Source organism: Rhinolophus hipposideros (genome assembly GCF_964194185.1).
Source record: "Rhinolophus hipposideros genome assembly, chromosome: 4".
NCBI lineage: Eukaryota > Metazoa > Chordata > Mammalia > Chiroptera > Rhinolophidae > Rhinolophus > Rhinolophus hipposideros.
Window position 1 is genome coordinate 61455341 of NC_138050.1, and position 121896 is coordinate 61577236.

The following is a 121896-nucleotide window of genomic DNA, read 5'->3' on the forward strand; positions in this document are numbered from 1 at the left end:
TTGTTCACTCTACAAATGTAGATAAGATATATTGAAAAGATAAAATGTTGAAAAGATAATCTGAAACAAAGAGCATCATTGACTGGGCTCGCAAAGAGAGAAACACGAGACTCATAGAGAATTATCTCCCAACACTATGCTGACTTAGAAATGTGATTTATAAGGTAGAAATATCTATCCTGTGCTCTTTAATATAGTGGTTTCTAGCTAATTAACTGTATATTCATTAAAGCCAAATAAAATTTAAAATTCAGTTTGTCAATTGCACTAGCCATATTTCAAGTGCTCGGTAGACTCATGTGGTTATTGCTAGACAAGACAGATACAGATCACTTCCACCATCAGAGAAAGTTCTTCCAGACAGCCCTGACTGCAATTCAGTCAGTCATTTGACCACAAAAGTAGAAAAAAACATATACAATTCAGTTAGTCAACCATATTTATTTAACAGCTCCAAGTATTAAAAAAAATGTCAATTTTGTCCCCTATAGTCTTAAAGTCTGTAATGAAGCAAGGAAGATAAACATTATTAAATAAGTAAATTTAAATAGTTAAACAGATGATTGTGATTGAAGAGGTACAATGTGGTGTGGGAACATATAATAGAAAACCTGATTTCATTGGGAGGGTCTGCCAAAGCTCCTGGAATAAGAGATGTTTAAGTTGAGACTAATTAGGTAAAGAGAAGGAAATACTGTTCTAGGCAGCCAAAACATTTGTAGACCTCATGGTGGCAGAAACAATGGTACATTTCAGAAATTAAGAAAAGTAGTTTAGCTGGAGAGATGGGGGGGGGGGAATGGGAGGCAATTTGGAAATAGCATTAGATGAAGTAAGGGAAGGCCATGATCATTTGGGCTTTTGTAGCTGTCACACAGAGCAACAGGCGGGGTCTCTGCTCCCACTCCCCACATAAGAATGCAGGATATGGCTAGGCCAAAAAGGAACACCCACGGAGCCATAGGTAGGGAAGTCACACCACTATGATCTCACTGGAGGCTGTGTTTACACGACGTGCGACCGACCTCCTGTCCACTTAGCTGCCAACCGACCGACTCTCCTCGACTCTTTTTCACTCTCCTCGGCTTCCCTCCATAGCTGCGGCAGTTATATCAGTGGCCAATGGCTCAACGGTTATAGCTGATGGCCAACTAGCCACAGCTGATGGCCAGCCAATCACAGTTGGTGGCCATTTACTACCTGAGCCAGCACTTTTCTGTGTGAGGCCGAGAGCCTGGAAACTGCTCTCTGGGGCTCTGTCCCCACAGTAGCCCATGCTGAGAATTTTGGACTTAGTTCTCAGGCACCAGAAAAATTTCGAAATGCTTTAAGGAGAGTATAATCAACTTAACGTTCTATGAAAATCACTTGAGGATGATGAATGGATTAGGCAGAAGGGGACAGGAGTGGATTCTTGAAGACTACTTCAGAGGATTAAATCAAGGAAGGTGAAAAAATACAAAAGAAGGATGTTTGAGCACCTACTATAAAAAGAAATTTTAAAATAAATTCCCAAAAGACGAAATGTAAATAGGATAAATTTTACAGGGAAAATGAGAGCCCAGAAGACAGCAAGAGAAACTTTAAGCTCTGAGCCAAGGATCAGAAAAGTGGGAAGAGCCCTGAGCGACTTTCAGGGTAATTGTTACAGAACTGCAGCTACTCCTGCCCCTTCCAAACCTGGGCAGCTACAGAAACTGTTTGTTTTGTTCACTTGCTGGATCTCTCAAATCTAAGAATATCTGGCAAATAGTTGTTGCCCATTGAGTATTTATGAATTCATGAGCATGAGCAAGAGACTGGAAAGGCTAGCTACCAACTCCAGGGGGACAGGAATCCCCCCCAAAAGAAATGACAAATTATCCAAATAATACCCGCCACCTCTATTACAATCACCTAAGACAAGCTAAGCTAAACAGAGCAGGCAGCAGGACAGTCTCCAAAAGATTAACAGACACAGGAGGAAAACCAAGCCAGTGAGAAAGAGGGCCCTTGCTCATTAAAGGGAAAACATATTCTAGAGTCAGAGTTAATAGATCAAACGAAAGCCTTTAAAATAAGTATGATTGATAACCTCAAAGATTTTTGAGACGACATTAAGACCATTATCCAAAACAAGATGATAGAGGCCTGGTCTAACATGATAGCATTAGGGATAGAGGGAGAAGTTGGAAGGTATTTAACTATCTCAGAGGCGGAATTGATAGAACTTGGTGATTAATTAAAGTAGAAAGTGACAAAAAGGGAGGTCTTTACTAACTACGATAGGTTTCTACTGGAGAAATTTGGTAGAATGTGGTATGTTTATTAAAACTAGAGGCACCAGTGCTATAAACTGAATGTTTGTGTCCCCCCTCAAATTCATATGTTGAATCCTAACTCCCAATGTGTTGGTATTAGGAGGTGGGGCCTATCGGAGGTGATTAGGTCATGAAGTTAGAGCCCTCATAAACAAGATCAACGTTCTTATAAAAGAGATCTTAGATAGCTCCTTTGCCCCTTCCAACATGTGAGGACACATTGAAAAGATTGCCATCTATGAACGAGGAAGCAGGCTCTCACCAGACTGCTGGTGACTTGATCTTGGATTTCCAGCCTCCAGAAACGTGAGAAACAAATTTCTATTGTTTATAAACCACCTTTTCTATGGTATTTGTTATAGAAGCCCAAACAAACTAAAACAACTAGAATAACAGACTCTGGAGACAATCTCAGAAATTCAGTTTGGAGAATGTTCAGTTGGTTTTGGCAGTGCCCATTAGGCATCAAATGGAAAAGCTAATGAGCTGTTGGCTGTGTGAGTTTGGCACTCAGAAGAGAAGGATCAGCTAGCTATAAATTTGGGAATATAAATCTACCTAGAACACAATTATATCCATGAGCATGAATGAGGTTGTTTGGGGAGGGAACAAGAGTGAGAATGGCAAAGGTTGTAGAACAAAAATCCTGTTTCCAAGGAAACCATGATGAGGGAAAGTTGTACACAGGGGAAACAGAGGCTCCATGAAAAACCCACATTGCCTGTAAAACTTTCAGTTCTCCATTTTTCTTTTTTCTTTGGTGGAGGCCATTGGTTCACATAAAAGAAACTGTTAAGTGGGATCAGATAGTATCAGTCCCAAAGGGTTTGCTATGAAGATTAAGAGAGATGATGCACAATGACACTTAGCTCAGCAGCTGAGACATAGTAACTGTTCAGTTAATGAGACGTAATATAATCAAACACAACTGACATAGACAGCAATAATTTCTTTCCTCAGGTTCTCCCAGGCTGCATAATATGACTGAAAACTGCTTGTCTCAACACTAGGTTCATTATACTAGGTTCATTAATATTAGGTTCATTAGGTTTTAAAAAATAAAAATAAAACAATGCAGAGTTTTTTGTGTATTTGTTTATGTAACGAAAATCTTGTACACGTATTATGTATTGTATAGCTTTTGCTTTAAGAACAAAAAAAACTTTAAATTAGTCTTGTATTAAATATGATAAACAGAATGTCTGTTACAGTGAACATTCAATTGCTCGTCACAACAATAATTGGTACAAACTGTGTTTCACATTACATCTCTTTCACGCCGCTGTGAGTGTCGATTTTATTCTAGATGCACTCAACAAATGCTTCTCTCACTAACTCGGTTACAAAGCCTATGTCACAAAATCAAAAGCAACTTAGGATTTTTTTTGTTTTCCTGAGAACTGTTGAGCAGAATCATCTGATATATGCAGATTATATGTTTTTATTTGCCATCAAGATAAACAGAAAACTGAATCTGGAATCAGGCTCTGAGAGCAAAACAGGAAGATGTCTGCACTGCTGTGAACAATTGCATGAGCAGCATGATGAAGCCATTTTTTTCCATGCCATTTCCATACCACAAATCCAACAGAAAACATTCAAAGGAAAATCAAGAATTCGTTTTCAAAGAATGCACAAACTTACACTATTTTGTCTACCAAGCCCTCATTCTCCCAAAGTTTGTGTCAGAATGAAAGTGAAGAGGAAAAAGGAAATGCCAAAGGGAACTGAAACATTTTTCTGTGTCAGGGGTCATCTTAGCTGAACTCAGAAGGACACAGAAAGAAAGAGCCAAAAGCAAATAGGTTTTTGTTGCGGACACGAGCACGCTGTGGTGCGTCCCGGAGCATCCATGCCTTCTGGTTTCTTCTCCTTTATTCAGTTTGGGAACAGAACCACATTGCTCAAACACTGCTATCTTTCTCATAGACTAGAAGACTTCCCATTTGCCTTTTTAATCTAATTGAAATGTAAATCAAGTCAAACTTCCCATTAATACATATTATCGTCTTAATGAAAGTAAAGCCTAGCTGTCCAGGTCTCCAGTGATTGCGCCTTCCTTCCAGCTCTGGCAAAACAAGCTCCCAGCCTATCAACAGGACCTCTTCCCTTCTCTTCCTTTGCTCTACATCCATTTGTTCATCTACCTTTCAAATGACTCATGTCGTCTCCATAGGACTTCAAAATACTACTTTTGTTTAGTGAATAGCAAGTTGCAGAACATTATGTGTGTTATGATCCCATTTTCATAAAAAAAAATTTGTTTGCAATAATATAGAATCAGATACGTATTAAAAACTTTTAGGACTCTGCTCAATACTATTGTATGAGGTGGTAATATGGAGGACTTTCACTTTTATCTATAATATTTAAACATCATATTGATTTATACACCTTGAAAATAATGACCAATTATTCTAAAACTGTGAAATTTAATCAGATTACTTCTTTTTAACTCCGCTCACTCTCATCACTTCTGTAATGTTTTTGACAGCTGGATATTTTGTCCACTATTTATATGTATATATTTATACTTTTAAATATATGTTCCTCCTTTCCTATTTTGTTTCTATTTGTTATTGCCCTCTCTTCCCCCTTGTATGAAAATCTCTTGAAGAGTAAGGTAACTTTTATATCAGATAATAGACAAGACTGTCTACAATCAAAAGACACAGATGTCTAGTTTAATATTCCCTAGAACCCAGCCCGTGGTAGACACTCTTGAATAAATAAGCAATGGCCATGGTAATGAATGAATCACATTAGCCCTTGGACCTACACTTTAATATTCATTTGTACTTCAGCAGTTGTATGTTTTCTCTGAAACATATAAAAATAAATTATACTGGCCCCAGTCATTCCTGGAAAGCCTCATTTTCTTTGTTTACAGCTGCCAGCAAAGTTACCAAAGCCAGATTTTCTTACCAACAATTTCAGTCATTCCTGATAACTAGTTGAAAACCCAGGAACCTTTTCAAAAGATCAAAGATGCAGTCTAAGAATTGCCATGCTAATGGAAGCTCTGTAGTATAACATATCCTGTTTAGCTTTCTCAGACTGGATAAAATAAGATTTTATATAGATTTTTATTAATGTCTGCTTTTAGAGCCTTGTAATTGTCTGTCAACATATAATTGCACTTCCAACGATTAGAAACCAACTATCTTTCTTCTTTCCAAATGAGAATTTGTAGGGGTTTTCTGGTCTCATTTACCACCAAGAGCACTTCAGAAGATGAATACCCTCGCGGGAGGTCAATGATAGCTAAGAAAGAGAGAGCCCTGCTACCTTCTGCTGGGCCCAGAGATGGAGCCAGCAGAAGGGCCTTACCCAACTCCAGTTGCCATGGCAAATCGTCTTATGAAAAACGCTTCCATCTGAATTTCATCACTAGAGGGTGATTAGAATGTAAATAATGGTGAGTTATGTAGATGATAACATTTTTCTGTTCAAAGAAATGCGGTGAAAAGCTCATCCCAGTTGGCCAGTCACTTGTGATAGGTGTGGTTACTGTTTATCACACACCAAAGCCCTGAAGCCTTTTACAAAACCCACTGTTTTCCATTGGATATTTCTGTAAAGTTCAATTATACTGCATAAAAAATATGCAACAATTAAGGCAATTTAAATTTTAAATGGATTTTGGGCAAGTCGAGCGAAGTCTGTCATTTTTCTCACTGTAGGGTATATGTAATGTACGGGTTAGCATCTGTTCTCAGAAATTCCTCCAATTCAATTACAGCGCATTTGGAAACTGCAGAGATGTGCACGGCATTATTTGAACCACAATTTATTTTTATTTTATTTAATGCATTTGTTTGTTTGTTTTAGCTAAAATCCAGGATATAAACGCCTAACTAAAAGTGGGAATTTTATATTTTCCACTCCCATCTATAAAATGCCCCCAGCATTGAAAACCATGTGGCTTATTGCTGTAGCATAGCCCTCTTGTTAAAGCTTTTGCCTTCGGAACTATTCAAACGCCTACCACAGGCACCTCTCTCACACATTGAAAAATGTGATACTATAATTTTACGTTGGCACTGAAAGCAGGTGAGCAGAGTGGACAGAGGCGTCAGCACACTTAATATTCCAAAGAGAAAGAGTTCAGGGATTTTTCAACACTCATTTCTGTTTCGGTGCATGTATTCATTCGGTAAGTATTAAATGAGCACTTACTATTCTTGTGATCTCTACATGACTAGAACTGGGTGTGTCAATGAAGCTCTATGTGCATGGCACAAACTTCAAGGTTACTTTCTTAAAGTCTGTCACCCTTCTCTTTGTCCAAGACCACGTAACATGTAATAAATCTCCTTACATAACTACCTACGTACTGCATTTGATGCAACAAAAGAACTTTCAGTGCTATGATTTAATTCTATCCAAGATTCCAGCAGTCATCATTAGCATTCTGTCACACTTGTGAGAATTAAGAAATGGTACCCTTTGAGTGAATAAATTACAGAACAACCCCCTTCTCAGAATTTTAGTGCCCACCTGCCCCCTCTACCAGCCTCCTTTTGAGCATGTGTCGTCTGTACACCACAGAGGGATGATGGCTCCCTCTCAATGTCACCCAGTAGTCCAGACCTGGTCCCAGCTCACCCAGCAGGAGCCATTTCCTGCATATCCTGTATCTCTGGGGACTGATGCTACTTTGACCATTCTACCCCAACTGCCTTGGTTCAAAAATGTCCCTGGCTTCCTCGGTGTTTTACGAAAGGGATCTTGGTTGATTCTTTTAACTATTCTCAGTGAACTACTCCTTGTTCAGAAATACTCTGTACCTAAAAATGCCTTAAGGTTTAATAATGCAAGTGAACTGAATTTTTCGCACAGCTTTCAGGACGTCTGCCTCACCCCAATCCTGTACTCGTATTTCTCCTAACTCTATTGATAGAGCGTAGAGCATGCCATCGCCACACCTGACAGAAGTGTGATGCAAAACATACTAACACAGAAATGAACCTATAACAACAGAATACTCATTATGCTACGAGCATGGGCTTGAGAAAGTGGTAGCTTGAGTGCATGTTGCAGATTCCCTCTCTACCTTAATATCCTGGAGCAAAAGACACCAGTCAAACTGGAAGAGTCTAGAGGCTGCTTTGAGGCCATGGCCTTTCCCAGCATCTCTGAAAGGAAGAATACTATGGGACTCTTCTCCTCAGTGTCCAGGGAGACCTAAGAAGCCCACGGCTGAACAGAGAGGTGTGCAGCAACTTGAGGTGGGGGCAGTCCCTCAGCTGTCAGAGCCTGGGATTGTTTTCAGGAAAGTTCTTTATCTGCCCACTTAGAGCAGAAATTCTGGAGGATCTGCTCATTCTTCTTGACCCCAGGAAAGCTGAGTTAAATTGTATTATGTTCTCGACTGAAATATCCCTGGTATCACTGTCAAAGAGGCTTAGTTTGTTCACTGTGGGTTCACCAGCTTGATGCTGCTCAGGAGGCCTCAACATCCTGACCATTGCAGGTATTAAAGAAAAAACCCAAGTGAGCAGGTAAAAACTATATAAACTCGTAACTATTTAAGGAGACTCAGTAACCTGGGAAAGGGAGAGAGAGAAGCAGGGAGGAAGACCAGGGGTGGGACATCTGGCTATCAGGCCTCCCATTGAAGAAGCACTAGTAGAAGACCCAAAAGATAACTTTTAACAGATGGCTAATATAAACACCTAAGAATCTGTATGTAGAATACTGAAAACACATTCTGGAAGTTTAAAAGAGAAAAAACAAAAAATCCTTAATGATATCTACTGAGTTGTGTCTCCTGCAAAACTCATGTGTTGAAGCCTTACCATGAATAGAGAAGGCAGCCAACTACAAGCCAGGAGAAAAGCTCTCACCAGAAACAGTCACGCTAGCACTTTGCTCCTAGACTTCTGGCCTCCAGTACTGTGAGAAAATAAGTTCCTGTTGTTTAAACTACCTAGTCTATGGTATTTAGTTGTGGCAGCCCAAGCTGATTAAGACACTTGACATCTTTATTTAAAAATTCATTACATATATTGAAAGAAGTTGATTATGGCTGAGAACCAATTTAATGGTTCAAAAGATCAAGACCTTGTAAGATGGCGGAGTAGGTAAATGCTGTACTCGCCTCCTCCCATGACAACATCAAAATTACAGCTAAACTACAGAACAACCATAATTGAGAATTGCCTGAAGTCTAGGTGAACAGAAGTCCTATAACTAAGGACATACAGAAGAGGCCACATGGAGACTGGTAAGGGGTGGAGATGAGGAACAGGCTGTTCATTGTGGGTGATGCATTTTAGTCACTTCCAGGCATAGTGAGTAAAGATACAAATGTCCGTTCTCCTGTGTGTAGGGAATTTCCCACTCTTCCATGAATTCTCACAACTAGTGGCTTTGACAATAAAACCCACCAATTTCTTTAGATGAATTCTTCCATTCTTGGAAGAAGAGACCCCTTGATCATGTCTGTCCAAGGTGCTATAAGTTATAACATGTATAATGACAGGTTAGGAAAGCACTTGGAAAACACACTGTGCAACTTAAGTGTCCATGGTATGTGTTTGTGTTCAATGCAATCCAACACATTTACTGACTTTACAGTGTTTTTGGCATATTACCACAGAGAAAACGGTCCTTCTGCCATAGCATTTCCAGAACTGCTTAATTCAAGCTAGCAAGAAAAACATATTTCTGGTTCTAACAGTGAATATGAAATTATGAAATACATGTTCAAAAAAAGGCAGGCGTGTTGAGGATCTGTGGGGTGGTATCAGAACCACCATCTAGCCTTCAGAGCTGCAGAAGGGAAAAGAAAGAAAATCTGCGATTGTGGCTTCTTCCATTCCCAGGGAAGGGGGAGGATGGGGACTCTGAGTCTCTCTCTCACTCTTATATGTGACTGCAGATTTGAAGCAGCTGTTTCCAACCAAATAACAGGATCATAAGCTCTATTTACATATAATTCCTCACCTGCAGTGGACTGAATTTTATGTCTCCCCCAAATTCATGTGCTGAAATTCTAATTGTCAAGGTGATAGTATTCTAATGGTATTCTAATTTTTAGAGGCTGGGGCCCTTGGAAAGTGACGAGGTCATAAGGGTGGAGCCCCCATGATGGAATTAGTGCTCTTATAATAGAGACTCCAGATAGCATTCTTGTCCCTTCCACTATCTGAACACAGCAAGAAGATGGTCGTCTAGGAAGTAGGCTTTCTCACCAGACACCAAATATGCCATAGCCCTGATGTTGGACCTCTCAGCCTCCAGAACTGTGTGATATAAACAGTTTTGTTGTTGTTGTAGTTGTTTATAAGCCAGCAGTCTATGGGATTCTGTTATACAAGCCCAGATGGATTCAGATACTACTACTAAAGACAGTGCTCACATTGCCAGCCAGTCAAATGCCAAAGGCCAGCAGCAAGGCTTTACAAAGCACTCATTCCCAACTCTCACGGAGAAAAATCAAATATGAAGTGCAATTTAATTTTTGATAGAACACATACGCATGCATCCATATTTCTAGCATACAATGTATTGGAGCCTAGACGTGTAGAAGAATTGGAGAGAGTAGTGGACAAGCTAAACCCATATCTCTTAGGGGAAATGCCCCTGGAAACAGATTTGTTCTGGAAATATGGGCCGTATCTCCAAATGCCAAATAAACTGAGAACATGAGGCATATAATTGGGAACCATAAAATGCTCCCAATTACTTTCACTAGAAAGAAATATCCTGCTGATTGGGCAAAATTGTTTTCTGTGAATTGAATAATGTGGATAATTTCCTCATTTCTCTCTTGGATTTTGACTATATCAGTGCCATCCAGTCAGCAATGTGTGAACTAACTAAAGCTTTAAATATTGAGACAATGTAAAGGTTGTCTTCTTTCCATACCAATCAACTCTGAATTTTTCATGAATATCTCATCCGCTGCTGCAGGGAACCCTGCATTATTGGAAAACAGCCAGCAGCTGTCATAGATGCTCCACTAGCTCGTGGTTCTCTCTGCAATGTGTGTCCTACAGGCTCCTAACCTTGGGGACGTGCCATTCACCTCAGCACTGGCTGGCACATGACAGTTCTGTCTGGAGGGGTCCTTGCTAGCGCTGTCCTCTTTGGCAGGGTTTTAAATGATGTGATTCTTTGGGTACTCATCGTTCACTTCAGGGCACGTCATTCTGCTAAGTGAAGAAGCCAGACAGCCTTTGGGGTTCCCTAAGTCTCCATTGCGGAGGGACACATGCACTCTCACCTTACACGACTTTGCTGGCTGTCTGAACAGCTGCTGTCCGGCAGCAGGAACAGCCTGAATGCCTGGCAAGCCCCAGTGGCAGGGGTCGCAGATCTTGTTGCCCCCATGCACCCACTGAAAGGTTTTATGACCTCTGCAGCTTGAGCCCACCAGCAGTGGCAGCAAATATGAGCACCCAACGAGGAGGCAAAGGGCAGAGCGCTGACTTTGAACAGCGCAGAGGAAAATGAAAAACGATGTTTCCCTGACCTTAGTCCCTCCCTCTGTCCATTGTCTTGGATAAGGTCCAAGCTTCCAGTGAAGCTCTGGCAGAACCCAAGTGTGCTCCGTGTGCTCAGAAGTTCATCAAAGTCTCTCTCTCTTTGCAGCCCCAGGACTCGTGGAGGAGGGATGGGGCTGCAGGAAGGCTTAAGGGTGATGGATGGCATGCCAGGGAGAGAGTGAGAGGAAAGAATGGAAAATGGAGTAACAGGCTGAGCCAAAGGAGCGTTGCACCATTCTACACCTTCAGCCAGCTAAAGGAAAATAAGAAAATATGATTTGTGTCATTTATTTTTACCAAAGTTCCAGTTGGGTAGCAGCCAAGAAGCTCGTGGAAGGCTGCAGACATACATCAGAACCCAGTAGGAGAGTTGGATTTACAATTAAAAAGATAGCAAAAGAAAGGGTTTGTTTTTTTTAAAAAAAAAAAAAGGTTTTCTAAATCTCTGTTCAAAGCAAAGAACCTGAGGCAGGAAATGAGGGATACATTGATCTGAAATCACGCCACCACGATTGCCATCTTTGTGGCAGGTGTGTGTGTGTGTGTGTGTGTGTGTGTGTGTGTGTGTGTGTGTGGCAGAAGACTGCAGGTAAGTGGGGCAGGGTGTTATTTGTGTTAAGTAAGGTAATTTTCAATATACTTTCCAGAGGTAGGAGGGAACTTTCATTTCATATTTGGGTGACTTTCTTGCTTTCATAATTGTGAAATGCCAGCAGCTTGCTACCCAAGTCCCATAAATTTGACCATGCCTCATTGACACAGCCCATGAGGACAGCTGCTCCCCTCAGCTCCCACCCCAACCTACCCAAGTCCTGACAATACTGTGTTCAAAGGAACAAGCATTAGGAAAAAAACATAAAAAGAAACACAGGTCAATATCCATAACACTGTGAAAGGTGGGGGTGATTAGCCCAAAGTCCTGGTCCTTACATAGGTATATTCACTAAAGTTTAGAAGTGGGTCTAAAAATTGTACTCTGCACCTTTCAGTAAAAATAATAATGGAGTAGTCTGTCAGGCATTGTGCTGGATTCAAGACCTATAAGAGTAAACAAAAGTGACCAGTTGCCTCCCCTACTATAGTCTGCGGTCTCTTTGAGGAGAAAGACTTTGTACAAATGTTTTATCATTTAAAACGTGGAGAAATGCTATGAAGGAGAAGTACAAAACACTTTGAAAAAAAGCCCTATGATGACCTAGATTAGGATGTGGGGCCCAGAAAGCCTATGGCCTAAATGACGAGAAGGAGCCAACCAGGCAAAGGGGGTGGGAAGGGAGATTCCGGAAGAGGGCTCAACATGACCCAAGGCCATGAGGTGGGAAAGAAGTTGGTGCATCTGAGTACCTGAAAGAAAGAGTGACAGTAGATAGAGATGTAGACAGGCCAGATTATATTGGGTCTTTTGATCATGGTACCAGTTTTGTATTTTGAAAAAAATAGTTTTACAATAAAAAGAAAGAAAGAAAGAAACCTAGCAGACACCAGGTTAACTAATCAAAGTTAACACAAACATATAATGACGTATACATAGTCCTTCTCTGCCTCCTGATAGGGAGGGAGCACTGAGAGAGACACAGTACCATTTCCCTAGTATCGTGGCCAAAAAATGTTTAATCTGAATTAATCATTAAAAAGCATCAGGCAAATGCAAAATGAGGGGCGTTCTACAAAACAAGTGGCTTATAATTTTCAAACATGTCAAGATCTTGAGAAACAGAAAGATTGAGGAACTCTTCCAGATGGAAGGAGGCTAAAGAGACAAGACAACTAAACATGTGATCTTAGATCCAAAAAACGTTAGCGGGACAACTGGTGACATTTGACGACAGTCTGCATATTTGAGAATACTATTGCACTGATGTTAATTTTCTGATTTTGATAGTTGGACTGCAGTTTTGTAAGATGTTAACATTTGGGGAAGCTAGGTGAAGAGCACATAAGAATTATTTGTACTATCTTTACAACTATTTTTAAAGTCCAAAATTATTTCAAAATGAGAAGTTAAAATAAATTTTTAATTAAAATTTTTTTTGAAGTTTTAGATTTTATCCTACATACAATGGCAAGCCCTTGATGGGTTTTAAACAAGGGAATGTTGTGATCTATTTTATGGTTTTAAACATCTCTCTGACCACTGTGTGTGAAATGGATTGGAGTAGCACCATGGGGAGGTGGCCAGGGTGACAGAAGATTTGAGCAAATGACATCAGCTCTCTGGTCCTAGTTCCATGGCTGTCCAATGAGAGTGTTGAACTGTCTGTATTTACCAAGACAGGTTCATAATTTCCCTGCTTGGAGTCACCACGGGAACTTCAAACATTCAAATCCCTGAGCCCCACCCCCTCATGCCAATCTGCAAAGACAGTAAATGGTGATGCCTCAGTCAGCTCCAGCTGCCATAACAAACACCACAGACTGGGAGGTTTAAATAACAGTCGTTTATGTATTTCTCACAACTCTGAGGCTGGGAATTAACAGCCTGCATGCTTAGGTGTCCCTTCCTCTTCTTATAAGGGCACCAGTCCTATCAGATGAGGGTCCCACCCTACGTCCTCATTTAATCTTAATTACCTCCTTAAAGGCCTTATCTCCAAATATAGTCACACTGAGAGTGAGGATTTTGACATATAAATTGAGGTGAGGGGTCACAATTCAGTTGATAATACGTGGAGTCCAGAAACCTATTATTTCACACCTCGTAACCCATCTTTCTCACTAGCCCACAGTGTGACTCCAGGCTCTCACTGACCTACTTCTTACCAGCACATGAACCTAAGCAGGTCACTTCCCTTCTCTTGTCCTCAGCTTCCTCATGTGAATAGTGAAGGGATTGCACAGAGGTTCTCTGAAAGATCCCTAAGCTCTATAAAACGGATTCTTGTCAGTCTAGGGGCTTCAGTTGTACTTAAAATAGATTCTTGTCAGTCTAGGGGCTTCAGTCTAGGGGATTCTTGTCAGTCTAGGGGCTTCAGTTCAGAGACTCAGTTCAGTCCAATTCAAGTTCTATTTAAAATAGAATTTTAAAAACACTCAGAATCCCTTAGCCCATGCCAACCAAGCATGGTCTATCTGCCATGCAAAATTCCCAACAAAAAATGCATCTGGCATATTACCATCTTGTGAAATCTAGGTACTAAGGAAACCGCAAAACAGAAGTTTCCTCTTGCTTTGAAGTTCTACATGTCAGCTGTCCTTACCATGAGTCAAAGATCCCTCTCTGTATTCAGTGCACGCCCCACGTTTTTCTCTGGCTTCCTAGGGTCACGAATTTGCTGCCCTGAGCAACAAATGGTGCCTCTCCACAACTAGCCATAGCCTACTGTGATGGAGATGAAATGTTGGGAAGGATATTTAACCATTTTAACAGAGGGAATAAGTGATACCTAAGACATACAGCACCCATGTCAGAATGCCAAGAGAAGTTGTGGAGGGAGAGGTTCATCTCTGCTTTGGCCACTCTAGTTAGCTTTGTCCAGCTCAAGCATTACCTCTTCCAAGAAAGTCTTCTCTGAACTACTCCAGTCTGCATGCTGTTCCCCTTCTGTAAATTATTATAGCATTCATGATCACTGACCATTGTCCATCCCCTGTTCTAAGCCCAGAGAGGCAAAGATCATATGGCTTTTGCACCATACTGAATCTTTAGTGTCTTAAAGATTGCCTGGCTCAGGGGCAGCTCAGTTGTTTAGAATGCAGTGCTCTTAACAACAAGATTGCCGGTTCGATCCCCACATGGGCCACTGTGAGCTGCACCTGCCACAACTAGAATGTAATAACTACTTGACTTGGGGCTAGTAGGTTCTGGAAAAACATGCTTAAAATAAATAAAAGTTAAAAAAATAAAAAGATTGTCTGGCTCAGAGGGAGTGCTCAGTAAATATTTGTGAGATAAGTGAGTGAGCCATTTTTATCTAATGCACCCTGCCTCCCATTGTGTTCTGTTTCAGGGACATGTCTTTATGTCTTGATTCTAAGAAAGACATAGTCCTTTTTCTTTTTATTCCTAGCACCAGTAAAGAGCCTGGTCTGTTGTAAGCACTTAACGAATGAATGAATGAGTGAACTGGCATTTAGCATTGAATGAGAAAACTTCAGGGGGAGGTTTAAGGTGACACTGAGAAGAGGTGACAGGATGAGGAGAGTGGGCACAAATCTATATGTAGCCACCCAGGTGTCCTGGGATGGTGAGGGCTTGGTGCAATGGCTGAGATGGAGCTTCTTCTCTTTTATTGGAAGATAGAGGTAGCAGTGGGCCTCTTGTGCCCTCCTCAGCTCAGATTTCTGCTGCAGCTGTGGACAGCAGTTCCAAGTTACTTTCACTCAACTTACTCTCTGCCCAGAGTCTTTACCTTCACCCACCTCTCTGAGCCTGGGAAGGAGCCCACTCCGCCCACCTCTGTGCATAGCTTGGGAGTGGTGGGAGAAGTTCCTACCCCCTGAGGCAACCCAGGATGGGAGCCACAGGATAGCTGCTTCTGCGAGACCATCCTTATATGGACAGCTCTGCTGCCGCTCCTCAGAAGGGCCAGTGGGACTGAGTCCAGCTTCCCAGAGCAGTGACCAGCCCAGCAACCCTCCTTCTACTGGCTTTTCCTCCCTTCCTTCTTTCACTCTCCTCGGTCCCTCATTTCCGCTCTTTGACTTTGAAAAAGGAGTACATTTCAGCAGACAGAGAGAAGAGAGTGCATTCTAAGCTGAAAGAAAAGTAGAGTGGAGGCAAGAAGGAAGGGAGACGCAGAAAGACAAAAGGAAGAAGGAGATCATTGTTCGCTGCAGTTACACGCGCAATTCACAGTGGAGCTTGTAACCCAAATGGGTCAACAGACCGTGGAACAAGTGAACACAGGTACCAAACCCACATTGGTTATCAAATGGTGTAAATATAGCAGGAAGGAAAAGGGAGATCACAAAATAGCCTGGGCACATGTGTGTATGCAGCAGCAACCCTGGCAGAGAAAGTCATCTATGTGGGTTATGTCCTGCTTACTAACGTGGAGTTGCATGGCCAAAGCAATCCACAGCAAAGTCATAACTCGTAGCTTCCCAGTCAGTTCTAAATTGGCTTGATCCGTCCTAAATAAGAGGGCCATTGCGCCACCTTCATGATGCACTTCCTGAGACATAAATATGTAAGCAGTTTTATATTCCCATTAATTAGCAGCAGTGGCCTGGAAATGCTTAGCATAATGCTGGGAAGCTCTAATGGAACTGTGTATCTTTTTCCTCCAGTAGGAGCAGTGGAGAATCATGCATAATGTAAAAGCGTAGAGTGCAGCTGGTAGCAGCAGCCTGGATTACAGGACATGATTTCAACTGCTTTTTATGATCATGAAGGACTGCCTTTCAATCAGGCCCCCAAAGTAAATACTATCCTACAACCCTGGTGCGGACGGGGGGTAGGGGGATACAGAGTCACAATACATAAGAGTAAATAATGATCCCACTTAGGGGCCCCCAAACTGGGCTGTTTATTGATGTGAAATCCAAATTTATAGAGTCTAAAGGAGTGCATGTGGCAGTGACATAAAGCAGGTGCCACCTGTTCATATGTGAGGCTGACTCAAACACGTGAGATGAGCCTAAGCCGTGAACAGGAAGTTGTGCTCCAGCTGGAGCAGCCCAGGAAAGCCATCACTAGACAGGCCACTTCTAATCTCAAAATTGTTCAGGCTCAGGAAAGACAGGCCGCAACAGAAAGAAATGTGTAATGGTCTCAGCTCATCTCCTGGTCATAGAGTTTCATCAGTGGATTAGAGCAAGTCAGAGAAAAGATAAGGAAAGTCCCAGTGGGCTCCTCAATTTAGCCTGCCGTTCTCTGCTGCCTTCCATTTCTCAACCACTACAGGTTTGGAAGGTTTTTTACCAACAGTTTTATTGAGATATAATTCACATACCACAAAATTCACCCATATAAAGTATATAATGGGTTTTGGTATATTACATTAATTTTTAATTGTGTGTGTGTATATATATATATATATGTATATATACCATAAAATCTGCCATTTTAGCCATTTTGGGTAGAATATTTTTACACAACAAAATTTACTATTTTAGCTATATTTTATTGTATACTTCTATGCCATTAAGTACATTCAAATTGTGCGACCATTGCCACTATCCATCTCCAGAAATTTTTGTCACCCCAAACATAAACTCTCTATTCATTAAGCAATAACTCTCCATTCTCTCCTCTCATCCCCAGCTCCTGGTAACCTCTCATCTGTTTTCTGTCTCTATGAATTTGCTTATTCTAGGTATTTTGTGTAAGTGGAATCATACAATATTTGTCTTTTAGTGTGTGATGTATTTGACTTAGCATAATATCTTCAAGGTTCATCTATGTAGTAGCATGTGTTAAAATTCTATTCTTTTTTGTGGCTGAATAATATTCCATAGTATGTATATACCATATTTTGTTTATCCATTCATCTGTTAATGAATACTTTAGTGGTTCCCACCTTTCAGCTATTGTGACTAATGCTGCTATGAACACTGCGTCCCTTTTCAGTTCTTTTGGGTATATATCTAAAAGTACAATTGCTGGAACATACGTTAATTTAGCTTTTTGAGGAAATGCCAAACTCTTTTCCATAGGAGTTGCACCATTTTATATTCCTATCAGCAATGTATGAGGGTTCCAATACACTCCATCTTTTCCTTTTTTTAATTTTAGCTATCCTACTAAGTGTGAAGGGGTATGTCATTACGGTTCTCACTTGCATTTCCCTGACAACTAGTGATGTTGAGCATCTTTTCATGCACATATTGGCCATTTGTATATCTTCTTTAGAGAAATGTTGTTTTAGTTTGCTAGCATTTCCATAACAAGATAACACAGACTGGGTGTCTTCAGCAGAGATTTATTTACTCATAGTTCTGGAGGCTAGAAGTCTGAGTTCAAGGTGTCAGCAGAGGGGTGGCCAGTTAGCTCAGTTGGTTAGAGCGTGGTGCTAACTATACCAAGGTTGCTGGTTCGATCCCCTCATGGGTCACTGTGAGCTGTGCCCTCCTTAAAAAATAAATTAATTAATTAAAAGTGTCAGCAGATTTGGTTTCCTCTGAGGCCTCTCTCCTTGGCTTGTAATGGCAATCTTATCCCTGTGTCTTCACCTGGTGTTTCTTCTGTGCCTGTCCATGTCCTAATCTCTTCTTACAAGGACACCAGTTCTATTGCATTAGGACCCACACCCACTGACCTCATTTAACATTAATAACCTTCTTAAAGACCTTATCTCCAAGTAGTGCCACATTCTGAGGTACTGGAGGTTAGCATGTCAACATATTAATTTTGGGAGAACACAACTCAGTCCATTAACAAATGTCTTTAAATCCTTTGCCCATTTTTTCAAATTGGGTTGTAACTACTATGATTTTTAATGTTGAGCATTTTGTTTTTTCTTTGAGGAGTGAAGGTAGGAGCAGAATAAGAGAGAGGAAGGTTATTACTAGGTTTTTAATCTCAAAATGTTTCGTTTGATCAGGTCTAAGTGCACACGCACCTCGTCCCAAAGGACATACGAGTATGTCTCCATTCTTCTCCCCGTAGAGCTCCAACTATACTATCTCTCACTAAAATAATCCAATAATATCCATTAGAGGTAAACAAGACATCATATGTTACGACTAAATCATAGTAAATCTGTTCTCAAATGCCTGCTAGATTGTAAATTAGTTGAAGGCAAGGGTCACTTCTTACTCAACTTTGAGTCTGGCTTAATGTTTGTTGCGTAAGTCATAGTCCCAAGCCATAAAAATATTTTCTCATGTAATAAATACAATAGCTCACATGGTAGGTATTATTTTCTCCATTCCACAGATGAGGAAATAGGAGCTCAGAGAGACAAAAGTGTCTTGCCCAAGTTTACACAGTAAGTGGCAGAAGGAAAATGTACACCGGGATCTAGCCAACTTTTTTTTCTACTTTACTACATATGTATGATTCCTTTCTCCATAATGGTGGAAATGAAAGGTAAGTGCTCTGTAAGTGAGCAGCATTAGTCCAGTGAGACTTCTGAGTGAGCCTGGTTCATCTCCAACAGGTAAATATTTATTATTTACAGGTCTTCATTGTCTGTCTCCATAAAAGTTATGTTCTCCCTTTCTCTACGCCATTTTATCTACGATCAAGGGAGATTGGATCTCTGGGTTAGACTCTGCCCAGCGAAAGCTTAACAAAGTAATGTGTTCTGAACGAAGTTGTGCGGTTTATTAGAAAACAATCTTCTATCTTCAGTGGTAGGGAAAACAATGATGTAATGAGGGCAGATTTCTCCATATTGCTTCAATTTTACACATTCACTAATGGGAATGCTCTTAGTAGTGATAGTATAAGCTAAAATTTATTGTCTGAATGAAGGTTTTTCTAATATCAATCAGCAAGGAGTAAAGAGTTTTGATTTATTAAGTACATATGCCTTAAATAGATATTACATTAATATATAAGAATGCAAATCATTACACTCCATTCATGGTAATTGTAATAAAAACATGGGATTTTTGTTTTTAATGGGATGAGGGTAAAAGGTTATGAATTGAAAGTTTCAATAGACCAAGAAATTGAAAACAGTTAACAATTCTTTTATTTTTTTCCTTAACCTTAGACAGTGATAACAACATTCACAAATTATCCACACTGGATAAAGCTCTTTGTTGGTGAGATGAATTTCTTCTTTTGCTATCATTCAAGTAGGCTTGGGCTCTTCTTGGTAATAGATAAAGAAGTTTATGCGGCCAAGTGACAGCCCAGTTCCATGGGCACTGTTAGACAGCTGCTTCACAAACAGAAGGTGTCTGACCCCTTTATTCTCCTGTGGTGGTATGTGGGCTATGGTGAATCCAATCATCTCTCTCTTACCTCATTTAATGAGGCTTAATGGGCAGTCTTTCTTCAATGGCTCCATTAAACATCAGTCACCGAATTTGTTAGACAAAGAAGAGATTTATCTAAGGAATTTTGCAAATATTAGATGTTCTTCTCTTTCTGAGACATTTCTCTTTTGAAGAAGGGTATATAGAACCCTGTGGTAACTTATTTAATAGAGTTTGTTCAGTCCATCTTTACTTCCCCAAAAGGAAAAAAATATTCACATGTAGCGAAGGTGTCAGTGAAGTCTTTGGCTCATAAAAGATAATCTGACGAGGGAAGTTTCAGAACACCTTTTTATGTCTGTGTTTTTATTTTGTGCTTTACGTTCTCAACATGTTTGTTGCTCTGTAGGGTACAGCCCACTACACCACATGTGGGGTATGTTAGAAAGACACATTACACCCTGAGCACCAGAATGACTTCATGTTCCCAACTCTGAAAGATTGGGGTCATATACTCTGAACAGTTTTATAGTCCAAATCACATATGATATATCAAAATCTGGTTCATAATTTCTATAGTTCTGGTAGGGGACTATTTAGATGGGTTCAGTAACTGATGGGGTGAGATTAATTTCTCCGTTCAGGTTGAACAATTGCTCACACTGCTAGTTTCAAATTCTGGTTTCATGTGTGGGCTTCTAAGAACAGGGATTCTAGAGCAATATTTCAGAATGGTTTGGGCTGCTCAGTCAGGCAATCCCCCTTGTTACTCATTTTCTTACTTTACTTCCCCTTTGTCCCACCCAACTGGTATTCTAGTAAATGTTTAAGAGCTGGTTCTCCAAAAAAATATTACAAATACATATGTACATATGATGTCTGACAATTAAGTTCATGAACTTGTTGCAACGATGTTGTTGAACTTTTTTGGATATCAGAGGGATTATTCATCAGGAATTTTTACCAACTGGACAAACAGTTAACCAAGTTTACTATTTGGAAGTGCTGAAAAGGCTGTGTGAAAAAGTTAGACAAAAACGACCTGAACTTTTTGCCAACAATTCATGGCTCTTGCATCACGACAATACACCAGCTCACACAGCACTGTCTGTGAGGGAGTTTTTAGCCAGTAAACAAATCACTGTATTGGAACATCCTCCCTATTCACCTGATCTGGTCCCCAATCACTTCTTTCTTTACCCAAAGATAAAGGAAATATTGAAAGGAAGACATTCTGATGACATTCAGGACATAAAGGGTAATACGATGACAGCTCTGACGGCCATTCCAGAAAAAGAGTTCCAAAATTGCTTTGAAGGGTGGACTAGGTCCTGGCATCGGTGCATAGCTTCTTAAGGGGAGTACTTTGAAGGTGACCGTAGTGATATTCAGCAATGAGATATGTAGCACTTTTTCTAGGATGTGTTCGTGAACTTAATTGTCAGACATTCGTATCTCAAGGTTTCACTTGAGGTGACGTTACAGGAATGGTGGCAGTGAGGTGGTCTTCTTGAGTTCTCCTCCAAAAGAAGTCTGAAGAAAAATGTACAGAAATGCCATAATTTCTGATAAACACAATGTGTCCATAAAGCAGCAGGGTTACAATTGGTGCCTATACTCTAGTCTCATAGTATTTGCAGATGTGTCGACTATATCGCAGATGATTGTAATAAAACGTACCCAGGATATTAGAGTTTCAACAAGCACACAGAAAAGGCATTTTGTGAATGAACAAGAATCCATGTATACTAGGCTGGTTTAGAAGTTGCAACCATTTAGAAGTTTAGAAGTTGCAACCATTTACCACAAATTGAACATCTATAACCCATCAAAGGATCTTCTGCTCATTACACAGAACAGCTAAGAGACTCGTACCAGGATTACTTGAAGGACCCAGCCCAAAAGGCACAAGATTCAACACACCCAGAGGCCAACTCCAGACCAAGCCAGAGTATTACCAGGTTTGACCTACAAGCGACACACCCAGAGGGAATTCTCTACAGGCACAAGAGCCCATAGGAGCCAAGCCTCGTCTGAGCAGTCAACCCTCACGCAGCAGCTCATCCACTGTGGGCAAAGCCAGTTCTCACAACTAGTCAGCCTAGGAGTCAATCCCATCTACTGACAAGCCAAAAGCAATTAAAGCTCAGCTTTAACAGGAGAATACACACACCACCAGCGTCACATTTGGAGCACACACACAGAATAGGGAAGTAGTGCAAGTCAAGTTTCCACTTGATCATCGGTGACATGATCAACTCCTTGGCTGAGTCAGATAATACTTTTCTAATGCTGGAAGAATATTTCCTCAAATTTTTGTGCTAGTCACACATGTATTGGCTACATATCTGACAATCTTAAAGTTTAATCTGCTTTATTAATATTTTCTCCATCTCTGAAGCCTAGACTGTCACTAAACCAATAAATCAAGCCCTAATTTGTAGCAATTGTCAACTTCTATGGCACAAATTCTTCCATCATGGCAGATTTCAAGCTCCCAAAGTGACATTGAATGTGGACTTGTGAAGAGATGCATAAGAGCTCAATGTGGAAGGAAGGAAGAAGCAGAAACCAGGCTATGAGAAATGTCTCCTCAAGTATTTTCCTGTTTTCTCAAGTACGTAGAACATGATCAGCTGCAAGGAGACTGGGAAAGCCAGTGACCCTCTTTTTTAGACTCTGTAACAGGAGATGCATAAAGAAAAAAGAAGATGTCATTATGAAAGCCAAATGATTTCCTGGTTGCTTACCAGGACAATTCAATGCTAGGAATCAAGTAGTACAAATATGTATTTTGATTCAAGTGTGTTCTTCTAAAATAATTGCTCTGGAATTTTGTTCCTATTGAGCTCCTTGAAGTAGTTTTAAAATAAAATCTATTACGATTTTTCCTAATTACCAAATAATTACCTTTAGAAGGAAATCTAGAAAGACTAAGTATTTATGTACAATTTGACTGAACTATATCAATTTATAACAAATCAGCTACCTAGTGTACTAAACAGAACTACAAAGAAAAACAAAAATTCCTTGTTAAAATACCCCAGTCTATAAAACACTAAAATAAAATACAATAAAATTCCACAGGGAATGTGAATGGTTCTTAGGAGTATATTTTTGTGGGTTTTGATCTGCATTAATATTAACAAGGAAAATAATTGAAAACCATTCACACACAAAATGTACTCAAGCAAAGCTCAATTATTTTGAGGAGCCTTCTTCCACCCGATACTCAGAGAGCCCAAGGAAATAAACACAGCTTCCTTTGGGCTCCCATGGCTGTCAGCACAGATTCTGGTCACTGAAGATTCTTTCCAATCTGTCACTGTCCAGACACATCTATGGCAAAGAAAATCCCAGAGTGCATAAAAAGGCAGCAAATAAGAGTCAGGAACAATAATGTCAGGGGTTGACTCTTTTCAGACTGAGAAAAGAATCATAGGATTTAAAACCACAATGAACCCTAGAGATTACCTTCTTCACTTACGTCCAAAACTACGTTCTCCATGGTCAGTTTATTCTAGGAAATGGTGTCATACAGAGTAAATTCAGGTTTTTTCAATGCGAGACTTCTCAAGGACCTTGTGTATTGTGAAATCGCAAAACAAAAACAGCGCAACTATAATACCTAGCTTTTCTTAACACGATGTAACCAAGGAATTCCCTGCCCCTTTTGTTTTTGAAATGGCACACATATTTCTCAAATTTTTTATTTTCAATTATGGTTAGATATGTGTAATATACAATTTATCATTTTAACCATTTTTCAGTGTAAAGTTTAGTAGTGTTAAGTATATTCACATTGTTAGGTAACCAATCTCCAGAACTTTTTTATCTTGCAAAACGGAAACCCTATGGCCGTTAAACAACAACTTTCTATTTCTGCCTCCCTTCAGTCCCTGATAACCTCCATTCTACTTTATTTCTATGATTTGACTATTCTAGGTACCTCATGTAAGTGGAATCACACAGTCTTTGTTTTTCTGTGACTGGCTTATTTCATTTAGCATATTCTCAAGATTCACCCATGTTGTAGCATGTGTCAGAACTTCCTTCCTTAACAAGGCCTAATAATATTATATGTACATGCCACATTTTGTTTATCTAGTCATCTGTTAATGAACATTTGGTCAGCTTCCACCTCTTGGGCATTATGAATAATGCTATTATGAACATGAGTGTGCAAATATCTGAGACCCTGCTTTCAATTCTTTTGGACATATACCTAGAAATAGAAATTCTGAATCATATGGTAACTCTATTTTTAATTTTGGGGGAGTTATTTATCATAGTCTTTTCCATAGCAGCTGCACCATTTTCCATTCCCATTTTACATTCTTATCAGCAGTACATAAAGATGGAACCTCTTTTTTTAAAGAACACTTAACATGGAACCAAATTTGAGAAACACAGTCTAGTCCAAATCCATCATTTTGCAAATGAAGCAATGGAAGCCCAAAAAATAAAGGATTTGTGCAATATGACACAGCTCTTCAATGGTGAGTCAGACAGCAGCTCAGCAGGAAATGTGGACCATGCAGCTGAAATAATGGAGAGAATTTAATGTATAATAGAGATAATTATAATAATAGAGAGAATTACTTACAGAAGTATGGGCAGCATTAAGGGAAATTAGAGGGATAGGACGACACCAGGAAGAACAGTGAGAAGTAATTACCGCCCCTGGCCTGAAAAGGAGGAGAGGAAATGGTGTGATTCACCCTAGTGAAACCGAGTATCATGAGGAGCTGTACTCGTAGGGGATGCAGTCACTGTACAGACTGAACAGGGAAAAAACACTCCAACCACTCTTCGCTTTGGTCATTGATCTCCTGCCAGTTCCTCCCATTGGCCAGACCCAACCAGAAGCCCGATGGCAGGAGGACCAAGTATATAGGGGTCAGTCCCCCAAGCAAAGAGGGGAGCAGAAAAGGGAAGGAAGAAAAAGGGAAGGAAGAAAAAGGGAAAAGACGAGAAGATGAGTAGTGGGTAGAAATACAGGGGGTCTGACACAGAAGGTGTCCTAGGTGGTTTTATATATTCTTTATTGTAGAAAACTAAAAAATTTGAATGTTTAGGACATTTGAAAAAATTAATAATCTCACCACCCGCAGATATCTAAGTTAACATTTTTGTTTCTAATGAATAATGTATGGCAAGACAATTTGATATATTAAGTTTTTGTTTTCACTGCTGTGTAGCAGCAGCTCCAGAATGTCTCCCCAGGAGGAACAACTTGGCTGCACTGGCAGGCTGGGCACAGACCTTGACATCATGCTTGCATGCAAGCACACTGGTTTTAATCAGATTGTATGCTTATTTGGGGGCCTTTCTGAGGCTACTGATAGAGGCTTTATCTGTTTTCTAATGCCCTGAAGACATTTCTAGTATCTGCAGAGGTGCTCACTGTTTTTACTTATGGCATGTTTATCTTGACTGGGTTTCTGGAGGAAGATGATGATTTATGATGATTTATGTGGTAGGGAAAATCTCCCCTACTCAAGCCACACCTTAATAATGGTGTGGAGGAGCTAATATCATGGTTCCTGGGGAGGCGAAAAATATCTTACATGTGGAAGGAAGATGCATTATTGTTGCCAAAGGGTGGCCTCTGCCAGATTGTGTTTTCCACCTCAGTATGTCCCATTCCACATGCTTTTTGTTACCTAGAACACTTTTCCCTGGGTGGAAGAATCTCTATCCCCTTCCCTTGAACTTGTGTAGATCTTTGACTGCCTTCACCAATATAGTAACTGGGGATGACCCCTTGTGACTGCCAAGGCTAGATCTTAGCAATGCCACAAGCTCCTTCCTTGCTGTCTTAGGAAGCTAGTGTGTGGAACCCAGACATCATGCTGTGAGGAAGCCCAGTTGGAGAGATGTCATGAAAAGGACACATATAGGTTTTGAGATAATAACCTAGCTGAGATCCTAGCTGATGGTCAGCACCAAAACACCAAACATGTAACTGAAGATGCTTCCAGATGATTCTAGCCCCTAGACTTGGATTAGTCCCAGCCTTCCAGTATTCCCTGCTAAGGATCTGGATATCCGCAGCAAAAACAAGCCATCCCTGTTTTTTCCTTATCCAAATTCCAGATCCACAGTATCTGTGAACATGATAGAATGTTGTTGTTTTTTTCATATCACTGAGTTGTGTGGTTAATTATGGTGTGATAGTAACTGGAACAAATAAGAACGAAAGCTATGTGTTTTATTTGGTGGATTTTTTTCCTTGCCCGTTATAGGAAAGGTTCTGTGTTTCCTTTCCTTAGAAGTAGGCTTCTACCACTCTTCTGCAGATTAGATCCTGAGGATGGAAAGGAGGAAATGGGTGTCTAGGAAAGGGTGGGGGAGGATGAAGAAGAAATGGAAAGAAATACAAAAAAAAAAAAAAAACGTTGAGTATCCTAAACTAGAAAACTAGAACAGGGGCAGAGACAGGAACTCAGAAACCACCACCATGTCTGTCATAATGGCCGACAAAGGTGGCTAGCCTTTGGGGGTCTAGACCTTGCTGCTGTGCATAGAGATACTAGACTCCAGGCATAGGGCACAGAACTGGCAAAGACTTCTGAAGCCATGGTGGTGCAGCAGTAACAGACAAGCAATGGGCCTTGGCAATGGTAGACTAAAGATCAGCTCCCAGGATAACTATCTCTACATATGATGCCTCCAGGACTTTGCTATAAAATGAGGCTATCCCAAAATAGCTGAATGAATTTTTTGCCAACCAGATAAAATGGTGGCTTAGACTTTAATTTAATTTGATGTAAAGAAAATAAGTGTTCCACGACAGATTGCCAATCTCGCCTATGTGAAATGCATAGAAATTAGATAGACATAAAGTAAAGAAGTACATAATTATGGTTGAAAATAAGAAAACTCTGGATCACCCAGAAACTGTAAAGAATCTCCTAAAGTTAGAAAGTAGGCAAGAATAGATTAAAGAGGAAAAACTGCAGCCTAAGATGAGGGTGGGAGAATTCAGCTATAAGCCTCAAGGATACACCAGACCAAGAGGAAAGGGGATTCAGGAGGAGGAGACCGCTCAGAGGCACCAAGGTGAGAGCAGCAGACAGGGCAGCCCTTGGGCATCCACACCTTTTCCCTAGGCATGGCAGCAGAGAGCATCATTGCACAGCCTTCCACAAAGCAGTAGGCACGGGAAGTCTGGGAGCGAGAGAGAGGGCAGTGTCCTGGTATGCCTCGGAGACCATCTGTGAGATATCCTGACGTCACAGAAGCCTCTGCCATGCTCATTAAAGACAGTGTTCTTACACCTCCTCAACCAGCCTGCATAGACTGTTACAGCAGATCTGGTAACAGGGAATCTTAACATTAAGGTACATAACCAAGAATCAAATATTTGAGGACAGCCAACACCATAAGACAGAGGGGTAAAAATGGGTGGGGAAGAGAAAACTTAAAAAAAGCAGACTGAATGGTGCCTTCATCGAAGGGTTTTTTAAAAAAACATAGCTATATCAAAGATTTAAGGAAATAATACAGGCAGTCAAAAGAATAGAAAAAAACAATAAAAGCTATTGGGCATGAAAATTATAATTACTGAAATCAAAAACTTAATATGGTGAGTGGTAAAACAGAATGGGCATAGTTGAGGACCAAGTCAATTGGAAAATGGAGCCACGGAGTTTGCTCAAAAGACAAAATTAAGAGAATAATTTAGAGACTAAATCTAATTTCAGCATCCATGTAATAGGAATTATAAAAGAAGAACCTAGAGAAAATTAAAAGTAAATAAAAGTTAAAGAAATAGCTGATTAGAAATTTATAGAACTGAAGTAAGACATGAAATCTCTAAACTCATTAGCCAGTACAGTAAAAATTTTAAATTATTCAGACCCAAAAATAGAGAACAATTGTGGCCACCTAGCTTACATATTGGGACCAAGAGCTATGACCACTTGTTTCAACGTGACTTAATTGTTCCAGGAAATCCTTGCCCAGAAAGATAGAGCTGTAAATCAATAAATAATTGCTGTTTATCTCAGGAAATTCATGAAAACCAATTTGTCTGGGCAAATGATTTGCCCATCTAGGCAAACAATTGTCCTCTCTGGACAATTGTGTTTTCATCTGAGCAAACAGCTCATTTATCAAACAACAGTTTGATAACATATCAATATTTTCTTTGAGCTTCACTGTGTCCACCAATTCTAAACTATTACTTAGGAACTGTGCTCAATCCCAATCCCTTCCCCACCTTGAAAGACCGGCCTTAAATCCCATGAGCCCTGACTTCCAAATCCTATAAATATCCTCTTTCTGATTTTCTCCTTCTGAGACATTGCCCACACCATCTCAAGGTGATGGTCTGCCTTACTGCAGCCCACCCCCCAAAACACACACACACACACACACACACACACACACTCTTTGTAGGGTCCGTCTCTCCTTCAATATACACATGTCTGTCAAGTTATCCTGTAATAAAATAAGAATTTTAAACCCTGTTGGAATGTGCTGAATTTAGATCTAGAGTGGAGAAGCATGGTAGGAGTAAAAATTTTTTTTTATCTGTGTTGCCTCTAACATCCCAGACCATTGTCAAAGGATGTCTCAGTCCTGGAGGAGAGTTCTTAGAAGAACAAAGCAAAAAGCTTTTGTAAGAAATATTGAGTGCAACAAAATGGCTTTTTTCATATTCTTTAACTTAAGCAATGTTTTTCATTGCTGCTCTCAATACTTGTGCCTAGGATATTCTAGTAACTAGAAAGGAAAACATTCAATAGTGAAAGCTGTAAGTGATATGATTTTTTTATTGGAACTGGAATTTTCTCAAATATTACAGTTTAAGATATTTATGACAAAACCCACAGATAAAATTAACATGATTTCTTGCAGATCAAGGAAGCTACAGGATTATTTCATTACATCATATTATGAAATTTTTATTATAGTCACTCTTCATGCCAGTTTATCTTATAAAATATTTAAACTTTTCTACTTATGTTAAAAGAATTAAACATAAAATTGATGCTGCACCCAGTCTCAGTTTAGCAATAGATTATATTCAACTAGTAGCTTCCTATTGCTGCTGTAACAAATTACCACAAATTTAGTGGCTTAAGACAAATTAAATTTATCATCTTACAGTTCTGGAGGTCAGAAGTCTGAACTGCGTCTCACAGGGATAAAATCTAGGTGTCTGCAGAGCCGAGTTCCTTCTGGAGGCTCTAGGGGAACATCCAGTCCCTTGTGTTTTCCAGCTTCTAAGCGCTGTTCATATTCCAAGCACGCCCAGTTCCTTTATGTCCAAAGCCAGTGTCATCAGGTAGAAACCTTCTAGCGCTGCTATGTCTCCAGTCCTCTCTCTCTTCTGCCTCATTCTTCCAATTATAAAGACTTTGGTGATTATGTTCGGCCCACCTGGGTAATCCAGGATAATCTCCCCATCTCAAAATCAGCTGACGACAAATTTAATTCCTTCTGAAACCTTAATTCCTTTTTACCATATAACCTCATGTAATCACAGGTTCTGGAGATTAAGATGTGGCTATCTTTGGGTAGCCATTATTCCGCCTATCACAACCACGAAGAAACAGCTCCAATAAAATATAGTTTTATGTTTTCCAAAATTTGTAATATATTGTTACTTTGATCAACTATGTTCTAATTTAAATTGTAACTATAGAATAAACTTATCTCTAAGAGTCTGATAGTCACAGGAAATAAGATTTGCAATCAGTAGACATAATTTTTCTGCAAAAAAGCATAACAAGGTGAGCAATAAAGATTTTCCAGCATAAAACTGTATCACAGTAGGATAAAATTCAGTGGGAGAAGTGGAATGGAAATTCAAGTCAAGGAGAAAGTGGAAATATAAATTTTTCCAATGTTTAGGGAAGATGTGTTGTTTATTTGTAAGGTGTGTATTTGTAAAAAGGTATGTATTTGTAAAAAATGATGGTACATGTCAAATCCTTATGATACTTAAGTTCCATTGGATGAATTTAAAAGTGTGACTAACAAACAGGTTTACTTTAAAATGTTGGTACAATTGAATCTCACAAACTAATGTCAAACAAAAGAAGCCAGTCTATATGATTCCATTCATATAAAGTTCAGAAACAAGCCAGCTCGACAGTGGTGTGAGAAGTCAGGAGAGCCATTCCTGGGGCAGAGCAGGCAGTGACTGGAAGTGGGTCCTGGAAGCTCCGGAGTCTGCTGATGCTCTTTTCTTGATCTGGGTGCTGGTTACACAGGTGTGTTCACTTTGTAGAAACTCATGAATTGTACAATTATGCTTTGTTCCCTTTTCTGTGTTTCAGTTATAATTTAGTAAAATCGTTATTAGCAATATCAATACAGGTACCCCCTAGCCAAACGCACACCATCTGAGCTCAGGAACCAAAGGGATTCAGATTTTGGATAAATCCCTCATTCTCTGAATTCTCACTGCTCAGCAGCCAAAACTCAAGAATTATATAGATTTGGATAGTGAGAGGCACTTATGTTTACTTTTAGTCAGAAATTACATTCTTTGGAACTATTTAAACTTATTGTGAATATTTTTAAAGGCCATCTTTAAAATGTGCAGTAGGAGAGGCAATTTTCTGAAAGTTCTTTTACAGCAAAAAACTTTGAAGAGGTCTTAACGTACCTCTTTTGAAGTTATTCTTCAAGCAGACCACAAATTTAAAAAAGTAACCAAACAAGAATACATAGGGGTTTAATTACCCAATTAACAAGATTTTAAAAATTATTTTGTATGTACCTTCAAAGCAGAAAATGTACATTCTTTTAAACAGCCACATCAGTTTGAAAAATTAGCTCTACAACAAACCACACAATCTTCAATACGTTTCTGAACAATTGGTATCACACAGTCCCCATTCAATGCCTACCATATAATTTTTACCCCCAAATATTTTTACCTGAAAATTTAAAAACATACACCTGGTATAAAGTATATAAATCTTGAATCACTGTGTTGTAACCTGAAACTAAGATAATATTGTATGTCAACTATAATTAAAAATAAATTTTAAAAAATAAAAACAAAATGAGTAGCTCTTGAGTTAGAGGACATCAAAATAGGAAGAAAATAATGTGGCATTTCTTATACTTTCCAAGTGATTTGGGGGTTCCCTTAGGACTGCCCATGTCTATGCTAGCTGCCTTATCTACGGTGTACTCTACCCTACACTGAGACTGCCTTTCCTCTGCCAGAAAGCTCACAGTTCATTTTGTTCGTGGTTTTCATATTTTCCTCATGAAAAATTCCTCAGTGCAAATTTTCTGATAAGAAAACTCCTCCTCTTCTTCATTCCTCTGTTATAAGGCTTTTGGATTTTGGATTTTGGCTCTTGGAAGTACATAGCATATACAAACAAACAAACAAGTAAATAAATAAATGAATGAATCTTATAGAATAGAATTTTCAGGGTAGACTGAAGATCATCAGAGGTGATAGTTTTTAGGGAGATCAGATCTTGACACATGCTAGAATCTTATACTGACTTCCAATATGGTTGCACAAAATACCCACCATGATCCAGAATAATCTCATTATCTTCATGTCAGCTGATTTTCAAGCACAAATCTTAATTACTTCAAAGTCCTTTTTGCCATGCAACGTAATATACTTACAGGTTCCAGGAATGAGGATGTGGACGTCTTTGGGGGGTCCTTCCATCTACCATTACCACCCAAGAGTCCTTTGCTGCCAAGCAAATGCAGAATCTATTGTGCACAGGGCCAGCTCTCTGTACCCAAGAACTCCTTCCTCTCTGAGACCAAGCAATGGAAATCACCTCCCACACCCCCTTGATTCCTTAATCTGATCTTTGTCTTGCCAAGAGCTCAGATCTTCCACTTACGACATGAAGATCTATCTGAGAATCTGGTTCTCGGACGTAGAGTCTGTTGGCTCCCTCTCCAGGTGCTAGCCCACAGGCTGGTGTGCCATAATTATACAATGCTCCAGGAATTGACTACCTCTCCCCGACAAAAAATCCTCCATCCTAGTGAATTGGTCTCCACCATGCCCTGCCCTGCCCCCAGAATCTGGTACCAACAATTGCCAGAATCATACCTCAGCTTCCAGTCTGTCCCCTCTAGGGCCCCAAAGAGACTCTCCCTTGCTACAGCTGGCTGAAGAGCATGAACAATAACGAGCTGCAAAGTTGCGGTCACCTATGTATGGTGTAAGTCAGGACCAGTTAGTCCCGCTGTTAGAAATACAGTAAATATTTTTAATACAATCACATTTTGTAATTTGTAGATGTAGGCAAAATGTTTTCTTAAATCATGTTTGCTTTGAAACATTCCTTCTCCAAAAGAAGTATGTTCTAGCTCTCTTTTTTATAAACCCAGATAACATAAACAGCATCAACAGTTTATATAATAAAGATTTCATATTTCCCAACTAACTCACAATTTCTACTGTGCTTCCAACTCCTTCTCAACGCATGTCCTTCAAGGAGTCTAACGTTTTACCCAATTCGCTAAGAGAATCCTGACACAAAGAACAGTGGCAAAAGCAGTAATAAGGAATAGGAACAGGAAGGGCAAAGAAATCTGTGCACATGTGTAAACAAATATGCTCGTTGACACCATCTAGTGGGAGGCTAGATAACTGATCTATCCCCCTATTTGGTCTCATCCCTGCAAGTCATGAGTGTTTCCACACATACAGACACCTCGAACTTATACACACACACAGGGAACGTGAGATAATTTCTAAGTATTTATTCTATCGTCCCTTTATTTTTGTTAACTTCATATAAATATCCATGAATCACAGTACACAAACTCAGGTTCAAGAAACACCCCCTCTCTTTATAGAAATCAATCTGGCTTCTAATTCCAATGCTGGTAATGCAAGGCTGGTAGAAAAGGTAAGCTCAATCACTTTCAGAGTTTCCAGATGGTTCCCTGAAGGTTCCCAAGGTTACAGAGGTTTGTCATGATTCTCCGATCAGTCTCTGCTGTTGCCATCCACATGCAGAATCTCATCTGCTTAAGTGAACTGTGCAGCCACTACCACCGCTCCCTTGAATCCTTCAGTGTCTCCAGGTGTTTTTGAGAAGTCGGAACCAAGACCTCCTCCTCCAAGATCCCCAGACTTCTCTCTCCTCTTACCTCAGTTCTTTCTAATCTGCGGTGGAGAGTGGCTCAGATGGACAGGGAGAAACTCCATCACACCTCCCTCCTCTCTCCACTGCCTCAGCTCTTCAAGCAGAATGCTCTTTTTGGAGGTTCCCTCAGAGATCTACAGGCTTCTCTTCTCAATGACTTTAGGTTTTGGAAACAAGTCAGTCAGCCACGAGTCTCCTCTGAACAAGGAACCTCAGCGTCTATTATCTGTGTGAATAAAGGGAGAAAATCGAGCTGAAAAATCATAAATACCTTAAAATGCTATTTAGCAAATAGTAATAAAAATATAGCCCTTCTCACTCAAACATGAGTGTTTTGGTTTATGCTCATGTCCAAAAGAGAATTCCTGAAATCTAGATATGACGCTGCCAGTTTCAGTGATCCAAGTTTTATTAATACTTCCAGCCTTGAGCGAGGAGGAGGGTCTACGCAGTAGCCACCAGGACTGCTCTTCCGTTTGGGGGTCAAACAGCATCTCTCAGTTCATGGAAAGTCTACAGGTTGTTTTAACATTAGTGTACAAGAATTTAAAAGAGAAATTATTTAGGAGTGGGTGTTTTTCGGCTAGTCACTGCAAGGTTGCCTTCCCAACCGCCTCCAACAGAATGATTTACGCTTTCCTTTATTACCACACAGTGTGAAATGTGTAAGTATTTTTAGCACTTACTTTATTTGGCCTTCTCTACCTGGAAATAAACTAAGATCCGCCAAGTAAGAATAGGCAAAGGTTATTCAGAGCTTGCTGCGGCAAGGGAGGCAATCACCATCACTTGCATTTGGCAGACACTCAAAGGCAGGCAGAGGAGTGGGAGAGCTTTATAGAGGAAAAAGGGAAGTCTCCTGGTGTGTCCTGATCAGAGGCTGTTGGCTTAAGGAAGCTGGAGGTGGGTTAATACTGTAGGAGCAGGGCCTTCTGTGTGATTGCTTAGGGGAGCATATTCAGCTTTCTCTGGTTGGTGCTAAGTGGAAGCAGAGGAAAAAAAAATTAGGAAAGCTGTCAGATGTGAATCAAGTCTTGGCCATTTGAGGCCAGCCATTCTAGGGGTTATAATGACTGGTTCCTAGAGAGAGTGGGCTGACTTCCTGCAAGTCTGACTTATAGATAGTAGGCTGGCTTTCTGAGCTCGTTACTTTGGATAATGGTTTGGTTTCTTGAGCTGGTGGTCACAGATTTGGAGTCGGAATTTTATTTTTATAAATGAATGTTATCTCATAGGTCTAGCCATTGTCTATTTTATATTCACTCTCTCATCTATTATAGTTGGATATTTATGGGTATGTTTATAAATTTCTTGAGGACAGAGATCAAATCTCTGTATTTGTGCTTCCAATGCCCAAAGTCTAAGACAAACACATTTTGAAAATTAAATTGAATCACTTCACATACCTGTCTGTAGAAGTAAATTGAATATATTTCATTTTCATTCATTGGGTTTATTTTTCCTCTTTGCACAAAATTCTAAATGGACAGTATGTATACTCTTCCATTTTAAGCAAAGTTTCCCTCTACATGCTAACAACTCTCCAAACTATACTTATGATCAATTTGCTTTCAGTTATATCTCTATCCTTTCACCATCTTCTTATATCTTCTCTTGCCTGAATTCTGTCTAAATGAAGGTGGCGGGCCATGAGGTGTTGAGTATAACCAGACTGTATTCATCAATCAGCATTTATTATTGTTATAAAATGGAACTGTGTCTACCTTTCCCAAGTCGGCTTAAAAACAAGATGTATTTGTATTGAACCAACAGTTTCCTGGTATAATTTTGTTCTGTAGCATGTTTTCATTGAAATGCACATTTTTGTGGCTTGATTTTGATTGTCTATGTGGGACTACTATGCCTTCTCTAAGCAAAACAAGGTAGAATGGTTTCCAGAACAGAAGAGATGCTTCAACCTTTTAAAATTATTTTATCTTTGTTTTTCCACATAGATATCCATGTTAGAAACCTGGGTGTAAAAAAAGAAAGAAAGAAAGAAAGAAAGAAAGAAAGAAAGAAACCTGGGTGTAATTCTAGTCTCTCTCCCTTCCCCCATTGCTTGCATCCAGGCATCAAATTCTTATTTTTACCTGAATATTTCAAACAATTCCCTTCTTTTTCTTCCCACTGATACCACCTGAGCATGGCAGGCACCCCTCATCTCCATCCTGGATAGCTGTAAATGCATCCTCGTTGGTGTCCTGACTCCTACTTCCTACTTCCCACACTGGCAAAGAGGGTTTTTCTACAATGAAAATATAGGCACATCACTACTCTGCTTACTTCCTATAGTGGTTCCCCACCACCTGCCAAATAAGTCAAAATTGTGGCCATGATCTTGGTAATTGGCACCCATCTGACCACTGTTTAGTCTCTTCTCCATCCTCCCAGAAGCACCCAACTTCAGCCACATGGGACTAAGTGCCATTCTCTAAAAGGACCCAGATTTTCTTGCTTCCTGGCCCTTGCACATAACTTCTATTCTACTTCATGATTCAGATTGATGGCTAGTCTGCCTGATGCTCTTTCTCCAAAACTGACTTCTATTGTTTTTAGTCCCTACTGCTTAGCAAAGTACCTGAGGCAGAAGAGGGAATCACTACATATTTCTTCGATACCTTAGTAAATGAGTCCACAATTTGCTACCATCTTATCTCCCAAACCAGGAACTCATTAGACATCTTTTCTCTCACTACCCTTACCTCCTGCTCCCCATCCAATCACACCTTGGGAACTACACCTCCCGGTGGCTTCCCTCCAGACAGTGGTGTGTGCTGACCAGTGTTTGGCAACTGGTTCTTCTGGAGGGGAATGCCCTGATGTGTAGCATTTGCCAGTTTCTATAGTGTATACTAGCCCATCCAGGACCAGCTCCATAATTTGTATGGCCCAGTGCAAAACAAAAATGGAGGGTCAATTGTTAAAAAATGATTCAGAATTTCAAGACAGCAATAAGAAAGCACTAAACCAAAGCTGGGGCCCTGTTTAAATACAGTTTGTATACCCATGGAGCCCTCACTTTGGACAATTTTGATCTACCAATGTGACATCACTGGACTCGGAGTTGAGAGATGTGTAGAATCGGCCTGTGCACAAACAAGCCATTTCAGAGCACCATTCCTTCTAGAGTACCTTTGCATCTCACAGAAGGCCTTCCCTTTTGACTTGTACAACCCCATCTTCTGAGCTGTCTCACCTTCCCATATAGTAATAATGACCAGCTTGTAGTTCTTCCAAATATACCATGCTGTTTCATGCTACATTATTTTGTGCACACTGTTTTCTCCAACTGCAATACCTTCTACCCTTCCTCCTTCCCAAATTCTTCATCTAAGCAGCTCCAGTTCATCCTTTAATGCTCTATTCAGACAGAAACTTTCTTCTCTAGAAAGCTTCCTCTGAAATCCTACTGACTAAGAGATTCGACTAGAATTGAAGGTAAGGTAAGAAATGGAGAACAAGAGGTCACCTATTACACATTGCTCCCCGGGAGAAGGAGCAGTAAGAAACAGACTACCTTTGTTTATGTTTCAAAGAGTGAGTACATTGTGGCATAAAACTTACCACACACCAAGGTTAACTTTGAAAAGGTCTTTTCTGCCCTATTTAATGAATTTTCCCAAGTAAGAGAATTAAGAATGCTTAATTGCTATCCCTTTAGCTTTGGTCTGGACACTCAAATAAATAGGTGTCTTTCTCTTCTCTCTTCTCTCTTTTCACATACACGAAATGCACCATTATGAAGTGCACAATTTAGTGACATTTAATACATATACAATGCACCATTATGGTGTGCACAATTTAGTGACATTTAGTACATATACAATGTTGTGCACCATCACCTCTGTCTAGTACCAAGATGTTTTCTTCACCCCCAAAGGAAACTCCAGGCCCATTAAGAAGTCCCTTTTCCCCTCCCCCCAGTCCCAGGCAGCACAAATCTGTTTTTTGTCTCTATAAATTTATCTATTCTAGATACTTCATATAAATTGAACCATACAACACGTGATCTTTTGTGTCTGGCTTTTTTCACTTAACATAATATTTTCAAGATTCATCCTTGCTGTAGCATGTGTCAGTACTCCTTTTGGCTCAGTAATATTCCCTTGTGTGGATAAACCACATTTGGCTTATCCGTTCTTCAGGTGATGGACATTTGAGTTGCTTCCACCTTTTGGCTACTGTGAATAATGCTGCTACAAGTTTCTGTGTGGACGTATGTTTTCATTTCTCTTGAGTGTGTACTTAAGAATAGAATGACTCGTTCATAGAGTAATACTATCTTTAAATTTTTGAGGAATATTCTCCCATTTTAAGCTGCCAGATGTAAGGCATACTCAACCCAATTGAAACATGCAGGTTGGGAGGGAGAACTGGAATGGGTTTTCTGTAACCTCCAGCAGCATCCCCTCCTCTCTACAGCCTGATGTGGCTGGCCCCCATGTACCACACCACACTGCGCTGGAATTATCCATTTCTGATGCCTATAACCCCGACTGGCCTGAAAGTTTTTCCGCAGCAGGGAACATGCCTCATTATTCATCTGTGTATCTCCAGTGTTTAATGTGTAGCATTATGCCTAGCACATAGTAGGTACTCAAAAATGTTCGTGGGTCTAAATCAACTCACGAATGATTAAACTAATTCAGGCATCATCCTTCAGTGGTTTGGTCCTTGTTTTCTAAACACAAGGTTTTTCTTCAAGATCCCCACAGAGAGCTGCTGATATGGTGCAGCACCCTCCTCTAGCATAAAGAACATGTAAATTTGGAAAGCAATAAACCCCAGATGCGCTAACAACAATGGCCATATCTCCACTCTGAGACGGTACATTTAACTTGTGTTTAAATTAAAAGTAAGCATCTTTGATTATTTCCTAGTTCTTAGTACAAAGGGTTATTATCCTAAGCAAAATACAATCTCAGATAACACTGACAATAAAGCTAAGTAATATGTCTGTAAGAAAAATGGTTTCAGTAATACACTGGTCCTATTGTGTCTTTATTGTTCAGAGTTTCTAGGCCGGAAAGCTCACCCATTCTGCTTCTGTAGAATGATTAGTATATCATAGGATCATGAAGAAGGACATCGTTAATTTTCAAAATGTGCAGTAAACTCAGCCCTACTGTTAAATGTAGCCATTTAACAGCTCAATTCTCACAGCTCACTGCTCAGTTGGCATTAGGTGTTATCTCAATGCAATGCATGCCATCCAAGAACCTGTAAAAGAAGATGACACAGAGCTCTGTGAAAATTGCTGTCATCACCATGAAATTTTTTTCCCTGTGAACTCTCCCTTGATGTCAAAAAGCTGAGGCTAAAAATGATCAAACTCCAATTAAGCCATAATGACCTAAGAATTATCAAAGATGATGACTTGGAAACAACTATCTGCTCCTGAAAGATAAATCATGAAAGATAAATCATGCAAGGCAAAGAAATATTAATTCTGGGTTAAATATTTCAATGTGGCAGACCTTAAACAGAGACAAATTCACCGTTTCCTTCTAAACCAGCCCTTCTTTCTGTATTTCTGATTTCTGTATACAGTTCCACGTCTCCCCGCACACCAAGACTCAGGACTTGGCATCAGCCTGTAGCCTTCTCTCTCCCCCCCAGTGTTATTTCCCACATTGTTCTAATACAGCCTCCAAAATTCCTCTCACATGTGGCCCCATCCTTCACCTCCTGCTGCCACGTCCTACAAATCTATTTTAAGCCTTCAGTAACTCAAGATTATTAAAAGAGCATCCCAGCCAGCTTATTGCCTCCAGATTCCCTCCACTCTAATTCATTTATTAATCCTCTTCATACACAGGATGATTCACAGTTGAAAAACTACTAGTGACATCCTATTCCCTATAGAATAAATCACTGACGCCTTGCCTGATGTTCAAAGCCCCCTATAACTCTGCTCTGACTTACTTTTCTTCACTGCAGTTAAAGTGAGTTATTTCTGTTCCTCACACACATTCTTACTATTTTAGGTGGGGTTCCCCAGAGGCCGTGTGCAGATGACTTAATGAGGAAACTAGACAGGGAAGGGAAAAGCCAAGAAGGGGTATGATTTCCAACACAGACCCACAGAGGGGAGTCAAGGGACCATGGGCCTGATCTAGCAAGAAAGTCTTAAGTTTAAATTAAGCCTCAGAGGCAAAGTTTGTCGAACCTTCCTACTCCTACACCAGCCAGTCATTGGCTAAGGGCTGGCTGTGTGCAGGCAGAAAAGATGAGATATAAACTCCAGGCATTTCTGGATCTCTGTGAGGAGGCAAAGCTTTCTCCAGTAGTTCAAAGGCCGTCCTCCAAGAGTCAACGGTGCAGAGCTGTTGGAAGCAAAATACACCAGAGTTTGTGTAGAGGTCAGGTGGGGGGTAGAAGAAAAGAAAAGGTAAAAGAATCTAGACGATATGGAGTGGAGGAGTGACAGTGCCTGCCATACCTGCTTTCCTACCTGATGACTTACTCAGGTCAAGAGGAAAGACCTTCTCATCGTCACTTGCCCAAATCCTGACCATCATTCATAGCCCAGCTCAGAAGCTTCAACAGGCCCTCCGTACCCAACATGAGAGAGAGAGAGAGAGAGAGAGAGAGAGAGAGAGAGAGACAGAGAGACAGAGAGAGAGAGAGAGAGAAGTGGGCCCAGCCAACAGTGATACATCAGCTGAATAGATAAGGCCCCGATGCACAAGGCACAGACATCTCCAATCCCAGTCCTAGATGATGGTGAGCATCTGAGGCATAAGGGGGAGCGGGCAGCTCAGCAGGGCGGAGAGCTCAGTGACCCTGGGTTCCTGTGTGGGTGACACTTGGTAGTCCATGTGTTTAGACAATAAGACTTAGGCTTCTTCATAAGTAGCAAGATTCCACTAAGGTTAGGGCAGTCCCTACCAGTCTACCTAGAGGATAGCAAAGCTCTGGAAGGCAGCAATAAAGCTGGGAATGGAAATCAAACACAGAAGTAATATTCTATAACTGGGACCAGCAGTAGGGATAAAAAGACAAAAGAGATAAAGGTGCAACTTGGGAAGTGACCATGGCCAAACAAGGTACCACACCCCAGATCAGGCTGGCTAAGCAGGGTGCCAGATATTGACCTCCACCCATGGGCAAAAGTGCAGAAGAAGCTGCTTAAACTCAAAACCAGGCCTCTCAGGGATCAAAGAAGTTGCTTTGGAAGTTCTGGAGATGAAATGTCAAAAGAAAGGACAGTATCTGCATGCTAATTTTCAACATTAAGTCCCTCTACAGTATAAGTTGGCAAACACAATATTTACATTCCCAGTCTCCTCTGCAACTAGAGTGGTTACATGCCACAACCTGGCCACCAAAGTATAGATAAAAGTATTTGGGAAAGGCTCCTCTCTGATCTTCCCTGGTCCCCTTTTATCTGCCTGGAATGCAGATATTGGTTGCTGGTGATGTAGCAGCCATCTTATGACCATGAACATGAAAGCCACAAGCTCAAGGGTAAACAAGGAAGATAGAAAAATTCTGGTCTCTTGATATAATATTCATCAGTGAAGAACCCAATCAAGGCTCAGCATGGTGGGGATAAAGACAGGAAAAAGCAAATAAAGCCACATTAGAAGGCATAGACGTCTTCCAAAACCAACCAGTCTTGGCAAACTCAGTTTTATGGGCCGAATTGTGTCCCCTCAAAATTCATATGTTGAAGCCATAACCTCCAGCACCTCAGAATGTGACTACATAGGGCCTTTAAAGCGGTGATTAAGTTTAAATGAGGCTGTTACAGTGGGCCCTAATCTAAACATATTGGTTTCTGCATAAGAAAAGAAATTTGGACACAAAAATAGCCACCAGAGGTGTACACAGAAAAAAGACCAGGTGAGAATACTGTGAGAAAGCAGCCGTCACAAGCCAAGGAGGTCTGAGAAGAAAACAAATTAGATGACACCTTGACACCTTGATCTTGGACTTAGCCTCCAGAACTGTGAGAAAACAAATGTCTGTTGTTTAAGTCCTCACCCCTTACCCTGCCACACACCCCAGTCTGTGGTGTTTTGTTATGGCAGCCCTAGCAAACTAATAAACCAGCCCTTCTTACCTGCCTCAAAGTTGGCTCACAGCCTACAGGAGTTGGATTGAAATGTATTACCACAAGACAGCTGTCTTCATTTTCCCACCTAAGACGCTAGAAATCAGAATGGTGAAATCCACTCCTGTCCCTTTATGTGGGGAAGAGAGAGACGCTGGAGAATAGATCATCAACAATGGAGATAATACACTTGTGTCTATTAATATGTGACCATCTTTTGTGTGATTGAGGGAAGAGAGTAGACACAAGAGGCATTAACTCTTCGATATCAGAAGCTAGTTCAGCTTGATAAAGTACCGGATATTCATCAGCACTTATATGCAGCAGCTCTTACAGTTGCTCTAATTGGAATCACTCAAGGATTAGGCACCAACAGTAAACCCCAGTCATAAAGGCAGGACCCACTGGAGGAAATATAAAAAACGGGAGATGGAGTTGAAGGATTTATTAACAGTTTTATTACCAAAGTTAAGAGCTGTAATCTTTTTCCACTTACTTAGAAATATATTGCTGCACTTCATGGAAATCCAATAACATTCTGGCAGGTATTATGAAGTAGTTGAATAGTATCACTTAATTAGATTAATTGCCTGCTATAATTATGTAAAGCATTTCTTCATCTTTATCTCCCTTCTTTTTTCTCAGCTCTTTCCTTCCAGGGTGTTTACCAGTGGGTGGTATATTCAAAATGCAGGACACTGAGAGAATGGGAGAGAAAAAGCAATTGCTGAGACATTTGTCACGCTAAAGACATTGGACTAAGCTCCTCTCCCTTCTTTGTACACCTCTGAGTCCCTGTGACCCACCTCCAAGGGAGCCAGTGTCACCATGGGAAACACACTGGGTTTGCTATGTATCTGCAAACCAAAGAAAGGCTGATCTGGGTTGGAGGTGCATGAGGATGGAGGGTACAGATGTGTGGAAAAAAGGGGCAGAAGTTATGGAATGGGGAATAGAAAGAGAAGAGAAGCTTAATCAGAGTGGAAGAGCAAAAGAAAAGAGGAGTGTTGTGGGTTGAATTGTGACCTCTCCCCACAAAAAAAAACCACGTTGAAGTCCTAACCCCTGGTACCATGAATAAGACTGTTTTTAGAGATGTGATCTTTGATGATATAATCACATTAAGATGAGTTCTTACTGGAATAGGATGGGCCCTAATCCAATATGACTAGTGTCCTTATAAAAAGAGGAACATTTATGTACAGACAGACACAGAAGGAAGACAGAGGCAGAGATTGGAGTGATGCTGACCAAGTCAAGGAATGCCTGGGGCTGCCAGAAGTGGGAAGAGGCAAGGAAAGATCCTCCACTAGAGACTTTAGAAGGAAAAATGCTCTTGCCAACGCTTTGATTTCAGGTTTCTGGCTTTCATAACTTCAAGAGAATAAGTGTCTGTTGTTTTAAGACACCCAGTAGTACATTGTTCCAGCAACCCTAGGAAACTAACACAAGGAAAGAGTGTAAAGTGCAGAAGGAAGCATCCTAAAGGTGCGTAATGCTATGGTGCCAGGCACGTTGGAAGCACTCAGTAAATATGTTTGAATTAATAGACTAAAATGAGAGTTACTACAATGTACATACAGCGCTGAGAACAATGGGAAAGGAAATAAAGTGGGAACTGATGTCATATATCTTTCATTTCTTCTCCATTGGGTAGCTCAGTGCCTTGCAGAAAACAAGTGCTTAACAAATGTGTTAAGCACATTAACTAACTGATTAATTCATTTCCATCATCATCTAACGTTTATTTATCGACTCTGGGTGCACAGTTCTGCAATGAGGTAATTTGTTTTTTGGAATTAGAGTGGTGATTGGTCTGAAAGAGCAACAGGGCATCTCACCGTTGACAGTTTTATCTCCTCTTAGCACACAAAGGAATGTGGGGGAGAAAAACAAGGAAGCAGAAAAAGAGGAAGAAGAGGAACGAGAAGACAGAAAAGGAGAAGGATAAGAAGCTGTTTCAGCTGTCAATACAGGAGAAGCAATGAGTGTAGCTTATGTGTGTTTCATTGGCAGAGAACATTTCACTCACCACTATTCTTCAAGAGAGAAATGACTTTGTTTGAAAGAATGCTTTGGTAAGTTCCTGCCCACTGAGAACCTGTTTCAGCATGCATAAAGTTTTCAGGTTGGGGAAAGGTATTTTAAATGAAACCAGAGGAAGAAGTTAGCTAGTTCGCCTCTTGAAAGAAAATGAGGGTGGTGGCACAAAGGAGAGCTAGAGATGGGGAGGGGATGGCTGAGGGGCCAGCAAAAGAGAGCGCTGCTGGTATGAGATGGATAAATCCAGTGGTTGGGCAGCTGCTTCAGGTATGTATTGCTCTCTAACACTCCTCCACCCAAGTCTGGACTTGACTCACCTGGGTGTTTTTTGTGTGTTTTTTTTGCCCCACATAATGTGAGCTGAGTCTGAAGACATCTAGGAACTCATTTGAAATCTCCTTAACCAGATCCATAAGTTTATTAGATATATTTTTCATTTCCACATTATCACAGGCAGCTAGAACTGCAAACATCTGGTTACGCAAGTAGATTGGAATGTTCAAGATGGCTCATTCACATGGCTGGCAGTGGATGCTGACAGTTGGCTGGGAGTTTGGGTGGGCACATGTCGTCTGGAGCTTCTTACATCGTGGTGGCCAAGTTAAAAAGGGGATATCCCAAGGGCAAGCATTCCAAGAGAGAGGAAGCAGAACCTGTCAGTCATCAAAGAAACTGACACCGGTTAATTTCCACCAACTTCTATCGGTTAAACAGTCATCAGGCCACCCAGAGTCAAAGAGAGGGGAAATAAAGTCCATCTTCTAACAGGGCGAATGACAAAGAATTGGTTGCCCTCTTTAGTTAAACACAGGAAGCGAATGGAGATTTTGAAAATGGGAATGTCTTATGTACCCATTAATATCGTTTGCTTTGCTTCAGTACAAACTAATCTCCAATCTCTTTTGGGAATGTATGTTGTTTATAAAAGCTTTGTATGAGTGGATTATTATTACATTTTTTTTTGAAAATCCAAACAAATATTGACTTTTACCTCTAGATTCATGTGGAATAAAATAGATACAGCAGGAGTAGATGCAAAAAAGCAGAGGCAGAAAGGGCCATGAAAACACATATCCTTGATAATTCAATGGAAGTCAACATGATCTGTAACACTGATAAATAAATACATACATATAACAGTATTATCTTCAGTTACAGAAATAGTCACTATGAATAATAAAAATAGAAATATTTAAAATAGGGAATCTTAGGGAGTAGAACTGAATACTGGGGTGGTACAGAAAACATATAAATTTAAATTTTTAAATATTTCATTTGTAATATTTTTAAAACAAAATTAAACTTTTCCTGTCTATCACATTAGCAAAGATTAAATATAGTGACAAAACCTGTTTTGGCAGGTATTGAGTAATAGGCTCTTATGACTGTTCCAGGAAACATAAATGGGTATAACCTTTCTAGAAATGTTTTTGCAAAATGTTTGCCTGTTGTTACTACCAGTCCCACTTCAAAGAATTTACCTTAAGATGATAATTATCAAAATTTGAAAAAAGGAGGCACAAAGATATTCAGCATTGTTTATAACGATGAGAAATCAAAAGCAAACCTAAATGGTCCTCAATTTTTGGAACAAAGTTTAGCCAAAAAGTTTAGCCAAAAATGGTCCTCAGGGTTTTTGGAACAAAGTTTAGCCAAAAAGTTCCTGTTAAATTACCATGGAAACTTCCCCCAGAGTAATGGCTGCCCACTCATCTAACTTTTGTATCACTAAGAGAGCCCATTGAAGTGACATCTTTCTCCACCCCACCCCCAAAAGTATCTACTCTAAAGAGACTCACTAAAGAGGCTAAGTTAGATAAATGCTGGTAACTTCTCTATTATAAAATCCTAAATTCTTCCTAACTGGACATCTTATTAAAAAGCTTTCATTTAAATAAAAAAAGGAGGGCAGGAAACTGCCTGGATAACTTAAAATTCCCTTCTCTGTTCTTTATGTCAAGACCTAGTCTCCTGAATCAGGCTTTAAAATTTCATACACGTTACAAACCAAAACAGCTCATGAAAACGATTTATCCCAAAACAATACCTGAGTAACCTGAGACCTGCACTGGAAATTAAGCCTTTAGTATCATTACATTTAAGCATTCCTATGTGATCAACACCTTACTTTTTTATTAGACACATACTTGGTATCTCTCTTTGTATTATATCAATAAATACAAAGATAGCCTCAGCTAGATAACTAACACTGACATACATGCAACATCAGTGAGACTGGGAAAGTAAATGACTGTGACTGTTTAAAAAAAAAGTCTTTAAAAATTGGAAATAGGGCCGGCCCAGTGGCTCCAATGGTTGGAGCTCCATGCTCCTAACACCGAAGGCTGCCGGTCCCATTTCCACATGGGCCAGTGGGCTCTCAACCACAAGGTTGCCAGTTCGATTCCTCGACTCCCCACAAGGGATGGTGGGCTCTTCCCCCTGCAACTAAGATTGAACGTGACACCTTGAGCTGAGCTGCCACTGAGCTCCCTTATGGCTCAGTTGGTTGGAGCGCGTCCTCTCAACCACAAGGTTGCTTCTTCCACTCCCTCATGGTGGGCTGTGCCCCCTGCAACTAGCAACAGCACTGGACCTGGATCTGAGCTGTGCCCTCCGCAGCTAAGACTGAAAGGGCAAAAAATTGACCTGGAAAAAGCCCTGGAAATACACACTGTTCCCCGATAAAAGTCCTGTTGCCCTTCCTCAATAAAATCTTTTTTAAAAAATTGGAAATAAAAAAACATAAAAGTAGGTGGCATGTCCTTTTACTGTCTTACTGGTATACTAGGTTGAATAGTGTTCCTGCACAACCCCACTCCCAATTCCTGTCCTTCCCAGAATCTCAGACGTGACCTTATTTGGAAATAGGGCCTTTACAAATGTAATTAGTTAAAGAGGAGGTGGTACTGGGGTAAGGTGAGCCCTAAATCCAATATGACTGGAAACCTTATAAGAGAGGAAAAACAGGGAAATGGACAGACACACAGGGACTAAAACGCCAATAAATGTCATTACAGAGGCAGAGATTGGAGTGTGGATTTGCAGGCCAAGGAACACCAACGATTGCCAGCAACCACCAAAAGCTGGGAGAGAAGCCCAGAACAGATCCTATTTCACAGCCTCCAGAAGGAACCAACACTGGAGACACCTTGATTTCAGACTCTGGCCTCTTGAACTGTGAGAGAATTCATATCTGTTGTTTTATGCCACCCAGTTTAGGGTAATTCATTATAGCCGCTCTTGGAAGTTAATACCCTGGGTCAGTGTTTCACTGACTCATCCAAATATTATTAACTTTTTTAGAGGACTGACACCGTGTTTGCTTTATCTACTTATTATCAGGTAAGAGCTTCATCTCTACGAAGCTATGAGTTAACTTGTAGACTTTATTCAGTAGAGATACAAATAATTTATCTGGTAATGAGGATAACCCTAAAGGCTACAATTTTATTGCCCTGGAGGACATTAATATCCAACATTGTGTTGGAGAAAACACAACGAACACCCTGGACCACCAGAAACGTGAACGAGTGGGTCCAAAAGTAAATTAAGCCTGAAACATCACTGGAGGCAAAAATGACAAAACAAGCAGTTCTACTTTGGGCACATCATGAGAAGTCAGGGTTCTTTGGAAAAGACAATACTGCTGGGAAAAACAGAAGGCAGTAGGAAAAGAGGAAGACCAAATATGAGATGGATGGACACCACAGAAAAAACCACAGGCATGAGTCTGCAGGAGTTGAGCAGGGCTCGTGAGGACAGGACATTGTGGACATCACTCATTCATAGGGTCACCAGGAATAGGAGCCAATTCATGGGGCATGTAACACACACACAGGACATTAACCAGTTTTATCTCAAATTCAGCAATTATATCAGAATGTCTTTTCTAGTGGAGATAATTCCTATTCCTCTAATTCTTATTGATCTCTCTAGGTCTCTTATTAGAAAGTTGAATAAAATCTTTAACACTTCTTTATTCTATACGTGTAGGAGTCATATTTTCAATTTTTTGAAAATTATTTTTTAACAACACCAGGATTGTCAAGGTCATGGTATCCTTTTGAGGTCATCTGATTCAGTGTCCCTCTGAATGCCAAAAAGAATTGCTTCCTCGGTACACTTGTCATAGGCTTGTTCAGCCTGTATTTGAAGACTTTACTTGATGGGGAACTCAAGACGGTTTATAAAGTAACCTGTCCATTTTAGATATTTACTATTAGAAAATTATTTCTTAAACTGAGGCAAAATCTCCTTCCAACTCTTACCCATTAGTTTTCATTGTGCTTAATTGAGAGTCTGACAAGCCTTGGGATATTTAAGACCATATGCCCCTTAGTATTTTCCCCCCAGGCTAAACATACTTAGGTCCCTATGCACATGGAAGTATTCCTCATAGGTAGTACAACTGAATTTGCAAGTTGAATTCAACAAACACTTTTTTTGAGTTTCTACCGTGTTAAGCTCTGAGGACATAGAAAGTGAATCAGATACTATCCAAATCATAGAGAAAATACTATATTTATAAACAAATCTCTGCAAGAGCAATTAATAAGCCAGAGAGAGTCTTACAGCTTTGTGGCATCCACTGAGGATACAAGGAAGGGCACACTTAATTCTACCTGGAGGTTTGAGAAAGTCTGGCTTCACGAAGAAAGTGCTCCTTGAACTAGGTCCTGAAGGTAAGTGGGAAAGTCTTCAGGAGGTCAAGGTAGAAAAAAAGACGGTATGAACAAAAAAGTCAGGCAAAGGTAGAAAAAAATATGAACAAAAAGACCAAAGGAAAACTCTGCAATAATCACAAGGTACTGGAGTGCCCTTCAAATTCCGTGAGAGTTACCATATAAATGTAATTCGTAAATAATAAAGGATAATTACGGAAGTGTAGTCAGTTACTAAAAATGTAGGCAGGCGGGTGGTGGTCTGCACTAAGACCATAAAACTTGAGCTAGAGCAAAAATTTGTCAATTCAAGGAAAGGGAATATATTGGGAAGATTCTAGTATTTTGGAGAAGAAAAATAAAAATTTGAAGAAACAGTAATCAAAGGGGAGGCAATCTTGAGTAATTATTCAAAACACTGGGATCTGATGTTATACTGCGCAGTGCAAATTCCAGCTCTGTCCCCGGATTTCTGCATGACCTTGAGCAAGCTACTTAACATCTCTAAGATGTAACTTCCTCATCTGTGTGTAATAATACCACACTCCAGCGGTTAGTAGGTTCACATAAAATAATCCATGAAAGTATGTATCACGTACTTGACACATATTAAGCTATCAGTGAAGATGAACGAGTATTGTTGTTAATTACTACATTATTATAATATTTATTTTAAATAGAGACAGCTGGGATAAGGAGAAGAGAACAAGACACCGGGAGAGGGGCAATAGAAGACTTAGAAATATGAAAGGGGGACGAGATAAGGATGCAGGTTTTGAGGAGTTTCTGTAAGTCTTGATTGACACCCAGGCCATGCAGGGGCAAGAGAGTGAACTGGTTAAATCACGATCCTTTCCCAGCTAGGCTGCCTGGCCTTGAATCCCACCCAGCTCTACCACATACACTGTACTATAATCTCTTTGTGTCTCAATGTCCACATCTATAAAATGGGGGACAATAACAGTAGATCTACCTTATAAGGTGTTGTATAAACCAAATGAATTAATATGCATAATGTATGCATACTTAGGGCAGCACTGATACAGAGTAAGCTCTGTGTGTTTCTTTTTTAATTCCTCTTCTGACATCACACTGTTTTCTCCAGTTATTTCAGGACTTAAAGATTATATTCCAATATAACTACATAGGCTACACAAATTTGTTTGCTTAATTTATTTTTGCATTCCTAGTGTTGAAAATGCATATTACAATGAAAATTTATGGAAATACTACGTAAAATATGATGCTTTAAGATTAAGCAAATAAAAAACTGCTTAGCATTTTATTTCAGAGTCTTTTTTATATTTATATCAAAAAATATTTACACTTGGCAAATATTGATTGACCTACAAACATTCTCACCAACTCTTGAGAAATCTGAGAATCCTAAAAGTAGAGACGAGCATGGGTCTCTTAAAAAAAGGAAAAATTAGAAGAAATAAAAGAAAGAAGGTGACTCATTTGAGGATAGAGTAGATAGCTAACTTGTTGAACTTGAGTGAACAGATGAAAATATAAGCTGTTTCCCAAAAACTTAAACAATATGCAAATGGGAGCTTTATATTCTTTAGTACAATTCACTTTAGCTCAAGGAGGGGAAAGGGATCTATTCCAAACTGTACTCTGGAACTCTGGATTACACTTTCTTCTTAGCTCTTCATTTTCTTCTGGTTCTTACTTCTCAGCATACAAACAAACTAAAATCTTTTGTATGTTCAAAATAAATGTATCCCTTGATATTTTATCTGATTCTAAGTGCCATCGGGTAAAACACACTGGTGGCTACCTATCCAACAAACACTCCTCCCAGTAGAATTTCCACATGGCCATCCACTCAGCACCCCCCCCCCCCATGTGGTTTAGGGAAAGAAGATTGCATCACTGTTAAACCCTGATTTTCAAACTCTGCTTATGCTAAACTGACCACTTGTCCACATCTGCAGACTGCCTCCTCTTTCTGTATCTGCTGCCCTAGTGAGTGGCCCCATGAATCAGTTAGCAGTCTGTGTGGAAATCATTCTAGACTTCTCTTTCTACTTTCTTACACAGGTCAACCACTAAGCATTGTAAGTTGAAATTAGTAAACATTTCCCAAATCTCCTTCTTTCTATCTCCAAATATTTCATTTCACAAGTATCACTTCTCCCATGCACTACCACAATTATCTGCTTAGAAAGCACCCTGCCTTAATTTTACTCCATCCCAGTCCTTGTTTTACATAGCTGCCAGAGTGGTCTTTCTAAAAACATAAATAAGATCACGTCATTTCCTGTTTATTAATCTTCCCACGTGTTTAATCTCCTTTAGGGTAAATTACAAACTCCTTAAAGGCACTGAGGCTTTTCTCGTTTGACTTCTAACTACTTAGATCAGTCAGAATAAACTAGATTCTGCTGTGGTAACAAACAATCTCAAAATTTCAGTGGCTCAACAGACAAAAGTATGTGTATCTTTCTGTGCTACAAGTCCCGTAGGTTGGAAGAGAACTTTGCTCATTTTGGTTTCTCGGGGACCCAGGCTTATGGAGACTCTACATTGACATGTTTTCATGATCATCACAGCTGTCAGAATGTCATAACTCTCACTGGCCCTTTACATCCTCCATCCAGAAGTGACATATGTCTCTTCTGCCGACATTTCATTGGCCAAAGCCAGTCACATGAGCTATACCTAATTGCAGAGAGGACAGACAATACAATCCTACCATGTGTCTGAGAAGCAGAGAGCTGGAAACATTTGTCAATCAGTGCTGATGACCATTGACATTATCCATTCAGACTCACCTATCTCTAATTCCTAATATATGCCCTGTATACCAGGTCAACCAAACATCTGTAGTTGGACAAATGTATCCCACATTCTCATGTCTCTATGATTTTGTTCAGTCTAGTTCATTTGTTTAGGATGCCCTTAGAATTTCTGACTTGTTAATAACTATTAATCTTTCAAGAACCAACACAGGTATCTGCTCCTTTAGAAAACATCCCTTAACCTGGGATTTCTCAAACCATCTGTGGTAAAGGATCTAGGTTTTTATTTCCAATCCATCATGGACTAATGTTTACTTAAAATACAGTAAAAATAACTGACAATAAAAATAAAGTTTAAACAAAGACACAGAAAATACTAGCCCAAATTTGTTATTAATAAATTCCCCACGCATTATCAGGTTGCCACAAAGTTTCTAATGACACACAATGTGTGTACTTATCTCACTGCAGATTGCAGATGAGTAACAAGCATATGATGGTTTGACATGGCCCAGGAACCATACTTCTGAATAGCACTGTTCTAACACACTCTTATTATCCTCCCTTCTCCAACCCTACACACTAGGCTTTTAGTACACTCAAAAATCCCTAAAATTCCTCTATCAGACCCTTGCTAAATTTGATTCTAACTGTTGGTTTATTTATCTATTTCCACCATGCTTCTATGCCTAATAGCGTGAACCATTTAGCTCTGAAACCTCAGTATTTAGGAGACTAACTAGCAGATAACTGGTATTCAGCAAAATTTTTTTGAGTGAATAAAATGGTAAGTAAATAAATAATTAGCCTACCATTTAAGTAAATCCCATTTCATGTAGACCAGAGCGTTACTATATTCAAACCTACAAAGTAGATATTTTTATTCAAAGTTAAGATTTTAAAATAAAAGTGACTCATTAAAGAATACACTTGTTTTAAATATTGAGGAAATACAATTTGTCACAGTGGCATTGAAAGAAATTGCAGTTTATTTGTAGGAAAAGATAGATGTGTTTATTATGTTGTACTGAAGACCGTGGAAAGGTCAAGGTGAAAAAATGTGGGGTGTTTGCAAATGATGAGTTAGTAGGTAAATACATGTGAATATCTGGGACGCTCCAAGCTGTGGATATACCAGGATTAAAGTATATGATTGCCTATAACATATGGTACAATGTGGTACAAGTATTATATGAGTGCCTGCCCACAAACACTTTTTGCACCCACTTGTCAGACGGCTCCACTCTCCGACTTGCCTTAAAATTCCCCCATGGTATTCTGCTTTAGCTGTTACAATTATTGGTAAGTGCATGTATGTTACCTGGGGATGGGGAGAGACAGGTTTAGGTGGGTAAGAATAAATGCCTTTCTCCCTTCTCAACAGTAGATATCAAAAGTTGTTGGAGAAAGATGAGCCATTTGAGCCTCTGAGGGGGTTACTACTTTCATCTGGTTTGGCTGCAGATTTGAGGGATGGTTGAAATATTTTGGCTTCTGGGAAGTCCCGGGACTCTAAAATGTGTATACATGGGGTGCATTGCCATTTGTGTGAAGAGAGCCTTCTGGAGTTAGGCAGGGCACAGCCCTCAGAGGTGTCCACAGCATCCCCTCACTTGGCAGACCCTGTTGACGAGGTCCCCTTGGTCCTGGGAACAGTGCAAGTTTAAAGGGACTTTGGGGTTCCCTTCTTGCTTGCCACCCCAGTTAGAAGTCCCACCAAAGAACTGTGGGTGCACTGGATAGCAGCAACAGCCTTCATGGTATATCAATCAGAGACTAAAGAGTGGCAGCTGGGCAAAGGACCCATAGCACCTGTCCTCAAAAAAAGTTATGTGCTTGCCACCACAAAAGGTTCAAATGGCTCATCTGCCACCAACAACATTTGACACTTGCTGCTGACAGAAAGGGAGACTCTATGAGAACAGCAGCAGGGAGGTATTCTCTGCATCTTATACTTCTTATTAAACCATAAGATTGTGAAAGGCAGAATCAGCGCCAGGTTTACCTTCGTATTCTCCACAGAGCCTGCCCCTTTGCTTGTTTGGCACATGGTATTTTGATCTTGGCTGGTTATGCAGTTTACAGAGCAGAGTACCACTGTATTACATCAGGAGATTCCAATTCTAACTCCAGCATTGCCAATAACATGCAGTATGACTTTCAGAAATGTGCTCAGAGAGACACTGTTGAGTATCTGCTATGTGGTGGGCATGGCAGCTGCAGGGGATGCAGGTTTTAAGACAGACATGGTCCTTGCCTCTAATGATGGAGACAGACTTTACATAATGATCATATGGTTAGTTATTTACAATTGTGGTAAGAACTATGAGGGTAGAGTATACACAAAGGAACTTAAGGGTGTTTGGAGAGATAATTCAGGGAAGGCTTTTCTGAGAAATTGACATTTGAGCAGAGACCTGAAGGTTGAATTAGAGTTGCCAGGTATCACAGAGGAGGGCAGGAAGGAGTGCTGCAAGTGTGTGCGAACAGCCCAGGATGGAAAGGAGCACAGCACACTGTAGGAGTATAAAAGGCCAATGTGGCTGAGCTTAGGTAACAAAGGAGATGGGGCATAAGATAATTCAGGAGCAGCAGGCAAGGGACCAGATCATGTAGCAGCATTTCGGCCTTCAATCTAAGAGCAACAGGGAGCAGTGCCATGCAAGAGGGGCCACAGTGAGAGCAAACCGTCTTGGGGTAAGGAAATAAGGACTGCGTTGTCTGTATAGAACTGAAAAACAATAGTAAAATTAAACAGAACTTTTTTATTTTCACTATGCACTAGGAAATCTATGTCAATCAGTAGTGTGCTTGTAAATGTTTAAAAACTGGTTCTCTGGAGATATTTATACCAACATCTATATCTATATAGATACAAATATAATGTTACTGATATAATGGATGTGTAGCACACAGTTTACAAATAATGGTAAAATATGCAAATACTCTTTATTGCAAATTCCTATAGTTGATGGGTTCTTATGGAATATTTTTGTTGATTTTTGCCAAAGGCTTGTATCTGTATCCAACTGATGTTTGTAATTCAACCATGAGTTCACAAATGGAATTGCATCTCAATCTGCTTCTCTCAATAAATTTATTGTCATTCACTCTGATACATGATCTGTTAAACTATTTCTCACTCTTGTGCAAATTAAGCCCATTGAACTGAAATCTTTTCGTTTCAGCACTAAGCATAACACATTTTAAGTTTAATCAGCATTATTAAAATTTTCTCCATCATTTTCTTACGTCTAGAGACAACCAGCAAAACAACAAATCAAGCCCTAATTCATAATATTTGTCAATTTCCATGGTGTAAATAATCCCACAGTGGCCCTTTCAATCTACCAATGTGACATCACTGAATGTGAGTTAGGAAGACACAGTAGCACAATATTATATGTTGTAGTGATTTGATTGACACTTAGCAAGTAGAGACTTGTTAATTTGTTAGGTGCTAAGGGCAAAGGCAGAGTTTGGGAAATACTGGACCAATCACTATCACAGGGAGACCTGAGGAGTAGCAGACAGTGAAAGTGCGCATTCCTTTGGGGATGTGTTCCATTTGAGGTAGTTACATGACACAACAAAGTGGAGAAGCTGAACAGATAGACAAATGTGGTTGGAGGTCAGAAAACGATGAGTGTTGTGAATTTGAGATATATTAATGGAGATGTTGGCAGTGAATTAAATCACGCAGGGGAAAATCTTGACATGAAAGGAAAGGACTGAGACCTTAAAAATGTCATTTGGAGGTTATCAAGAAGCAGGTAAGTAAGCTAAGGAGACGGAAAGCAGGAGAGCAGAGTATGCCATCACCAAAGGTATATGTGTTGGAGAGGACGGGTGGCTCAGTTGGTTAGAGCAGGAGCTCTGGGAAACAGGGGTGCCGTTTGGATTCCCACATGGGCCAGCAAGCTGCACCCTCCGCAACTAGAATGAAGTCAATGAGCTGCCGCTGAGCTCTTGGGTGGCAGGGTGGCTCAGTTGGTTGGAGTGCAAGCTCTCAATCACAAGGTTGCGGGGTTCGACTCCCACAAGGAATGGTGGGCTGTGCCCCCTGCAACTAAGATTGAAAACAGCACCTGGACTTGGAGGGAGCTGATGAGTCCTGGGAAAAACTACTGTTCCCCAATAAAAAGTCCTGGAAATACACACTGTTCCCAATGAAGTCCTGTTCCCCTTCCCCAATTAAAAAAAAAAAAAAGTATATGTGTTGAGGAGGAATGTAATGCACATTTTGCTGAGATCAGGTAAAACGAGGGAGAGCGTCCTTTGGATTTAGTGATTGTGGGTGTTATTGGTGACGACAGCAAAGTCAGTTTCAGTGGAGTGTGGAAACCAAGAAGTGAAGGGGAGTTGAGAGACTAGAAGAGTAGGTGCATGCAGCTCTTTCAACAACTTAGCTAAGAGAGGAGAGAGGCAAGGTGGCTGCTACAAAGGCATGCGGAGTTCAGGAAGGCCTGGGACTAATTAAATGATGATATAATAGGGATCCAGACAAGAGGTAGAGGTTGATGTTCGATCAGATTCTGTGATACTGGGGAAAAAGTGTGCGTGTGAGGGGGATGGAATCAGGAGTAGGTTTGTAGGTTGTCAGTGGAAAGTGGATAAAGTTTCTCTTTTTCTTAAAGCAGGAGACAAAGTAGTCCGCAAATGAGGGTCAGAGTGGCAATTAGGTTGGGAGTGGAAGTTTAGGGCAAAGTGACTAATTAGTGAATGAAGATCCGGCCAGGAGAAGCGCCACAGCACGGTTCGTGGGTCAGCAGAATGAAGACCCTGGGCCGTGGAAGAGGAGCTGTTAAAAACAAAAGCCGGAGCAGCCGGGCCTTGGATAGAAGAATGCAGTTTCAGTTCCGTTCTGAGAGGCACAAAGTGGAGACACACATTTGAAGTAACTCCTCCTAGACAGGAAGAAGTCTAGAGTTCTGGTTGTTCCGATCCAGCTCCTGTTTCTGCAGGGCGGCTGCAGCCCTTCCGCGGAACGCCATAGACAGCGCAAGAAGCGCTAGACAGGTAGGGAAAGGCCCCGCGCCGGCGGAAACCAAGAGAAAGGAGCGGCCTGCGGCGGCCCGCAGACACCCGCGAGGTCGGGATCCTGCAGACACCCGCGAGGTCGGGATCCCGCAGCCCGCCTCACCCGGCCAGGCTGGGACCGCCCCTTCCCGCCCCGGCCCCGCCCGGACTCCGCTTTCGTGGAGTCGGTCTGTCCCTGCGGCTCCTTCGCCGCGGACTAGAACTCTCTGGCCTGACGTCACCGATGCATCCACCAATGGGTTGAAGAGGGATCGGCTGCAGCTGAAAGTGACGGAAGAAACAGCCAACGGGCGCGAGGAGGGGGCGGGCCGAGGCGGGAGTGGGAGAGTGACCGCCCGCAAGCTTGGGGAGCTGCGGGAGGTGAGGGCCGTGCGCGGCGCAGGAGGGGGCGCGGCGGGGGGCGGGGGGTGCGGCGCGGGCGGCCCCTCCCCCTGCCCAGCTCCGGGCGGGCGACCAGAGCCGCGGGAGTTTTCGCGCCCGGGAGGGAGATGCTGCTGCCGCTCGGGCTCCTTGCAGGTAACGCGCGGGGCGGCCCCTGCAGGGCCGAGCTGGGCGGAGCACGCTGCGGGGCGAGCAGAGTTGGGCGCTGAGTGGACGCTGGGTCCCCGCTGCTGCCGCACCCCCAGCTCCGCGGGCTGGCCCGGGCCCGGCGGCGGCGATGCTGGAGGAGTTGGTTCCGGGACTCGGGTTGCGGATGGGGCCGAGGTCACGGGGGACGCGGGCCCCGGGCGCCCCGGTGTAAGCAGCACGCGGGACAAAGGGCGCGTTGTGGAGGGTGCGTGCTCCCCCTGTCCGCACCCTGGCCTGTGGCTCCTGCGCTCCCTCAATCCCGGGCAGTGATCACCCTGCCAGCTCCGCACCGGGCGCCTACTACACCTGGCCTCGGGGCCCCGCGCCACCCTGCGCCTGGCCGCCAGCTGTCTGTGGCGCGGGCGATGGCTGGGCTCAGCCGGGCCGCTTGGCCGTCTGCCTTGGGTTAAAGGCGGCTCCCCTGCAGAGCAGCGAGTGACAGCTATTCCACTCTGGCTGCCGAGCTAAGCGGCAGGAGAGCCGCGTGCACCAGACGGGCCACCGGGGAGTCACCCAGCCGCCACTTCCCCTTGCGCAGGCTTGGAGTTTGGGGAAGCCGAGCAGATCGAGCAACCTCCGCTTCACCTCCTGCGAACTCCGCGGGCTTCTGGTCTTGTTGATGTTGTGACTGTGGGCTGTGTCTGTTTCTTTCTTTTCTTTTTTTTTTAACCACACACAAAAGAAGGGAGGAGTTAGAGGAAAGCTCTAGCCAGCACGTTGTGGATCATCCTACTCTGCTCTTTCCCTGGGAGAGCAGATGAGCGGGGAGAATTCCTTGAGAAACCATTGCAGTAACTACTTCCTGGGGACCCTCCTTTTCCCCTCTCCCTGCGGTCCCGACCGCGTCTGGCGTGCCCCAGGTGGAGATAGGGTAAAGTAAAGCAGACCGACTTCCACCGGAAAATGGCTACAAGCTACTGGCAAGCTGGAAACTTTCTGGGACAGTGGAACTGTGAATGTGGAACCACACGCAGTCATTCTGGCTATAGGCAGGCATGGGCCTCGTGTCACTGAATGGAAAAACAGGAAGGCGATCACTGGAGAAAGATAGCACTTTAGCATTTTGTTCAGCGCTATGTGGTGTGGGGAGGTTGAGATGACCGTCTCCCTTGCCATGAAGGTTCCAAGGGAGAAGCAGTCAGCTCAGGTCTCCAGATACTGGGTCAGAAACGATAGAGTTATTTAATCTGATATCCAGAGGCTCTGTTTCATCGCAGCCTGGCAAGAGGGCAGCTGGCATGTGGAAGGATTGTTACTGATGAGGTAGAAAGGCAAGCCCGAGGCCAGCAGGCCCTTGAGTGCACGTGGAAGCATTTTCTGTCGTAGGTGGCTGCTGCTCATTTTTCCAGGCTTGCTCATTTTTTTAGATTTGATCTGTCATTCTGTTTCCTGCAGTCCAGGCTGCTGTCTCAGCAGCCACTGGGTCCCCAGCATTCACAGCTCAGTGACATTTGTTTTTGGGAGCAGAGTGGGTGCCCTGTTTCAGGTCTTTTTGACCTTTTCATTGGTGATTGATTCATGTGTTTTAACCCCCTGAAAATAGAGGTCTGGTATGAGAAGTTGGAGAAGTTGAGAATAAAGAGACTTCTGCTTTGTTGCAAATTCAACTGCTAGTAGGGCTGCTTAATTCTGAACACAGTGTGAAATGGGCACAGGAGTCAGATAGGGATCAGAGCACCAACTTTATCCTTGGTAAAATTGGTTAGAGTACTGCTTGGACTGAACTGAGGCTGAGGCCACAGTGGGGCTTCATTCTTCTCACTCCATGTAAAAAACTTACCAGCTACATCCAGCTACATCCAAGAGCCAGGGCTCCCAGGTAGGACATCACCTGGAGACAAGGAACAGAGCAATGCAGCCAAGGGCCCATCAGAAGAAAAATGGAATGTGTCCCTTCCTATTTCATGGCCTGGGTACAAAAAAAAAAAAAAGAAAAAAAAAAGGTGGAGGGGAATGGTCCCCTTATCTGTACCACCTCATGTGGGCAGGGTTTTCTTACCTGACTGCCGAGCCTGGCTGGGATCACTGAAGAACAAAGGTCATTTACCATAGGAGGAAGCAGAATTGGGAACAGGATCAGTATATATGGCTGTGAAGTTTCCACAGGACACACAGACACTTGGCCAGGGAAGCAATGCCCTGGGTCTGCTCAAAAGAAGGGCACCTTTTTCTCACTTGCATCAGATCACCTGATGGGCTACTTCTGGCCTTGGTAAGCAATCAACAGGAATAGACAATTGATGGGCAACATCAGCGATTCCAAGACAGAAAGTCAGGGACTACTAGGCATCAGGAACTAATTTCTCCAAAAATAGCAGCAATAACTAAATGGAACTAAATTATTTCCATATATTCTCTCCTTTAATCCTTACCACAACCCCCTGAAGTAAGTAGTAGTACCCTGTTGTGCCGATGTGGAATTGATCCTTAGAAAGACTGAGTAGCTCAAGGTCATGCAAGTAGCAAATCCAAATCTGTCTGTCTCCAGAGCCCGTGCTCTTAATCACTGGTCTTTGAGAACTTTGCATGAGTTCCGAACACGCTGTAGCTTTCGTTGCACTTGCTAATCTGCAGTATTTTTCTGAACTATTCACTATACACATTAACCATAATGCGTTAAACGAAAAAGGTATCTGTGAGTATTTTCAGAGGCAGCAAAGAAGTAGGAACCTTGGATACTAAGGGTGGGAAACTGCTACGAGGAGGGGAACCAACCAGAATGGAGAAATAATGTGGAGGCCAGGAACAGGGTAAGGCTGTGTTCTCTGAAGGCCCTGCAGAAGAGGAAGAGGGGATCGTTCCGAGATTGACTCAACCTTTCTATTGACTCCACAGGCATCCAAGCCTGGCCCAGCAAGGCACCCCAGATGCTGGGGTCCACAATCTGCCTTCCATATATCTCAACTGTTTCCTGGGTACGAAAATGATTAGTCTGTATTACAGACAATCTGAAATGACAGTGAAGCCTGACAACTAATTTCAGAAGCGCAAATTATTTCCTGGTTCAATATTCTTCCTGTAAGATCACTTGAACCTCATGACAACCTTTTGTGAAATAATATTCAAATATTTGGGCCTAAAGCAGATAACATCAAGACCATGTATCACGTTCATTCTGTTGTGCATTTAAAACTGGTATACAATATTTGCTTTCCTCCACATTAACTTTTTAAACCAAAGAACACTTTTTTATTCCTTCCATGTTAAGTCATGGTGTCTTCCTAACTATTAAGTCTTCTTTATTTTAAGTAGCAGGAGTAATTTCTTTAGCTGAAATGTAGACATAGCTGTTGGGGCCTACATGGTGACCTATATTGTGTTTGCATCTGTAATTTGCATTTAACCAATGATTTATCCTTACACTGGAAAAAAAAAAAGGCAGCAGGTAGCTGGAATTCCCCTCCCCCCATTACTCGCCATCCCCGCCCCCCCAAGCACTTGCTGAGAGCATGAGTTACATCTGGTGGAGAAGCTCAAAGAACCAGCAGTGAAAGTGGCAGAGCTTTTCCTCTCTCGATTGAAAATCTGGATCTTTTTCCAGCACCTGGAAAGGGACAAAGTGACTGTTGGATCTCTCTCCGCATTCACTCAGATAGAGAAGCCTATTGAAAGGATGCCTGTGACCTCAGATGGCCTATTTGGCTGATTTATTGATTCCATAATCTGGGGTATTCCCTTAGCGGCCTAGAAGCAAATATTTGTCTAAACTGCCTTGCCAATCAAGGGGCTTGGGATCGTCCTCCATCTCAGCATGAAAGGAATGGGGGCAGGTCCCTTACTCAGGAAGACGAGCCTCAGCACCAACAAACCAAACACTAAAGGGGATTTTCAAAAGAAAATATCTCTGTGCCTGTGCTTTCACCCTCCTTGAAGAAAGTACTTGTACTAAAGCTAACGTCCCCTGGGCATTCATTAAAGCCAGGCAGTGTTTCTAACCACTTTAGTCGGATATGTTGTTTAACCCTCCCGACAACCATGTGAAGTCAGCACAGTTATCACCTCTTTAGAGGTGAGGAAACTGAAGTCCAGCAAGGTTAAGTAACTTGTCCAAAGGAACATAGGATTGGAACCTGAGGAGTTGACCCAAACATAATCCTGTAAATCCAAAGAAAGCACCTATTGAGGATGTGGTGGGAATGGGGACAGATAAAAGGTGATTTTGGGAGGTAATTTGTTATTTCTTTGGGCAAATTCCAAGCCAGGAAGCTCTTAGGCAGCTCTCACTGCTGAGAAGTTATTATGCTTTGCACAGTAGCGCAGGAAGTTGACTCTGAGAGGATAGGTGACACACAAAAGGCCACAGAACTACGTAAGACGCATGGCTGAGAGGCACAAATTTCTGGCTTTAATATTTTGCCTGTTTGAAAGAAAAGTTAAAAAAAAGTGTAAATTTTTAACTTGATTCTCTCACCAATATTGAAGGTCATAGCCTCACCTAGAATAGCCTCTATCAGATACAGCTCAGCCCTTTCTGGAATATTTTCCCAAATCAGTGAGTCTACAACGTTCTCTCCATCCTCTGTTTACCGTCTGTGTGTGAACCACTGAACAAGCATTGATCACATGCCCTGCCTCATCATCTCTATGAAACTCTCCCAGATTTTCATCTAACTGGCATGAGTGTTTTGAGTTCTCAGAATCAGATTCATGTTGCATACCCCACCCCCACATACAAGGTGCTAAGACCCCGCAATGAATATTTCTTGATTTTTCTTGATTGAATTAAGATGGCAACTTTTTTTTTAACTTTGTAAACTGGTTCCAGAACTATAAAAATTGATTTCCTTTATGGGGTTGATGAATATAGGAATTCGTTAAATCAGTATTTGTCAAGGACAGTTCAGCATCAGAAAACCAAGGGTTTCCAATGGTAGGTTGCAGTTGGGCCCAGGAGAATCTGTTTGTGTTCCAGGTCACTTTTCTGCCCACTAGAGTTGGAAAACCACAGCTTTAACTTTTTAATGAGCACATGCTCTCAGATTGCAGCAAAAGTGACTGTCTAACTCTTAGTCTCTTAAGGTAAATATGTACACTGGAGAAACATTCCTAACAATGCACTGATGAGTATTTCTATCATGTTATTTTTCTTACAGATTTCTAACCAGCATAATGCTGCAGCCAGAGGCTGGCAGCCTGCAGTTTTCAAAATGGCCGAGTTGGAGGCCAGTTTGGATGACATCATTCCATCTTCTGTTCTTCCTCCTTTCTGGGCTAAGTTAGTAGTGGGATTTGTTTCCCTTGTATGTTTCGCACGTAGCTATGATGGAGATTTTGTCTTTGATGACTCTGAAGCTATTATTAACAATAAGGTTTGTATCTTAATTCATTCCTGATAAACTTATGTTCACCACTTGCCTATGTCTCCATAATAGTCTAAGTTTGTGTTGAATCATTATTTTCTGTTAAACTTAGGTTAAGCATTTGCCTGGGCCCCAATAATGCTCTAGATTTTCCATCTCTTTTACTTTTTTTTTTCTTTTTAAAATTAAAGTTTATCTGGATGACAATGGTTAGTAAAGTTACATAGGTTTCAGGTGTACAATTCTGTGATACATCATCTATATATCACATTGTGTGTTCACCACCCAGAGTCAGTTCTCCTTCCATCACTTCCATCTCTTTTAGATAGCATCTTGAATTAGGGCTCCTTTTCTTGCTGACAGCAGGGTCTCCCAAGCCCTGCCTCGCCTCAGCTTTACCCTCCCTATGTGAGGCCCCAGTCCACACCTGTATCAGAGAAACTGTTATTCTAAGATTACATGACCAGGGTGTTGTAATCTTAGACTAAGTATTTCAGGTTTTTTGTGACAAATTTCCAGAACTGTAGGCCAGAACTATTCCACCCCCAGCTCCAAAAAAAGAAAAAAAAAATATGCATTTGCTGCAGTGATGGAAGAGTCTGATCACGCACCAAAAGTTATGTCCTCAGCAGCAGGCAGCAAGCTGGCTGCTTCTTTGTCCTTTGTTGATAGCATCCTGACAGTCTGATGACAGCTGCTAGAGGACAGGGAGCGTGCTGCCCGTGGATAATGCAGTTCCTGCTCATTTCATGTTCAGAGACGCAAATGTGCTGAATTTGCAATTTCCCGGCCAGTTTTGCCCTATCAATGGGAGCTTGCTATATTGGTGTAGGGAAAATGATACTCTCTTTCACTCACTAACTAGAGATAGAAAGAAGAAATAGGTTTGTGGAAAGGGAAGAAAAAGACTTAAGGGAGCTAAAAGAAAATCAGAACAAGATTCTTGGAGACAGGGAAGGCCCAGAGGAGAAAGAACATGGAAATAACACAGGTTAGAGCCTTGGTGACAATCTAGTTACTCAGCAGATATTTTATGTGTGTGCCTTAACCAGCAAAGAGTTTGAAGGAATATACTTTCTCTCTCTCTCTCTCTCTCTCTCTCTCTCTCTCTCTTTCTCTCTCTCTCTCCTCTTCGTTCTCCTCTCGAGAGAGGATATGTTCTCTCGAGAGAGGATATGATCTCTCTCTCTAGATCTCCTCTTCGTTCTCTCTAATAATGCAACTGTAGGAACTCTTTGTAACACTGTTGTATGCTCTTAAATTTTTGAAGTCATGGATTCTACCAAATGAAGAAAAACGTCATTTTCATATTTAAAATGTTGGAAAAATTCTGTATGTGACAAACATTTTTTCAGTATGGGGGAGGGGGATGGGGAAAATGACTTTTGCAGATATTTTATTTGTAATACATTGCAATTGATTTTCTCCATTTTGATGGCACAAACTACAGCATTATTGATGCTTGTTTTTCATTCAAGTTCTTCCCTTGTAATTCAAGTTCACCCAGCAATTGTTGCAGCTGTTTCTGTTTCAGTACTTTTTAAAACTGTGCCTAAGAGAAAAAGAAGTTTGTAGCTCAAAGCAACTATGTCACATCCGTGGCTTCATAGCTGCAGAATTGCTTTCCTAACAAGTATTGGAGGATATGACTTTATTTTTAAAAAATCATGATTTTATTGAGCGTTCTTGGCTCTTCTACTTTTATTAAGGACGGTATATAAAGTGTGAACTGAGAACCTATGTGGAAGAACTTTGGTGAGCAAGGCAGGGCAAAGCATGGGCTCCGCTGGATGTGGGGTGCGCTGGTTTGGGACTCATTCTCTTTCCTTTGGTGTGGGGTGAGGCAGATGAAGCCCTGTGGTGGCTCTGCTGTGCATTGTCTTGGCAGCATTTGGCAGCGCCTCACACTGTGCCCCTCTGTTAACTCACTCACCCTCCCTTTTTGCTTTCCTCTTTAATGAAAGGCGCTCCTTCCTTCGTTGGCACCATGCCTACAGTAATGTGAAACAGGCTGTTACTGGGTTTTATTGGTGTTCAGGACTGTTTTCCAGATGCTTCCTTGTAGTGTTGAGTTGCCTGCTTTCATTGAGATGGTGATTTTCTTTGAGACAGTAGAGTTATCAGGAATTTCAGACGTAACACGTCTTTTCCATAAATCTTTATGAGGAACGATTGACCTCTCTTCCTGTAGCATGCCTTGCTCTGTGTAGGCTACACCTAATCCAATATTTAGAACTTTGGTGTTCATTTTCTGCTCAAATGGAGGGAAAGATCGTCTACCCAACCCCTTCACAACTAAACAAGAACTCCTAGGACAGTGCAAAAGAAGATGGACTTCCAATTTTGTAACTGAGTAAATTCAGTTGGTAGATGGATTACAGAACCTTCAGGAAATATCTAACCGACTCATAGAGGGGGTCGATATGCTCAAGGCCTCTGAGGCTGACACCCACTGGAAGTGAAATTCACCCTCCAAGTGAGTATCAGGTGACCAACTTTGCATTTCTTGCCTCTTCGCAAGCCTTTCCCTTTGAGTCAGCAAGCATTTAAATAGCTAGGACTCACTGAACTCTACTGTGTGTCATGAACACTGGTTATTCTCTTGGGCCAGCCATGATTTGACACACTTTCTCTGTTTGAGGCATTCCCCACCTTCTGGTTGTTACAAGCTGCAACGACTGTCCAGTTTGGATGCAGACACAGATATAGGCTCTCCTATCAGGTGTGCCCACCTGGTGGAGTCAGGAGCTAGTCAGGCAAAGAAGAGGGGGCCTGGAGGCAGCCGGGCAGCCTCAGCAGGTTGTCCAGTAGTGTGATTTGGGGACCTGCATCTGGCTGCACAGCTCTGGACCTGGTTTTCGAGCCCACGGTCGTCAGGGAGACTTGCAATCCCCTTAAGCATTCCTTTCTTTTCCTTAAGTTAATCAGAGTTGATTTGGGTTACTGCAGTGAAGTCTTGACTGATACACGGTACTGTGTTTACTTAGTACATCATAATTTCTAGTCCCTAAAACACTCCTATCTAATTATGCTTTAAACAGAAAATTAATATTGGGTTTTGTTACTTACCCTACAGGACCATGTCTGCCTTCTTATTAGACACAATTTATACAATCGAGGTTCATACTTAAATGTAAAAAAAAGTGCATTTTTAAGCATCTGCAGTACAGTACCAAATTAAATTGCCTTAGTAGCAAGGAAGGTATTTTTTTTTTAACATTTTGTGATCTTCACCTTCAAAAAATTATGTGGAAGTTGTTTTTTCATTAATTGTACTGTTTGCTTAGTTCATGATCAAAAATTGGAAACTCGTATGTGTTTAGCCACACTTATGTTTTAACTGGGATATTTTTGGTAAATTAACTTATGTATTGGATACGAGAGAAGGTAATGGTGATCTCCTTTTGCTATATGATCTATTCATTCAGTATAGATTGAGGACCTTCTGTGTACTCCTAGCAAACACAGATGTGTCCCTGGCCTCTTGGAGCCCCAGTGCAGTGGGGCAGACAGAAAACAGTTACATGATTATAAATCAGGACAGATGCAAGATACCCCAAGAAGGGGAATTGCATCAGCTCAGGAAGGTCACAGCTAAATGGCCAAGGTATGAACTGCGGGAGGAGCTGAGTTGTGAAGAGTTGAGGGATAACCAGCTGCTTGGAGAGCTGCACGTGCAAAGCCTCTGGAATGGGGGACAGAGGAGCTGTGTAGGGACTGGACAAAGGCCATTAGCAGGATCACCAAGTCTGAGAGATGAGCCTGCAGAGTTTGGTGGGAGCCAGTGTACCCTGGACTATGGATTCCACATCAAGACATTGGCTTTGTCCTAGAAGAGGAGAGAGCTATTGCAGTGTTGTAAGCAGGGGTGGGTGGAGCGACCTGATTTGCATTTTGGAGAGATCAATGTGGAAAACATGTCAGAGGGTGTAGGAGACCCTCTAGGAGGCCTGCATGTGTCCTAGGTAAGAAATAATGGTGGCAATGTCCTCTGATTGTGTTCCTGCAGGATCTCCGAGCAGAAACGCCCCTCGGAGACCTGTGGCATCATGACTTCTGGGGCAGTAGGCTTACCAGCAACACTAGCCACAAGTCCTACCGACCTCTCACTGTCCTGACTTTCAGGTGAGGTATGACAGCGTGGGCTGTACAAGAGGGTCACCCAAGTCTTGTGCATGATAATGTACCAGGTTGTATGTGACAAGGTTTCCAGAGTCCGTGAGTCAAGTCAGTGGTTCCTAGGGAAGTATAAGCCACTCACCTCTGAGAGGCTCCAAGAAGTACATGATAGTTCCAGCTGTTAGGAGTTAGGTCACAGGACAACGAGAAAGCGTGCAAGAGGAAACTTCATTGCAGGCATCACTTTGGCTCTGCAGATGCTAACCACGGAGAAGATTGACATGGCTCCTTGTGCAAGGAGAACATGCAAACTGGTGAAGTGTTCCATTTTGTACAGTTCTTGGAGGTTGGATCCTTTGCTGATTACTGAGGAAACAATGAGTTCAGGCAAGATATGACAGCTAATGAGATTATGATTTTTTTCATTACAAAAAAGTTATAAGTCTTCCTACTGTTACCAAGTCAATAGGCAAAAACAAAGTGAAGCTAAAAACACCCTCACCACCCCCTCATTAATTAGGGAGCTGTTTGCATTAAATAGATTTAGTCACCACACAAAGTTTCCATTCATAGCTGTTTCTTGGATGCATTAAATACTTGTGTATGGATCTCAAAGAAGCATGGAAATGATGAATTGGAACCGCCGGTAATTGAAAACTAGTCAGAAATAAGAATTCATTGTGTTCATTGTTCAGAAGGCTGGTGGACAAACTATAAAGGAGTACTTTTTTTTGGGGGGAGTGGGGATAAGCAAGTTACATGACTATCTTAAATCCAGATCCCTATAGGGTAGCCATGAGCAATGTATTATGTCTTCTTGGAATGCAGTCTTGCCTTGTTTGCACTTAAAAAATTCTTTCACTTTCCCTCTCCAAGTATTTTCTGTCCCACTCCTCAGAGGTCCCCTTATCGTCCATTCTCCCCTCTGCAGTTAATTATATTCTTACCTTTCTTCAATCTTCTTAACTTGACAGGCATTATTTATCTCAGGGCCATTTTACTAAAATTACACAAAGTCTTTCTCTTCTCCTTTTGACATTTTCACTCACCAGCCTTTTCCTTCGGACGGTTTGCGTTTTATTTCACGTGCCTGTGTGCATCTGGTGTGAGCACCCTTCCTTTGCTACAGGATTAACTATTATTTGTCGGGAGGGTTCCATCCTGTGAGTTTCCACGTGGTCAACATCCTCCTGCACGGTGGCATCTCGGTGCTCATGGTGGACGTCTTCTCGGTGCTGTTCGGTGGCCTGCACTACACCAATAAAGGCCGGAGGTTAAACTTGGCCCCCAGATCGTCGCTGCTGGCGGCACTGCTGTTTGCCGTACATCCGGTGCACACCGAGTGTGTAAGTATTGTCTGCTCACAGCGTCTGCACTCATGAAAGGACGAGAAGCTGAGCATGTGTCAGTTCGTTGCTAAATCAGGATTCCTTTAAATGCTCATAGAGCTGTAGAAAGTATACGCGCCCATGCCCTGCCAGACATTTGAAATGACTGTTTGTAGACGCAGCAGGTCTCTCTCATGGAAAAATGAGGAGTCCCATATTGGGGAAGACTTTATCATGACAGTATGCTATGATCCCTGGTGACACTTTCTGTTTTGCTTATATGGCCACACTGTAAAGGTATAAATGTTGAATGTTGTCTGGCTTAGGGAGACAGAGATTACCTGGCTGAGATTACCTTTCTTCGGCAAAGGATCTGATGCAATTTTCCTATGTTAGCTGAGAGATTTATAATTTCCAAAATACTTTCTCATACTATCGTGATTGTCACAAAAACTCTGTGGGATCAGACGGGGCAGCATAACAATTTTCACTTTACGGAAGAAAAAATGGACTTAAACGACAAATAAGGACTTATCCCAAATTAGTCATGTAGCTGGTTAGATATAAGGATAGAATTTAAAATCCAGTTGTCCAAGGTTTATGCAGAGGAGATGCCGGCATACTTTGAGTTGAACTGAAAAGTGGGTCCCTACATCCTGCTGTGGATTTCTCATGAATTCTCCCCACCTTCCTTTTCCTCCTCTTCTTCACTCTTTGTATTATCCTCCTCCCCTTGATAGACTTGGCCCAGTTAGTTTGGCAGCTCTTGGCAGGGACCTAACCTGCTGTCCTGTGGGCCGTGCCTTTATTTCATTGAGCTGCTGCTTAATATATTTGGCACAAACTATATGGGGTTTTCAGGAACCACACTACCTCCCATTCCATGAGAACCCTTTGAAAATGTAAATCACCATGTTTGCTGAGGGAAAAGATTTGATTTTAGTCATTCATTCTGTGACCATGAAGTACCTAGTATAAAATGCTGCATGTACTTTATTACTTCACAATAGACCTCTGTATCTCATATGTATTTAAACACCTACATATTAACCAATTGTATTGAGTATCTTGAAATTAAGTTTTAAAATATTGAGCAAAATTCCTGCCTTTAGCGTCTGATTTTATTAAACTACCTGTTCTTTGGCATTTAGAAGATTGTGGAATTATTCTCATAATGTTCTGTGAATATCTTATTACTGTAAAGCTTTAAAAAAATTATCATAATTTTTTATTTCAGCAAATTCAGAGGACTTAAGGGATTGGCAGGCTGAGAACTGTTGTAAGCTATATATATGTATATATGTATGTGTATATATATATGATCAAATAGAATGTTTTTTTCTGTGTGAGTTCTCTTTATGGTCTAAATGTCTGTTGGGACCTAGAAATAGTATACACATTGATCAGAAGTAAGGGAATCTCTGGCAAAAATACGGATTTACTGTTTTGGTCCTTATCTAATTTTGTGTGATATTAAAAGCAAAATTAAATAGTTGAATTATTAACCAAAGAAATTTTTCTAAATTTCTGATTTTAAATATTGAGAAGTTAGTTTATAGAAAAGTTTGAAATGTGTACAAAGCCACAGATAAATGCAATCTGGGAACGTGTTAACCCCAAAAGTCTACATTTGAGATATTTCAGATTGAGCCAAAGGAAGTCGAGCTATAGGAGAAAGGGAAACATCTGAAGAAATTTCTTCATTTCTTCCACACCTCCATTCCCTGAAAGCCATACAAACTCCTATTGCAAGGAAAAATTATGGGTCATTAAAAATTAGCATTCCTACGACAGGTAATTTGTATATTCACCGTTCATTGTTTTGACAAATAGTATTCAGTTTCCTCCTATCTACACCCTCGTGTATTTCCCACTTAACCCAGCTTTAAAAATGAGCAAAAAGCAGGACCACCCAAGGAACCAAATGGAAGGAGAGTTCCCAAAGGTTTCCAGGCCAGTACCAGAGAAGCAGGCCTGTGCTCTGGCTGTGGGCGTGGCCAGGATCTGTAAGGACAGCCTTGGGTGGTGTCTCCACTGCCCACCCCAACTCAGCATTGACCTGCGACGAGGATTGGGGATTTGGGCAGTAATTGTGCTGCTTCTGTTTACATTTATGAAAGGAAAGCAGTAGCAGTGTAGGCCCTTCCAAGTTTTATTAATGTAAATTTCTTTGTATTAACATTTATGTGATTTGCGTCCTGACATTAACATTGAGAATGTTTTTGCTCATTGCCCATAAGAACCTACATTTTCCAGTCTTCTGGGTAACCAGCCATTGACTTTGCCCAAGACTGAAGGGGTTCTGGAACACAGGACTTTCTCCATTTTAAAATGGAATCAGTCCCAGGCAAACCCAGATGAGTCAGTCACACCCGATAGTTTAGTTTTCCAACCTCCCAGTCCCTAAATGGTAATTAAATAATTGTAATCAGGTTTTGTTTTTTGTTTTTGTTTTTGCTCCCCACATAGTATGAATGTCTCTCATTTTCAAATATGCTGCCCTAAATTGCTCTGGGGTATTTGCAGATGTATAAGGCCTCCAACAGACCAGTCACCAAAAGAGGGAGGTGAGCTAAGAGAAAGGGTTGCGTAGCCTCTTGTCTCTTTGGAGATCAGGATGGCAGCCCCAGGGGTTCCCTGAGGACACCAGTGCAACTGTAGGCTTTCCTTTTTCTCGCGAGCATTGTTAAAGATTTCAAATTGCCTGAATGCAGGTATCAAAGAGGGCAGCTCAAGCCTCTGTAATAATTTTACCCATCCAACAAACCCGGAGTTTAATACTGAAGGGATTAGGTGGGAAAATATGCACCCTCTCCCGTTCTTCTAATTCCTTCTTATGCCCCCTGTACACATTGTTCCTAGTGGGGAATCAACAGTGACCCCTGCTTTATGGATTTGGAGGGATTGCAGTAATTTTTCCAGAAAACTGTGGGAGAGGCAGAAATTTTTCACTACCTTTCTAGGTTCTTTAAGCTGGTCTAACAATTAAATCAATATAAGACATATTAACAAGAGAAAATAACCAAATTTAATTATGTACATATGTACAGGAACCCTACATACACGAAGAGAGTCAGAGATCCCACATACATGAGACGTTCAGAGACAGAAAGGGAACATGAGGTATATATGGCCTCCTGAGCCAAGGAATGATGTGAGATACCTAAGATGCTGTGGGGCTTCGCAGGGGAGGAGGGAAATTTGCAGGGTGATAAGAAGAGCAGATGTTCCGTAATTAGAAGTTTGCCCTGCCCTATAGAGAGATCATAAAAAGTTACTTCTGGTCATAACTCATTATGGGCACCACTTTCAATTTAGATTCTTCTAGGTAGTTAAGGGAGGAGCAGAAGTTTCTCCTGAGCCCACAGAGTCTCGATTGTCTTCAGGTCAAAATAATCCACAGTCCAAAGTGGCACATCTTGGGGAGGTTTGTTCGGAACTCCTTCAAAATCCTGACATGAGTGTTTCAGGTTATTTGTAAGGAAAAAAATAGCCTTTGTAAAAAAACTTTCCCTGAAAACATGTATTATGCAAATATCAGAGAAAAAAATAGTTGAATAATTGTAATCAGATTTTTTTCCTCCCCATGAGTCTCTTCGTACTCATGCCCATCCCCCAAGCAGGTAGACACAGAGCCTGCTGCTGGGATAGCCTTTTATCATTTTTTTCTATGGAATCACTTTAATTACTATGCCAGAAATTCATTGTAAGGATTAAATACTCTTTTTACTTTAAAACATTTGCCATACTTTTTAAGACTTGCTTTTCTTTGTGTCAGACAATATAATGTGCATTGCTTAAGACTTGGATGTATCTTCACCCGTTACGCAAATGAAGACTTTGTTTTAAAAATAAATGTCTGATGTTTAAAGTTCATTTTAGTGCAAGTCTTTAACTGTACCCAGGTAAGACGCGGTTTAGGCTGGCTCTTTTGGCCCCTATTCCTGGTATATATCCAAGCCACTTCCCTCCCCTTCACTCATTGCAAGGAGCTTTGTTCTCTGACCCCCACATTCCTCACTCTCTGTTCCTCCCGACCTCTGTGATCTAAAGGCCCCTTTGGATAAGCTTCTCTGGGTTGGCTTTGCCTACTTTGCCTTTTGGAAGGGTTTTGAATTCCAGGCCATCCTCAGGCCCTGTAGCTAGCCACAGCTGGAAAATACCCCTCCTTTCCCCCTCATTGTCCTAGCGGGAGTCCCACAGAACCAGTTGCTGTCTCACTCACCAAGCTGCTGTGGAGCCGATACCTGCCTCAGCCTGAGCTGCCGTGTCCCTTTTCCATTCCTTTCTGCTCCTCATGTTTACGGAAGTACTCTTCAGGAGTAATGAGGGGAACTAACAGTGAGCCAGCACCTACTGTGTATCAGGCTCTGTTGGGTTTCGCTGCATGGCTGATTTTACAGCATCCCTGATTGAGTGAGTTACAGGCCAAAGTATTCAAGAACTCTCATTGCATGTTCACTCCATTCGTGCAGTAATAGTACTGTTTAACCCTCTGGCATACTGGCATACTTGTTCCAGGCCTGTTGAACCTTTGTTTGTCCTTAGCATCCTTCTCAGGAGGTTTTTTCATGGGGGAGGCGTTCACAGGTTGGATTCATCAGCTTATTCAGTCTTCTCCACGTTGCATGACACCTTGAGTGGCCACATGCATGCACCAGCAATTCATGATCAGAATGGATAATCACCCTCGATGTTTCATATCTAACCAGTGTAGCAGGAAACTACTGAAAAGGCTGTCTTTTTAGTTATTACTTGTGCACACACTCGGGAATCATAGAAGTTAACTGAAGGTCTAGACCAAAAGTGATAAGAAAACCTACTGTAAGATAAGACCGCAGGGACGTTGGGTAGTTACACAGATTATATTCTAAGGAATTTTTAGTAGTTCCTGAGTTTAGGATTTGTTTAAAAATTCTTTTTTTTAATGTAAATCTTTTTTTCTTCCCTTCTTTTAAGGTTGCTGGTGTTGTCGGCCGTGCAGACCTCTTGGGGGCCCTGTTCTTTCTGTTATCTTTCCTGGGCTACTGCAAAGCATTTAGAGAAAGTAAGCATGATGTTTGCCTTCTTAATTTTGAGATGGGAAAATATTCATTTATATAAGTTTATCATTTGAGGGAATGTGGGTGAAAGGGGTAAGTTCTCTTTAGATATCTTGTTTACTCCATTGTTCTTTTAATAATATGAGGTTGGTGCAAAAGTAATTGCGGTTTTTGTAATTTTTTTAACCTCTTAAACTTCAATTACTTTTGCACCAACCTAATACAAAGTTTGTACATCAGTGTTCACATGGGAGCACCCTGTTGGGTGGTGAATCCAAGAGCTTCTGCTCTTGGTATTAAAGCAGTTGTGATTGATTTTTGTAATTTTATTTCCAGCAAAACTGGAGGAAAATAAAGAGTTTCTTGGTTCTTTTTTATTAAAACCTCGTGGAGAGAAACAGAAAAATGCTAAAATGTCTAGCTGTGAATATGCACTTGGACTATGAGATTCTTGTGCTTTCATTAGAGTGGTATTAATACTTACAAAGAAAGTCACTGTGGTTGGAGTTGAAACGACAGTTGTGTGGGAGGGCGCGTGTGTGGGGAGCGATTGCCGGATTATTAGTGGCAGTACACTCACGGAGATACAGGAGAGTCCCTTTATAACTCTAACTCTACTCATTGTGTGGATTCTGATCATGTCCAAGTCATATCATATCTTCCCCATTGTTTTATCGTAGAAATTGGGTGTGGTGCACTAGCTTCTATAGCAGTGATATATGCCCGCTCCAGCAACACTTATACATCCGTTTCTGTACCTGAAGAAGTTAGAAGTTTATGGAGTGGAGAACTCTCTCCTTACGTATCACCATCAATTATTTGTATTTTGAGGGGGGAGAAGGGAGAAGGGGAAGCGAGGGGGGTAATTTCTTGTGGAATGCTTGAAGAGAGTGTTTGGAGCACAAGCAGCTGTACTTCGGCTTCCCTGAGCCTTTTCCACAGTGTTTCCCAAAGCTTAGGTGTAGTCCAAGGCTGCCAGCGCCTTAACATTATTGCCATATACTAATGCTTGCACTTTGAAGTCTTGATGTCTGCTGTGAATTAATCTCTTGTTAATAATGAAGGACAGACCACTCCTTCAGGATTTCGTGTGTGCTGGGGCTGGCGAAATGGGAGAGCTCAGGATGGTTAAACAGGAACCCCTGGGCCGAATCCAGCTCCCTCCCTCCTCTCATGTAGTCCACAAGCTAAGAGTGATTTTTACAGTTTTAAATGGTTGGGGGTGGAGGGGGGAGGATGACATTTTGTGACATATAAAAAGTTACATTAAATTCAGATTTCAGTGTCCATATGTAAAGATTTTTTGGTACATAGGAACACCCACTTGTTTTCATTTTGTCTATGCTGCTTTTGCCCTACAACGGCAGAGTTAAAAAATTTTGACAGAAGCCTTCAAAGCCTGGCCAGCAAAGCCTAAGACATTTACTGCCTGGTCCTTCACAAGGTTTGCCGACCTTTGGGACAGATGATTTGCAGGGTAGCTGTCACCATCTGAGTGGTTCCCAACATTTTTTGTAGTAACAATAGGGGTTTCCAGCAGGAAAGGTTTTACTTGTGAACACAGATGACTGCTGTTAATAGCTGCCAGCTAGTGACCATCGGCTGACACGTGTGTAGATGTATATATATTTTTCTCATGTAATTAATGTAACAGTATTTAAGGTAAGTGGAGTTACTTGCCCATTTTTCAGATGTAGAATTCAGAGTACTTCCCCAGGGTCATTTAACTCCTTAGGGCAGAAGCACGTTCACACTTGTCTGCCTTACTAACTTCAAAGCCACCACCAACTGCATTGTGCTAGTCTGCTTCCCTGTACTCGAGACCAGTGATATCAGTCCCAAAATCGACGTTCGTAAGGCTGCTTACCTTACTGTTTGCTCTGAAGGATTCTGAAAGCGTTTCTAAACAAGTGTACCTTTGAATGCTGTCCTACAGTGAAAATGGCATATAGACAAGATTCTTCTCTTGTGATTTATTTTTTTAATGTCTTATAAATTACTGGGAGTTTCCTAACAGACACAAAACAAAGAATTTGTTATGTTATTTAAATCCCAGTAGACTTTCCCCCTTATTTTTGATGCGGTAAAATGTACATAACATAAAATTGACCATTTAAACCGTATTTAAATGTACCAGTTTAGTGGCGTTAAGTACATTCACATTGTTGTGTAACCATCACCACCATCCATCTCCAGAAGTTTTTCGTCTTCCCAAACGGAAACCCAGTTAAGTAGTAATTCCCCATTCTCCCCTGTCTTCAGCCCCTGATGACTACCTTTCTACTTTCTGTCCATGAATATGGACACCTCGATACCTCATGAAAGTGGAATCCTGCAGTATTTGTCTGGTTTATTTCACTTAGCATAATGTCTTCCAAGTTCATCCATGCAGTAGCATGTGCCAGAATTCCCTTCATTTTTAAGACTGAATAATATTTCCTTGAATGTATATACCACATTTTGTTTGTCTATTTATCTGTCAATGGGAATTTGAGTTATTTCCACTTTTTGCTATCATGAATAGTGCTACTATGAACATGGGTATACCCTATAGACTTGAAAAAGCAGTAGACAACTTCCCTTTAACCTTTTTTCCCCCCTACAAAAGGACTTAGGCAGGATTCCAAACTCTTCTAGGACAGGCTATATTGTTTTGATGTTCTAGATATTTATCGTATGTGCCTAGAACATCCATATAGAAATTATCAATAGTTTTCAAGGGTGGATTAGGAAGGGCCTGTGAGATATTTTAACCCACTGCCCCTCCCCCATTTTGTCCTGTCCAGGCCGACCACAGGGCTCAGGTTGTGTGTCTTAGAGCACATATTGTCTCAAACCTGTAACTCCACTAACACACAGTAGATGGGCGACCCTAGTGGCCCCAGACTGTACCATACTCACTCAAGACTTGGTTATACCCAACTACTCCCCACCCTGTTTTCTTATTATTTTATTTTACCCAGATAAAGCCACCGCTTTTTCCTGTGACTCATCATTTTTCTGACATATCAGAGAGTTTGGGGCAGCTCAATAGAACAGCTTCAAGTACAGAGAATAGTGGTAGTGATTTTTCACAAAACTGAAAGGTAACCTCAATAAGGCATGTCCAGCTCTTTCTGGGGTGGACATCTCCTCCCCTATGATCATCTTTTTTTTTTTTTTTCAAATTAAATTTATTGGGGTGACAATTGTTAGTGAAATTACATAATTTCAGGTGTACAATTCTGTATTACATCATCTATAAATCCCATTGTGTGTTCACCACCCAGAGTCAGTTCTCCTTCCATCACCATATATTTGATCCCCCTTACCCTCATCTCCCACCCCCCACCCCCCTTACTCTCTGGTAACCACTAAATTATTGATCATCTTAAAACTGCCAAGAGACATTTGGCCCTCAGGGATTTGGTGCGGTAGGGAATTGCACCTGCCCCAGCCTCAGAGAACATTCAGCACCATGGTGTGGCTTTTTCATTAAGATGTGAATCACTTAGGGGAGTGGGAGAGAGGGAGGGGGTCCATTTACTCCCTTACTGTTCGGTTCATTGCAAACAATGTTACTCGTGTTCTTAAGTTGGCAGTTAAATCCGAATTTTCAGTTAGGTAGGATAATAATGTATCAATAGTCTTATTTTTTCCTGAAGAAAGTTGAAAATTAAGTCCAGTTGGCTTTTCTCAAAGACAGCTCTAAAGTTTCACGAAGTATCATTTTATTATTTTTAACATATCTTTCTTTAATGTAACTACTCCATATTCTGAATGAATCTCAAAGACATCAGACGGGCTCTTTGAAGAAAGTACTAAATATTGATAGATTTAACATATGTGCGATACATTATTTAGGAGGTATATAAAACCTCTCATTAATTCTAAAAATTATTCTTATGAAATAATGGAAAAGCAATCAGGAGCCTAAAAATCTTTCTGTCAAATGAATTGATACATTTGTTAGCCTCCTTTAATGGAGTATTCTCATAAAATGGTAAAAAACTAAAGACATTTTATATTGTTTTCCTGGATCCTTTTACTAACCTTTTCTCTGTTCCACTTCACAAATATACATATTCTGATATATGTATCTATTATTCATTCATTTGTAAATTATAAATTATTTCCAAGAGTCACCCATACAAAAGGTAGATTTTTTTTTTTTAATAAAGCTTTTGGAAACAAAGGTAAAAGTGCTAATGTGTGATGGTTTTTCAATTAATACTTTGATATATGAGACATCAGTGAAGTATATTTCAGTATTAATGGAACCATATTACCTGCTAGTCACATTATAACCTTTCTTTCTTGGTCTAGTAGCATTCTTTTAACGTGTATAATGTGTTTACTTTAAAATTGGAAAGAGATTTTAGAAAGAAATTGTTATAGGTCTTTAATGTTAAGGATGCAAATGTTTTCGAGAAAGCTCGCTTGGAAATATTTAATGTTTGTACAACAACAGCAGTGGTAGATGTCAGTTCTGTGAAAACCCTTTTAAGAATATGAATAGATTTTCATTTGATTGAAGTTACTTAGAAGAGTTAGAAGACAAACGGATGGGTCAGGAAGCCTTTGAAGAAGCCTTCCTGTTGACCTCATGTCTACAGGCCGCCCGACCTTCCCAGGTTCTGTTTTTCTGTTCACTTGAACCCTCTTTAGGAAAAGGAAAGAGTGGATTAAAATGGAGCCTATGGACCCGCCTCCATACTGGTATGGTCCTTTGCAGTCACCGACAGCTTATTTAGTCTTTGAAAAATATAAAGCTCTAAGAGCGGCCCCTCTACATGCATGTAGGCCTCAGGGTCTTGACCCTGAAAGTTATTTTTGGCCATGGACTTTTGTGTCCTTTCTGTCCTCTGACTGCATCCACCTGCCCATGCAGGCTTTGAGTTATAGATCAGAATGTTTTCTTCTTGGGAGTTTAAAGTGGATGGCTGAAAACACCCATCCTTCAAGCTATACTCTCCATCATTTTAAATTGGTTTTCACTGCTATTTTCAGTTCCCGCTCATTGTTTTCGCAGGCAACCCATGGAATGATTGAACTCTGCCTCCCAAGCTTGTTGCAGGTCTGTAGACACAGAACAATGTGGATTCTTAAGAGAGGGATTAACATTCAGTTATTAGCTTACTTGGGGGAAGTCCTGTGTCCCACACATAAGGCAGTTCTCTGACTCCTCCCCAACAGGGTTCAGAGAACCAATAGGGTTCTGTGCCTTGAGACCTACCTGCTGTAACCTCAGGACGCAGCAGAACAGGATGGGACTTTGTAACCAGATTCCCAGCCCTGTCCTCCTTGCCCCTCAGCTGGGCAACCTCACAACAGTCCCTTCCCTCTGCCAGCTGTTCTTCTCTCCTCTCCTCCCCTCCTCCCCTCTTTTCTCCTCTCCTCCCCTCCCGTTCACAACTCCCAAATCCCCCTTTGTCTCATTATCCCCCAAACCAGTGCTGATGGAAGTGAGTGGAGCCTTTTTTAGTCTCTGTTGACAAAGGCAGTATGTTTTCAGCAACTCTTCTGTTTCACATTCTCCGTACTCCTTTTCAAACATGCTAAGAATAGAAACTACTTCTTTGTAGATAATAACTCTGGCATAATTCTTAAATATCACATTAAGGTCCAACTTCATAAATATGGTGGCTAAGAGGAGCAAAGTTTTCACCAATTAGTAATACCTTCACAGACAAGAAGCAGTTAAGAACTCTGTATGTAAAAATAATTCTGGTTAAGGCATTCATGATAAGACACTGTTTGATTCTGTTCCAAAATCGCAGAGAGGCTTAGCAATTTCAGCCGTTCGTTCTGTTAGCAATAATTAATCAAACAGTAAGGGCATCCTTTGTACAGGCCCAGTTCCCGGTGTTATGGATACAGAAACTAGGAAGATACAGTTCATGCCCTTGATGGGCTTACGGTCTAGTATATTTTGATTATTTCGAACGCCCGTCTGGTTCCCCATACGTCCTTGTTAACTTTTCCCTCCTTGTACCTACCTCACAACAGGCGTTCAGTACGCAGCCCCTTCTTTTCTGGTGCGTTTATGCAGAACTGATGACTACAACTCTGTACTGCGAATTTCTTTGTTGTTCCTGGAATGTACAGTTTATTATCTTTTATTGAGGTATAATTGACATAAAACATTGTATTAATTTTAGGTGTACAACATAATAATTTGCTATATGTATGTATTGTGACATGATCACCACAATAAGTTTAGTTAACATCCACACACAGAATTTTTTTTCTTGTGATGAGAACTTTTAAGATCTACTCTCTCAGCGTCTTTCAAATATACAGTACAGTATTATTAACTATAGTCACCATGCTGTACCTTAGACCCCTAGGACTTATTTATAATTGAAAGTCTACCTTTTGACTAACTTCATCCATTTTGCCCACATCCCCCCACCCGCCTCTGGCAACCAACAATGTTCTCTATATGAATTTGATTTATTTTAGATTCCTCATAAAAGTGAGATCATACAGTATTTGTCTTTTTCTGTCTTACTTATTTCGGTTAGCATAATGCCCTCAAGGTCCATCACGTCACAAAAGGCAAGATTTCCTTTTTGTGGTTAAGTAATATTCCATTGTATGAATATGCCACATTTTCTTTATGTATTCATTTGTTACTACACACTTAGAGTGTTTCCATGTCTTGGCTATTGTAAATAATGCTGCAGTGAACATAGGGGTGCATATATCTTTTTGATAGTGATTTCATTTCCTTTGGATAAATACCAAGAAGCAGAATTGCTAGGTCATATGGTAGTTCTATTTTATACTGCTGATTTCTTTCATTTACTCTCTATTAAATTTCTTTGAGTCCAACAGAGGAAAGCCCTTGATACTCATGGACATTCAGGTGTATATATTTTCATTTGGTCTTTGTGATAGCTTAAGAAATAGTCAGACAGTTTTTTACTTTGCCCTGTCTAGTCAGTGTAGACTGTAAAAAAAAAAAAAACCCAAGTGGTAAACACATGTCATGGCAATGATGATTCCTTGTCCCTGTTTCTCATGTTGTCCACATGTTTGTAAGTGTTCAACTGAGAATCAAAGCTCTTTTATAGTGGAAGTTCAGTCCAGGATTTATTGGATACAATAATAGTGCTATTCATTGTTTCAACTTAGGTTTAAAGTGACCTGGTCTTTGTTCTTTTTGGATCTGATCATAAATTCAAACAAAAGGTCTAGCATTAGTTCCATATAAACTTGAAGTTCAAGAAAGGTTTTTACAGAGGAACATATTTAATATTTTTTTATAAGGGCACAAAAAATGGCGTGCTCTGAAATTAATGATTTGACTAGTTAAAAAGCCCTTTCAGAAGATACATTTCTTTTTGATAACCTCATTAGCTTTCTTTATAGATGTGATATCTGCATTATAAAGCTCTGGACGATTTTTAACTGCCTGAGTTTGTTAACAAGCAATTCTATACTAACCTCTGGAATCCTGACATTTTTGAAAATGAGAAAAATCTACTAGCATAACATTTCTGTCTGCCTTTTGTGTGGGGGGTGGGGGGTACTTGCGCACGCATTTAAATAGAATATCTCCAAGCAAGATCTTTTACAGCAGAATCCTTTTTAAGAAAGGGCATGTCCTTATAAAGGAAGCATACATTTTCTTATAAAAAACAGAAAAACACTAAGTCAGATGAAGTCGATGGTGCACTGGTTATTATTTCTGAATACCCAAAACAAAAAGTATTACTCTTATGATGTGACATCTTGTTGATATTTATATCTCTCTTAAAGTCTGTAGTTTGGATTGGAAATAGATAATCTCTCTGCATAATAAATTTGCTAGAATAGCTAAAACTAAACTAATACCTTAAAATACTTGTTTCATGGGAGTTAGGGCCAGGAAGAGAAATTGAATTATTTATAGTGGGGAAGAGGGAATCTTTTTAGGGAATGAATTTGCTACATACCTAGAACAACCATTTTAAATTCTAATCTATTATAAAAGACAAGATTTTAAATCTCAGTTGTTTTACATTCTTAAAACTTTATTTGCTGTATTGCTTTCCTTATAATTCAGGTAGCTAAAACAAGATAATTCTTACTCTTGGGAGTAAAAGTTATTATTTCTTCATGTCTTCATTCTGACTTAAGACATCTGTTTGACTTAGAATCATACTACCATAGCTTAAAAAAACTAGGGCAATTGTGTAATTCACATAGTGTAGGACCTTTGCTTTGGGGCTCTTGCCGACTGAATTGAGACAGTGGTATCCGTGTGTGTTCTCTGTTCTCTGCCTTCATGTTTCTTTGGTTCCTGCATTGCTTGATTTTCCCAAAACGGTCCTGTCATGTAGACCGGCAATGTCTGACTTCTTTCATTCTGCGGGTAGAAGCACTGCTTGGTTGGCTCCAACTTTTGGAACGAGAATCTGATGCTCATTGTGTCATTCTGGCAGAGAGAGTCGGGCCACCTGTCAGGGTGGCGTGGTTCCCACACACAACATGACATGCCAATTTCAAGACAGTGGAGATGCCAGGCATTGAGTGGTGAAGAGGGTAGCTCAGATAATGTGATGCTTTTCCTGAAAGATCTTCCCACTGGAAAGTAGTGCCAAATCCAAGGCACATGCTTCATTAAATTGATCACATCTGTTGGCACTTATGAGTGTTAGCACTGACAAGCGTCTTTCTATTAGTATATTTTGGGTTGGGTTTTTTTTCTCCCTCCACTCCATTAGCCTTTGCTTCCATTTACCTAAGTGATTGAATTATCTTAGATAATAGAGACATATACAGAAACAAGGAAAATATTTTCTAGGCCCATCTCTATTATTAAGTTCTGGGTCATAAACTGTTGATGTTTGCTAATAATGAATAATTATCTTAGAGCAAGTTGTCTGCTTAAGTGATGAGGGATGTCGCATGGTGTCAAAATAGTTTGGTTTTTTTTTCTCTTCTCCTGGGTCATCGGTACTTCAAGTTTAGCAGACTGAATGGAGGTGAAATGGAGAACTCTGGGTAAAGGTAACGTCCTGAGATGCTTACATAGAGCTATGCACCAGTTAGAGTTCCCTATTTGGGGAAGTTTTTTTGAATAAAAATATTCATAAATGCAAGTGCACTGGAGGTGACATCTGCCTCTCAGGATTTATTTTTACTGTTTTTAACAGTTGCTTCTACATTTAAAATTAAAATCAATTTTTCCTATGCCTTTTAATAGTCCTGATGTAATTTTTTTTAATAACAATTTTTTTAAAGAGTCTCTTGTGTGATGGATTTTATTCTGTTGTGAAGAGGTTCAAAGACTAAATTAAAAGTGAAAAGACTTTTAGCTGTATTTGTTCACATTAAACAAATTATTAACTTTTTGGTATTAAATCACATCTCATAATTACATAAGAAATATGGGAATTAAATAAGACTCTTGATAGACATGGAAATAAATGAAACTATTTACTGATTAAATGGGTATTTATTGAGTGCCATCTATATGCAAGGTGACCTGCCATTGTCTGTTTCAGTTGTCTTATTAAAATGTTCAAACTTGGAAATAAAAGAATGGTTTGCGTTAGTTACTAAATAAGAGCATAGTCACAAAAACACAAAGTCCAAATTCCCTAGATTGTGCTGTATATTGGCAATTATTAGCATAAGTCACCTTGACAAATCAAAACTCAAAGAAAATCTTAATTTGGGCAATTACATGGATAAAACTACTACAGCAGGTCGCATTACCAGAAGTCTGTTAGGCTGGGCTGTCCCCAAACTCGGGATCAACTTCCCAGTTGATTATTTAATTTTTATGAATCTTTTCTTGTTCACCCCGAGTACTGGAAACACTTTGTCAGTACCCTGTAGTTTGGTCTTGGTTTATCATGCACATACGTACCACACATTTGTAAAGAGACCCTTTCATTTATACAATATAGTTTATAAATATTATTAAGTTTCCAGTTTACACTCTGGATAAACTGAAGTGTTTGTGAAAGCTTAGTCTTATGACTCCTGATAAAGTATCAAGTGGCTTCTCTGGTAGGGACTGGGGGGAGAAAGAGTTGGATTTCAGTAGACAAACTCGTTTCGTATTTTCCAGGTTTTCAAAGGCAGACTTGGAATACAGCCATGTGCCGATCATTTCCTCTGTGAGCTGCATCTTCGAGCACATGCTACAGGCAGGACAGTGCAGTAGAAACACAACGTGAGCCATCCATGCAATTTAAAATTTTCTAGTAGCCACATTATGAAAGGAAGTAGGGGGGATGAATTTTACCAGTAAATTTTATTCAGCCCAATATATCAAAACTATAATTTCAACATGTAATCAGTATAGAAATTATGAAATACTTTGCATCCTTTATACCAAAATCTTCCAAATCAGGTGTGTTTTCTCTTACAACATGTCTCAACCGTATCTAGGTAAGTTTCAGGTGCTCATTAGTTACAATGGCTACTCTTCTGGACAGTAGTGGTCTAAAATGGTTTTCTGAATGTGGAGTCATCACTAGGTTTATAACTGACCCCTGAAATTGTGCCTTTGATTGGAAATTGCCTTTGATTGGAAATTTTGCCTTTGATTGGAAACTGTTGAGAAGTGACACTTTAATATTTAATAATCACTGAAACTGAAGAAACTTCTTCAGCAAAGACACATTGTCTTCATCTTTCGTATGTTTTCATACTGGATGTGTTTGGAACAAATCAGAAGTATAAGAGAAAATTAAAGAGTAGGACTCTTCCGGAAGAATTGTAATAGAGGATTTGGGTTTTGAGAAGTGTGGTGAAATTTTGGAGTGAGTAAGAAGAAGGCTATCAATAAATCTGAAAGCTGTGTTTTCTATATAAGTTGTTTTTCTGTGTTCAGTGAATTTTCTTATTTAGCCATCTAAGGAGAAAGCCATTTTAAATTCCAGACAAGTGGAAAATGAGCCCATGACTTTTTCCTCCCTGTAGTAATTTAACGTTGTGTTAATGGAATGCTTTCAAGAGCAGTCTTTTGGGTGTTTTCATGGAGGAGCTAGGAATTTTTTTTCTTACCCAAAGCTATTGGTCCATAGGAGAAATATTAATCCATGTTATGGTCAAGTAAAATACAAGCTAATTCAGTTTTTCTAGGAAGAAATGTAAAATGATCGAGGGACCTGCTTTTAATGTTAAGAACAGGGAACATTACATTGGGAAATAATATTACGTTTTGTTAAGAGGTATGAACACAAATTGTGGGAGTGGGGGAAGCTTAAAAAAATCAAATCTAGGTAATGGGGCAAGGGATCCATTTTGTTTCTCATGAACTAACTGAGCCTAATGCTTAGTGGACATGGGCTGGGCCTGGTGTGGGGTCTGGAGGAGCATAGGAACCAGAGTGGGGGTGTCTTTTACCACATTTATCTGTAGAGGAGACCCTGTGATAATTAATGGGTTCGTTTATAATTAAAGGTGTCTATTTACATATAAACTGCTGAGAAAATCCTGAAAGTAGTTTGACACAGACTCAGGAAGATGTGTTATGGGAGAAAGAGCTACATGAATCAACAAGAGGACAAGCCTTAAGCGTGTCGTCTGCCATCCATTTTTGTCATATGTCAGAAGGTCTGACCTTGTCCCTGGCATGGTGCATTGTGAGCTGTGATCACCTCCATTTTGCCAGCTGGACCCCTGTGCTCTGCTGCTAAAATGTGTGGAGCCTTTCTCAAAATCATATCCTAAAAGGAATTAGCCAACATGTTAGCTTTAAGGTTATTTTGGTCATAATTTTTTCAAAGGCTTTGGTGTCTACGAACACTTGTCTGCTAATGATTGCCAGCAAATGCCAAAAGAAAATAATAAGTTTCAATAAGTATGTAAACACTGAAATGCAATCATGATTAATTGAACAGGGTTTTATTTTTGTGGCTCAGAATTGTGATTTTTTTTGGTATTACATACATATGCTGTAATTAATTTCTGCAAGTAAAATTATCCTTAGTTTGCTTGATGGAACTAAACATTCCAATACATAATGGTTTTCAGTTAAGAGAACTTGGCTGCCGGGCGCTGTGCTCCTAGGACAATTGGAGAGACAATGCTCTAGGGCACAAACAAGACCTGAGGTTTGGGGAGGCAAGTGTGGGCTCTTTCCAGAAAAGAAGATTCTAGCAGCCCAAAGTTTACAAATGAAATGGGCTGTTATGGAAAGTTAATACCCTTCTCAGAAGTTACTGAAGTCAAGGCCGCGTGGCCCCCTGCTGGATGCATTATGGAAAGGACTTCAGCATTTCCATGGCTGCATTCGTTGCTGCAAAGGAGATTATATGCACACCCTCTAAGGCACTATTCCAACGTTCTCTACGATGCGGTTCCGTGATTTGTGGGCTTATTGCCTGTTTTGGTGGACAGTGGACAGGCATTTCATTCTCTGACCACGCCTTCCCAGAGTCAGGCAGATGCCGTAGATTCCGTCAAAAAAACTTGAGTTGCTCCTACAAGCCAGGCCTGGTGGCAGGGATGAGATGTGAGTAAGCTTCCTATCTAGAGTGATGCTTCTCCACCTTCAGCTGAATCAGAATCACCTGCACCCTGGCTAAAAGGCACATTGCTGGGCTTCACCCTCCAGTTTCTGATTTTTCAGGTCTGGGCAGGGCCGGAGGGTTGATTTCCAACGGGGTTCAAGGGCAGGTCCATGGACCACATTTTAGGGCAGTGGTCTCAGCTGGAGGTCATTTATTTTTCCCTGCCCCCAGGACATTTGGCAAAGCTTATGACATTTTTGATTGTCACAACTGAGGGCTAGGAATATTACTGTTATCTAATGGGGAGAAGCAAGGGGTCCTGCTAAGCATTCTCCGATGCATGGAGCAGCCCTCACGAGGAATTAACCAGTCCAAATAGTAGTGTTGAGGTTGAGAGACTCCCACCTCTCCCAATCTAGGGGAAATTCAGGAAACCAAGTATTTGTAATAAACTGTGTGAAGAATGTAGTGATAGACTGTGATAAGTTCGGTTTAAGGTGCTGCAGCTGGGCCTCACTTAGTCTAGAGGGTTAACCAGGGAGGCCGAGGTACGTGACCCCATTCTCAGGGACGTCAGACATGCAGACCATTTGCTGGTCTAACTAGAAAAACAAGTGAATTGAAAAAGGTGGCTGCTTGGGAGGGTGGGGGCGGGATTTCACAGCTTAAGTGACATCTGACATCTGTATAAGATGGGTAGGATTTTGCCAGGGGCCTTGTAGCCAAAGAGAACAGAATACACAAAGCAAAGTGAGAGCGTGTTGGCAGGTGTGCCTGAAATAGAGGCCCAGAAAAGCCAGAGAGATGTCATGTGGCCAGGTCAGCAGGTCTTAAATGCCATTCTCAGAAGGGTCACCTTTATCCTGTAGGCAGCAGGAAGGACTACAAAGGCTTAAAACAAGAGTGTTCATTGTGTTTTATGAGACAGTGGAATCCAAATTAATAAGTCTTTCACTGATCAGCTGGCCTCATTGAAAGCCTTAAAGTACCTCAACTATAATAAAATAAGTAAAAAAAAATTTTTGTTATTATATCCTGTCTCTTTATACATTAAACCTGTAAATTTGATATACAGAGATTCCCAAGAAAAGCCAAAAAAGTCAGAAAAAATTAGCCCATGAATCCTTTCTGCTTGACTTCCGATGTCTCCTGCTGCTGGAGCCTGTTTGTGAATGAGGACATTTTCGCAGCAAGCTGACTGGGCCCTTGAACAGCCTGGCCATACCAGCACAGATGTTTTGGCTTCCTGTTGGTGTTTGAGTCCCCATACAGGTTGGCAGCCCAGCCTGCCCTATGCCTTTACCTGCCCAGTGCTAGGTGGGTGCCAGCCCTCAGTCAGGGTCCTGTGTTCTCCATAGGTCAGAGCTATTCCACACTGGGAGCAGAGCAGCCCCATCTCACACCACTTGATGTTCAGAGAGACTAGGCTATCCGTAGAGTAGGAGAGACTCTCAGAGCTGCTCAGGTCTTCCCATCGCTCCCATCGTTGTGACAGAAGCAGCAACTGTTGAGGTCATTGTGCACCCAAATGCAGTGCTTACACTCTCAGTGGGAGTTCTCAACATAACTTGTCAGAATGGCCTATCAAATGATTGGCAGGTCGGAGAGAAGGAACTTGCCCCATGGGGACTCTACAATGAAAGGTCTTTGTGGCTGTGGCTTCATTAAGTGTCCCCAGTGGCTCTGGGCACCTGGTAAGGTACACCTTGAGAGGGACGTGTGTGCCATTTAGAGAGTGTTGTCTAACCAGAAACATAGGGGTCTAACACACTCGCCTACAGAGAAAAGCTGTCAGAAGATGACTCTGTTTTTAAATTGTAGCTAGGTAAGGTGCATGCTTAGAATTTTAGTTCCTGATACTAACAAGACTGAGCTGTGTTGTGTGACTTCTATCTTAGTCGTTTTTTTTTAATCAGCAGGTAACAAGGAGGGAACCCATTCTACATTCTGGGTGTTGCTGAGTATCCTTCTGGGAGCTATGGCCATGCTGTGCAAAGAGCAAGGGATCACCGTGCTGGTAAGACTGGGCAGTCAGGGCCTGCTCTCTACACACCTTTGCCTCCCTATATAGACAAAATGGGCTGGCCCCGCCCGTGTGACCTCCTCTATGGCGCTCCATTGCTGGCCTACGGTCTTAGACCTTTCTAATGATGTGTGTGTGCTTTTATAATCCTGGTGTTTCATATGGGGATTGACTGTTTCAGTTGACTAGCCTTAGCAACTGGTAGAAATGGAGAGTAGGAAGTTCTTATAGAGTAGTGATTAGTTCTCTTGGAGAGGTCCTGTAGAAAAAGATAAAAGAATGGTTTGAGTTTTCTTGGATGCTCTCTTATTTCAGCAGTCCTGAATGTAACAGTGGACTGACCCTTTACATGTTTCTGGTCCTGATTAAACAAATATTGCATGTTTGTTTTGTTATACTTGGCTTTGATTAGAAATGTGAAAGAGAAGAGGAGAGGACTTCTGAAGAGTGAAGGTACACACCTCCTACATCTGATCTGAACCAAAGCCCAGGAAGGGAGAGGCACTGAAATCCACTTTCCCTTTCCTGCATTCTAGCCAATTTTCTGCCTTGCATTATTAGAGGGAAATCTAGAAATTAGGGATGTGAGCAGAGGGGGAGAAATGGAAAACAAAGATATGAGAAGTGGATGGTCCGTATAGGAATACCGTGAGAAAGAAAGAGCAGTAAGAGCTATTCAGGGTTTGACACAAGTAAAGGCAAAGATCAGTGGTTTTATTGGACTCGATCTATAATGTCAAGGTTAGCGAGCTAGGAAATAGAATTACTGTGCAAAGATACTTGAATTTCATTAGTTGCTTTTTAAATGTTTGCTCTAAACCAATGTTTCTCAACTTTGGTATTATTGACATTTTGGGCTGGATCTTCTTTCATATAGGGGGCTGTCTCATGCTTTGTTAGCACACTCCCTGACCTCCACTCACTAGTTACCAGTAGAACCCCCTTAGCTGTGACAACGTAAAATGTCTCCATATATTACCAAGCATCCCCTGAGCGACAAAACCATCCTACTGAGATCCTGAACCCTGAACCCTTGCTTCTCAAAGTGTGGTTTAAAGACCAATAGCATCAGAATTATCCGGGACCTTATTGGAAATTTAGGGTTTCAGACCTGCTGAATCAGAATCTCCATTTCACAAGGTCTCAAGGTGACTCACATTAATATTTGAAAAGCACTAAAGAATTAGGTTGAATTTATGTGACCAACGATATGGTGAAAGTTAGCTGTTTTCAAAAATTTGTTAAGAATGTGGACGTATTGATGATGCATTTAAATGGGAAGGGGGAGGTAGTGCCAAACTTGTGTTTTACTTAGTCCTTAGGACGACATGACCCTGTCACCCCTTGGTGACTGTTCTATAGCTCACAGGCAGAAAAACAAACAGCCTAAGAAAGCAGTGGCAGCTCAACAGGGAGCTTCTGCCTTCTAGAAAATGGTTTACACAGGCAGAAATGGTCTTCTGTGACCCACTAAAATCATGTATCACACGGGTGAATAAAATCAGGATTCTTTGAAATGATTAACCCAGCACTGGCCTGTGTATTGGATAATTAATGGCTCCCAGCATTTTTGCGAGAGGGTTAAGTAGGAATGTCATCCTTCCTCTGAAAACCACAAATTACCACGAGTTTCTGATAATGTATGATCTCCTTTGTCACAAATCCCTGTGTTAAAGAGACCCAAGTTCAGGGCAGCGTTATCCCAATAACGCCATATGTATTCTGACCACTTTATTGGACAGAGAGCTCTGCTCTATGACATTGTCTGCAGCAGCAACATCTAAGGCACATCTGTTGCAGGGTAGACAATAGAATCCAAGGCTCGCGTAGCCTTCAGCCTGTAGCTATAGGTTTAATAGCTGCAAAAGCAGCCCTCACCTGCTGGAAAGAAACTTTCGTGGTGGTAATGGAAGCTGTTCACATGGGTGGAGCCACAGTATCACATTCTCAAAACCCAGTTGCATCATCACGTAATCGAAGTCATTTATCATCTATCTAACAGTCGTGGGCGGGGCTGCACGTGACAGAGGTAGCTGCCCTCCACACAGATACCCAGGCTGGCAGAGGCTCTGTCACCATCAGTGTGTAGTTCCCAAAGTCACCCTGATCACCTCCCTTGTCTCCCTCACAGCCAGCTGGATGGGGAAACCGAGTAGTGCTGCGTGCACAGGTTTATAACCAAATCTCCAAGATGGGGCATTATCACTTCTACCCACATCCCATAGACTGGAACTCAGTCCCATGACCATGCTTAACTGCAGGAGAGGCTGGGAAATTCAGTCTGGTACGTGCCCAGCAAGAACAGAAAGCTGATAGGCAATTAGGAGTCTGATCCTGAGAGATCCTCAAAGGGCCAGCAAAGACTGTTCTATAAGCCCTGCTCCTGCTTCTGCTACACTGGCCAGTCCAGTCAGCACTGGAGGTTTTTAAGATGTAATTACTTCTGTGGCTGGGATGTCAAGGTTGATGGCTGCCTTTATGATTTTAGGCACAATAACTGCCCAGGTAACCACTTGATTGTATCAACTAAGGGACTGTTTTACAGTAAAGGAAGAGAAAGAAAAGGAAAGACCTCTGCAGAGGTCCAACTTTCTAGCTATCCCAAATCTTAACGTACTCTTACATACAGACTATGAAATTAGGACTGACAGGAATTTACTCGCTAATACAGTTGTTATACTATATTACCATGAGCTGATTTCATAGAAACAATAGGGGTTTTTTAAGAGCTGAAGAGGTCTTCCATAATTACTGAATCTACTACATTCCTTGTCTAGATTTAGTAGTAAAATTGTGAAGTATAATTGCTACCGAATCAGAGTTAGGCTCTGCCAGCACTGATTGCCTTGTTTTGCTTCCTTAGGGCTTAAATGCAGTCTTTGACATCTTGGTGATAGGCAAATTAAATGTTCTGGAAATTGTCCAGAAGGTACTACATAAGGACAAGGCATTAGAGGTGAGTATATACTTTTGTCTGCAGCCCCGACATGGAAAATGTCAAGGACCGGCTGATTTAAAATGCCATTTTCAAAGTATTTCTTGTGATTTTTGAATGCTAAACTAGCCAACCTTTTAAAGCGCAGTGTCAGTGCAGTTCAGGCAGAATTGCTGCACATTTGTACCTGGATTGGCCACATATTTATTTGAAAATCCGTGACATCAGGGCTTCGCGTTGTCCTTTCAGAACATTGGCGTGCTCAGGAATGGGGGCCTCCTCTTCAGAATGACCCTGCTGGCCTTGGGGGCAGCAGGGGTGCTGTACATGCGCTGGAAAATCATGGGCACCGGCCCCCCAGCATTCACCGAGGTGGACAACCCCGCCTCCTTTGCCGACAGCATGTTGGTCAGGGTGAGTTCTGTGAGTCTGCCCGCCACACGCCCAGGTCCTTCATCCATCCTCCTCCTCTCGCTCCACAGCACACCCATGAGATCCCAAATAAATGGAACACCTCCATGTTTGTGTGCTGTCATGAAGGATATTCTAGGATGAAAGCAGCTTTTTATAAGGTCATCGAGAGGAGAGCAGCCCCTTGTATTTCCATTCTAATCAAAATTAAAGAGTGGTTCCTTTTAACCTCAAGTTTCTTGCCAGACTCAATGAAGTGTCCCCCTAATCCCATTACTTTTGTTATAGAGGAAATTGATGAGCAGAGTTAAAACAAAATATAACAATATTGGTGGTATCTTTAAAAATCTGATGGTGTCAAGACTCTCTTTATTGTAAAGGTTTGCTTATTCTGAAGGCAAGGGTGTCAGGCCTCAACTTCTTAGCAGTGCATCTCACAGAGACAGAATCAAGAGAATTACCATGGAATCCTATTCCTATGTTGTTAGGCACATACATGACCCCTGGGCCTCAAATTTCCTGGGTTGCAGACTTTGGGGTATCACTCATCAGACATAGTGATGTCAGATCAGAAGTGTGACAACTGCATAGCAGAGTCTGGTAGCTGTGCAGTATTTTTCTCTGTTAAAATCTGAATGCATTTAATAAATAGCAAACTATAGTTCCATGTCCAATGTAGAAAGTGGCAACATTTTATTTTATACAACTGCTCTCCTTGAACAGAAACATATGGAAGCCCCTGAAGTGAAGTTAGGAGATATATGTATTTTTTTCTCAACCTCAGTATCAAATAAATGTTTGTTTTCATTTTGACTGACAGGCCATAAACTATAATTACTACTATTCATTGAATGCCTGGCTGCTGCTGTGCCCCTGGTGGCTGTGTTTTGATTGGTCAATGGGCTGCATCCCCCTCATTAAGTCAGTCGGTGACTGGAGGGTAATTGCACTAGCAGCACTCTGGTTCTGCCTAATTGGCCTAATATGCCAAGCCCTCTGCTCTGAAGACAGTCACAAGAGAAGGTAAGAGGCAGCGCTGAATTTTAACTTCCACACTGGGTTGAGTCAGAAGCATTTTGCTAAATCCAGCACTGATCATTTTAACGATTTTATGGAAGTCATGTCTAAAGACATTTATTTCCAATACATATTTTCGCTAGGATGAGTTCATCCATTTGGAATCCATCGCTGGATTCAACTAGTGGGGAGTGAACTTGGAGGAGAGGGTATGGATGACTGCTTTATCACCCCCGCCCCCTTTCCCCATGAAGTAGCATTTTGAGATCTTTTTCTCAGTAGGTGGTAAAGAGTAATTTAGGGTCAGAACAGAGAGTGTAATTGATGTGTGTTGTGCCCATTATTTCACAATTCTCCTTCAGAAAACCCTGGTGGATGCTATAGTGATTCCTTCTGTTGTAGCTTAGTACAAAATAAACTGCTGCCCCAAAGAGACTATTCTTTCTCACCCCAAAAAATAAATAAATAAATAAAAAGGTTATTGAGGAAATAATTGGGGAAAAACAAATGTGTTTCATGAGAAAGAAAACTATTTAAGATGATTTCCTTTACACATAAGTGTTTATGGAATTCGATTTAGTAATTTCTCAAAGTAAATTAAGTTTCAAGTTCACCTCAAATTGGTTCATAATTCTAAACAACAACAAACTTTTGTCCCAATGTCATTTATACACGTATAATAAGATTTTATTTTTAAAATACTGTAGGTACAGGGTCCAGAAAGAAGCCACCGAATTTGACCTAGCTTCCCAGTTCATACTCTTGTGTCATATGGGATATTAGAAATGATAGCCTCGTGTCTAGCTTTCTTTTTACTTGACTGAAATTTGTGGTGATGTAGCCCCCAAAATGATATTAATTTATTTCAGATAACTTTAAGCTAGTTATTATTATTCCCATTAAGTCTGGGGGAGGGTTCCCCTGAAAACTATTTTGAACTAATTGGGACCAATATCTACTGGGCTGTTCAATACGTGCATGGTTTGAGGTGTAGTTAAGAATAGGTGAATTAATAAGCCCTCACAAATACAGTCATTCTAACCTTACTCATAGAAATTGTGTGACTTGTAAGTTTTATCCTTATATTGATGCCAAGTGCCTTAGTAAGATTTTTATGTCTTATTCTAATACTGCCTGGCTAAACCCTGTCTGCTGATGACAACATTTTGCTGCTGCTGCTACCTTTTCTCAATTGATGGCATGAGGGGAAAAGGCCTTTAATATTATTTTTTAATGTTGAGTAGGACTTTTTAAGTCTGAAAATAGTCGTTTTAAGCACTTCTTATTTTCCAGGGTCCTTACACTGGGCCTGGGATTTCTCATCATCCCATTTCTTCCTGCAAGTAACTTGTTCTTCCGAGTGGGCTTTGTTGTGGCCGAGCGAGTTCTCTACCTCCCCAGTGCTGGGTACTGCATGCTGCTGACGTTTGGATTTGGAGCTCTCAGTAAACACACTAAGAAAAAGGTACTGGTCAGGAGTGGCGCCACGCATCACCAAGATGTTTGGACGGATTTCCTAATGACGCTGACCATGTCTCTCTATTCTTCAGAAGCTAATTGCTGCTCTCGTCCTGGGAATTTTATTCCTAAACACGCTGAGATGCATGACTCGCAGTGGTGAGTGGCGAAGTGAAGAACAGCTTTTCAGAAGTGCACTGTCTGTGTGTCCTCTCAACGCTAAGGTATGTTAGCGGCCACGTTCTTTAGAAAGGTGCTGCTAGGAAATGTTTCAAGTTCAGCAGCTGAATAAGAAGAAAGTAGACTTCCCTGCAAAATCTAGCATAAGATCATACTTGGGTTTTTCTTTGTGGCTATTTTTTTTATGATTTTGGTAAAATTTATTAAAATGCCACATAGCCAAAATAATTCAAAAGAAATAATTAAAACCAGACAATGTTCACGAAACGGCCTATTACTTAAATGAGGTTTTCCTCATCTTCCAGTTGGTCCAGTCACCTTTTGAAGTGACAGCAGGAGAACTAATGCCACACCTCCAGTCTGGGGCTCGGGGAGGTGCGCTGTGGAGCCATTCAGAGCACACTTTTGAAAACACGAGCTCTGGTCCTAGCATTAACTCGCATCCTCCAGCCTACAACTTGAAGATGAATGGACAGAAGTTTGGTTCAGGAAGTTTAACTTATGCTGTGTGGTGTGCAGTAGGACACATTTCTATCACCTGGGGTTTCTCTATTTGTGATGCCTTTTGTTAGATTAGGTACAAATAAATGTATAGACTTTAAAATCAGCCGTATTTTTGTTGAAACAGTCTGGTAGGAATTTGTTTCACTTGTTTTCTTCATGAATCTAAACTTCTAGCTTAACCTGCTGTGTCTCTTTGGGCAAAACAAACTTTTTTGAAATTTCAGTGTCTTTATCTGTAGAAGGGGGCATAATGCCTACCTCCTGGATTTGTTGTGAGGCCTGAATGAAATACGATGTGTGAAGTGCCCTAGCGTGGCAGTTAGAATATAGTAGGTATTCAAGGAACATCCGCTTTCTTAGGCTTGTGTTAGTTTCGGTTGTCACGTTAAAGGACAAGAAGGGAATTTGCTCAGGGCAAGAAGTCACTTTCTCAAAACGGGATGCCAAGGAGTTGGGTTAGAAGAATTTCTGTTAGTATTGATCATTACTAACTAATGATTCATTCTCTCTTGGATCATCAGAATTACAGCTTTGTAGGATGCTGCATATGTGATCATGGGGGTTAAAAAAAAGAGCTTTCAGGAGTTCTGTCTCCTTTTTACATGTATTTAGAAAAAGCAATGATTTCAGGTAAAATTATATAAATAAGTCTAATGAATAGTTGACATCTTACTGTGACCTTGAAGGGAAGAATAGTATAAAAGGTGCTGACTCCTTGTTTGTCTTTTTCCTGGATTAAAAAATCTTGTTCATGTTTTACAATTAAGAAACTTGGGTAAAAGTGAATTATTTCAAACTTTTATCATTAATGTGATTTGCTGACCTATCCATTTATTTTACTACTAAAAATAAATTGCTTGTGATTTAATTTCATAAATGTTAATAGATTGGCTTTATTTTTACTTTTATGTTTGAATAGTAGTAATTACCCCTTCTATTTATATAGTTCTTCCCCACAAGGAACTCAAATTTCTTTGTAGAGACTCTATAATTAATCTCCATTATCCTCCCTGTAAGATTTTTAGAGACAGGCTATTATTTTCTTTATTTTTCCAAATGGGAGAAACTGAGGCCTACAAAAATGGAACAGAGGTTATCTAGGTTAGTAATCTATGTGACTAGATCGAGACCTGGTATGGTATGGTGCCCAGGTTACCTAGTAAGTGGAGTAGGGTGGAGATGGGACATACATGATGTTTGAGCCTGTCTGCCTGCCCTAGTACTAATATGACTTCATATATTGTAGGCTAGAAAACACAGAGTGTGCACACATAAGCATGCACACAATTATTGTATGATTCACTCTGTCGTTTTCTCTCTTTAATTTAAAACATATGTGCTTACAAGACCTCATGTTCAATGTGGACCTGGTGGTAATTGTCCCTTCTAAGAACTGGTTTCAGTGATACCATTCAGCAGGAGCAAACAAGAGATTTTGTTTTTAACTTTCCACTATAAATTGAAATGTAGTAAAATTATCTTTACTTCCCTTTTCTGGAAAAAAAGATAGGTTGATTTCAGGGAAGAGATCTCATTAGGAAGACACTGGTTTCATTAAACTCCATTACAGGAGATACATTTTCTGTACTGGTTTCCACTTTATATTCGTTGAATATTAAGTAAGCAATTGACACCTGGCTTTAGATTAGGCCCAGACTTACAAAGTCAGACTCCTCTTTCTCAAAAGATTGCAATATCCATGTATATAGTACCAGTGTGTGGTCTGCATTTGAGTTACCCACAATGCCTTGTATATGGTAGGCACTCAGTATTAGTGATTGAATTGAGCCAAATGGGAATTAAATTCCTTGAACCTACTACGGATGAGAGTCCAAGTACCTAATTACATTTAGTTGTTTTTCGTTTTTAAGGGCTTTAAAGTATGTGGCACTTTGTATGAACTGGATGATAAAATTCTAAATTCTTTTAACACTGAACAGAATCATATACCACAATGTATTTCCTTAGGGAGTGACCCAGGATGAATTATAGGATATTTATGTATTTAAAACATTGTAAGTTTAACATCAACCATTGGCAGAATATTTGAAACAAACTGGTTTTAGCACTGGTGTTAAAAATGCCTTCCTTTACTGACGCTTTTACTTCGTTTATATTTACATGTCTTTGGGTTGCAATTGTTGGTCTTATCTGTGGCTTTTGTGCTGGTTCATTGCCTCAGTATGAATCACAAAGGCTAAGGGAAAAGTTCAGAAATAAATAGTCCTCTTCAGTCTTTTACCTTCCATGGAAACAAAAATCACTCGTTCTTTAAACACTATTTTAAGTAAACTGTCAGGGTTGTTTTGTTTTCTTTTTACACCGTGTTATCTAGGCAGCTGTTTTCTGTTCAAATACTTTCCTCCATAGAAGCCATAGGTTAAGTCTAGCCTCTAGGCAAACCTGTTTACAGTTCTCAATTATGGATATCTTGCCTTCTCAGACCAGATCAAATCTTTTAACTAGTTCCATTGAAACAACTGCAGTCTGAATTTGCAGTGTCCCTTCTTTCTCCCCTGCTTTTCTGGTCTCTGGCGCTCAGGGTATATGACAGAACACGTCTGTGCTGCAGAGGGCACTTGAACTCCTTATGTGAGCTTTTTCTTGAGAAAACAGAATTTCCCCATAACAAAGGAAAGCAGCAGGAGCCCAGGGACAGAAGAGGCGGGAGGCGTGTTGAAGTCTGCTCAGAGCTGTATTTGTATTCTGGGGACCACAAGCACATCACTCAGGTTGGATTCTCAGATTCTGTTCTTTTGTGTTGGGGACAGGAGGTGAAGTAACACTTCCAGGCTGGGGCTGGGGGAGGCAGGAACTCAAACCATTTGGAGCATACTTTTCAAAACGTGCGGCCAACCATAGCATTAACTAGCCTCCAAGCTATAATTTGATGATGACAATTCCTACGAATGGACAAGACTTTGGTTCAAGAAGTTTAAATGACGCAGTGTGCTGTGCCATAGTACATGTTTCTATTTCCTGCGCTATACTTGCTTGTGATTCTTTTTGTTAGATTAGGTAAAAATAAATGTATCGAACTGAAAATTGGCAGTTAAAAACAAATCTCTGTTACGTATACATTTAAAGAATGTTGCACTGCTCCATATCTTTCCAGACATACTAGTATTTTTGAAAATGTGCTCTAACTGTAGGTTAAGATGGATGAGGCAGGATGTGGTTATATTTTCAGAAGGAGTTTTGAAGTGTTCAGATGTATTGTTACTTGAATATGTTCACACCATTATTGTATTTCACAATATATTATTTTGCCATAACAAAATACCACACACAGCGTGGCTTAAACAACAGCAATTTATTTTCTCACCGTTCTGGATGCCAGAAGTCCCAGATCAATGTGTTGGCAGAGCTGATAAATCCTGAGGCCTCTCTCCCTGGTGTGTAGATGGCCACCTTCTCGCTGTGTCCTCACATGACCTGTCCTCTGTGTGCACACATCCCTGGTATCTCTCTGTGTGTCCAAATTTTCCCTTCTCGTAAGGACACCAGTCAAATTGGATTCGGGCCCGCCCGAAAGACCTCACTTCAACTTAATGAGTTCTTTAAAGACCCTGGATCCAGTACAGTCACATTCTGAAGTGCTGGGGTTTAGGACTTCAACTTATGAATTTGTGGAGGAGACAATTCAGCCCTTAACACACAAAAGGAAACATTTTACTTTAAGAAAAAGTAATAGATGGTGTGAATGAGTGGGTCTAGAAATCGCCTTGAGTATTCAGTCCTATCTTTAATCAACACCAGGGTGATACAGTGAGAAGACATACAGGCTTTGGACCCTGGGTTGAAATTCAGCACCGGAACCTTGCGTAAGATGTTTAACAACACTGAAGCTGTCCCTCAGCTCAGAAGGGAGGGTGATAGCAGCTACCCATCAGGGCTGCTGTGAAGAGAAGAGACCATACGTATTCAGTGCCAACCCCCGCACCTGCTTCAAGATGACCCCAAGCACGTGACCTATGCTGGTGTTTCTGTTATTGTTATTAGTCACACGTAACACACCCAACTGAATGAATTTCTGTAGCATCATCTCTTCTAAGATTGCTATTGGCCTTTACATTGTAAGCCTCCAAAAGGAGCTTTTGATGATCAATAAACACTTTTGATACTAGTCCTCATGAGTTGGAAATAAGGTCCTGGCCTTCGTTTGGATCCCAGCTCCTTTCCTCGTAATTTATTCTGAGCCCACGGACACTTGAGAAAATGCCATAAGTCGGCCAGCCCACTACCTTCACATTAAGATGACCTGAGAATGTCCGGTAGGTTTGTGAGCCCTGTTTCTTTTAGCCTACTTTAACACCCTCTTCAGTCATTAAAATCTCTTTGTAAAAAAATTGAGGTAAAATTCTCGTAACACAAATTAACCATTTTAGTTCTTCAAAAATGAAAAATAGAAATATCAGATGATTCAGCAATTCTAATGGAGATATACACACACATATCTCCAAAACAATTGAAAGTAAGATCTCAAAGATGTATTTGAACACCCATGTTTTAGCAGCGTTAGTCACAGTAGCCAAAATGTGGAAGCAACCTAAGTGTCTGTCAACAGATGAATGGATACACAAAATGTATAAACATACAATGGAATGTCATTCAGCCTTAAAAAGAAAGGACATTCTGACACATGCTACAACATGGGTAAACCTTGAGGACGTTATGCTAAGTGAAATCAGCTAGCCATAAGAATACAAATCCGATGTGAGTTCACTGATTTGCGATCTAGTGTCGTCAAATTCATAAAAACAGAAAGTAGAATGGTGGATCCCCTCAGCCCTATTGGGGGATGGCTGTGTGAGACAGAGGGTTTAGCAGTAAAACCCTCCCAACATCCTGATTTTCCAGTTTTCTCTGTTGAGTTCCTGAGTTAAATATGCCTGTTATACTTCAGTGGTATCCTCTGCTTGTTATGTCTCTTCCTTCAGATTTTTTCTTACAGGGTGGGGGATTAAGTACAAGCAGGCCTCTGGCTGAGCCTCGGAAGGGTTTTACCTAAAGTTCTGGTGGGTGGGTTTTTGTTTTGTTTTGTTTTTTTAATACCACTACCTTTTGTTTTCAGTTAGAAGATATAATAGATATTCCTGCTCTGAATAAAGAAATCTATGAGCTGATGGCCAAGTTTTTATCTATATTTTCAGGTTCACTACAATGTTGGCAAAAACCTTGCTGATAAAGGCAATCAAACAGCTGCTATCAGATATTACCGAGAAGCTGTGAGGTACTGCAAGCATCTTGTCTCATTTATATACGTGTCTTATTCTAACTTTCTAGGGTTAAAAAGCCTGTCCTGTTAAAGGCCCCAACTTAAGATATCTTTGCCAATTCCTGAGAGTGTAGTGAAGACCACTGAGCATTGACAGATGGCTTGGTTTTTCTCTCCACTTCCAGATTAAATCCCAAGTACGTTCATGCCATGAATAATCTTGGAAATATTTTAAAAGAGAGGAATGAACTACAGGAAGCGGAGGAGCTGCTGTCTTTGGCTGTACAAATACAGTAAGCATTGTTTTTATAATTATGCTAGTGGCAAAGAAATGAGTGCCTGCATTCTGGGGTCTGAGCCTTTCTTTTCCTTGTTTACCTTTTTAAAATGCTCTCCCAGGCCCGACTTTGCTGCTGCATGGATGAATTTAGGCATAGTGCAGAACAGCCTGAAACGGTTCGAAGCTGCTGAGCAAAGTTACCGAACAGCAATCAAACACAGAAGGAAATACCCAGATTGTTACTACAACCTCGGGCGTTTGGTAAGTGTATGGCGGTCTGTGGCTGCAGAAGAAAGGTCCATTTTCTTTTTATTTGTAGTAAAATGACGATAGTAACACCCCTTCTAGCACTCTCCATCTTATAAAGGTCTTTCACATAGGTTTATCTCATTTGAAGATAGCTATTTGGTTTCCTTATTATTTAACTTTTGAAGCTCTAGAGAGCCATCCAACTTGAATTAGCCAAGTGTAAGAGATCACAAAGGCAAGAGGTCAAACCAAGGAATAAATTACAATTTTTAAAGTCCCCTGTGCCCTGTAAAACAGTACTCCAAGGGGTAACTTCCTGATAAACATCAGTTTCTCTGTTTTTAAAACACGAATAAAAACTGAGATTAAAAAAACAAACCCGTAATGTGATTGCTGAGCTTCTGTCTTCTCCTTCTTCAGGGACAGCTCCCTGCATCCCAGGGTCTTCCTGCGGATAACTGTTCCCCCTACAAAAGAACGCTGAGGGGGGCATGGGATTTATTTGAAAAGGCTTTGAGATTATTCGATGGAAATAGGAAATAATATGTTCCGTAGTGACTTTCTTCTTTTAGTTATTGGCAGAATATCAAGATATGATTTCTCTGATTTTCTTTTTTAAATAATTTATTGTTTCAAATAAATATTGTAGCCGTAGCTATACATTAAGTTCAGTAACCTTAAAAATCTGAAAACATATTGATAAATGATGGTGAAATAGAGTATGTACAGCTTAGTCATTATAACTCTTGATTTTCTTAATAAAGAAAATAACCACACACTAGTGAGAGGTTGGAGGTGGTAACTAACCTTACTGTGGCCATCCTTTTGCAACCTATATGTATCAAATCATCATGTTGTATACCTGATGCTTACATATGTTATATGCCAATTACATTTCAATAAACATGGGAGGAAAAAAGACTTGCCCACAAACAGCAAAACACTTTTAAAAAAAGAATGATTATAGTTTCCCTTCACTCCACCCTTTAATTTCGATTTCAAGAAACCAAGTACACATGTTCCTAATATATTTTGTTTTTATATTAAGTAAAATTGTTAAGGGAAAAACTTTTTGCTCATTTGAGCGAAACCAGAATACTTGTATAGTGATGTGATTTTTAAAAGAAACTTATATATAATATTACAGATTTTACACAGCCTGACCTCACAGGTACAATTGCATTGAAGTTGTTTTAAAGAGATGCCAGTTTATCCTCATTTTAAAGGCCCAAAGTCTCATCATCTTGTGTTATCAAAACCAGTGGTTCCCAAAACCAATCGTACGTCCAAGTCATCCCACTCTGTCTCAGATTTAAGGAGTCAAAAGCTCCATAGGGGATCTGTATTTACAGAAAAAAACCCAACGCAGTTGGTTTTGGTAAATCCAATACCCTGTTGTTGACCCTGCATGTGGGAAGCAGATCTGCCTAACATTGAGCAGAGTGACCAGGTCAGAGCAGAACAGACAATACGCGGGGAGCAACCTAGAAAACGTGAACTGCTTGGTGTTTATAGAAAAACCAGTCTTCAGTTTTACCGTGATGGGAATGCACTTGGTCTTCGCTGCTTTGTTTCTGAACTGGATAGCCATGATTTCGTGAGTTGAGGAGGTAGAATTTTATGAATGGATGAAACAAGGTGGTAGGAACAGGTGGCTAATGATGGTGAAGTTTCACCTCTCCAATTCTGTGCTTGAAATGGGCTTGTGTTACACATTTTAAAGTGAAGTGGCTGGTGTGTTTTTATTATTCAAAAAATAGAATGTTTCAGTTATGATATATCATAGGAAGATACCATCTCTACATACTTAACACTACTGTGGAAGAGAGGAATTACTTCTCCCTGAAAACAGAGGTAAGGTGGCAGGAATGTGATTGAATCCATGGAACAGCAAGGTGTTTGAACAAGGAAGACTGATAGCAAGGTAATTCCTGTTGTCCCATGAAGCATTCTCCGGAGCCACCTGACCTTGTAGGCATTTCCTGTATGTTTTACATTTTAAAATTCTGTGCTTTATGATCTAGTGACATACTTTGAGGTTGAAACAACTTTCTCTATGAAACCTGAAGATTTGAGGAGTCCTAAAACTATTCTAGTGATAAATTTGTAGGGAAGGAAAGACAACTTTTTCCTCCACCCTGTTAGGTTCTCTGACTGGGGCCGTGCAAATTAGACTGACCACAGACAGAGTAACAAAACAGTGTATTAACATATGCAGCAAGCATGTGGGAGAAACTCAGTGATGAATAACTCAAAAGGATGGTTAGAACTTGGAATTATATAGCATCTTAACAAAGAACAATACATCTGTAGAGAAGCGACAAGACAAACAGGTTTTAGGCTCCCAAAGGTGGCAGGAATACATAGGGGAAACTGGATGAAGTGAAGTTTGTGCAGGAATGTCTTGCTCGTGGTGTAAAACTTCCCCAGAAATGGGAATTGATGGCAGTCCTCATTTGCCAGAAATTTCTGCTTGTAGTCACATAAGGGAAGCTCTAGCAAAACTTCTTTCTGTATCTGTTGAATCTCAAATGCTTTCAGTGCAATAATTCTTATGCCAAAGTGATATATTTGTGGTAACATATTTTGATCCCCTACATTGTTCTCTCTGGAGAAGGGGGTGGAAAGACAGTAAATGATGTAATGATGTAAAGACCAAAAAATTCCATCACATACAAGGCAGGGTGGACCCTTGCAAAGTTAATGAAGTGAGATTAGGGACTAGGTGGGGGATGGGAGCAAACTGGGTGTTATCTGAGTCCTTGCACTGATGGTTACTATAGGGGTTACTGTCTCTATTTACTGTGTCTGTTCTACTAGTACTTGTGTGACATAGCATACTTGATACCCATGTGAGTTCTTCCATCATTCCATTTCTTCTTCTTTGGAGGTAGCTCTTCTTTTAGATCATTGTTTGCAATATGAGTGTATCTGCCTACAGCCTTCTGGGTTATGCTTTAAAGCTCTATACAGAACAGTCTTATTCCCTCTCCTAGTAGCTGCCTGTCACTGCAATTCCTTGGGATTTGGGAAATAAAGAATTTATGCTAAATGAGCCTCTGAAAGAGTTATATCCCAAGAAAAGAAGATGGAATTCAAAATATAGGATTTTATCGTGTGTTCCAGTCCTTGGAATTCATTCCCACTTTCACATAGGAGACCATGTACAGTATTAAATAGATGGAGACCTTGTACTGTTCTCTGTGTATATTGTTTATTAATTAAGCTACAGTGAAACGATCTTCCTGTGTTTCCTTCTGCCAACTGTTCTTGCTTATTTAAAGGTTTTGCCTTCTATTGTTATTTAATTATCCAGCTTTGGCCTGCTTGATAGCTTAAAAGCATTAGGAGCTCAATCTTGAACAGCTCAACCAACATATTTGTATCTTGGCGAATAAGAGGAACTTAATAACTTAAAAGTTTCTTTTTAAAAAACCTCCATAGTACTGTTCAGTAACAGGAGACAGAAATGTGTTTTGATTTTTGGAAACAGATAAGAAAGAAATATAATGCCACTCTTTGTGAAATAGGAACTGTCAAAAGCTGGATTATCTGGGACACGTTACTAATGTTAGAGAACCACAGTAATAGTGACTGAAGACAATTCGTCATGCAAGGACTAATTGTATCAGTCAGGATGCATTCAGTGAAACAAAAACCATGCTAAGTAGTTTAAATAGAGAAGCTTCAGTGCCGGGAATTAGTTAGACAGTTGTTGGAAGGCTGGAAGAACAAAAAATGAAAAGGTGATATTAACTCAGAGCGTAAAAGCAAACCCTACAGGGTTGGGGAAACAAACAGGAGAAAGCGGTGCCACCAGAATTTAAGGGGCCACCATCTCAGGACCTACCACCACTTCAAGAGCTAAGATTTTGAAGGAAGGACCACTGCTTCCTGTCTTGGCACTGTTGAGGAGAGGCATTGCCAAGGAATAGAAAGGAGACGGTGAGTGGAGAGAATGGGGAGGAACTACTCCCTTCTTCCCACCACCTGCTAACTCGTATTGGCAGAAACTTAACAAAGAGCCAAGTGGCAGAGGACCCTGGGAAGTGCAGTTTGCAGAGTACAGAAAGGCAGGCATGGGACTAATGTGTAAAAAACATGCATATTACCTGTCCACTTTCTGGATGGGTAGTTCTTGCTAAACCATCATTTTTCTCCGTTTCCCTTGAAGTGCTTGTTCCCTTTGTATAGAAGCTGTAAGAAGGGTAAAGGGTGATGCAAAATAAAAGTAAATTTCAGTCTGTTGTTATTCTCCAGTAAATATGATAATAATAGTAATAAAGAGCAAAATATGTGAAACATTTTTGTTGTTGCATCAATGAAGTTATGTTGGTTTTCCTGGGTTTGTTAGAAAAAAAAAATCACCAATTTTTGTGTACTCAAAGGTATGTCACTTGCTGGAGAGAAATGAACGAGAAATCTTTGGGAACATCAAATATAGAGAGACAATTAAATGTTAGCATAAATAGTGGCCTAAATTATTTTAAGGTTTTGAGCTTTTCATATCATTTCCTTATTTAAAGAGTAAAATATAGTAACTTGAGTTCCTGAGTCACATGGGAAATTCTGACATCTTTAGTGAAATGGATATTGGTAAATGTTTCCATAATTCACTAAACCCTTCGCACATAATATGCCACCTGTTTGCTGTGTGGGTCACAGGGCAAGTCAAAATGTTTCTGTTTTCTAATGAAAAGACAGACTTGACAATAATAAGGAAATAGCCTTAAACTTTGATAAATTGTTATCATTTATACTTTTTGCAGAGTTAAAGGAACCAAGTTCATTGAGATGAGATGTACATTTGAACTGAGTTAAAGAGGGCAAGAGGGTCACCTGCTAAAAAATCCATCACTTTCTACTTCTGTGCATTTTTAACTATGCAAATTGAGTGTCAGCCATTTTGTACTCTGTTATCAATGTTAAACAACATTCAGTATAAAAAAAAGAAAGCAACAAATAACTCTCTCCTTCCTAAAGGAGGCAAACAGGCTCCAAATGCCCAGGGTTTTACATCAGCATATAAGACTTTTCCAAAGTGTTTACAGTGTTTTATCTACTCATAGATTATTATTTTTTTAATTTATTGGGGTGACAATTGTTAGTAAAATTACATAGATTTCAGGTGTACAATTCTGTATTACATCATCTATAAATCCCATTGTGTGTTCACCACCCAGAGTCAGTTCTTCCATCACCATATATTTGATCTACTCATAGATTTTTATGAAGCTTAGATACAGGCGGGAAGAGGGTACTAGACAGTCCTTCACAAGGTGAATTTGACACATTTAGCTTGTAATCACATTAAATACTTTATTTACCCTCAAATAACATCTTACCAAAGATGAACTAGGTGAAGTCTTTCTAGAAAAAGACTAATGATTAGGTTTTTAACTTAGTCTGAAATATGATTTGACACCTGGAATCACTAAATTATGGGGTGTAGTTAAGAGATTGTAGGCTCGGGAGCTAGACTATCTGGTTCTAATCCCTACTCTACTATTTCTAGATGTATAACTTTGGACACGTTAATTTCTCTGTGCCTCAGTTGCTTCATCTGTAAAATGGGGATAGTTATCTACTATATTCAGATTATTTTAAGGATTAAATAAATTAATATGAAAAATTGGAAGCTGAATATATGCAGGTTAAGTTTTGTTTGATTTTGGGTTTGGTTTTCATTATGTCTTAGAGAGAATAAGCAAAAAAAAATATGTAGAATATTGATTTTTGGGGGGTCCATGCTTTATTTTCAGTATGCTGATCTAAATCGTCACGTGGACGCGTTAAATGCCTGGAGAAATGCTACTGTGCTGAAACCGGAGCACAGTTTGGCTTGGAACAACATGATCATACTCCTTGATAATACAGGTACAGAAAGGGGAATTAAATAAGTCAAAGGAAATTGTTCCATGGTACAGTACCATTGAATAATTAGGAAATATAGATTCTTGTGAATTTTTTCCTACTGTGTGGTAGAGGTTTTTTTTAAAAAAATTATATTATAGGATTCAATATTTTGTACTACAACAATGTTCTAGAAAATGGAATTTCCTTTGGCCTATTGGAATATGAATTTTTGGGAAAATGATACCTTACAATTGGTGTTAAGTAATGGTGGAGATGTGTGCTAATATCTCATTTCTTTTGAAGCCCGTTATCTAGCAATGCCCTCATCCAGGACACTGGAAGTACCCAGAATTGAGCAAGCATGGCTGCTGGGCTTATGAAATGGATGGTGCCAGGTCCATGCACTACAGTTCGTGGACTGTACTCAAAGACAATGCCTTCAAACCTACACGAGACTCTTATTATAGCTATAATGCTAATAGACTTGATGATCTGGTTTCTTAGCTCATAACAGACTCCACCAACTAGGAGTTGCTCTGCTTCTCCAATTTTAAAAATCCAAGCATCCCATAAGAAATGATAGTTTTAATTTGGTAGAATCTAAAGCTGGTAAACCATTTAAGCCATGTGGAGAAGAGATATGCACTAGTTTCTAAGGAAAGGAAAGTATAGGATGTGCACTTCAATATGACCAATACTCAGTTATTAGAGTGTTACTGTTATATTCTTAATCTGAAGACTTGTTTTCTCTAATTTGGGTATAATTGGTATCTGGGGGAAAATTAAAACTAGGTTGTATAGGCTCTTACAAAATGTAAGCAAAAGCTGTTTGTACATTATGTCAGAATTGTGCTGGGTTGCAGTGGCTTTGCAACTGATAGGATCACTTTGTGTGTGTGTGTGTGTGTGTGTGTGTGTGTGTGTGTGTGTGTGTGTGTGTGTGATACGTTTTATGTTGATTTTCTTAAGTACCTTATTCATGATCATTGTGAATAATGCACATAAGCCCTGTTATTTAGAAGGAGAGACCAAAACATTAGTAACTTGTTTTCTATTTTTCCATTTTCCACTCACAGGTAATTTAGCCCAAGCTGAAGCAGTTGGAAGAGAGGCACTGGAATTAATACCTAATGATCACTCTCTGATGTTCTCCTTGGCAAACGTGCTGGGAAAGTCCCAGAAATATAAGGTGTGTAAACTGCAGGCTGTGATTTCTTGCAATCAATGCCAGCACCTGACAGAAGCCATAAATGTTACTTCTACCCAGTTAAATTTGGAATTAGGCCAAAATAGTGGTAGCAGTACACCATTGTGGCTTGGTCAGTTTGCTTCCTGGAGAAGTTGCCCAAAAGATGGATTTGCAGAGTCCACCTCCATGTTCTTTCTCATCAGGATTCGCTACCATTGCTCAAACATGGAGATGAGAGGAGAAGCCCAAAAAGAAGTGCATCCTAGCAGATGCCCCATTCCCACTCTGGCACAAAGCTGTTTGATTCAGCTTCTTGCAATTGGGCTGGAGTTCTGGGTTTATCTGTAGGTACTGTCTTCTGCACAAAAATTATAACAGCCCGTGGAGAATACAGGACTGGTTCTTGCTGTTTCCCAACTTTCCCTCATCCAGAGTTAAGTTATTGTTGGTCATCTGCAAGGTGCCAGAAGTTTTTGACCAATGAAAAGCAGAAAATATTTCATCTGGGCTCTATCTCACTGGGCCCTAAGGGTTAGCCAAGAGTAGACTATGAGTCAGAGATGCATGACTCCCTGTATATTGAAGGGGACTCAGTGTTCCCAATACTGGTGATCTCAAGCTTAATATGGTACATCAGACTCGCCAAGGGAGTGTGGTAGAATACAGATGCCCAGGGTGCTCCCCACAAGAGATACTGGCCTAGTCGGTTGCCTAAGGTCAGGGGGTATATGTGTTTAACCAGCATCCTGAGTATCTAACACAGATGTTCCGGAATACACTTTTAGAAGCAGTGCCCTAGTCCTTTCATGAGAGAAATATTTTCTTTCAGAATCAGGAGCCATATCTCATTTTGATCACGAGGCCTAAAAGGTAGTGATGAATTCTTATTTGTCCTATGTTATTTACTTTTCCTGTTCTGCTCATTAGATATCAGTATAATTTCATATAACAATAGTCAGATATTAATATTTCATGCGTTTCTCTCATTTTTGCATGTCAGGTTATTTCATAGCTGCTGTATACATTTCACATTTTAGTATTTCTAGATTTTGCTCCAGAGATGAATTTGTGAGGGGTTAAGTTTTATTTTTTATGAATCTACTCATGGAGAAGAGGGAAGATATGTGGGTTTCCCTCCTAATGACCTTTCCAGCTATCTGTGTCATCCTGGGATGGATTGGTCCAGGGGCCAGCTACAGCGAGTCTTCAAGATTCAGCTTATATAATCATTATATTGATTTTTCTACCATCCCACAGCCTATACACTGGAATTTCTGTTAATATGACAGAACCTGGGATTCATTTGGCTTCTAGTTCACATTCTTCTCTTTTTTCCAGATAAAGTAGAGAATATTCTATAAAGCAGAAGAGACAAATGGGTTTCCCATTTCTGTACACATTTTGCATCCAGATTGTCTAGGCCAGGGCACTGAGCCTAAGATAAGGAAAGAAGATGAAATCTGAACTAAGGAACTTACTCTGAGCTCTTTAGGAGCTGCCCAAAGGAGGGAAGTGGCGTTACACCCCAAGCCATGGCACCAGCCACCAAGCCCTCTTCATATATTTTAAAAATTCAAGACTTGGAATTTTAAACCACTATTTTGGGTTTTTCTCTCTTAATGCAGAAATGATACCTGTTGCTGTTGGTCAGCTGCTTATGACCTGTCCTTGCAGAGCCCTGGGTGGGGGTGCTCTGGAGAGGAGGCAGCATGGCTTGTAGGGATAGAGTGAGCAGACCCTCCAGCTCTGTCGTCGTCCTCGTCAGGACAGGTGTCTTTCCACCTAAGCATTTGCTGTTCAGATTATCATCAACTTTTGGTGACTTTCTTTAGTGAACCTGGAGACTTCTTGAGATCATAGTCAAGTCCTATTTTTATATCTCCATTTCTGTCATCATACTCATGGCTCTTGTTAAGTGTCCCCTCAGTACCTGTGAAATGGCTGAATGCATCTCACATTTGGTTCTGAAATGTTCGAGCTTCCAGAATCTATTTTGAGACTTTGCTTTGCAAAAGTTAGTGCTCTCATTATACCCATGTTATTTAAACAGCCCTTTCTACCTAACAGCAATCACTTAAGTACTTCTCAGTTTATTCATCTGTAAAATGGAGATGGTGCTAAGAAAAAATGCACAGGAACGTAATTTATAACCATTAAATGGTTAACTATATATGTGTGTATATAACAAACATAACTATATATACATAATATTACTTTTAGTTTAGTGATCATTAAATGAAACTCTAAGGATCGTTAAGACCTATTAGAGTTTATGTTACTTATTACTGTTTAATTTCCAATTTATGGTTAATGTGGTAGAGCAAAAATAAAAAGTAATGTTGTTAGTACTTAAAATGTTGCTTCTCATCCTAATTCCTCTTTCTATATTGCCTATTCCACAGGCCCTGGAGTTTCAAAGCAGACTATATTTATAGAGCAGTTTTCCCAACTCCAGACATTTATACCACATCTTCATGAATTTTTTTTGGCCACATCTACCGACTACTTGTCCTATTATTTACTTAATATCTTCCTTTAGATTTTTAACACAGGAAAATATATTAAAGTGGAAACATACCATTACTATAAATATAAGGTAACTGAAAATAAAATAATTTTAGTAACTCTCAGGTAGCTACTATTGCTGGCCAAAGTTCTGAGTCTGACGGTTGCCTTCTCTTAGCTTCAAAGGGAGATCAGCAGGCATTGAGGTTGTAATCCCCCCATCAGCACCAAATGGAGACTTTTTTCTGGAATGAACCAGAAGAAAGGAAGGCAAATTGAAGAGGGAACTACTCTCTTCCTGTGTGATGCATGGATTCAACTTCATATTGGACCACCTAGGTTACCTTCCCTAGTTGGGGCATGTGGCAAGGTGTCCCTTGTGAAACTCGGTCCTTGGTTTCAGGATGCTGGTGTGGTGATGGGGCCACCCTGCTGGCCAGTGTGGCTGAAATGACCTCCGACTGCCCTACCCTCTCTGCGTGGACATAAAGACCCTCACTCGTTCCCTTGCGAGGCCTTTCTCTGTCGCCTTTCTCTGTCGCATGTGTTGCCCTAAACCTTTGTCAAATATATTAGGTTAGTACAAAAGTAATTGTGGTTTTTGCAATTGTTTTTAACCTTTTAAACCGCAATTACTTTTGCACCAACCTAATATTTTGTCTTAATACACTTCAGAAAATAATACATTATTTTCCCTTTCCGCTGATGAGAAAAATATCCCCGATTCAAAATGTAAGTTTGTGTATTTGTTCCTTGGCATAAATCAGCTGGTTACCTGGGTATTTAAGCATCCTCACACCTCCGCAGAAGATCAGTTTGTAAACAGTCCATTGCTTTCCGGAACGGGGTCATTAAAACTCCTGATTTAATAGATGAGCATTTCATTGGCTTCGAATACTTGCAGACATTTGTATTCTAAAGAGGCCTCCGACCCTGCCCTGTTTCCCAGGGCTGCCTCCCAGGGCACAGAAGCAGTTCCAAGAGTTACTGACGCCTCTTCTCAGGGCTGCCCCGCCTCTTCTCAGGGCTACCCCATTGTTACCTGAGAGGGAGCACTCACTGCCCGCCCCAAAGCGGCTTTTCCTCTGACACCTCTTCTTTTGTCAACATTTTTCTATTTTCCAGGCTTGGAAATTTTGACAAATTATTTTCCTCCTCCATTACTTTGCTGGTCCTCCTGTTCTTCTGACTCCTTCCCACCCAGCCTCCTCATCACCGCCCCGCCCCCCCAGGGTCCAGGCTCTGCCTGGCCAAGAGCAGCAGCCCCCCTAATGGGGTATGAGCCCCAGGCCCCTCCCTGTGCACACCGCCCTGAACACCACGGCATCCCCCAAACCTGACTGCAACTGCACGTTCTCCTGAATGATGCCCGCACTCAGGAATTTGAGAAATTAGTTAAAGGCATCAAGAAATGAATCTAGCATCCTCTAGAGAATGCCTGATTTTCTTTTTATCTTTAAATCAATTTCCTTTAGTTGACACATTTGCATGTAGAGGAACATTTTAAAGTAGAGTTAAATTCCCTGGCTTTCCTATTTCTCAAATTTTAGGTTTTAAATGGAAACATTTGAAAATCATCAGAAACAGCCCTGCTACTTAGAAGCCACTACAAATCTATATAGTCCATTTTTGTGGGGTTTTTTTCTGCATACCCGAGATGGTAGGAAAACCTTAGGCTCCCTTGAAGGAGTTTCAGGTACTGACACTTGGAATGTAAATCGCTAACTGAAATTATTTCTGAGTGACGTTTGCTGACATCCTGATGTTATTCTGATATCTTGATTCACTCATTTCTCAAGTATAAATCTTCCTCTGCCAGCTGTTGTGTGAAATGTGGTGATTTCAGAGATGTTTGCCCAAATTCCCAGCCGATTTCTCATGAGTGCCACAGGCCATCATGGGGCCAGTAAACTGGTCTTCTCATATGTTATATAATGCACGATCCTGGAGTAGGAAAGCCCCCTGGAAAAACTCACCGAAGGTGCCGGTAGAAGGAGCCCTGTCCCCAAACCAGCAGCTCTGGTTGTGTAAGGCTAGCGTTTGATCCTGATTGGGGCCACGAATGTAGGTGGCATGACTAGCTGGCCCAACGGGTGTCAGCAAGAACATTAGGCTTCTTTATTTCTCTGCATTATGGGAGAAAGGGACCAGCCAGCCAGCCATGGCCAGTAATGTCAGGTAAGAAGACACCTTGCTGTGCTTCTTAGTGACCCCATTGGAAGTGAGTACTATGTGAAGGAAATGCAAAAATCAGCTCACCCACATCGGGGGCATTTGGTCATGATCATATGCAGTGCTGCAAGGCATAGATGACAGGTAGCCGTCTCTGCTTATGTTTTTCCAGTGGAATGGGGTGCTTCTAGGGTGCCACGGGGGTTGTGGGTTCTTGGGGTACATTAAGTAGGCCCCATCTTCTACCTTGAGAGTCCTGGAAATGAGTCATTGATGCCAACTGAAAATGACACTTCCACGGGTGTCTTCAGCAGCCCTTTTCGGTCTTTTGACCTTTGTTCATTCTCCACTGCACCCTGAACTGAGTTACTTGCTTGAAGTTGTAGTTTTCCTGCCACTGCAGAGAGACAGGTGGCAGAGCTTATTAGCATATTGACCCTCTCTGCAGCCACCATCGCTTTCCACTGGCCCTCACACACTGTATTTTACCCTGTCACACATACACCCCTGCTCACCCTTTGGAACCTCTTCTCAACAGGTGTGGTCCTGCTGGACCTTCTGAGTGTTTCTGGAAGAAGGATGCAGTGACACAAAACAAGCACATTAAGAATTTGGCAACCATAGGCAATAAAACTGCATCGATTTTGTATCATTTATAATAACTTTTTTCTGTGTTTCATTTTTTAGGAATCTGAAACTTTATTCCTCAAAGCAATTAAAGCTCATCCAAATACTGCAAGTTACCATGGCAATTTGGGTAAGGAAATTTTTCGTTTTGAACCATATTGAAATTCTACGTAATTTTAATGAAATGGGTGTATTTCTGTAAAATCAATGTTGGTAGTTTTTTCAAACCTAGCCTTTATTGTCCTTTATAATCTGATTTCAAAATGTGAGTTTTTAAAAGAAATTATTACACTAAAAAAGGTAGCTAAATAATAGTCATATTTACAGATCTTAATTTTATGACCAATACAACCCCCCAACCCCCCCATCAACTTCTGATGATAAAATTCAGATTTTCTTTCTTTGTGTGCAGTATCCTAGAATATTAAACTGAGGTGTCCTTTGGAAGTTTGCTGTCCAACCTGCATACTTTTCCCTTTTTCCGTTGGGGACATTCCATTCTAGCCTGGTCTCTGCTTTCTTACGTTCTCTTATGCCTTGGCTAAAAATGCATTTATGTTGATTTATTCCCTAGAATTCTTGTCTTCCATTTTTACATCTCAATAATTAAGATCTTTAGAGAACAGCCTGTTCATGTTTAGAATGCTTAATCCTGTGACTATTTTTTCACCAAATCTGTTCCCTACAGACGCCGTAGCTTCTCATCACAAAAATCATGAAGCACTGATGGGTGATCTTCTGCCAATGTAGAAAGTTAGTTTTTACTTACAAAATCATGGTCATCGGAGGCTTACCGTTCTAATAATTAGATTTATTTTAACTATCATTTTACGTATGGTCAGATCTTGATGTTAGAGCCCTTATTTCCAGCTGGCAATAAACAAGCTATTATTTTGCCACAATGTATAAGAGAATCTTTATTTAAAGTAAACAGGTGGGCCTACTCTACATAGTCAGGGTCCTAAGCAGTGTGGGAGCCCAGCTCTTTCAGCCTGGCTTCCTGGAAATTTCATGGCAGCATTGAGAAACTTTTAGTCCTTTTCTTTCTTTATGTAATAATGTTGCTGTAGGGAAATGGATCATGCCTAGTGATAGAAGAACCCCAGGAGTACCTGGGGGTGGTTAAGCAGACAATCACGAGGGAGTGTGATTACAATAAATAAAGTTTGTGGTACAAACAATATTATTTTAAACAATGATTTTTGAAAACTGTTTGCAGAGGTTCTTTAATATTTCTTTGTACAAGTGGTTGGGAATACCGCAAGTTATTCAGAAGCTTTTCCAATGAAATTCATCTCTTGCTATTTCAGCTGTGCTTTATCATCGTTGGGGACATCTAGACTTGGCCAAAAAACACTATGAAATCTCTCTGCAGCTTGACCCCACTGCGTTGGGAACCAAGGAGAATTATGGGCTCCTAAGAAGAAAGCTAGAACAAATGCAAAAGAAAGACGTCTGATCTTTTTTCCTTTATTTTTTGTTTGTGTGTATGTGTGCGTGCGTGCGCGTGCATGAGGCATATCATTAATATTATGTGGTTACGTTTAAACATTTAAAAGTCTTACATGTTTATTTTATTCTGTTTTTTTTTCCTGTGAAAACAAAGACATGCAAAAAGATTATAGCACCAGCAATATACTCTTGAATGCTTGATGTGGTTTTTGCATTGAAATTGTATTTTTTTCAGACCACACAAATGTAAATTCTAAAATTCCAAGAATGAAGTCTTTTTTAATTAAAAAGAAAAAGAGAAAAAAAAACTATTTTGAGCAACTTACAGTAGAATTAAAGCTGCATATGGGATGTGAGCTGCGCTGTGCAAAGACTAGCACTATTAAACATCAACTGTGAACAAGAAATGACCAACTGACTCCTACAATGTATATAAATATCAAATGTGTCTGTATATTAGACTTCTTATTTAATGACAACAAAGGGTAAATTAAGGTTTTTCGTTTTTTAATCTTTTTTTTAAACAATATACTATGAACTTCATTTGTAAGGAAATATATTTATTTGTATTTTTATGTTTTGAATGGTGCAAATAATTGAATGAAGGATGGAAATGTTAACATCTAGTATATTTATATACTTTCCCCCCATAGGAAGAAGTTCACTCCTGCAATATTTTGTGAGATTTTCCAACTTGCGCAGTTTCATAACATAGAAAATCATGTAGTATTCTATGTGAACTGTCACAATTAATAGAAAATTCAAGTCATGTTTTAGGCAAAAGCAGGCAGCCTGATGTCTTTATTTTGTTATATCCAACATGAAGAGGGCTACACATCTATGTAAGTTGCTTCTTTATGTTTTTAACTATAAAGCAGTTTTCCATTTGACTTAATGGAATCACAGTCATTATTATATCCAGAAAATGCAAGAGGTAATTTTCTCTCAAAAGAAGCCACATTTGGGGAGTTTGTGGTATTTTTAAGAATTGGATTATTTTTCCTATTGTATTTGATCAGAATAATCATGTTTGTTTTGTTTCATGCTTCTACATATACTGCTGATTTATACAATCTCTGTAATTTCTTATGCAGTAAAATTATTACACAAACCGGTACAAAACTGTCATACTGCCTTCTTAATAGATGATTTTCAAGTTAAAATTTTGTGTCCTCCTTTCCCGTAAAATGAAATCAAGGAGACCAATTCATCCTTTCTAGTTTCTGGCTTCAACATGGCTTTAGGGACCATTTAATTAAATTGCACTAGAGTTATCCAAGTTCAGAGAATGGGATTAACAGATCCCATATTGAAATGAATTTGATTCTCTACACTCAAGATTTTTGGTGGCAGATCTACCTAGATATGTAAATCGGTAATTGTAACTTATAATGGTTCAGGTACATCAGAAAAGAAAGTGCTGGTGATTGACATACATCAGAAAAGTGCTGTGTTTCAAACATTTCTTAACTGGTCCCAAAATAACAGTAACAATTTATAGATCTGTTAGGGGCAGGAGCTGCCTTATTCTTATTTATGTTCTTACAGTTCTTAGGTTGGTAAATGATAGATGCACTATGCACTTGCTGATTTTTTTAAGTAAATTTCTTCCTTTAAAATAGTACTTGAAAGTAAAGAAAAAATATTTCCTGTTAAAGCCCCTATAGGATTCATTTTTTCTTTTTCCCTCTGATACTAAAACTTTAGTGTCAAGTCAAGACGTGCAAATCTGGGACCCCTGCCTACCAAATGAATCCCTTTAGCTTTCACCACTCCATCTCCCAGGATTTCCATTGTAGTTGTCTTCTTTCCAGAGAAAACAGTCATTAGTTTGATTGATATTTCAGAAAGTCTTTTATCTTGCAGATTTTGGAAGTGCACCATGCTGGCTCTCTTTTTTCCCCCCTTCTTTTTCCATTTTAAGGCGACCACTCTCTTTATTCCTTGGTTCCTTCCTAACAAGATTGAAGTTAGAAGGCTGTCTCCTAGTTCCTCTTTATTTGGTATGTTTTTTCATTTTAATGTTTTTTATTGTTAATCATAGTAGGGGGCCTGGTACGGAGGTGTCAAAACAAACATGGGGTGGGGACATTGCCAGTTGGGGAAATCTGAGATTTCTAATCCTCATCTTTCATCTCCATGACAGTGAGCCTCATGAAACCAAGAAGGTATTTGGGGTTGATTTGTTGTTAAACGTGTGTTACTGCTACAATTTCTTCCCTGTTTAGATGCAGTCTTACATTTATGTCTGAATATGTTTTGTATTTTGAGACCTGTCATTCTTTACCCCTACCTCACCAAGTAGACAGTTCTAACTGCTGCAGTAATATCACAGAACTCCATGTCTCTTTGTATCCTCCTCAGATGAGCTTCCACGCCTAAATTTCCACACAAGTGTCTGTCTTTTTGATTAGTGTATCCCCTCCCTTGGTGGTCTCTCTCTTTTAGACAGATAGATAGACAGAGTACATAGAGCTTTTCAAAGCCAAAGTCCATCTTGATTCCCATCCAACTGCACTTTGGATTGATGTCCCAAATCTGAGGTGGTTTCTCCTCTCATATTACTTTTTATTTGGAGATAATTGTAGCTTCACATGCAGTTGTAAGAAATCATAGACAGATCTCATCTACCCTGCACCCAGTTTCCTTCAATAGTAACATCTTGCATAACTTTAATATGTTATCACAACCAGGAAATTGACATTGACACATCCACCATCTTTGTTCAGAATCACCAGTCTTACATGTACTCATTTGAGTGTTCAGCTCTGTGCAGTGTTTATCACGTGTGTAGATCCGTGTGGTCCCCACAGTCAAGATACAGAACAGTTCCATCACAAGGATCCCTCACGCTACTCTTATGTTATTACTTTTATCAAAATATTTTCTTGAGCACTGATTGTGTACTAGCAGTGTGTTACCCGCTGTGGATACGATAGAAAATGAAAACAGATGGGATTCCTGCCGTTGGGAAGCTTACAGTTTAGGTTACCTCAGGCTTATTGTGTACCCAGGTTGGGCATGCTGGTGTAGACATCTAGGACTAAGCATTGTTACCAGTCTCCTCTCCAGAGGACTTCTCAGGAAGTCACCAGGCCCTTTGGTCACTCATACACAACTTTCACATTTGCAGCTGTCCAAGAATCACAGGTTGTGAGAACATTTCTTTCCTTCTGTGTTCAAAATTCTCCATCATTTGGTGAATCTGTTTTCTTTTTCTCCTGGATGCAATGAAACAGAATAAAGTAGAATTTTCTGGCTACTTCATAGAAACAGATATTGATTCAGTTGCCTCTGCCTTCTCCTTTGGGCCTCATTTATTGTAAAAGTTTTTCCAAGCATCCAGGAGAAATGAAGAGTTCTACTGAGACATAAACTCCATTGAAGAGTCAGCCATATTGTATATAGACATGGGGAAACTGGGATACAATTACCACGTTGACGTACATAAAAGATTCCAAGAGTTGAGGAACCCTGATTTTCAGTAAAGAAAGACATTTAATATTACTTGAAATATTCATTAATAAATATTAATTATGATTATTGAATATTACAGCCTCATTTTAAAATCCCAGACAGTCTTGTCTTAAATGGTCTCTCCTACTTCTAAATTCTACCAAGAAGATACTAATTTTCGTTATGGCCTCTTTTAGGATAATGTTTCTTAGAAAACACAGATCAGCAGCTGATCTCTAGTTCCAAGTAGAAGGAGTAAGGGCCTCATGTAGGACAGTTTGGTTGGAATGAAACAGACAAGGAAAGAGAATGGTGGAGACAGAGCCAAGAAAATGCTCTCATATATTAAGCCTCTTCGCTTGTTTTTTTCATATTCCAATCTTTTCTTTAAATATGTAGAAATTGGTTTATCTTAACATTGGCTTTTTTTGAGTAATAAGAGATGGGGAGGAAAGAAACTTTTCACCTTCTGCTTTACAAATCTCTGCATTATTTGAAATACTTTTTTTCTAAATGAAGGAATACATATGACATCATAGAAAAATCTTTAGTCAAGAGAGCCATGGATGTGTTTATAATAAAGTTATGATAAGATGTGCTGGTATGAAAGAGACGTCCTAAGGGAGACTCGGGTATCCAAAGGCACTTGCTAAATTGCTTTGCCCAACAGAAGAGAAAGATGCTGGGGAGACTGGGGACCCCAGAACAATGCTGAATGAAAAGAACTAGAGAGGCAGCATTTTTGAGATTATTGGCTGAACTGCTGTGCAATGCATGCCTTTAAATCTTCACTAAATTCTATATGCTGTGTCACTCTCTTTGGTGGCTGTCTGGAAATAGTTGGCATTTGGGTGCACAAAGCACCCAAATGAATGTGAAAGGAAAATCTGTATTCCACCTGGATTTGAATCCCATTCTTCCATTTACCAGTTATGTCACCTTAGGCAAGTGTGGTGGGTTGAAATTTAAATGTCCCCCCAAAATTTATATCTACCTGGAACTTCGGAATGTGACTGTCATTTGGAAATAGGGTCTTTCCAGATACAATCAGTTAAGGATCGAGAGAGGAAATCATTCCAGATTTAGGATGGGCCCTAAATCCAATGACTGGCATGTTGTAAAAAGAGGAGAAAACACAGAGAAAAGGAGGCCATGGGAAGATGGAGGCAAAGATTGGAGTAATGCTACCACAGCCATAGGACACCAGGAGCCACCAGAAGCCGAATCAGACAGGGAAGGATCCTCCCATCGAACTTTCAGTGGGAGCATGGCCCTGCTCTCACCTTCATGTCGGACTTCTGGCCTCCAGAAAAATGTTCATGTTGTTTAAAGCCACCCAGTTTGTGGTAATTTGTGGCAGCCCTAGGATACCATTATAGCAAGTAACTTATTCATCCTGCACCCCAGCTTCCTCATCCATAAAATCAGGGGTAATACTACCTTTTCCACAGAATTATTGGGAGGTTTAAATGAGAAAAGGTATATAAAGCCCTAGACCAGTGTTTGGTATATGATAATATTCAATAAATAATTGAAGGTAGGCTAACCCTCCCTTTTCCTGAAATTTTTATCCTGTAATTAAATGACCCAGAAACCACCTGAGATTAGAAATTTCATCACTTATGTTCTGAGTCTGATTAGTTCAACAAGTACTTTAAAACTGCTACACTGTTTATGAAAACTGGCTTGAACATCCTGCATTTCTGATTATTTTAGTTTTAAATATGTAGCATTTTTCAAGGACCAAAAAAAAAGCTTCCTGCTTCCTGCTTGTAATAAGTGTTTGAGAAAATGTTTCCCCTGTAGATTTAAATTGCACATTTATCCATTACTTAACAATTTTGCTTCAGCAGTTATATTTTGATGGCATTAATTATGATAGACTTGAGATTTATCTTGAGGCTCATTTCTAGAACTTTCTGATAAAGTATATGGATGATAGCATTTACATTACTGGTCTAGGTATGTGCAGACATCAGCAAACAAGGTGATAAGGTAGAAACAACAGAGATCAGGAGTGTGAGATCTATCCTAAAGCTAACTTCACAGGCATAAATCATTTTTTAATCCTCAATAATTCAATTAAATACAAACATAATCCTGCCATTAGTTACCGTTCAACCTGGAATGACTCAATTACTGTATGCCTCAGTTGCTTCTAATAAAACTAATGGTGGTGGTGGTTGCTTTGTTGTTAATTTCACCTCTGAAATGAGAGGGTTGGACTAAACCAATGGTCTTTAAACATCCTTAGATGCTTACCATTTTTTAAAACTAAATCTTATACTGTACACGGTACACTGTAAAATTTTATACTGTACAGAAGTACACTGTAAAATTTATAAAAATGAGTTGCATTGGGATGCTTATAGAAATCCTTGTTAAAAAATCTGTTGTGAAATGTAAGAATGTTTGAAATTCCAGCACTCTTGTGGAAATAAAATAATTTGAAGGTTTCTAGTTCTGATATGGCTTGGTAAAGAAAAATGTAGCTCAGACGGCTTCACATTATTGTTCGAAGGATAAAATGAGAAAAGACTATTGTGCTCTGCCATTCATCAGGCTGAGCTAGCACAGATTAGGACAGCTGCAAAGTGAACAGGAAACCACATTTCTCCCATTACAACTGAAGTTGTAAAGTGTCAAATAATGCCCTTCTGGGGTAGGGGGTGGGTGGTGGTGGTGGTGGTGGTGGTGGTGGTGGTGGTGGTGGTGGTGACTGCTCCTTTCTCTCACTGAGAAACCTGTTCTGGAAAGCATTGACTATCAGAAACACTGCTGTTTGAAATCATCAGAAAGAATGAAACATCCTGCTCCACCTGGTGGGGCCAAGTCACAGACACACAACCTTGGTTGCTAGCCCCAGTAGAGAGCTTCAGTTAAAGGGTTTCTGGATACACCTGTCCACATCAGAACTTTTAGTCTCCAAGGACACAGGACTTTGAGTCCATTCTGCAGTCCAGCCCTGATGTGGGACCTTTGCACACAGCCCTCTGTTGCCTCAAGCCTTTGAAACACTTATTTCCTTTAAATTCCACCTAACCTCCTTCGCTTCCCCAAATCTCTGAACTTTATCTTTGTTTGGTGAGGCATCTGAGGGTTTCTCTGATATGCTGTCTTCCCCATTGCAACAAGCCAATAAATCTGACTTTGTCCAACGACAGCTTTGTGCTAGAGGTCTCTGATTGGGCCAAGACAGGCCACATGCTAATCATATGACCTTGGTCAAGTCATATAATCTCTTCATCTCATCTGTAAAGTAGAGGATATTCTCTACCTGGCCTTTACAATGCAGGAGTGAGGATCAAATATGATCATGTATATAAAAGCTCTTAATGGATAGAACACGTAGAGGATTATTCATTGGAAATAGCACTTTTCACAAAGAGGTTCAAATATAAAACTATGAGTCCAGATCACCTACATTTCACTGTATCCTATCCAGTTTCCCTGCTTCAGCCCTCATGTTAAAGAGCACAGGTTTTAAGTTCAGCTGGATACGGATTCAAATCTTGGCACTCTCGTTTAACGGCAGTGTGCCTTTGAGTGGTTATTGAGCCCCGTGGAGCTCAATATGAATATTTCATATTTCATCTGAGTGCTAATATCTGCTTCATACTACTCTTTAAAGGATAAAATGAGAAAAAGGTACTGTGCCAGGCACATAAGAACCCTTAATATGTATTCATTTCCTACATTGACAGTTCATGGGAACCAAGCTACATTTCATTTTTAATGTCTACATTTCTAGGCACCAGGTAAGCATTATTTTCTTTATAAAGTTACTGTTTGGAGAGCAGGATCAAATAACTTGACCCCAGTTTTAAGAAGACTAGCAGCAATGTTACAGGGTTAGAGATGGGTTTGTGGCCTCTTTACAATGTAATTACCTTTCTTCATGGTACATAGCATATTTGGTTGTCAGATTACTTTTTCTGGGAGTTCTTACAATTATGCTCCTATTCATGAACAGGATTTATTCCCCAAAACTAATAAAATAATCTCACATAGTGCTTCAGTCCAGTCTTTATTATTCCTAAAATTATAGAATAAGTGCAAGAATAGCATAGATCATCTCAACTCCAATTGCTTGGAAAATTCCATAGACTTTTTAGAAAAGATATTGCATCTTTTGTGGAGTAAAGGTCAATGCCTTATTTTAAAATAATCTGACAACAGTGCACATTATCTTTAAAACATTAATTCCAGAAATACCAGATTGAGTTTAATGTGAATGAATTTAGTTTCATGAGGTTGGTTTTATCTGCTTATTAATTTCTTTGCCATGGAAATTGTTTAGCAGTGAGACCTGTTGTATTAAGTAAAATAACTTGACAGAATGAAAAGAGAAAAAGTAACCCTGCTGCTTTCAAATTAAACAACAATTTTTTAGAGCTAGGTTTAGAAATGGAAGCAGGGAATCCAATTATTTGCTATATATATAGTACTTTTTGCATAACGTTTTCTAAATTAGCCTAGTTAATGAATCCTATGTTTAACTGTAAAGCCTTTAAGTTAGTATTGATTTACATAGACTAAATGATCAAAAAGTAAACTTCAATTAAGTAAATATTATTGAATACCTATTCCATGTACTATAGTAGGAAGTGCTGGGAACTCATACAAAGAATGCAGGTCTGCCCTCATGAAATTCAGTCCAGTAAGTTGATGGTCATAAAAATCAACTATTATGGAATGGGGAGGTAGGGATCTCAATAGAGGTTGGAGCAAAAGAGTATAGGGCAGGGTAGACAAACCCTTTCTTTCAAAGGGCAGATGGTAAATATTTTAGGCTTTATGGGTCTCATGGTCTCGGTGGCAACTATAGACAACACATAAATGAATGATCGCAACTGTGTTTTCAGTAAAACTTTATGGACATTGAAATTTGAAGCTCATATAATTTGCATGTGTCGTATTTTCATTTGATTATTTTTCAAGCATTTAAAAATGTAAATCTCATTCTTAGCTCATGAGCCTTACCAAAAAAATGTGGTAGGTTGGATTTAGGCTGCAGACTAGTTAGGGCCAAAGGTGATTTTTAAAAATGATTTACTAGAATAATTTGAAAATATTTCAGCAGATTTTATCATGTTATTTAGTTAGACCTCAAGCTCCTTCTATAGTCTCCTTGTTCTGTTCACTTGTAACTGTAATTTCAAGAGAGGCAGAAGATATGTTCCCATCTGTTGTGTGATATTTGCAGTGCTGAAGGCATAGGGAAGAGGTAACAAGGACATAAGACCATAAGCATCTTTTGCATAATACTAAGTAGCAGTGCATTTAGTCAACTATAAATTATTAATACACCAAAGTCTGGAAAACAGAGCTTGGCAATTACCTGCTTGGATTTAGATAACAAAAATGGCCAAACTGGGTATTTCCAGATAAAGACATTATGCTAGCTTAAATTCTTTGAGTTGGTAAAGCAAATGTTTGCTGAGCTTTGAACCCTGGCATAGAGATTTGCTTGCTGTAGGATCCTGAGTCTGGAGGATGTCAGAGATTACAGATGGCAGAGCAACAGACCACAATGAAGAAAAAAGCTGATGGCAGGCAGAACCTTTATCAGGGAGTGACTCACCTGTAACATCTGGATACAATCTGACAGCCTCCTCGAATCATCTCAGTTCCTAAACCCACCAGAGCAGTTGACTTGCGAAGGGTTCCTGTGTAAACCACCAATCCTACATTGACAAGACCAGGACTCTTCTAAACTGACTAATGATCAGTTTCCTTGGGAAACTAGATGTATGCCTTTTGCCTTTGATAGTAGCCCCCTCTCCACACCCCGCCTTTGCTGGGCAGCTCTGTTCACAGTGACGGTGCCCTCATGTGTGCAATACACAAGTAAATCCTGTGGAATCTCGATCCTACTCCAGAGTACCCAAACTACAATCTGCATTTTTCGACAAGATCTTCAGTTGATTCTCATACACAGTACAGTATGAGAATAACTGGAGCAAATCTTCAATAATCCATGGGTCTCAAACTTGACAATGCATTGGAAGCACTTGTTACAATGTACAGCGCTGGGCCCTCCCCTGGAATTGCTGCTTCATAGGTCCGGGTGGGACCTGAGAGTTTGTGTTTTAAAATTCCCAGGTGCTGCTGCTGCTACTGGTCTGAGACCACATTTTGAAAACTACTGCTTTAAATTATTTGTCTATGAGTTATTTTTTGACAGTTAAATGGAAGACATCCCACAGAGCCTAATCTATGTCGGATCAGACTCTCTCAGCCTTACCTGGCAGTAAATGCCACTTACCACTCATCATCTTGCCACCTTGTCAC

At 40.4% G+C, this 121896-nt stretch overlaps 1 protein-coding gene across 4 annotated transcripts; it reads left to right on the forward strand.

The window, feature by feature from the left end:
• The first annotated feature begins 55582 nt into the window (after positions 1-55582).
• Positions 55583-113305, forward strand: TMTC4 (transmembrane O-mannosyltransferase targeting cadherins 4). Of its 4 annotated transcripts, none has more exons than XM_081047103.1 (18): positions 55583-55631; positions 60935-61150; positions 65151-65266; positions 66390-66606; positions 71548-71635; positions 85987-86087; positions 88957-89049; positions 89278-89442; positions 90260-90462; positions 91750-91921; positions 92007-92138; positions 97752-97831; positions 98002-98109; positions 98216-98357; positions 104108-104222; positions 105278-105390; positions 110755-110824; positions 112005-113305. In XM_081047103.1, the coding sequence occupies exons 2-18, from the start codon at positions 60989-60991 to the stop codon at positions 112151-112153; spliced, it is 2226 nt and encodes a 741-aa protein (XP_080903229.1). In that variant the 5' UTR covers positions 55583-55631; positions 60935-60988; the 3' UTR covers positions 112154-113305. The 4 variants fall into 4 exon arrangements, with proteins under 4 accessions (XP_080903229.1, XP_080903231.1, XP_080903230.1 ...); XM_081047105.1 differs by having other exon boundaries at positions 85990-86087; XM_081047104.1 differs by having other exon boundaries at positions 55624-55787.
• Positions 113306-121896: the final 8591 nt, after the last annotated feature.

What these genes read in the sequence shown, in the direction of transcription:
- TMTC4 (XM_081047103.1), top strand. Translation starts at nt 60,989, where the DNA reads ATGGCCGAGTTGGAGGCCAGTTTGGATGACATCATTCCATCTTCTGTT. An exon ending in TGTGTCCTCTCAACGCTAAG is followed by an intron (nt 92,139 to 97,751) that starts GTATGTTAGCGG and finishes CTATATTTTCAG; the next exon opens with GTTCACTACAATGTTGGCAA. An exon ending in AAGTTACCATGGCAATTTGG is followed by an intron (nt 110,825 to 112,004) that starts GTAAGGAAATTT and finishes TTGCTATTTCAG; the next exon opens with CTGTGCTTTATCATCGTTGG.